Source organism: Narcine bancroftii, chromosome 9 (assembly GCF_036971445.1).
Source record: "Narcine bancroftii isolate sNarBan1 chromosome 9, sNarBan1.hap1, whole genome shotgun sequence".
NCBI classification, from domain to species: domain Eukaryota; kingdom Metazoa; phylum Chordata; class Chondrichthyes; order Torpediniformes; family Narcinidae; genus Narcine; species Narcine bancroftii.
Genome location: NC_091477.1, coordinates 3,462,932 through 3,579,908, shown reverse-complemented (window position 1 = coordinate 3,579,908; position 116,977 = coordinate 3,462,932). Strand labels below are relative to the sequence as shown.

The following is a 116,977-nucleotide window of genomic DNA, read 5'->3' as shown; positions in this document are numbered from 1 at the left end:
CCCTCCCTCAATGGAAAAAGCTGACCTACATTTATTCTGTCTGTCCACCTCATAATTTTAAATTTCTCTATAAATCTCCCTTCTTTTTGCTACACTCCAGGGAATAAAGTCCTAAACTGTTTAACCTTTCCCTGTAACTCAGTTCCTGAAGACCAGGCAACATCCGAGTAAATCTTCTCTGCCCTCTCTCTATTTTATTGATCTCTTTTCTATAGTTCAGTAACCAAAACTGCACACAATTCCCAATTTTGGCCTCACCAATGTGTTACATGACTTTACCATAACATCCCAACTCCTGTACTCAGTACTTTGATTTATGAAGGCCAATATGCCAAAATCTCTCTTTACAACCCTGTCCACCTGTGATGTTCATTTTGGGGTACGATGTATATGTTTTCCCAGATCCCTCTGTTCTACCACACTCCTCAGTGCCCAACCATTCACTGTGTACGACCCTTCTTGGTTTGACCTTCCAAAATGCAACACGTCACACTTGTGTACAATTAAATTCCATCGGCCATTTTTCAGCCCATTTTTCCAATTGGCCCAGATCCCTCTGCAAGCTTTGAAAACCTTCCTTGCTGTCCACAACGCCTCCAATCTTAGTATCATCTGCAAACTTGCTGATCGTTGTCGATCAACCCACCGACCCCATTCGTCTTTGGGATGTGAGAGGACACCAGAGCATCCAGTGGGTGAGGGAAACCCAGCCGGTCACTGAGAGAAGGTGCAAACTCCACATAGATAGCACCAGAGGTCAGGACCTGACCCGGGTCTGTGACATAGTGCATCTTCTGATCTGCCCACTCCACCTCAGTCACAAGTGGCAATTTGTAGGGAATTGCTAAGGAACAGTGTTTGCCTTACGGTGGGCAGAAGGTAATGTCGTGTGATGTTACATTGACAATGAAGAAATCTTCAATCTTAACACAGGAATAGCGACCACATTAAAACATTTCACATTCATAAGTATTTTTTATATATACTGATGCATTTCATTTTCATATAATTAAAAAGTTTGCATTCTTTTATAATTCAAGAACTGTGGGACAGCAAGATGGGTAGAGGGAGTGTTGCAGTGTGTTGATGGACTGTATAATTGGTCAGCTGGTGGTAGCAGGATCGCGAGAATACATGATGATGCAATGTATTGAAACAGGCAGGGCTTGGCTCGAGCTTTGCGTGTGAAGAGGAGCAACTGGTTCTTTGCTCCCACCTGTTCACGTTACACGTGCTCCAATACACGATTTCATTCAGCAAATGGCAATCCCAAACATTAATCTAGAGTCAATCAAGTCGCAGGTCATTTCCAAGAAATCAGCCAATCACAAAATTGGACAAAGATTCACGTTATACAGAAGTCCATTGGGGACCACGTGACTCAACTGTTCTCATTTCCCCCTCATGTGCCATTTAATTCCCCGTGGGTTCCTTCCCTTCACTGCTTGCTGACCGGCACCCCTCCCCCACTACAGTGTGGCCAGCTGAAGAGGTGGATGCGGGCCTGATTTGGATATTTAAGAAAAATTTGGATGGGCCATGCATGGGAAGGATATGAATGGGTGTAGGTCAGTGAGGCCAGGCAAAATAATAATTTGGCAGACTAGATGGGCAGAAAGGCCTGTCCCTGAGCTGTAGTGTGCACAGTGGACCCAGAGGAGAGGACATATACCATGGTGAGGACTCTTTTGAGTTGGAAGATAAGGTGAATATGGCAATCCTCTTCCTGGGCAGAGAGATCTACACAGAAAGAGGTGGAAGAATATCACTCTCTTTAGCAATCCTGTGCCCAATGAACCAATATCTGCATGGGCAAGCCCTTTCTCCAATCAAGGATGGGGACTCAGGACCAGGCACCTGCAGAGACCAGCAATTGACCCCCCTATGCTAGAGCCAACACCAAAAGCTGGCTCACCCTATAGATGAGGTCGACCTAAGCTTAAACCCTCGAACATCTCAAACCGGTCTTACAGTTCATATCAGAGAGTCAGAGTTGAGTTTGGAACCATCCAAACTAACTGTTTCTCCACTGTGGAAATAATCTTGATCCCTGCCAATCCACGGTTGGTCAGTGGAAGGAAGCACACTCAAAGGTCCTGCTCACATCATCTGCAGGTTCAATGAGCTGGAGCAGAATATTGATCTGGTATGAAGTTGGAAGATAGCTCCACATTTGTCAAGAGATACTGCCCTTGGTTCAAAATAAGCCCATTGTGCGTGGAGAGCTTTTCTGAATATACACCCTGGGTAGCTTTGCTGTTCGTGACAGGAGACAGACCGTGGGTTCCTCCTACCCAAGATACACAAATCCATTTATACAGTTAGACTCATTGTTTCCATGTGTTCCTGCCTCTCTGAACTTTTCAGCTTTTCTCCACTGGTCCAGTTCCTCCTGATCGACATCTGTGACATGCCCTTCATCTCTTCAATGAGTTCCTGATCTTAAGTGCTTCATTTTCAATAGGACTCTCTAAAAAGTAATTTCATGAGCTAGCATAGTTGATGCTAAAGTATTAATGAAGGGATATCACTTCTGACCACCAAGATTTGGCAAGCCCCAAGACTGACACCAACAAAATCCATATCGCTACGGATCTTCTGGAGATTTAGGGAACCTCTTGCTGTCCAGCCTGGAACTGGTCCATTGTCTGAATGATTCCAATGGACATTAATGTTGGATTTCCACTTGCCAAATACAGGTTAGCCTCAACTGCCTCTCCCCCACCCCCAAGGAGGATCATCTTCTTCAAGCAGATGCTGGTCTTTGCCAATGGTTGCAGAAGAGAGGAGAAAGGGAGAGAGGGAAAAGCAGTAAGTTGTGGACAACTCTTCCCACCATGAACAGACAAGAAACTCCAGGAACTGGGAGACAATTTTCTGGAAGCCATTCATAGGAATGAAGCAAAATTGTGAGAATCTTCCCCTCCCATTGCCCAACACCTCACAAAGTAATCAAAGAATATTACAGAAAGGATGAAGATGGGTCCATTGGCAACCAAGTTTCATCCAATCAGGCAACCATGGGACGATTTGCTTTCTGATTGGCTGCTGGGATGTGATGCACACAGAGCAGGAGCCAATGGCAGGCAAGGGTGGTGATGAACAATTGGGTGGTGGAAGCCTTGGGAATTGATGTCTGGGAGTTGGCAGAGGCCTGCTCATTTCTCCTCGATGATAGTCATAGAGTTCTACAGCAGGGCAACAGGACCTTTGGCCCAACTTGTTCATGCTGACCAAACACTACTGAAACCCTGCTGCAGTATGGATGAGCTGGTTGACTCTACAGCTCGATCACTTGGAGCTTTCATTCAGAAGGACTCCAAGGTTTTCACCTCTGGAGCTGAGGACCTTCAGTCACTAATGGGCTTATATCAGTCATCACCAGTGAGAGGTGGGGAGGCCATGACCACATCCTTGACCCCTTTGGAGTCTTTCTTGGTGAAGGTTCCCCCAAAGGAGCTGTTGGGGAGGCTCTGGGATCGAGACCACAGACACAGTGGTATTACGGCAATATTCCTCCAACCTGGGATGGCGCGTGACCTGCAGAAGGGGGAACCTAGTATTCCTATGGCACATGCTACCCTTGTCTTTGGTGGCAAAGACATGGGACTGTTGGGACACCCAGGCCAGTACCCTGGGTCCACTTCATGGACCCTGCAGGCAAAGCAGGGGGGGGGGGTGTTCAGGCTGATGGACTACGGGCCAGTTGATGGTGTGGAGATGCCATCTATCACCCCTTGGAACAGTGGTGAGATGGTGGTGCCTTGCTAAAGCTGGATCCTAGTGAAATGCTGCCCTTGGTTCCCTCTCGGCAGATGCTGCCTGACCTGGTGACCACCTGATTGTCTGCTTCTCCAGGGTACACCTTCTCCTCTTCCTTCATCTTCCACTGACACTCAAATGGACAGCGAAGCTCTGGTTGAGAAGCCTTCACCAACCCCGCTCTTTGTCTCTGGATGATTGCAAACACCTCTTCTGTTCTCTCCATAAATCCCCTCCCTTCTCAGCAAATTAAAATGTGTATGATTTCATGTTGCAGCTCTACAGATCTCTGGTGAGACCACACTTGGCATATCGTGTTTTGGTCTGGTCGCCTCATTACAGGATATGGAAGCTGTGGAGAGGGTGCAGAGGAGATTCACCAGGATGTTGCCTGGGTTGGAAAACAAATTTTATAAGGCAAGGTTAATAGAGCTTGGACTTTTCTATTTGGAGTGTAGAAGGATGAGAGGAGACAATAGAGATTTACAAGATTATGAGAGGCATAGATAGGGTGGACGGCCAGCACCTGTTTCCCAGGGCAGGGTCAGCAAACATCAGAGGACGTGTCGAAAGTGAACTTTCTGCATCAGGGGTAAGTATTTTTTTTTTTACACAGAGAATTGTGGGGCCCTGGAATGCCTTGCCAGGGGTGATGGTGGAGGCTGGATCATTAGTGGCATTTAAGAGACAGGTATATAGATGCAGGAAAAATAGGTTACAGGGTTTAGTACATTTTTAAAGGAGTATATGATTCGGCATAACATCGAGGACCAAAAGATCTGTACTGCGCTGTAGTGTTCTATTTCTAGGATTTCTCACTGTTTTTCCTCCACGGATGCTGCTTGACCTGCTCTCCTGCACCTCCCATTCCAGGGGGGGTGGGGGGTTGTTGGTGGGCTAGAATCACTGTTCGCTCTGCTTCACTCTGCTCCCTGTCCATCCCCTGGGACAGAAGTTGTGGTAACTGGGAGACCTGGCTCCAGAATCGTCCGACCCCAGCGAGAACTCGGAATCGGTGAGCGACCGGCGGTACACCCTAATGGGGGAGCGGGCCAGGGTGGCTGGAGTGGGGGTGCTGGGTGACAGAGGGGAGAGGCAGTCGCTGCGGGGGCTGAGGGGAAACTGGAGGTCCCCTGGGCTGGAGGGCGACAGGGAGGGACTGGACAGCTTCTTCCGGCGGGCGGCGCTAACCACATTCTTGGCCAGGAGGTCCTTCAGCCGCCGACTGTCCGTGATCTCCGACCCCAGCTTTGTAGCTGGGCTGGACCTTGGCGGGGTCCAACTGGAGGGAGACAGCACCCCAGCTGTTGGACTGAGGGTGCATAGGGGGCTTTGGGGGCTGCCTAAGGCAGTGCTGCTTGCTGAATCTGACTGCACGGTGTCCAAGTACATTCTGGTGCTGTTCCTGCGTCCTTCTCCAGCGGTCTTCCAAGGCGGGGTGACTGAAGATTTACCTCCCTGTTGGGGATAAGAAAAGAACCCAATTAGACTTCTTATTTTCCCTGGACTCCCTCTCCTCTGGATGCCCCATGAAGTTCAGTCCCGGTGGGGAAGTCAACCATCGAAAACAGGAACTTCAGATACCTGCCAAGTGAGCAACGAGAACCTGGAGGGACTCAGTCGGTCAGGCAGCATCCGTGGAGAGAGACAAATGTTTCATGTTGGGACTCCTTAGTATGATAGAGTCTCAATCAAGGCATCTGAACCTAAAGTTGTGCTCATATCTTGACAAAGGGCTCAAGTTGGTTAGGTCCTTGTGTAAAAAAGTCAGGTTTTGGGGACCAATTTGTGGGGGAGAAGGGGTAATCTTTTACACCTGTTATACTTTTGACCACACTAAGTACCTGCATTGTTCAAGGCATTGTGAGCTTGGATTGGCGGGCAGCCAGGGCAAGATGGGCTCAGATGGGCGGGACCGCATGTAAGTTCGTGGTCGGGACATTGGGACCTCCAGTGGGCGGGCGGTCAGGGTGACAATCCATGTTCAGGGCATCGAGAACACGGACAGGCGAGTGGCTAAGGCGAGGATCTGCGGTCTGGGCGTCAGGAGCTCAGATGGTCAGGATTGGTGGTAAGTCCGTTTGGGGCAACGGGAGCTCAGATGGGCGGGCAGCCGACATGAGGATCCACATTCAGGGCATCAGGAGCTCAGATAGGCAGGCAGCCAGTACCAAAAATAGGTGTGTGGTGGGGGGGGGGGGGGGGGGGGGGTCGACTTTTACACGAGATAGACTATTACGCGAGTATATACAGTATCTCAACCTTTGCCATATAAAGGACACTGTTTGACCTGCTGAGTTTCTCCAGTGTTGATTTACTTCAGCCATGGTGTCTGCAGACTTTACTCAAGGTGTCTGAATATGATCATTGAGTGGCCTTTTCTATCCATTGATGTTGCATGATTTACTAAGCCCTCCCAATATCCTTATGATGGCGTGTTTAAGGGGGAAATTACTGGGCAAAATACTGGGGGCAGCATCTCTATTCTTTATAATCTCTGCCGAGTGTTTGATTGAATGGCCCACCCTAAAATCAACAATGTATCACTCCCACAGTGAAACCTTGTTTTTATGTCTCAGGATCAGAAGCGAGTGATCCAGAGGAGAGGTCTCTAGTGGGTCAGCGAGCTATCGAACTGCTGGGGGAAATCACAGACTGCGAGGAGAGAGCAGGAAGTGAGCTGGTGCCTGTCCCTCAGTTGGATAGTTCCAAGGTTAGTGTAACGCCTTTACAGCATTCAAATCCTACGCTATCTGTGAAGAGTTTGTACCTTCTCTCCATATCAGCTTGGGTTTTCCCCTGAGGGCCCCGGTTTCTTCCCACCGTTCTAAATGTACTGGGGGTTGTCGATTAATTGGGTGTAACTCGTGGGCCAATAAAGCCTGTTACCATCCTGTATGTCTTAATTTTAAAAAAAAGTTAAAATTCTTGTCCATGGAGGGTGTGAGAGGGTCCATTGTTGCAAGCTGCCACATTACATGTTGTGCTTGGTGTTAAGGGTAGATGAAGGCCTTCTGGCCCACCCATCTGTGCTATCAAATACTATCCCCTGCACCATCCATATCTTTCTATTGCCTTGATGATTCTAGATGGTTGAATACTAAGATGGGCTCTGTCTCCCCCCCATCACCTCTGACAGGGCATTCCAGATTCCAAGCACTCCCCCACTACACTTCCAACCCATATTCTCCAAACCCAGTCCCTCTAGTTCTAGATATCTCTGCCATGGTGAAGCATTTCCTTCCTTCTCCTGTCTCTCATAAGGTGGATCACTGCTGTCTCCGGAGACCCCTGTTCGATCCCAACCACCGACACTGTTGGTGTGGAGTTTGCATGTTCTCCCCGTGACCACATAGGATCCCTCCCCCTTCCCCTATTGCTCTGGTGTCCTCCCAATGTTTGGACAATTGGCTGGTGTAACTTGTCCTAAGTGTGTGGATGAGGGATGGAATCCTATACAGTGGGGCAGGGGAAGTTGATGGGAAGGTGGAGGGAATGGAATGGGTCCAGTGGCGGGGCCGGATGATGGTCTGAACAGAGTCAATGGGCTGAAGAGCCTTTTCCATGCTGGATGAAGATGACACTGTGGCTGACTACATAGTGTTCCCCCTTCAGCCTCCTCTGCTCCAATGAATAAAGACCCTGTCTACTCAGTCTTTCTCTGTATTCAAGATACTGCAATCTAGGCAACATTTTTGTAAACCTTCTTTGCACCCTCTCAACCTTATTGATATCCTTCGTATAATTTGGGGACCAGAACTGCACACAATACTCCAAACTTGGCCTCACCAAAGCCTTAAACAGTTTCAACATCACCCCTCAGATCCTATATTCTATGCTATGATTTATAAAGGCCAGCATACCAAAAGCCTTCTTCACCACCCTATCTACATGGGAATCCACCTTCAAGGAATGCTGAACTGTTATTCCAAGATCTCTCTGTTCCTCAACATTCCTCAATGCCCTCCCCTTCACTGCATACATCCTATTTTGGTTATTCTTCCCAAAATGAAGCACCTCACACTTATTTACATTAAACTCCATCTGCCACCTTTCAGCCCACCTTTTCAAACAGTCCAAATCCTTCTGTAGTCCATGAAAACCAGGAGGAACTATTCCCCAGTCGAGCCCGTCTCTCCTGATAACCCTAATAACACAAGTGCCTCAGCAACATTCCCACGAATCCTTTCACAATTAAGACATCGGAGCAGAAATAGGCCATTCAGCCCATTGAGTCTACCCCACCATCAAATCATGAGCTGATCTGTTTCTCCACTCAGCTCCATTGCCCAGACTTCTCCCCATAACCTTTGATGCCCTGGCTCATCAAGAACCTATCAATCTCTGCCTTATGACCCGGCCTCCACAACCGCCTGTGGCAACAAACTATACAGATTCACTGCCCTCTGGCTGAAGAAATTCCTCCATGCCTCTGTTTTAATGGATGCCCTTCAATCCTGAAGTCGTGCCCTCTTGTCCTAAACTCTTCCTCCATGGAAAACAACTTTTCTACATCTACTCTGTCCATCCCTTTCAACATTCAAAATGTTTCAATGAGATCCCCCCCCCCCCTTGTTCTCAATTCCAATGAGTCCAGGCCAAGAGCCGTCAATCGCTCCTTGTATGATAACCCTTTCATTTCCAGAATTGTGTGTCTTTCAAACACTTTCTCTCAAAGGATGGAGAAAGCAGAATATTTTTTAAGGGATGTTGAGACAGATGGTTGTAAATTTATTTTAAATTTTGACAGACAGCACGTTAACAGACCCCTTCAGCCCACGAGTCCGTGCTGCCTGATTACACCCAATTAACCTACACCCCTGGTAGGGGTGAATGGTGGGAGGAAACCGGAGCCCCTGGGAAAAGCCCAAACACAGTGAGAACGTACCAACTCATAACAGACAGCGCAGGATTAGAACTCCGGTCCTGATCTCTGGCACTTTTAACAGTGTTGTGTTAACTGTGGTGCCTTTAGAAAGGATGTTGAAGGGTTCCATGAAGGAACATCTATGGAGGCTATAATCAGACCAGCCTTGATCTTATCACAGGCTGGAAGGGCCCAATGGCCTAATAAAAGCATGTCTGCTGACCAAATCCATTATTCCTGATTCCGACATATTCAGCGTTGCCAATCTTGAACCCACATGGGAGTAATAATGATGACTCTGTACAGCTGTCTGGGAGAGGTTCACCCCCCCCCCCCCCTTGGAGAAGCAAGCTCAACTTACCTCAGAGCCCCATGGCCCAGTCCTTTCCAAGGGACCATCCATATAAGAGCAAGGATGCTGAGTCTCCACAGGGCACCAGTGAGACCTCCCACCAGTGAGAACTGTGGACAGTTTTTGTGCCTTATTTGAGAAAAGACGTGCTGACATTGGAGAGGGTTCAGAGAAGATTTCCTCGAATTATACCAGGAGTGAAAGGGTTAGCATATGAATAAGATTTGTCAGCTTTTGGACTGAACTCATTGGATTACAGAAGGATGAGGGGTGACCTCGTAGAGACATTTTGAATACTGAAAGGCAAGGGTGTTTCCCGTGGTAGGGGATTCTAGGACAAGAGAGCACAACTTCAGGACAAAAGGCCATCAATTTAAAACAGAGACGCAGAGAATTTCCTTAGCCAGAGGATTGAGAGTCTGTGGAAATTGTTGCCACGGGTGGCTGTGGAAGCGAGGCTGTTGGGTGTATTTAAGGCAGAGATTGACAGGTATTTGATTAGTCAGGGCATCAAGGGTTATGGAGAGAAGGTTGGGGAGTGGGGCTGTGGGTGGATGGATCAGCTCATGATTAGAATGGTGGAGAAGACTCGATTGGCCGATTGGCTTACTTCTGCTCCTATATCCTGTGATATCTATCAGAGTCTGAGTTTACCTCAGCATTAACCAAAGCAAGATCCTGGGAACGTACAACAGTCCAGTATCAAACCCCTCGGCCCACGACATCTATGTTGCCCATGGTGTCAAATTAAATCTCTTAGAACGGTATAGCACTGGAACAGGCCTCTTGACCCACAAAGACTGTGCTGCCCATGGTATCAAAATCAAACTAAAATTGTGGATTGCACCTGATAAATCTCTCTGCACCTTGTGTCTATTTAGAAGCCCCCCAGTGCTAATGTAATCCCATCTGCCTTCAAATGATTCGAATCCCTCTATTCACCACATGCCCGTTCATCTGTCTAGGTTAGCCATACTCAACCATTCTTCGGTCTAAGAACCCCTCCAATTCTGCTCAAAGTTTACAGCCCCTCTTCCCTCTGAGATTGAAACACAAAGGTCTGCAGACGCTGCAATTGTAGTAAAAATGCACAAAAATGCTGGAGGAACTCAGCCTGTCTCACAGCATCCATAGCAGGTAAAGATATATCACCAAGGTTTCAGACCTGAGCCCTTCTTCAAGGTCTGAGTAAAAAGCAGGCAGGTGCCTGAATTAAAAGGCTGGGGAGGACAGGGGGAGTATAGACCGACAGAAAAAAGGTGTTAATTGGACATGGGAGAGGCGAACAGAGAGAGGGAAGGTGAGATTTGATGGGGGGAGGGGGTTTTAAAATATGCCTTGTAAATCTCCTTTAAACTTTCCCCCCCTCACCTTAAACTGATGCCCAGCGATATTTCAGACTGCCACCCTGGGAGATAAACGCTAACTCTTTATTCTACCTGTGGCTCATAGCATCCATCAGGTTGCCCTCACCCTCCGACACTGAAGAGGAAACAACCCCAACTATCAGACTTTTCCAGGGAAATACTGGTTAATTAATCCTTGGTCCTGTCACCCTGGCCCATTCTCCGATCAGCGAGTAACTAGAATATTATCCAGACCGCACTCCCATCACCATCCACGTTCCCTGTCCCCATATTTTCTCGTTTCCTGAACCTCAAGGATTTTCTTTCTCATGTTTGGTCAACTGAGTGACAAGGTGTAAACCAGATGCTAGAGAAACCCCTGGGAATACAAGTGACTGGGTGTGAATGAGAGGTCGACAGATGGTGGGAAAAGGAGAAAGAGGAAGAGATGGAGAGAAAAAATTAGAAGCCTAGAACATGGAACATTCCTGGACAGTACAGGCCCTCTGGCACATGGTGTATATCAATCTAGCCCTTCCCTCCCTCACACCCATAACTTCCTTATTTCTTTCATCCATTTGCCCAAGAGTCTTTTGAACATCCCTAATGTTCCAGCCTCCACCACCACTCCCAGCAATACATTCCAGGCATCCATCTCTCCCTGTGTAATAAACCTACCTGACCCCTTTGCTCTCCTTGCCTCATACAGAAGTTCTCTTGTGTTTGCTGCGGTTGCCTGGGGGAAAAAAACTTGCTGCCTGTCCACCCTATCTCTGCCTGTTCTAATCTTGTAGACATCTGTAAAGTTACCTCTTATCCTTCTTCACTCCAAAGAGAAAAGCTCCAGATCTGCTAACCTTGCCTCATGACACATTCCCCAATCCAGGCACCCTCCTGGAAAACCTTCTCTGCACCCTCTCCAATCTTTCCTGTAATGAGGTGACCAAAACTGAAAAAAGGGTGGTCTAACCAGTTTTATAGAGCTGCAACACTGCCTCACGCCTCTTGAACTCGATCCCCATCTAATGAAGGCCAGCCCACCATACGCCTTCTTAACTCTCCTCACCAACCTGAGTAGCCTCCTTGAGAGATCTGTGGATTTGGACCCCAAAGTCTGTTCTTCCACACTTACGAACCCTGCCATTATCCATGTAGTTTGAAGAGCTCAAGGGGAAAGTAGGGGAAAGGAGGAGGAAGAGAGAGGGGGCGAGGGAAGCCGAGAGAAAGAAAGAGGGAGAAAGCCAGAGAAATTGAAAATAGCTTTATTAAAGTGCAGAATACCATCCAATGGTGGTACAGTAGAATATTTCAGATTACAGGAGGATCCAGAAGAAGGAAATCACATTTCATAGCAATATGATGTTACAGATGGAGTAAAAGAGCAAGAACAAGGGTTGTCAGTGTACTCAGATCATCAGTCAGACAAGCAGACATTCCTTTTCCAGGCCACAATAATTGCAGATGTTTGGGGCGGATGTTGCTATAAGATCCAGCAGTGGAGACGAGCCAGAGGTCTTGGGTGCAGTCCCAACAGCTGGAGCCCATACTTTTTACCCAGATCTCTGTTGGTGTGACTGTGAATTATTCACAATCCGCTCTCCTTGCCCATTCCCAACAGCCCTCACTCCCTCCCCACCCATTCCCAAGAGCCCTCACTCCCTCACCCATTCCCAACAGCCCTCACTCCCTCCCCACCCATTCCCAAGAGCCCTCACTCCCTCCCCACCCATTCCCAACAGCCTCACTCCCTCCCCACCCATTCCCAACAGCCCTCACTCCCCCACCCATTCCCAACAGCCTCACTCCCTCCCCACCCATTCCCAACAGCCTCACTCCCTCCCCACCCATTCCCAACAGCCTCACTCCCTCCCCACCCATTCCCAACAGCCTCACTCCCCCACCCATTCCCAACAGCCTCACTCCCCCACCCATTCCCAAGAGCCCTCACTCCCTCCCCACCCATTCCCAACAGCCTCACTCCCTCCCCACCCATTCCCAACAGCCTCACTCCCCCACCCATTCCCAAGAGCCCTCACTCCCTCCCCACCCATTCCCAACAGCCTCACTCCCCCACCCATTCCCAAGAGCCCTCACTCCCTCCCCACCCATTCCCAACAGCCTCACTCCCTCCCCACCCATTCCCAAGAGCCCTCACTCCCCCACCCATTCCCAAGAGCCTCACACAAAGCCCTGACCACTCTCTGATGCTCTGAAACCCTATCTTGTGGTTCATGCAGCTCAGAATGTCACACAACCTTCCCCCTCCCCTCCACCGACTCCTTCTACATCTCCCGCTGCCTGGGAAAGGCAGCCGACACATTGAAGGACCCCCCCACCCCCCCCAGATACATTACCTTCTCCCATCTGGGAGAAAGCACACACTGACAGGCTTATTGCCCTGCAGCCATTAGGCTCCTGAATGAACCGCACAAGAGCGCTCTCTCATTGCCTTTGCTAGACGCTAATTGATCTTGCTTTTCATTGTCGTCCCACACTCTATAAATTGTGCTCTTTACATGGCTGTATGAATGCTAGAGATAACTTGTTAGACTGCTCATAGACGAACCACTTGGTTTTGGAATTTGGTGAGGCCATAATTGAAGTATTGAGTGTAATTTTGGTCACCTAGCTGCAGGAAGAGTGTTATTAAGATGGAAAGAGTACATTAAGATTCACAAGGATGTTGCCAGGAGTTGAGTTACAGGTTAAGACTTTATTCCCTGGAGTGTGAAAGAATGATGGGAGAATTGGTAGAAGTATACAAAATTATGAGGGGTGTAGATAGAATAAATGCCACCAAGCTTTTTCCACTAAGGTTGGGTGAGACAAGAATAAGAAGACATGTTTAAGGGTGAAAGGGGAGAAGTTTATGGAAACATGAGGGGGAATTTCTTCACACAGAGAGCAGTGGGGGTGTGGAACGAGCTGCCAGCTGAAGTGGTGAATGCAGGCTCAATTTTAATATTTAAGAACAATTTGGACAGGTACGTGGATGGGAGAAGTATGGAGGGCTATGGACTGGGTGCAGGTCAGTGGGATGAGGCAGAATAATAGTTCAGCATGGACTAGATGGGATGAAGGGCCTGTTTCTGTGCTGTAATATTCTATGAAGGAGTGAGACAGGAGGGGAAGGAGATATAGAGAACGTCAGATGAGTGAATGCTGAGAAGTTGGATGGCCTCAGCAGGTTAGACAGCATCCATGGAAAGAAATAGTCGGGGCCTGGAAGGAGATTCAAAAATACATCAACTTCAAGGGGTTTTTTTCAGTCAACACAAACTCGGGGCAATTCGATGGGACAAACTCAACCCCACTGAGGCCTACTTGGAGCTGCAGTGGAGGCCTGGTGAAGAGAGGCTGAGTCCTCGTCCTTCAGGCCTGGTGGCTTGCCCCGCTGCCACCGCCAGTTAACCCTTTATTGCTGTTTGAGGGTTAGATGCAGAAGGAAATATTTAACCCATCTTGACTAAAAGGAGCCACCAAACCTCATCGCACCTTGTGTTCCTGATACATGTTTGGGTTTAAAACAGGGAAGTCTGCAGACACCGTGACTGAGTGAAAACACAATGCTGGAGAAATTCAGCAAGGTCAAGCAGTGTCATTTATGTAGCAAATATATAGAATATTGTTTTCCATTCTGGTCATCACATTACAGGAAGGATGTGGAAGCTCTGGAGAGGGGTTAGAGGAGATTTACCAGGATGCTGCCTGGATTGGAAAATAAGTCTTATGAGGCAAGTTTTGCAGAGCTGGGACTTTTCTCTTGGGAGCGTAGAAGGATGAGAGGAGACTTGATAGAGGTCGACAAGATTATGAGAGGCATAGATAGGGTTTCCCAGGGCAGGATCAGCAAATACCAGAGGGCATGTGTACAAAGTGAAGGGAAGAAGGTTTGGGGAGACATCAGGGATAATTTTTTTTGTTACGTGGAGGGTTGTGGGGGCCTGCAATGCCTTGCCATGGATGGTGGTGGAGGCTGAAGCATTTGGGGCATTTAAGAGACTCTTAGACAGACACTTGGATGATAGGAAAATAGAGGGTTATGAGATGGGGAGGGTTTAGTTTTTTTTTGGAAGGAATATGTGGGTCAACACAACATCAAGGGCAGAAGGGCCTGCACTGTGTAGAGTTCTATGTTCTTCAAATATATAACCAACGTTTTGGGCTTGAGTTGGTGCCTTGACGTTGGTTCTGTGCTTTTATCTTTACTAGGTCAAGGACACTGTTTGACCTGTTGAGTTTCTCCAGCCTTGTGTTTTTTACATTTGTGGTTATTCCCTGTGTACCGTCCCCAGCAGAGCATCCTCACCCTCACCACCCCTCCCACACCCCCATTCACATCCCTGCCCCAGGCGTGTGCGAGGAAGCACAAAAACCGGGATGTGTCAGCGGGCACCTGCATCAGGGAGATGGGAACACAGTGGCGGTGACTGGGCACGGGGACGCTCTGGAGGCGCACGCATGCATGAGGAGAGAGGCAACACACTGCAGTGAGTGCGTGTGTGGGGAGGGGGATGCGAGGGGGAGAAGATGAACAGACAGAGTGCACATAGAGGTAAGGTGGGGTTCAGGCTGTGTATGTGCGAGGTCTGAGGCAAGGTGCGCAGGCACAGGAGGGTACTGGAGGTCTTGCATGCATGTCGGGAGGGGGCAAACGATGCCAATGGGTTGTGCAGGAACAGGCTCACACTTAGGAATGGGGTGGAGTGCAGTGCTGGGCAGTGCCCACAGTGCCGCCTCTCAGTCGCATGCAAATGATGTCGCACACCCCGCACCCATTCACAAGAAGAGCCCCCGCGGCCTCCACACCTGGGCCTCGAGTCCGGCTCTTCGCGCCGAGAAGGTGGGCCTGGGGGTCTGCGGCGTCTCGTTGGGCTTGGGGGCCTGCGGCATCTCGGTGGGCCTGGGGATGGCCTGCAGCGTCTCGGTGGGCCTGGGGACGGCCTGCAGCGTCTCGGTGGGCCTCGGGACGGCCTGCAGCGTCTCGGTGGGCCTCGGGACGGCCTGCAGCGTCTCGGTGGGCCTCGGGACGGCCTGCAGCGTCTCGGTGGGCCTCGGGACGGCCTGCAGCGTCTCGGTGGGCCTCGGGACGGCCTGCAGCGTCTCGGTGGGCCTCGGGACGGCCTGCAGCGTCTCGGTGGGCCTCGGGACGGCCTGCAGCGTCTCGGTGGGCCTCGGGACGGCCTGCAGCGTCTCGGTGGGCCTCGGGACGGCCTGCAGCGTCTCGGTGGGCCTCGGGACGGCCTCCAGCGTCTCGGTGGGCCTGGGGACGGCCTGCAGCGTCTCGGTGGGCCTGGGGATGGCCTGCAGTGTCTCGGTGGGCCAGGGGACGGCCTGTGATGGGCCCTGAGTTGTCAGCACGGGCCGTGTGTCCAGACTGTTAAGCCTGGGGCCTGGTGGTTTGGCGGCAGTAGGAGGAGGCAGGGGCGAGGTCCTGGTGGGTTTGGGCCTGGGCGCCCCATGGACCGGCAGAGGGGAGCCCAAGCCAAGCTGGCGCAGGCCTGGCGGAACTGCGGTCTTGCCATGGAAGGCGGAGGAACCCCCCCCAACTAGGCCTGAAGGCCTGGAGATCCCCCCAACTACGCCCAAAGGCCTATAGCTCGGCCCCAGATTGCCACCACACCTCCAGCTTGGTGGCAGCGAGGCTGTAGGGGAGGTAGGCCGCGGCTGGCGCTCGGAGGCTAGCGGTGCCTCGATAGTGAAGCGCTCCATTCGTGTCTGGCGCCGGGCAAATAACTCGGCCCCTTTGCCCCGGACCTCGGCCAGGCACTGCGAGGCTCCAGCCCTACGCGGAGGCCGCAGCTCAGGTGGCTTCAAGCATGAGGCCCACTCAGGCGCTGGTTTCTCCTCGCCTGCGCAAACCATGGCAGCTGGAGCTGGGGCCGGGGCCTGGCATGGGGCTAGCATGCAGGCTTCGGCACCCAGTCCCAGGCTGTCATCGGTGCTGCCTCCCCCCTTACGCTGCACATCAGCACCATGGACCAACGACAACAGCTCGGGGTTGGGAGCAAGCCTTGGCCTCTCATGGAAGGTGAACATTGGCTTCCTGCCTGCTGCCCGCAGCCTCGACTGCTCCAGTAGGCCTGTCTTGCCTGGCCGGGCCATGGGTGGTGGTGGGGCCAAGCCACTAGGCCTGAAGGCCTCTGCCTCTCTACGCCGGGTCTCTGCTGGCAGCTCCATGTAGTCCTCGGTAGAGTCAGGCCAGGTTATGGCCTGCTGGTCTTCGCCTCCTGCCTTAGTCTCCACCACACCTTCCAGATGGGTCTCCTCCTCCTCCATGCCAGCCTGCTGCTCGAAGTAGGGTAGGCCGGGTTCCTCTCTGGGCTCCTGGCCTACACAGCCCCTGGGCTCCCCACCATCTCCATCTGCCAGCCGGGCAGCCCCCAGCCCCCTCTGCGTGAACTCGTTGACCCTCTTCTTGCGCCGGTTGAAGAGCAGGACACCCTTGGAGTTGGGGCTGGGTGGCGTGGTTAACTGGGCTGCGATCTTCTGGCTCTGGGTCCTGGCCCCCTTGGCCTCCTGTTCGCTCACACTCCAACTGTGGCAAGTTCCTGCAGGGGGAAAGAGGAGGACACTTTCAATAGCTGGGTCAAATACATGGAGGGTGGATGGAACATTCTGCCACAATACAGGCCCTTTGGCCCACATACATATGCTCTCAATAAAAACATAATGATGGAGAAACTCAGCTGATCAAAAAGTGCACTTTATATTGCAAAGATTAAGGTACATAACCAATGTTTCAGGCTTGAGCCCTTCATCAAGATGTGAGCAAAATGTAGGCAGGCGCCTGGTTCATCCTTTCAGGTCTGTGCCAAACTATTATTCTGCCTGGATCCACTGACCTGCACCCAGTCCTTAGCCCTCCCTACCTCTCTCATCCATGTACCTGTCCAAATTCTTCTTAAATGTTAAAATTGAGCCCACATTCACCACATCAGCTGGAAGCTCATTCCACTCTCCCACCACTCTCTGTGTGAAGACATTCCCTCCTCATGTTCCCCCTAAACTTTTCCCCTTTCACTCTTAACCCGTGTCCCCTGGTTTGTATCTCACCCACCCTCAGGGGAAAAAGCCGACTTACATTTACTCTCTCTATTCCCCTCATAATTTTAAATACCTCCATCAAATCTCCCCTCATTCTTCTACGCTCCAGGGAATAAAGTCCTAACCTGTTTAACCTTTCCCTGTAACTCAGTTCCTGAAGTCCGGGCAATATCCTAGAAAATCTTCTCTGCACTCTTTCCATCTTATTAATATTTCCTGTAGTTTGGTGACCAAAACTGCACACAATGCTCCAAATTTGGCCTTGCCGATGCCTTTTGCAACTTTACCATAACATCCCAACTCCTGTACTCAGTACTTTGCCAAAATGCCAAAAGCTCTCTTTACAACTCTATCTACCTGTGTCACCACTTTCAGGGAATGATGTATCTATATTCCCAGATCCCTCTGTTCTACTGCACTCAATGACTTACCATTCACTGTGTATGTCCTAGCTTGGTTTGTCCTCTCAAAATGTAATAACTCACACTTGCCTGCATTAAATTCCATCAATTCAATTACAGCCCATTTTCCCACCTGGCCCAGATCCCTCTGCAATCTTTGAAAGCCTTCTTCACTGTCCACAATCTTAGTGTCATCTGCAAACCTGCTGATCTAATTTCCCACATTATCACCCAGACCATTGATATAGATGATAAATATCCTTTCTGTAAGGAGGTGACCACAACTGAACACGATATTCCAAACATTACCTCTTGATCCCCTGACTAATGAAGCACTGCATAGAAATACAGTCTATTCAAGGCTAGTCAGCGGGGCTTTGTGAAGGGAAGGTTGTGTCTCAAGAGCCTAATTGAGTTTTTTGAGGAGGTAACAAAAGAAATTGATGAGGGTAGGGCAGTAGATGTGGTGTCTGTGGATTTTAGTAAGGCATTTGGCAAGGTTCCTCTTGAAAGACTCGCCCAGAAAGTCATAAGACATGGGATCCATGGAACCTTGGTTGTGGGAAGAAAGCAGAGAGTAGTAGTGGAAGGAAAATATTCTATCTGGAGGTAGGTGTCTAATGGAGGGGCTGCAGGGATCTGTTCTGGGACCCCAGCTCTTTGTGAATTTTATAAATGAGGAAGGATGGGTCAGTAGGTTTGTGGACGACACGAAGGTTGGAGGAGTTGTAGATGGAGCTGAAGGTTGTCGAAGGTTACAAGAGGATAGAGACAGGATGCAGAGTTGGGCAGAAAAGTGGGAAATGGAATTCAATCCAGATAAGTGTAAGGTGATGCATTCTGGAAGGACAAACTGGAAGGTGGAGTACAGGGTACAGGGCAGTGAGAATACTGAACAGGCAAGTGAACTGCTCACACTAACCCTCTGAGGTGCTCATATTTATGAAACATTATTTATTTATGTCTATATACAAATAGGTGTCCTGTGTATGCATTGATTTTTCTGTATGTGCGCTATGTCTGGGTGCATTGTCTACGTGTTTCGTACTGAGGACCGGGTTGAACTTGTACAATCAGATGACAAAAACTTTACTTTTTGTTTGCACTAACTGAATATTTCTTATCTACTATTTTTTCAAGATTCCTTTTTGTCATGTAATAGTACAGAACATGTAATATTACATGAAATTGGCTTCTGCCTGCTGTAAAGCAGAGTTGCTATTAGTGTCGTCCGGAAACCTTTACAGGTAGAGAGAAAGAGAAGCAAAAGAGAGTCCCTTCAGAGACACTGAGTTTTTGTCCGTAGATTCACCTCCCGCAGCCTCTGCAGCCGCACAGACTCCTGTTCGATCCATCGACTGGTCTACTTCTGTGGTCACCGTCCTTTAGGGTGGTCTCCTCTTATATGGTGGTCTTCTTTAATTATACCTTTCCGTATCTCATCTATACCATAGTAGTTTTTACAAAAGTACGTTTGGCTGCAGCAAGCAGGAATTTTGGTGCATGTGTGTATGATAAACTCTATCGTTCATTGAAGAGGACATCTATCCTTGTTCACACAGGCCTCTATGTGTCTCTAGGGCAGCAAGTACTGCCAACGAATCCTCACTACTACGAGCCCTTGCTATACTGTCACTGTGGCTAATAACACTGTGCTTCCTGAACACTTTTGGGTGTATTTTATGGATTTTGGGCTGCTGATCTGGAAAAATTGCCTAATAATGTTCCTATCACGTACCGTTTTTTAGATATAACCTACTTTTGTGATTTCCTGTCATATTTCACGTCTACTTCAAGCTACAAAACCATGAAGTGCAGCGTGTCGTTGAAAATTCATTTTCTGCATTTGCACGTGGACGTCTTCCCTGCCGATCTCAGTCCCATCAGTGACGAACACAGGGAGAGGTTTCACCAGGACATTGGGACCATGGTAGAGTGGTGTCAGGGCAACTGGAATCCATCAATGCTGGGCCGACTACCGTTGGACACTGACGTCAGGTGCTCAGTACAAACGAAAATTGGTGGCAAAATATTTTTAGGTCAGTTAAACTGATGCAATGCTAAATTCAATAAAAGTGAATTTAATGTTTCCTCAACTTCCTACATGATGCAGCAAATCTGAAATTACCTTTGTGCTCATCTTGAGGTTTAATTTTTTTTTAATGTAGCATGGTAACAGGCCATTTTGGCCCACAAGTCCATGTCACCCAACTTATACCCAATTAACCTACACTCCCAGTACATTTTGAATGGTGGGAGGAAACCAGAGGCCCCAGGGAGATCATACAAACTCCTTATAGACAGCACGGGATTGGTACCCCCATCTGATCATTAGCGCTGTAAAGGTGTTGTGTAACTGCTACCCTAACCGTGCTGTGTCTATCATAATCCCCATTTTTTTTTAGGAAGGAAACATTTTGGAAAAAAATTGTTTTCCAGTATTACCAATCTCTTGCATCTCGACTGGAGCAAAAAACAAACTGACGGATAAATTTGAGGGAAACTCCCTCAAAGTCTGGAGTGGGGTGGCTCCATGTAGACACACCCTTCAGCGGTTTGGTTGTTACTGGAGCTGGATTGTGCTGGTTTTGTTCAGTCAGCTCCAGCCCCCAGACCAGTGTGGCCCTGTGGTAAAAGCTGGGATACATTGAGTGACAGGTATCCACGTACTCAGTGGATTCTCCAAAGAATCCTGTTGAAGAACCCTGTGCAACGTGGGGCAGTTAAACAGGAAAGTCTGCAGACTCTGTGACTGCAGGGCAATGCACAAACACTCAGCAGGTCATGTAGTGTTCACAGGAAACAAAGGGCCTGGGCCCTTCATCAAAGTATGAGCTACAAAGCTGGCAGGTGCCTGAAAAAAGGTGTGGGGAGGAGGGAGGAAGGGGCTGGGGTGGGAGGGTGCACAGGTCTAAAGGCAAGAGGTAGCTATAATTTAATTTTTGAAAATTTAGACATACAGCACGGTAACAGGCCCTTTTGGCCCATGAGACCATGCCACCCAATTACACCACAATCCCCTGGTGCATTTTGAAGAGTGGGAGGAATCCAAAGCCCCTGGGGAAAACCCATGCAGGCATGAGGAGAACGTACAAATTCCTTACAGACAGCATGGGATTCGAAGCCCGGTCCCGATCACTGGTGTTGTTAAGGCATTACGCTGACTGCTATGCCGACATTTAAGAAAAAAATTGGATAGGTCCATGGATGGGAGGGGCGAGGTGGGATATGGTCTGGGTGCAGGTTGATGGGACTATACAGAATAGGTTGGCACAGACTAGATTAGGAGAAGGGCCTGGTTATGTTCTGTGGAACTGACTAATCTCCGAAATGCAACCACATCCTTCCTGTGGTGCATTACGAGCCCAAAGGACCCCAAAACCTGCAGCAATGGACATTCACCAAGACAAGTAGTTACTTAAACAAAATTTGTTTTTAATTATCTTTAAACATGAAAACAGAATCAAACTTTTACTTAAAATTTATCTTTAATAATTATCTTTAATGTGTGGTTAGGGTTAGGGGAGGGGGGGAGGGGGGGGGAGAGGGGGGGGAGAGGGGGGAGGGGAGAGGGGAGGGGAGGGGGGGAGAGGGGAGGGGAGGGGGGGGAGAGGGGAGGGGAGGGGGGGGAGAGGGGAGGGGAGGGGGGGGAGAGGGGAGGGGAGGGGGGGAGAGGGGAGGGGAGGGGGGGGAGAGGGGAGGGGAGGGGGGGGAGGGGGGAGGGGGGGGGGGAGAGAAAGAGTGCACACTTGGGAAAGAGAGGTGAATGTTGCTGGAGATCAGTGACACAGACACTCAATAAGGAGACCTTTAACCCAGCATCAAGTGGCTCCACTTTGATCCGTCTCCACGAGTCAGGTCGGTGCCCGAACCCCGCAGCGGATCCGCCCCGCGCAGGTCAATGGCGGAGAGATTTCGGAGAGAGGATCAGCTCGGCGGCAGGCCCTTCAGCCCATCTGGCCCGCGCCGAGCCCCCTCCGCCCGGTGCCAGTGACCGCACGGTGCTGACGGGAGATGGCGCCCCGCGGCCACGGGGAGAGAAGCCGAGGACGGAGTTGTCCCTGGTCCCAGGGCGAAGCGGCGCCGAGCCCCGAACCTGACACCGGGCAGGAGCAGCGCCCACGTCCCGAGGAGACAGGACCCCCCCCCCTTCCCCCATTCCCCCATTCCCCGAGCCAGTCTTCGCCTGCGAGTTGGAACGAAGTAAATGTCCAGGTTTGAGGAGACTTTTAAAAAGTTTGGTGGAAAGTTTAGGAATAAGCGAGGCTTCCTATTGACTGGAGAGAGAGGTTTATTTGCTGCCTCAGGTGCGAATAGCGGGAGGGTGAGTTGGGAATATTCTCTCCACTTACCTTCCTTTCCCCGGGATCAGCCACTCACTCCCGAAACGCCCTTCTATCCTGCTGTCCCTGTCAGACCTGCTGCAGGGTCCAGCGGCCCGGACACGAAGGGAATCCACATCGCAAACTTGTTCGCAGCAGCAAGCAAACCCAGGCGACTTTCTCCCCTCCCGGGTCCAAGCACCCGCCCTCTTCCACGCCTCCTATTAAAGCAACAAGTGGATCCAGGCAACTGGCTCCTTGCCAAGAGATTGGGACCGCCAGATCAAAACAAAACGAACTGTTGGGTTTGGGGTCATTGGGCCACATGGGCTCGTAAGGGTCTGTAACCTTGCTGCATGTCAAAATTAAATGAGACAGAGCGAGGGGAACAGCATCGGTTGGGGGGTTGGGGGGTGGGGGGGAAGGAACTGCAGATGCTTCAATTCAGACCCTGCATCAGGAGTAATGCAGAGGACTGGCACCTATTGCAGATAGAGTTGCCAAGATTGCTGCCAGATCTTGATCGGGAGGACAGGTGGGCAGAGGAATGGTTGATGGAATTTAATGCTAGGTGTTGCATGGTGAGGTCTTACCTGGGTAGGACTTGCACAGGGATCTGGGGAGGGTTGGAGAGCAGAAGGATCAAAGAGAACCTTGAAAGTGGTGTCACAGGTAGACAGAGTGGTCAAAAAGGCTTTCGACACCTTGGCCTTCATCAGTGTATTGAGGATGGAAGTTGGGACTTCATGTTGCAGTTGTATAAGACATGGGTGAGGCCTCATTTGGAGGGTTTTGTTCCGTTTTGGTCACCATGCTGCAGGAAAGATGTCGTCCAGTGGGAGAGGGCACAGAGAAGATACCTCAATCAAATTTCCCCCCTCAACATTCTATGTTCCAATAAATGGAGAGGAAGAAAGGAGAGAGGGAAGGTGAGAATTCATGGGGGAGGCGATGGCTATGTGAATGTAGAGCTGGGGGCCAGGAGACAGAGGGAAAAGGGAAGAGAGAGAGAGAGAAACCGAGTGAAAGGAAAGGAGACACAGGGATAGATGAGGGGGGAACTAACAGAAACTGGAGAGTCAATGTTAATGCCATCTTGTTGGAGGGGGCCCAGATGGAATTTGTGGTGTTGTTCCTCTCATTTGTGGATGGTTTCAGTCTGGCAGTGCACGAGACCATGGACAGACCTGCCAGCATGGGAATGGGATGGGAAATCGAAATGGGGGGCCACTGGGAGGTCCACACTGTTACGGCAGACAGAGCTGAGGTGCTCAACAAACCAATCTCCCAATCTGCGCCCAGACTCTCGATGTAGAGGAGACCACAATGGGAGCACTGGGTGCAACACTTTGGAGTGTCCAGAACAGCCATTTAAATTTTAAATTTAGATTTAAAGTTAAATTTAATTCTTTTTAAAAATTATATTTAGACATAGAGCAGGATAACTGGTCCTTTCTGCCCATGAGCCTTTGCCAGCCAATCACATCAAATTGACCTACACCCCTGGTACATTTTGAAGGATGGGAGGAAACTGGATCCCCTGGGGAAAACCCACCAAACACAGGCAAAATGTACAAACTCCTTACAGACAGCACTGGATTTGAATCTATTCCTGGTCGCTGGTCCTGTTACAGTGTTGTGCTAACTGCTACATTAAACCTTCCTTTGGTTATGTCCCTTCAAAGTTTATGGGCTCCCTTCCCTGTGAAACAGTCAAATTAAGCTGACTCTCTGTACTACATAAAAAACATCAAAAATATTTTACAATTTCACTCCATGAGCCCCTTAAGCGTGCTGTGGCTCTGGGATGGGGGCGGGGGGGAGGTTAGAGAGACATAGGACGTAGGAACCTCTGGAAAATGGAATATGAATTATTATTTAGCAAGTTTTTTTATCTTAATGCAGAGGCAAGAAATGAAATTAGGACTAAGAAAAAGGCATTCGACCTCTCAGTCCTGTCCCATCTGCCCTTGGTAACACTGAATTTCAATGCCTTAATCCCTACTTCTGAAATTAAATAACATCATTGCTATCTGTTTGGGTTTTACATGCCCACAGTTTACTCGCTCCACCCCCAGGCACAATTCTAAAGTTATCTACAAATTTGCCAATGACACCACAGTTGTTGGCAGAATCACAGAAGGCGATGAGGATGTGTCCAGGAAGGAGATCGATCATCTCGTTGAGTAGTGTCACAGCAAAAACTTTTCACTCAATGTTAGCAAAACCAAGGAGATGGATTTGGACTTCAGGAAGAAGCCAGGAGAACACGGACCAGTCATCATCGAGGGGTCGGCAGTGGAGAGGGTTAAGAAATTCACATTTCTGAGGATCTGTCCTGGGGCCTCCATGTCAATGCAATTATACTTTGTGAGGAGTTTGTGGTAATTTGGTATGTCACCAGAGACTCTTGAAATCTTCTACAGAGAGCATTCTGTCTGATGACATCACTGTCTGGTATGAAGGTGTCAATGCTCAGGACAGGAGAAAATGCCAGAGGGTTGATAACTTGGCCTGTGACATCAAGGGCGCGAGACTTCATTGAGGACATCTACAAGAGGTGGTGTTTTCAGAAAGCAGCCTCTATACTCAAGGACTCCCACCACCCAGATCATGCCCTCTTCACTCTGCTACCATTGGGAAAAGGGTACAGGAGCCTGGAGACGAGCATCCAGCAGCACAAGGACGGGTTCTTCCCCTCCTCCATCAGATTCCTGAATGATCAATGAACCACAGACACTGCCTCACTTTGACTTTTTCATTTTCTTGCACTATTTCTTTGGGTGTAATTGGGTGGCACAGTTAGAAAGGGTCTAACTACCATGCTGTTTGTCTAAAAATTAAATATAAATTATTCTGAATTCCAAATTGTCCAGTCCATCTAACATTCTTCATCTGTTAATCCCTTCTTTCTAGGAATCATCCTTGTGAATCTTCTCTGAACCCTCTCCAATGCCAGCATATCTTTCTTAAATAAGGAGTCCAAAACTGTACCCCATACTCCAAGTGAGGCCTCAGCACTGCATTGTACAGTGTATGACAATAAACTCTATTAGTTTTTAGTTCATTGGGTGTAAAGCACTCAGGGCTGGCTGGAGGGTGTGGAAATGCTATGGAAATGCAAATCAATCCTTCAACACCATCACAGTTTAGATGGATCCTGCTGTGTATAAACTACAGTAAAAATATAATCTGTAGCTGCACTCACCCCATGGTCCTCCACAAGCCATCGGCATTTGACCTTATTGCTTTAATTGTGCACTTTCATACACAGCCTTCTGTTGATATTTAAAATGCTGATGCCGTCTAACAAGTTCAGCCTGTGATTCCGAGCTCTGCCTGACATGGTCCAGGGAGAAAAGCATTCCTTTGTGGGGTGATACAATGACTACATTGGCCACACTCCTACCAGCCTACTGCAAGGAGCAACCACTGTTACTGCAGGTAGGCAACATGGGAGGCTGGCCCCACCTGCCCACTGTCAATCACTGGCCCATATAAAGACTCGAGCCAGCCCCTTCGGGGTACAGTCTGGAACATGGAGCTAGGAAGGTACAGAGAAGACCTGGTGTGCACCAGTTTAAGCTGATTAAAGCCTATCATACAGTCTGTGGACTTTGTGTCTGAATTCTTTGCACAGCAGTGCTCACACTTTGTCTCAGGAGACACTCGACACTTACTTGGTTTCGCAAATCCTCCAGCGTTCACCCCTCCAATTAAATCACCAGCTGGCTGCCCTAACTCTCTTGCTGTTTGCCAACAGTAGTTGTCGGAGAGAAACATGAGGGTGCATGGCTTAAATTAGCGGCACTGAGGGCTCGGTTTCAATGGTCCATTCTCCTGTTCCCCGAGCAATACTTTCCTGTTTACTCCCCATTCTGCTTGTCATTCCTGTACCAGAGACTTCAGTGCATGATCGTGGCCAATGACCTTATTGTCATATACATGAGTACAAATGCATGGAAATTCTGACTGGCTGCAACCTTACAGTACAGAGGATACTTCAACAGCATGCATTAAATTACCACAATATGCTAAAACAAAAAATGCAACAAATATAAAAGGATAGATAAATAAATTTAACATTTTAAATTTTATTTACAACACAGTAGAAGCCAATTCCGGCCATTTAAACCCAATTGGTGCCCAATTACATTCACATTAACCTATGACCCCAATACATTTTGGAGGGTGGGAGGAAACCAGAACACCTGGAAGAAACCTATGCAGTCACAGAGAAACAGGGCTGGATTCGAACCTGGGTCACTGGCAATGTAACAGCTTCACGCTAACCGCTACACTTACATTGCAGCCCAATTCATAATTCCAGTTAGTGCAAGATAACGTGATGTTTCAACAGTACAGATACATATTTTGGAGGTTCTGGAGTAATTTATGGTCAGGGTTAGGGTGGTATCAAAAGACTGATAGTTGTTGGATCAAAACTGTTGAACCTGGAGGTGCAGGTCTTCAGGCTGTGAGAAGAGCAGTGAGAAGAGATTGTGACCAGGGTGATGTTGGCTGCTTTCTTGAGGCAGCACTTCACAGGGACGTCTGCAATGGATGGGAGGTTAGAGCCTGTGATGGACCTGGTTGTGCTTACAACTTTGTACAGCCGCCTGCATTCCTGGGCATTCGATTTTTCAAATCTGTGGGAATCCCGCACTGTTGAAGTAGACGGTGAATGAGGAATACCCTATGCTATTAATTTGAGGAAGTGGTCAACATTTATCCACATGTATCTGGACATTGTTCCTGCAGTTTATGGGAGGTTGCAGTGCCCACATGGGGGCTGGTTCCTCCAGCATTAAGGCAGAGACCTGCACAAGGGTAGATGCATGGGTATGCAGGAGGTAGAGGGATTACACCATATGCAAGCATCAGGGTCTTAGTTGAAATTGGGAATCGTGTACAGTACAGTAAAGTGGGTTGAAGAGCCTGTTCCTGTTCTGGGGTGTGTGATCACTCTTCGTAAAGTCCTCAAATGGTGCACACGTTTTGGGTTGTGCTGAGGTTACCGAGGACACCAGTGTACTTTACCTCTGTCGGTATGTTTATGCTCTCACCTCTCTAACCACGTCTATCCATGGAGACATTGAAACAGACCCTTCAGCCAACTCAAGTTGCCGACCAAGTTGTCTACTTGAGCCAGTCCCATTTTCCTCTGTTTGACTCATATCTCTCTAAAATTTTCCTATTTGCCTGTCTGAAGGCCTTTTAAACGCTGCAATTGTCCCCATCTCTACCACTTCCTCTGGCAGCTCATTCCACACACCCATTACCCTCCGTGTGAAGAAGGTCACTTTGAAATCTTTCCCTTTTAACCACTGGTTTTGGACTCCCCTATTCTGGGGCCAGGTCTGTGAGCCTTCACCTTATCTATGCTTCTCTGTAAGGCCAGACCTCAGTTACCTGGGCTCCAGGGGAAGAAGTTCCAACCTATCCAGTTTCTCTGTAACTGGAGTTCTACAATCCTCACCACTCTCCTCTGCACACTCTCCAGTTTATTGACATCCATCCTATAGCTGGGTCACTGGGTGATCAGACCTGCACTGTAATACAATCTCACCAATGTCTTGTGCAGTTGCAACATGAAGTCCCTGTTCCTGGAGAAACTCAGCAGGTCAAACAGTGAACTTTATGTAGCAAAGATAAAGATACAGAACCAATATTTTGGGCTTGAGGCCTTCATCGAGATATAGAAAAATACCTTGATGAAGGGCTCAAGCCTGAAATGTTGGTTATGGATCTTTATCTTTACAATGTAAAGGACACTCTTTGACCTGCTGAATTTCACCAGCTTTGTGTTTTTACTTCAATCCCGGTGTCTGCAGCCCTTTTGTAATTTACTTTTTACGTTCCAGCTTCTGTACTCAGTGCCCTGATCGATGAAGGCAAGCATGTTAAACACCTTCACCCCCACCCTGAGTACCTGGGTCACTAACACTCAATCAAATAGGTACCTGCACCCTGAGGTCTACAACACTCTTAAGGGACCTTCTATTTACTGCGTAAAACCAGGCCTGGTTTAACTTTTAATTTTTATGTTGGCTATCAGTGATTTTGATCAGTGGTTCTCAACCTTTGTCTTTCCACTCACATACCACTCACAAAAGACTCCATTGGTGTTCTGTGGTTAGTAAGGGATTGCTTCAGGTGGTATGTGAGTGGAAAGACAAAGGCTGAGAACCACTGGGTGAGGAGAATGGGTGGAGAAGTGGCAAATGAAATACGAAGTGTATTTGATGGAAGGAATAAACGGGCAGATAATATCATGTATGTTACATTTTTAACGTGACAATAAAAGGAAACTTGAACATTAAACTTCATGTGAAGAAGCTTTTGTAAGATCAGAAAGTGGAAGCACTCAGCAGGTCTGACAGAATCTATGGAATTCGAGACTGTTGATGTTTCAGGCCTGGGATCTTTCGTCAGAACTGCGGACCTGTTCTGACAGAAGATATTTGACCTGTAATATTAACTCCCATTTCTTTCCCTCCACTGATGCTGGCTGACATCCTGAGTGTTTTCAGCATCTTGTTTTAATTCCAGATTTCCATTACCTGCAGTAGATTTTTAAATTTGTTTTTAAACACCACCCTACCGTTAATTTCTAATTCCCTTGTTCTGGCCTTCATTCATATTCAGAGCAAAGAGTTTCCCTTTTACAACCCCAACCCCCCCCACCACTGTCTCTATAATGTCACAGACACTTTCCCAACCAAAAGAAGGAAATAATTACAAACTGAGGTTCTGAAGAAAAAAAACGGTGGAAAATTCAGCAGATATACAAGGATTCTCAGAAAATTCCATTGATTCACTGCTCAGTTATAAATATGTTAGGGAATTTTTAAATTTGGAGGGTTGTGTTCAGTTTTGGTCACCGTGCTGCAGGAAAGATGTCGTGCAGCGGGAGAGGGTGCAGAGAAGATTTACGAGGATGGGCCAGGACTCGGGGACTTGAGCCACAGGGAGAGGTGGAGCTGGTTGGGGCTTTATTCCTTGGAGTGCAGGAGGATGAGGGGTGATCTCACAAAGGTGGACAGAATTACAAGAGGAATAGATCAGGTGAATACAGAGTCTTTTGCCCAGAGTAGGGGAGTGTGTAACCAGAGGACATAGGTTTAAGGGGAAGGGGGAGAAGTTTTTACAGGAACCTGAGGGGTAACCTTTTTTACACAGAGGGTGGTGGGTATGTGGAATGGGCTGACAGAGGAGGTGGTAGAGGCAGGTACTATTGCAATGTTTTATGAAATAAATGGATGGATTGACAGATAGGATGGATTTAGAGGGATATGGGCCAAAGTACTAATGGACTAATGTGGCTGGGACATTTTGGTGGGCATGGGCAGGTTAGGCAGAAGGGCCTGTTTCCACATTCTATGACTCCATAACGTCATGAAATTATTTATTACAATGTCACCTCTCGATGAATATTACATTCTCCAATTCCACCTACCTGTTACTCCTCCATCCCTCTCTACCTCGATCACTCCCAGAACTCAGGTGGACAGGTGAACATGTTTGGCATGCGTACCTTCATCGGCCAGGGCACTGAGTACAGGAGCTGGGATGTGATGTTACAACTGCACAACGTTGGTGAGACCACACTTGACTCTACTTTTTGAGGGTTGTATGTCTGAGTCATCTCTCGCTGAAACTTTTCAGGGAAAAAAATGTTTGGCAACTGTAAAGTTAGCTATATACAAATGTGTTATATAGTCAAGATAATGTGAACTGTGTAAGAATACACCTGTTTTTCTCTTTGCTATGGGTGGGTTTGCATAGATAGGGATTTCATTTGTGTCCTTGTGGCTTCAAAGGCTCTGGCTGTGTCTACAGCTTCAGCCAGCTTCATGCTATCCTTCTCTATAAGAGACTTTTGTACTTCAGGATGGGCACTCCCCCATATTAGTTGATCAATTAATCTTTCCTCTATATTCTTAAATCTGCATTTTGCAGCAACAATTTTTAGTCTAGTGAGGAAGTATCAAGAGTTTGATCAGCCTCTTGCATTAAGCCTTGAAATTCATAACGTTTAATTCTATGATTAGACTTGGGTTCAAGGTGAGAAGCAGACGCGGCAAATATCTGCTCTGGATCATTTTTCTCCATCTCCGTGAGCTCCCAGCTATTTAAAAAGTCAAGGCCTCGCTCCCTTGTCCAGAGAAGTCGATCACTGACCTTCTCCTTTGCTGTTGCATTTTAAAATAACTTTTGAATAAATTGCCCTTCTGTTGAAACTTTTTAAATAATTCAACAATGTCTTCAGCCTCCTAGTCATCACTGGGTGAACTGCTGTTGCTCCAGCCATTCTTTTCAGTAATGTTTTTCTCTTCTTCCCCTTCATATTTCAGTGAGTTACAATCAATTGTATAGCTTTATTCTTGTTCTCTATACCACTGCCACCATGTTATGTCTCTGAGTTACTCGGGAGGCTTCTTAAATAACTTACAGATGCAAGATTCAAATAATAGGATAGACTTTACTTACTGATGCCTTCCACCATCTCACACACACTCATATACATAGGCCCCACAGTGGTGCAGTACAGTTACCACAATGAGAAGGGTATATTCTTACGCAGTTACAAAATAGTTCACGTTATGTTGACTATATAACGAAATTGATAATTCCTGGGGGGAGAGTCTTATTATTTCCTCTGTAACAAAGAGATAGCAGGGGAAGGGGGGGTGCATTTCTCCATCCCCTTTCTACTGTCCCAGGATATCTCAAGACTCCTATTACCACTGAACCTTTCAAAGTTCAGCCAATTGTACCGCAGGATTGGTTATGCAGTGATAAGGAATTAAATTGTGCTAACCTTACAACATTTGGAGTAAGCAAAGGTCAAAAGTAGTTATTCCGATTGCCAAAGAGTAGAAAGTGTTTCAATGATGACATAAACAATTTTTACTTAGGACTTGGAGATACAGTTTAGAGATTTTTCGGGGATATTGAATTGAATCATGCGGTTTACATGGGTATTAAAGAGCTGAGGGAGTGATGGTCCCCAATATCAAGGTGGCACTTCATTGAGAGCACAGGAAGGGAAGCATAGTTAGCATATGGGCAGCACGGTTAGCTATTACAGCGCCAGTGACTCAGGTTCAAATCTGGTGGTAACTGTAAGGAGTTTTCACGCTCTCCCGTGTGTGCATGTGTTTCCTCCAGGTGCTCCAGTTTCCTCCCACCCTTCAAGATGTAAGGGGGTTGAAGATCAATTGTGTGTAATTAGGTGGCACGGGCCTGTGGGGTAGAAGGGCCTGTTACCATGCTGTATGTATAAATTTAAAATTAAAAAAATTAAAACAATGGCGGTGTTTAAGAGACTTCTAGACAGATACATAAATATGAAAGAGATGGAGGGATTTGGGTCATGTGGAAGCAGCAGGGATTTAGCTTAACCTGGACATCATGTATGGTGCAGACACAAGGCTGAATGGTCTGTGGCCATGTTGTACCATTCTATATTCTAAATAAAATAGATGGATGGATAGATAATGGATAAATAGACAGACAGATAGGCAAGTAGGTAGGTAGATAGATAGAATGTAAAGAGTGGGTGCATAGCTGAGAGAAAAAAGAAATTCACCTCATCTCTGTCTTAAGTTGCGATCAGTTTCATGGCCTTTCTGGATTCAAGAGGAAACATCCCCTTCACCTCGACCTCATCAAGGCATCCTCATGACCTTGGACGTTTTCCCCACATCCTCTCTCACTTTTCTGATCTCCACCAGATACAAGCACAGCCTGTTCCAATTCAGTGCTGGTGAATGAGTTACAAACTCTAGGCCTCTGTACTCCACTCTGCAACTGGATCCTTGACTTTCTCATCAGAAAACCACAGTCAGTACAAATTGGAAACAACATCTCCTCCTCATTGACGATCAACACAGGCGCACCCCAAGGATGTGTGCTTAGCCCACTGCTCTACTCATTATACACCCATGACTGTGTGGCCAAGCACAATTCCAATGCTATCTATGTTTGCCGATGACACCACAGTTGTCGGCAGAATCACAAACAGCCATGAGGAAATGTACAGAAGGGAGATAGATCAGCTCAATTAATGGTGTAATGACAACAACCTTGCGTTCAACATCAGGAAAACCAAGGAGATGATTGTGGACTTCAGGAGGAAGTCAGGGGAACACGACCCAGTCCTCATCAAGGGCTCAGTAGTGGAGAGGGTCAAGAACTTCAAATTCCTGGTGTCAACATCTCTGAGTATCTGTCCTGGAGCCTCCATGTTGATGCAATCACAAAGAATGCTCACCATTGCCTATACTTTGAGAGGTGTCTGAGGTGGATTGGTATGCCACCGAATACTCTCGTAAACTTCTACAAGTGCACCGTGGAGAGCATTCTGGTCAGTTGCATCACTAGGCCCTTACAAACTACCATGTAAAATGGGGTTAAACAGACAATTTGCCCAGTTAGTGTCCCAGTTACGCGACAATTGAAAGGGTCCAACTGGGTCAACCCCATCAGAACCCAACTCAGAGGTAGTCAGGGAACCCAGTTAAAATTACCTAAGTCTCGTCCACAGCCGATTTGAAAATTAAAATGGCTGACCCATTTATTCCAATGATGTCAGCGCTTGCATGACCAGACAGCCATCATCTGATCGTCCGGAAGTACTTCCGGTGAGTGTGTGATGTGTCATTGCAGTGGCAGGATTCCCCCTTAAATCACTGGGTTGGTGATTTAACAGGTCGATTCCCCATTCAATTTAAAAGGTGCTTCCAGGAAGGCTACCCAGATGTTGCAATTTGAAAGGGGCTACTTCCTGGTATGAAGGCGCCAACTCTCAGGACAAGAATGAACTCCGGAGGGTTGTTAACTCGGCCTGCGACATCACGGGCAGCAGACTTCACTCCATCGAGGACATTTGCATGTGGCAGTGTCTTAATAAAGCAGCCTCTATCCTCAAGAACCCCCACCACCCAGGCCATGCCCTCTTCACTCTGCTACCATCGGGGAAAAGGTACAGGAGCCTGAAGACAAGCAGCACAAGGACAGGTTCTTCCCCTCTGCCATCAGATTCCAGAATAATCAATGAACCACAGACACGGCTTGACTTTTCGTGCTCTATTTTAATTTTTTTTACAGTAATGTTGTAAGATGGTTATAATAGGAATGTTTACACTATGAAAACACCCAATTTCATGACTTGTTCATGACAATCAATTCTGATTCTGATGCTCCAGGGATCAGTCTCCGAGCTGCCTCCAAAGCATTAATCCTGCTTTACAAAAGGGCACCAGTGCAGCTCACCGTATCCCCAATGTGGGCTCTTTAATGCATCACCTCCCAGCTTCTGTTTTTGGTTCCTCTCACTGTTAGCCTTCCCAATGTCTTTCTACACACAGGTCTTTGGCACGGAGAATCCTATTCCAGGCCATGGTTGTGAGACCTTCCTCTTCACAGGTGGATCTTCCTGCTTGGGCCACGATAAATATCGGGGTGCAAGGATACCATATTAATCAAATGGCTCACTTTCCTTGTAGTGAGTGAGAACATTGTTTCATCCGGTTGTATTTGATCAGATGACAATAGACTTGACTTGGGCTTGGATTGGGAATGATTGGGAAACTCGAAGGCAGTTGGAGAGGAACAGGAGAAGGATCTGAGATCTGCCAGTGGTTGCAAGACAGATCACAATGGAGATGTGTAGATGGGCATGTTGAGGGAGCACTGCCCCCCCCCATCTCCTTCTCACTCACACACTTCCCTCTCACTCACTCTCCTGGCCTCTTCCTCCCACACCCTCCCATTTACACTCCTTCTCTTACACTCCCACCCCCTCTCAGACAGACTTACTCCCTGCCTCCCACACTCCCCCCTCCCTTTCACACTCTCTCCCTCTCACACACGCCTCCCAGAATCAGATTTTATTGTCTTGAAATCCATCGTTTTGTAGCAGCGTAACAGCGTAACCATTCATAGAAAAATGCAAATAAAAATTAATGCACGAAAAGTAAGGCAGAGTCTTTGGTTCATTGATTATTCAGGAATCCGATGGCGGAGGGGAAGAACCTGTCCTTGTGCCGCTGAGTGCTCATCTTTCGGCTCCTGTACCTTTTCCCCGATGGTAGCAGAGTGAAGAGGGCGTGGCCTGGGTGGGGGGGTCTTTGAGGATAGAGGCTGCATTTTTAAGACCCCGCCTCATGTAGATGTCCTCAATGGAATGAAGTCTGGTGCCTGTGATGTTTATTCTCGCCCTCTCCACAGAACACCTGTAGAAGTTTTTGAGAGTCTTCGGTGACATATTGAATCTCTTGCTAACACCGTCTCTCTCTCTCTCTCTTCCCTCCTCCATTTCCACCCCCCAACCCCATCCTTCTCTCTCTCTCCCACAACTTGCTTTCTCTTTCACTGCCTTCAATGTTGCATTGCTTCTGCCACCATCAATGAATCAGCAGCAGATGACAAGCTGGAGAAGGTTGTGACTGGTCTTTGGCCCATGGTTCTGCCAATTTCCTGGGTTCCTCTCACAGGCTGAACATTGCAAGAGGTCCATAACCAACTGTGTTATAAACAACAATGCAGTCGTCCCAGGACCAACATATGGCTCTCTCAGCACTGCCCTCCCACAGTGGGGAGCTCCTTTAGTACCTCCCCTCCCACAGCGTGTCCCCACCCTCAGTACTGTGTTACATGGTCACACACTGGTGTGGGACTTTGCTGTGAATGGCCCAGCATTTATTGAATTTAATTGATGTGATGAACAGCGGTGCAAGCTTTTAAAGGTCATGCTGAAATAGATAAATGCCCTTACGTGTTGGAGTCTGCCGTCCGCTGGGAAGTCCCCCTCCCTCTGGGCTCCAGGGTTTCCCTCTCTCATCGCTGGCTTCCGGTGAGCTGCTGGAGGTTGGCGTGACTTCCTCCCGCGCACTGGACACTTGCCCTGCCTCTGCCTCACTCCCAGTCAGAGCTGGCTCACTGTACACAAAGGCGATGGCAGGGGGACATTGCCCACCTTTGTCTATCACCCCGACCTCCTGTGCACCTGCATCCTCCCAGATTCCGGTGTCGGACAGAGGTGAGTCAGGCCCTTCCTCGGACCATGCGGATTTTGGGCCCCCTGCAATGTAGGTGCATGATCGCACATCTGCCTCTACCTGCATCTGGCTGCACTCTCCCCCTGCTCAGCTGAGAGGAGATGTCAAAATGTCCACCTGTTTGGCAAGGCTGCGTGTCTTTGAGATCTTCAGTGGGACGTCCACTTGCAAAGGTCTTGCTGTTAACTTTTGCCTTGTGTCTCCGATAAGTCTCCTGGTTCAAGTGATGATTTAAAGTGAGGGCATACGATATATTTCCATGGATTAGAAATGAATTGAGCTCCTCACCAATTCAAGTGTCCTCAGAGGCAGCCTATGTGAGAAAAGAAAATGAAATTCTGGATTAATGAGTTGAAATGAAATAGTTGTTCTTGTTTTCAGAATGAGAAGAATCAGGATTTATTGTCATGTCTTGGAATTAGTTTTGCGTCAACATCACAGTGCAAACATTGCTATAACATTACAGCCAGTGTCGTCGAGTTTGCAGACGACACGACAGTCGTCGGCCTCAACAGCAACAACGATGAGTCGCACCACAGAGAAGAGGTAGAAAATCTCGGGAAATGGTGCAAGAGCAACAACCTGAATCTCAATGTGAACAAGATGAAGGAGATGATCGCAGACTTCAAGAGGACCAGGTACAACCACCCTCCACTACACATCAACAACTCTGTGGTAGAGAGAGTGGAAAGCACCAAGTTCCTTGGAGTTCATTTAACTAGGGACCTATTGTGGACAATCAACATTTCCTCACTTGTCAGGAAGGTGCACCAGTGACTGCACTTCCTGAGAAGACTGAAATGGCCAAGTCTCCCAGCCTCCATTATGTCAATCTTCTACAGGAGCTTTATCGAGAGTGTCCTGGCCGGCTGCATCACCGTGTGGGGTACAGTTGCTGCAGAGAAATGGATCGGAGGTCAATCTATAGGACCATAAGAGTGGCAGAGAGGATAAATGGAGTCTCCCTCCCTCCATCGACGGATCTATTAGGATCGTTGTCTGAAGAGGATGGGCAAATTCAATGAGGACCCCTTTCACCTTGCACACAGCATCTTTCAGTTGCTCCCATCAGGGAAGAGATACAGGAGGATCAGAGCCAGCACCACCAGGCTGAGGAACAGCTTCTTCCCACAGGCCGTGAGAACTCTGAACGACCAAAGGAACGGCTCACACTGACCCTCCAAGACTCTCATATTCATGAAGCAAATTCTATTATTTATATGAACACTTGTCCTGTATATGTATTGTTTGTCTGTATGTGTGTTCTGTCTGGTTGTGCGTCTGCGTGTTTTGCATCGAGGACTGGAGAATGCTGTTTTGTTGGGTTGTACTTATACAATCCGATGACAATAAACTTGTCTTGAATTTTTATAACGTCCCTTTCCACTATCTAGGGGCACAACTCTCCTGCCAGATTAAACTTGTATTTTATCCAATTTATTGAAAAGCATTTGAATGAAAACTGGGAGCAGAACCCATACACAAGAAATGCTCAGTAGAGCAGGTAGTATCGTACAGGGAATATCTATCACTGTGGATATTTGTTATCAGTCCTTATCGAGGGTCTAGCAGTGGAAAGGGTCAAGAACAAATTCCTGGGTCTCAACATTGCCAAACATCTGTCCTGGGGCCTCCATGTCAATGCAAACATGAAGAAAGCTCGCCAGATCTATACTTCGTGAGGAGTTTGAGGAGATTGGGTACGTCACCAAAGACTCTTGCAAATTTCTACAGATGGACCGTGGGGAGCATTCTAACTGGTTGCATCACTATCTGGTACAGAGATGCTGATGCACAGGACAGGAAAAGAGTGCAGAGAGTTGTGAACTCAGCCAGCGCCATCACGAGTATCAGTCTTCACTCTATCGAGGACATCTAGGAGAGTCGGCGTCTAAAGAAAGCAGCCTCAAAGACCACCACCATCCAGGCCATGCCCTCTTCTCACTGCTACCATTAGGGAGGGGGTCTAGGATGGTACAAAAACAGCTTCTTCCCCTCCCCTATCAGATTTTTGAATGGACAATGAGCCACAGACACCGCCTCACTTTCTCCTATTTTATTGCACTATTTATTTTATAATGTAATTTATAGAATATTTTCACTGTAATTCTGCCGCAAAACATCAAATTTCTTGACATGTTTGTGACAATAAATTCTGATTCTGAAGACCAGACCTGCACTGCTCCAGCAGATTGTGTTTTGCAAGTGATGGGTAATCTCATTTGGTGTTGGTGCTGGGCAATTTCTCAGAGAAAGGAGGTGGAAGTTGCTCCTTCCGTCCAATAGCCTACAGGTCACCCTTGGGCTAGGTGTAGGACCTATTTAGCCTCCCATTCAGGGTCACGTGAAGCCATGGATTGCAGATGGTAGATGGTTTTTACACACAGATTCTACAGATTGGAATTTACGGTTGTAATACTAAAAACGCTGGTCAGATGAATCTGCTGATCAATGGCCAGGGTGACCTGTCCAGTGTGGACACTGCGACTGAAGAAGGCCACAGGAGACCACTTCAGTATTTTTCCCTTGTATAATCATGAACTCAACATCAACTATGGTCTCAGGTCAAAGATGGAGCCTTCACCGAAGGTGAACAGGGGAGGCAACAACTATAGTTTGGATGGAGAGACATGATGGTCCTTGCTGAATGGCAAGGCACCTGAATGAATGGGTGATATCACAATGAAAGTAGCAGAGCTATCTGCAAAGGTGCTAAATTCTCAGACTTCTCTGCCTTGTTGAAGTTCAAATGCTGAGAATATTTAGAAACATGACCATGACCTCTCTCAGGACGAGAGCAATTGAGGGACATTGGTGTGAGATATTGGGGCTGTGATCGATGATAGCCTCAATGAATGGCACAGAGGCTTGGGGTGCTGAACGGCCTCCTCCTGGTCCTTATCTCGCGCCATTATTGCAGAGCGAAGGCCACACTGAAGGAAGGGCCCTTCAGCCTGTTAAGCCCTTTCAGACAGTTCTGTAGCTCAGCTCCCTTCACCTAACTGCCACCCAATGCTCAGTCACTGAGCACAGGACGGAGGAGTTCGGAGGGACAGTCCATGGGGGGCACACAATTTGCCATGATCTCCTTGAATGTCAGAACAGGGATGATGGGCCAAACGGCCTTCAATCTTCTGGATGCCCCAGTTGAAATGATTATTTGCGGGTTGAACAAGTTCCGTCAGATATCTGAGGGCATCTTCCCTGAAAGGTAAAAGTACGGGGTGGACACAGCTCCCCACATACTCCAGGGAGAGGGGAGCGCAAACGAAAACAGCCTGTGTATCAGCTGAAAGTAAAACTGTCCCGCTGGGTCTAAATCTACGTCTGGAATCTGCTGAATGTCGAGTTAACAGTGGCATGTTGCCCGCTGGATAATTAGATTAATGTGTTACACACAGCATGAGTTGGGCTCTAAACATTCTGGGGGCTCCCTTGGGATTTGCAAGTCAATAAAATCCCTGTCTATTGGAGGCCAGCCAAAGAGAGCCCAATAAATCCTGCTCTCCACTTTGCCAAATGGGTTTAACATGCTAAGTACTGGGAGGGATTCACGGCCAATTAGCACCTGGCACGCTTGCCTCAGGAGGTCGAGGAGGGCAAGGCTACCAACCCCTGTCTTGACATCTTACGGGAGCACCATTGAGAGTGTCCAGTCTGGTTGCATTGTTGTGTGGGATGGTAGCTGCAAAGCATCGGACCGGAAGTCAATACAAAGGATCATCAAAATGGCCGAGATGATCTTGGGTTTCCCTTTTCTCTACCGACGACATTCACTTGGAGCATTGGTTAAATACAGCTCAAAGAATTATCGAGCATTCTTCCCATCCAGCAACAGGATCAAAATCAGGATTGTCAGGCTGGGAACATAGAATATTACATCACAGTACAGGCCCTTCAACGCTCTATGTTGTGCCGAACCATATAAACCTAAAAATCACTAAATCCTTCCTACCCCATATCCCTCTACTTTTCTATCATCCATATGCCTGTGCAAGAGTTTTTAAAAAGCCCCTAATGTTTCAGCCTCCACCACCATCCCTGGCAAGGGATTCTAGGCCCCCACAACTCCGTGTAATAAACTTACCCCGACATCTCCCCTAAACTTTCCTCCCTTCACCTTGTACAGATGACCTCTGGTGTTTGCTAATCCCGCCCTGGGAAAAAGGAACTAGCTTCTTCCCACAAACTGTGAGATTGATGAACACCATCCTAAAATAAAATAAATTATACCAAAATATTTGGTGTTTGCTATTTCCGCCCTGGGATAAAGGTGAAAAGAGTGCAGAAAAGGTTCATAAGAATGTTACCAGCTTCAATGATCGGGAGTGTTTGGACAGGCTGGGCAGGACCTTTCTCCCTGGACTGTAGGAGCCTGAGGGGGGACCTTCTAGAGCAGCCATTCTCATCAAGGGCCCTACAACCCCAACTCTGGGGACCACAGCACATTGAAATAAACACCTCATTTTATTTTCACCTCACAAAACAAATATTTTAAATGTTTATCGGGTATTCAACAGAATTACGGAAGAAACCAAGCATTGACTGCTTCACGGGGAAGGGGCCCCATAAATTTTGAGCGGAGTCCCAGGGGGAGGGGGACATAGAACCATAGAACATTACAGCACAGAAACAGACCCCTTTGGCCCTTTGAGTCTGTGCTGAATCTTTTTTTTGGCATCGTCCCTCTGACCCACACCCAGTCCATAGCCCAATTTAGCCCATATTTACCTCTTCAGCTAGCAGCTCATTCCACACCCCCACCACTCTCTGTGTGGTTCCCCTTCATGTTACCCTAAACCTTTCCCCTTTCAATTTTAGCCCATTGTGGCAAACCATGGTTACTCTGTGATTGGCTGCTATTGACTGGACATGATCCTACCCATAACCCCTTGCAGGCTACACCTTGCCTTTTGCTCTGATCAGTCAAGGAGGTGGATGGTTGTTTGATAGAGTTCCGGCCTTTAACTATTAAAAGCCAAATTGTTTCACTTACTCAGCCTTTTGTGAATTATTGATGGGACATCACCCATTTCCTCTGGTTTGTATCTCATCTACCCTCAGTGGAAAACACCTATCTACATTCACTCTGTCTAGTCCCTCATAATTTTAAATACCTCTATAAAATCTCCTCTCATTCTTCTACGCTCCAAGGAATGTGCTACAGGTGTACCGAGGAGAGCATTCTGGCTGGTGGCATCACGGCTGGTATGGAGGTGACAACTCTTAGGACAAGAATAAACTCCAGAGGCCTGCAACATCACGGGCACCAGACTTCACTCCATTGAATACATTTGCATGTGGCGGTGTCTTAAAAAAGCAGCCTCTATCCTCAAGGACCCCCACCACCCAGGCCTTGCCCTCTTCACTCTGCTACCAGTGGGGAAAAGGTACAGGAACCTGAAGACAAGCACTCAGCGGCACAAGGACAGCTTCTTTCCCGCTGCCATCAGATTCCTGAATAATCAACCCGTCTGTTCCCCATGACCCTTAATTCTCCGAATATGGAAAAATCTGTCCCTGAAACACATTCTGGGTTCCTTTTAGTGTCATAAAAATGTAATATACAGTGAAAAGTTATGCTCTGGAACTATGAAAAATATAATAAATACGAGGTTACACATGATACAATATAATTGGTTACACAGGCTATACACCACGCCCCAAAAGTTAAAATAAATGGGATCCAACAACATCAGATAGATGTTTTCGCTGTAAGAAGGAAACGGGAACAACAGTACATGGAATTTGGGCATGTGAGAAAGTGAAAACGTACTGGGAAGATCTAAACCAAGTATTAAATAAAATCACAAAAAGCAACAGACCAAAAAATCCAGAGATCTGTCTTCTAAGTAATACAAGAAGTAAAGAATTAGGCCTCAAACTGGATGAAGCACAAAAAAGATTTATTATGATAACCTTAGCTGTAGCAAAAAAATGTATAATGTCAACTTGGAAATCAGAAGAGAGCCTGAGAGTTCAGCAATGGTACATAGAAATTAATAAATGATTTCCATTGGAAAAAATAACATATACTTAAAAAAATAAAGTCACATTATTTGAACAAATTTGGGAACCGTACATGGAACACAACAGAGAGGACCTACCGCGGACCTCCACCACCTAAAATGATAGAATGAGAAGACGACGAAATGAACTGACGCAGTGGGTAACAGTAGATGACATAATTTTCTTGTTTATTTTCATTGTGTGATGACATTGTTTAATGGGTTTATTGTATCGTATATGTTGAACGTTTAATGGGTTTGGGAGGGAGGGGGGGAAGAAGGGAGGGAAGGGAGGGGGAAAAAAGGGAAGAAAATGCCACTGTGTATATTCAAGAGGGAAATGTTTGTGTGTATTTTAATTAATACGGTTCATAGTGTGAAAAATAAAAAAATTTAAAAAAAAAATGTAATATACAGTAAAGCCCCTGGTATCCGGGACCCCAGGGGGATTGGTAGATGCCGGATGAGTGAATTTCCCAGTTGCTTGAGACTGCGTATTTTGTGAATGGAGAACTAACCGCTAGGGGGCGCCAATTTTAAACTTCCATATTTTTTACCCATTTATTTTCCACAATTTTTTTGGTGGTTGCTTGAAGCTGCTGGCTGCTTGTATTCCGGATAACAGACATGTTATAGCCCATGATAAATGTCAACTTTTGTTTGCCATGAGGAACAAAATGAATCGTATTTACTTGTGTAAAAGTCCAATTTTGTAGAATATTTTCAATGTTAAATTTATGGGATCAATTATTTCATGAATACAATTTTTGATGGGCTGAAATTCACACTAGAATCCAAAATACCACATCAGTCCGAATGATAAATGTAAAGGTTCCATTATTGTCATGTAATACTACATTTAGAATGTAACATACATGAAATTCTTTGACTTCCGTAAGGAAGACAGAGTCGCCACGTTGTCCAGAGCCCCGATCTCCAAACAAATAAAGAACAAAAACACAATGAATTAAAGTGATAATAGAGAGTCTGTGCGTCAAAACACACGTCCTACCACAGGGGAGGTCGGCACCGCAGTAAATATCTGCGTTGTAGGAGGTGTTGGGGTTCCGATTGGCGGTCGACCGGGCCCGAGGCGAGAGCCCGCGTTCGAGGCATTGGGAGCTCCGATGGGCGGGTGGCCAGGGGTGAGGCATGTATTCACAACTGAGGTGTCGGGAGCTCTGGGTGGGTGGGCTGAGGTGAGGGTCTAGGGTCAACTTTCACATGAGATGTAGGGAAAATTCCAAATATTTTGGCCAAAAATAGGGGTCGATTTTTCCATCGTTTACACAAGTATATACAGCATGTGTTCAATGAGGAAGCCTCGACTGCTTCACTGGGCAGAGAATTCCACAGAGTCACTGCTCTCTGAGAAGAAGCAGTTCCTCCTCAGCACCATCCTAAATCATCCCGAATCTCCACAGAATGTCTCGTTCTAGTCCCACCTGCCAGTAGAAACCCTCTTGCAGTCTGAGTTGAAAATCATTGATGACCTCTGTCATCCTCTAACCACTAGAGGGTGTTTGGAAGCCAGGTCACAACAGCTCTTAAAAATCTGGAAGTCACCTATTGATCATTTCACGATTTAACCCCTGCTCCATTAGCAGCTTGCCTTCAGCCACTTGGGCCTTAAGGCCTGGATGTTTTCCCTAAACATCTCTCTCTCTCTCTTCCTTGTATCAAGTTTATTGTCATCTGATTGTACAAGTACAACCCGATGAAACAGCGCTCTCTGGTCCTCAGTGAAAAACACGCAGACACTCACCCAGACAGAACACGCATACAGACACACAATACACAAGCAGGACAAGTATTACAGCAATAAAAATAAATAAATACATATTGTTTAATGAATAGTTGAATCACAGATGGTCAGTGTGAACAGTTCCTTTGGTCGTTCACCATTCTCGCTGCCCGTGGGAAGAAGCTGTTCCTCAGCCTGGTGGTGCTGGCTCTGATCCTCCTGTATCTCTTCCCCAACTGGAGGAGCTGAAAGACTCTCTGTCCAGGATGGATGAGATCTTCAATGATTTCACGCGTCTTCTTCAGACAACGATCCTGATAGATCACATTGATGGGGAAGAGGGAGACACCAGTGATCCTCTCTGCCGCTCTTAGGTCCTGTGGATTGACCTCTGATCCATTTCTCTGCAGCAACCATCCCACATGGTGGTGTAGTTGGCCAGGACACTCTTGACAAAGCTCCTGTAGAAGGTTGACATAATGATGGCTGGTAACCTTGGCCACTTCAGTCTTCTCTGGAAGTGCAATTGCTGTTGTGCCTCCCTGACAAGTGAGGAGATGTGCCTCCCTTCTTAGCCCTTTGCCCTCTCCCCCATTACTTCCCAGCTTCTTTCCCTTCTACCCTCCCATCTGGACCCATCTCTTATCTGTTAGCCCATGATCCCCCCTGCGCCCCTTCCTCCCTCCCTCCCCTCCAGCATTTCCCAGCATCTGCAGCTTTTGTCTTTCCTTTTTGAACACATCTAACAAACTCGCCTCGACAACGTTCTGATGTTCAGAACTCCCATAAATCCCTGTAGGAGGAGTGCTCCCAGAAACTGCGATTTTTACATAATTTTGGCCTTGACAAAAGTTTAACATGAAAGTCTTCAGACACCATGGTTGAAATAAAAAGACAGTGCTGGAGAAACTCAAGCCTGAAATGTTGGTTATATATCTTTATATTTTCTATGTAATGTATAGCACCTAATAGCCTGAATATGCCTGAGATTGTCTGATCTCAGAAGCTAAATAGGTGCAGGGCTGGTCAGTACTTGGAGGGGAGACCGCCCAGGAACACCAGGTGCTGTAAAGTGGCGACTTTTTGTCTGCCTTATGGTAGATAAAAGTTAAAGAATTTCATGTATGTTACATTCTAAATGTAGCACCTTTACCTTTAAAGTGTTTGATGCTGAGTTTCTCCAGCATTGTGTTTCTTGACAAAAGTTGTTATTTCCTTTGAATTTTGGTTTATTTTGGGTTTTTTTTAACCTAAGAGAGGGGTTTACTTTGCACCTCCACACTTTCATTGACCAGTCTGTGAATTCCACAAGGGCAAATTTCATTTAATTTGACCCCATGGTGGGCACAGACAAGTGGGCTGAAGGGCCTGTTCCTGAGCTGTACTGAACGACCGATGCCCATAGCATTCCATGGATAAATCGCCAAAACAAAATGACCGGGATTGCTACTTCCAGCCACGTGCATTTTGATGCCAATTCCCACGCAGCGGTAATCTTGGTGTATAGTCAAACACCAATCTAAAGATCTCATTGGGAAAGAGCAAATGATCAGGGTGACCAAAATTAGAGTTCAGATTTACAGTCAGAGTACATACATGACCTCACATACAACACTGAGGTTCTTTTACTGTGGGGGCCAGGCAGAATTATCGCTTATCACAGTGGTTCCCAATCTTTTTCTTTCCACTCACATCCCACTTTAAGTATTCCTTATGCCATAGGTGCTCAGTGATTAGTAAGGGATTTCTTAAAGTGGGATGTGAGTGGAAAGAAAAAGTTTGAAACCACTGTTGTAATCGTCCCTAATGGACTCGTTATGTGCTTGGTTTCAGACCTCCAAAGGAAATGGGCCAATGACAATTTTTCTCAAGCAAAATATTTCAGTAACAATTGGGTCCAGAGCAGTGACTCTCAACCTTCCCTTCCCTTCCCACCCACATCCCACCTTCAGCAATCCCTGACTCATCACAGAGCACCGATGGTAGAGGGATTACTGAAAGTGGGATGTGAGTGGAAAGAGAAAGGTTGGGAACCACTGGGTTATTGGTAGTGCAAAAGACTGTACTCAAGAAAAAGATCTGAATACAAAACAGAGAAATGGAAACAAGAAAGAAGTGCAAAAAAATTGACTGTGATGCAGAAAATAAATATTCAATAATACGGCCATAAGACACAGGAGCAGAAATAGGCAATTCAGCCCAACAAGCCTTCCCTGCCATCCCATTATGAGCGGATCCATTTCCCCACTCAGCCCCACTGCCCGGCCTTCTCCCCATAACCTTTGATAATAAATGACGTGCAATGTAAGAGTCCTTAAATGAGTCCCTGAGTTTGTCGATGAGGGGTCTGATGGTGGAGGGGTAGCGAGTCATGTGGCACCGATATCTCTTTCCTGATGTATTGATGGTCAGCAGAGAATGGTGTGGGTGGGGGGGGGGAAGGGAGTGAGGTTTAGGGGTGCTGAAGAACTTGCTGGGTCTCTGCATGGCTCAATGAAACCTCAGTTCACAGAGGCACGGAGACGTGCAGAGACACAGCACGGAAACAGGCCCTTCGGCCCACAGAGTCAATGCTGACATTCATCAACACATCTACAAATGAAACACCATTGACAGAGCACAGGCTTTCCTTTTTGGAACGATGAAAGATTGGAGGTAACAAAAGAGGTGTATGGGACTTAGGTGAGATCAAATTTGGAGTATTGTGGGTAGTTTTGGTCACCTAACTACAGGAAAGACATCAATAAGATAGAGAGAGTGCAGAGGAGATTTACTAGGATGTTGCCTGGACTTTAGGAAGTGAGTTACAGGGAGAGGTTAAACAGGTTTGGACTTTATTACCTGGAGTGTAGAAGAATGAAGGGAGATTTGATAGAGGTATTTAAAATGATGAGGGGGGTAGACAAATGTAGGTCAGTTTTTTCCACTGAGGGGAGGTGAGATACAAACCAGAGGACATGGGTTAAGAATGAAAGGGGAAAAGTTTAAGGGGAAACATGAGTGATGCGGGTGGAAACTGGAGTCCTCGGGTCGGGGGAACGTGTAAACTCCACATAGACAGCACCGGAGGTCGGAACTGAACCAGAGTCACTGCTGGGAAGTCGCAGCTATGCTGACCTTTCCATCGCTTTCCAGTCATTGTGGTGCTGGGTATGCGACCTCTGGACCTGCCTCTTGGACAGTTCCTGGTCTCATCGCTTGTTCTGATAATCTCTGTGCTTGTCCACACTAGCAGCGGCTTTATTCCTGGAGCAAGCCTTGCCCTGCCCAAATAGCTCTCCCAGAGTTCCAGTCCAAAACTCTCCAACAGCCAGTCTTAACCTTATGAAACATGAAAGTCTGCAGATGCTGTGATTGTAGTAAAAACACACCAAAATGCTGGAGGAACTCAGCTGGTCTCCCAGCGTCCATTGGAGGTAAAGGTATATAACTGACATTTTGGGCCTGAGCCCTTTTATTCATCAACCTTTTTTTGGTTATGACCCCCTTAGCTCAGCTCAAAGTTTATGGGGTCTTTCCCTGTGAAGCAGTTAAGTTTAGTTGGTTTCTTCTGTACTTGTCTCCTACCAACTACATTAAAAAAATTAAAAATAATTATGATTTCAGTCTGTGTGCTGTGGTCCCATCGGGGGGCACGGATGGTCCCAGTTGAAAATGGTTCTTGTGAAAAGTAAAAACACAGCGCTGGAAAAACTCATCAGGTTAAACAGTGTCCTTTATGTAGCAAAGATATATGGCCAACATTTCAGGCTTGAGCCCTTCATCAAGGTAGTTGCAGTTCTTCCCTGCCTCACACCCAGAACTCTGAAGAGGAAAGGCTTCATTCCTCTCTCAAGCCTGGATTGGGTGCTGAGCAAAAGGCATCACAGGACCAATGACAATAGATCAAATTTGGGACTTAGTTTCACCTTGAATATTTCATGGCGAGAGGGCATTGTCTGGAGAGGTAGCAATCTCCCACTGTGCAGAATGTGATACCACGCATTCCGTCAACGCAAGCCAGCTGCTTTGCACCGAGCCTTTCCTGTCAGTGACCCACTCCGTCTGAAAGGTCAGGGCTGTGCAGCCAGGGATAAGGAACTTCAGATCTGTGCAGACACCAGACAACAGACAACAGACACCCTGGGAATATTACAGGGGAGATCCAAACCAGATGACTTACAACGTGCTCTCTCCACAGACCGCCAGGATTCAAGCACGAAGGGGTTTAGTTTTGTGGGCAAGCTGTAGACACTGGCCACAGACCCCTGTGTTTAGAAGATTAAACAGAGATCTAATTGGAGATAATTAAAGTTGAAAGGGTCATCGGAGAAGAGAGAGAGAGGTAAAAAAGAGGATAGCAAAAGAAAATCTAGATGAGAGTCAGAAAGAAAGAGAGGGTGGTAGGTGTACGGAACAAGTTGTCACACAAACACCACCCAGGCCATGCCCTCTTTTCACTTCTACCATCAAGAAGGAGATACAGAAGCCTGAAGACAAGTCCCCAACAGTATTAAAAACAGCTTCTCGCCTTCTAAATTTCAAAATTTTAAAAATATTTAAACATTCAGCAGGCTAAAAAGTCATTTTGGCCCATGAGCCCAATTACTCCCTGGAACGTTTGGAACAGTGGGAGGAAACTGGAGCCCCCCCTCACAGACACAGTGTGGGATTTGAACCCCAGTTCTGATCGCAGATGCTGCAAAGGCTTTTCACTAACCGCTACAGCAGAGGTCCTCAACCTTTTTCTTCCCACTCACATCCCACTTGAAGTAATCTCTACGCCATTGGTGCTCTGTGATTAGTAAGGGATTGCCTAAGGGATGTAGGTGGGAAAGGAAGGTTGAGAATCACTGCTTTAGACCCCATTATTAGGGGTCTAAATAATTTTGCTTGAGAAAAATTGTCACTGGCTCATTTCCTTTGGAGTTATGAAACTGTGCACATAACAAGTCCATTGGGTACGATTAAAACAGTGATTTACAAACTTTTTCTCCCCACCCACATCCCACCTTAAGAAATCTTTTACTAATCACAGAGCACCTATGGCATAGGGATTGCTTAAAGTGGTATGTGAGTGGAAGGAAAATGGTTGAGAACCATTGTGCTAGGCCAACCATGCTGTCCTGAATTTCTGAATGGACAGTGAACCTTGGACTAATAGGGCAAAATGGTCAATTTCTCTGCTGTATGACTGCGAATCCACAGCTGTGACTCTTTTTCTCTGAGGTAAACAAGAAAGGGACCTGGATAAGCTGAGACCTTGCTCCCTGGAGGGCAAGGGGTGGAAGGGTGAACTGATAGAGGCCTATAAAATCATGAGGGGTTTAAACAAGATGAATGGTCACCTGCTTTCTCCCAGGGTGAAAGAGACAAAAACTAAAGGCCATAGGTTTAAGGTGAGCGGGGAAAAATTTGATGGGGATCTGATGGTTCACTTTATTTCCAAACGGAGGCTGGTGGGTGTATGAAACACGCAGCCAGAGGAGGTGGTAGTGGCTGGGACAATAACAACGTTTAAACAGGTCCATGGATGGGACAGGATATCTGCCTGATCCCCTTTCTTTCCCCTCACAGCTTAAATCTATGCCCACTAGTTTTAGACTCCCCTACCCTGAGGAAAAGATCATGATTATTGGTTAATTAGGTTAAGACTGTGCTCAAAACCATGGTCCTCGACAGAATCACAGACAGCAACGAGGAAGCGGACAGGATGAAGATAGATCAGATGGTTAAGTGTCAGTACAACCTTACACTCAATGTTAGCAAAACTAAGGGACTGATTGCACCAAGGGGTCAGCAGTGGAGAGGGGTGAGAATTTCAAATTCCTGGATGTCATCATCTCTGAAGATCTGTCCTGGGACCTCCATGCTGATGCGACCTAAAGAAGCCTCGCCAGCGTCTATACTTCCTGAAGAGTTTAAGGAGATATGGTACGTTACCAAAGACTCTTGCAAATTTCTACAGGTGTACCGTGGAGAGCATTCACTGCATCACTGTCTGGTATGGAGGTGGAAAGCACAGGACAGGAAAAGGCTACAGAGAGTTATTAACTCGGCCAGCGCCATCATAGCATCAGCCATCACTCCATCGATGACATCTACAAGAGGCGGTGTCTTAAGAAAGCAGCCTCTATCCTCAAGGTCCCTCATCACCCAGATCATGTCCTCTTCACACTGCTATCATCGGGGAAAAGGTACAGGCACCCGAAGACAAGCACTCAACAGGACAAAAACAAATTATTCCCCTCTGCTATCAGATTTATGGATGGACAATGAACCCAGACATGACCTCACTTTTTCTCTTCATTTGCACCAATTTATTTATTTTTAAATAGTGTTTCTACAGAAATAAAATTTTTAGCAATTTGCGCACCTGTAAAGTGCAATCCTGCTTCTGCAAATAACTAATTTTGTGACATTAAACCTGATTCTGATTCTGGTCCAGTCCCTTCATGATTTTTATAGGCCTCTCTATGTTCCCCCTCAGCCTCCTGTACTCCAGGGGTTAAAATGTTCTAGACTATCCAGTTATACAAGAACATCTTTCTTCTCAAATGGTGAAAGGCTTGACAGAGTAGATGTGACAAGGTGAAAGCATCTAGAACAAGAAGGCATAACTTAAGGATAAAAGGCCATCAATTTAAAAAAGAGATGTGGAAAAATTTATTTAGTCAGTGGGTCTTCGCGAGCCTGTGGAACTTGTTGCCACAGACGGCTGTGGAAGCAAGGTCGTTGGGTGTATTTAACATAGAACATTACAGCACAGTACAGGCCCTTCAGTCCTATATGTTGTGATGACCTATTTATTCCTAAATAAAAAAAAGTTCCAAACTTTTCCTTTAAGGCAGAGATTGATAGGTTTTTGATTAGTTGGGGCATCAAGGGTTTCAGGGGAAGGCCGGGGAGTGGATGGATCAGCTCACGATCAGACTCGATGGGCTGATGGGTCCACTTCTGCTCCAGTATCTTGTAATCCTGTGATCTGCAGATGTTAGGGTCCAGTGCAAGTGCTGGGGGCACTCAGCAAATTACTGCACACAGAGGTTCTGGTCCATCCAGTCTCTCCAAGCTCTCCAGTCTCACATCCTCACCAACCTTTCTGCACCCTCTCCAGCAGAATGACTTCCCTCATACAGCTGAGCCGCCAGTCCCCGCTCGACAGATCTCTCAACAGATTTAGCACCTTGCAGGCAAGCCTTTTGAACATCGGCAAGAGAGAAGCACAGGGAGAGACGGATAGGAACAGGAGGTAATGGGTCATGTCAAGGACTGGCACGATTAATTGCGCAGAACGAGCACGTTTCTGGGTTAGTAGGCCAGCAGATTGGGTAGCTAACCGGAGACTTTTGTTCAAATTCCCTGGACAGAAAAGGATTTAGATTCAGTTAATTTGTTGAATAAACATGGGATAAAAAGCCACATCTAGGAATGTGCAGAGGCAACGCGGAGGCACGGTACAGTGGGTGGAGCTACTAACATATTTATCTTTTCTATTCATTATATCCTTTTAATTTAATTTCATGGATACTAATGTTTTTTTAAGGTATCTATATAAACTTACCCCATGACATGTTTGGATTGATTGGGTTGGGCCTTGAATATAAAGAAGTCACATCGTAGCATTAAGTGAAGACAGAACATTGGGCCCACAAAGTTGTGCTTGACAGTAAACTCATGATCATTGTGTTTTGTACGGTCATGGAGTTGCAGAGCGCAGATACGTGGCCTTCAGTCCATCATGTTGATGCTAACCCTTTCCCCATCTACACCAATCCCATTTGCCTGGGATAGACCAGGCCCTGAAAGGAAAATGGGGTTTTCCTGATGACACTGATGGCCATTCATCCCATCGATTCCATGCTGGCTCACAACCACATTCCTCCACTAGATTCCCTTGGAACTTATTATCGACCTTCCCACCAGCAACCCCGCCTCCCAGAAAGTTTAGGGAGTCATCAGGGATAGTTTGTTTTTTACACACAGAGAGCGTTGGGTGTCTGGAACGCATTGCTGAGGGTGGTGGTGGAGGCTGGTAAATTAGGGACATTTAAAAGACTCTTAGACAGGTCTATGGTTGTGGGTGTGAGGGAGGGAAGAGTTAGATGGTTGTGGAGTAGGTTTACATGGGTCAGCACAGCATTGTGGGCCCAATGCACATGTTGCAATGTTCTGTCTTCACAGGAAGCTACAATGTGACTTCTTTATATTCAATGCCTAACTCAGTCAAGCCAAGCATGTCATGGGGTAGGTTTATATAGGTCAGTACAACATTGTGGGCTGAAGGGCCTTTTCTGTATGACCGATCTATGTTCTGAACTCTGCACTGTATTTCTAACTGATGTACTATGCATGAGTTGACTAGCTGGATTGCACATAAAGCAAACATTCTCCTGGCTCCATGCGACAATGAACACCAGTGTGAAAGGTGAAACAGCCTCACAGGACAGAGGTTGATTCTTGCCCCTGTGTTCCACGTTGCTGCATTTTTCAGCCCAGCTGCAGAACGAGCAAACGCGAAGCTGACTCTCCCGAGTCTGAGAGCTCGACGTGTGCGGCTCCCCCAATGCAGAGTGGGTGGGGGGTGGTCCTGTGGTTTCACAACACACTCCTTGGGGTTGTCTGTGAAATAGAACAACAGTCGGTGCCTTTATGAGAGGGAGGGTGTGAAACGTCACCCAAAAGGAATGGCTCTGGGACCATGTGCAAGCAGTTAGGGAGTTTTAACAAGCTCTGATTGGCATCCAGTGTGAGTGCGAAGTATTTTGGACTTGATATTGGCCATTGGATTTCAGTAAACTCACATCTAAAACTGGGCCTGTGTAATCTGCAGAAAGCAGGGACTGATCATCAGCTAGATTACAAGCCAATTTTCCCAATTCACATTGTTCAACAATCTTTTTTTTTAAAATCACTGATTTTGCACAGCAGTGGGGTGGGGCAGAAATTATTTCACTTCTTCCTCCCTTGTTTGTGCCAATCCGTGGATATCCTGTCAATTTGAATGAAGGAACGTTGCTTGGTTTAACTCACTACTCCCAGGCAAGACGTTCGAGAGGTTCAATGGAGCAGAGTGTTGGGCAGCCGGAGCTTCATTCCAAGATAGTGATTTAAACCATGAATCCAGGTCAACTCTCATAGAATGTTGGACTGTCAGGGAAGCAGGGATGAGAGGATGTCAGACTGTCAGAGGGGCAGAATGGAGGGGCCATGCTGTCAGAGGGGTGGAGTGGAGGGGCCACGCTGTCGGAGAGGCAGAGTGGATGGGTCGTGCTGTTGGAGGGGCAGTGTGGAAGGGCTGCGCCGTCAGAGGAATGGTGTGAAGGGGTGCTACCGGCCTACTGCAGGGGGAAACCACTGTACCTGCAGGTAGGCAACCTGGGAGGCTGGCCCCACCTGCCCACTGTCAATCATCAGCCCATATAAAGACTCGAGCCAATCCCCTTTGGGAGTCAGTTGGGCACGTGGAGCCAGGAAGGTACAGAGACCTTGTATGTGTACAAGTTTAAGCTCATTAAAGCCTGTTGTACAGTCTGCGAACTTTGTGTTTGAATTCTTCACACAGCAGTGCTCACAGGTGTGCAATATTTCCTTTCAATTAAGGTTTGAAACTAAAGCTTCCCAACCACCCGGATCGAATTTCAAAATCCATGTCCCCAATTCCCATCTGCTCACGTTGTCACATCAGCCGTTTTCCACCTGAAAAACCATCAGTAATAATTGTGAGATTCCTTGTTAATCTCTAACCTCTACTAAATTTTTGGGGGAGTGTGTTCCAGATTTCACCCTCCCTTTGTGTGAACCTGACAGTGCCCATGTTTCTCTCCCCTGGATCTGGGCTCCTACACATTTCCAACTCCAGATCAAGGGAAGCAAGATCAGTCTGGGCAAACTGTGCTGCAACAACCCTCGTTCCATGATTCTCTGTGGTCAAGGTAGAGGCAACGGAGACTCAGGCCCTGTTATTCCACTGTACAGACTGACCAGAGCCACAGAACGTGCCCTCAGATCAGGACAGGGATGCTACTATTAGCAAAACTGGCTGCAGTTATTTTCCCCATTGGAATTAACGAAGGAGAGAAATTTAACATCAACTGTCCCAGATGGGAGAATGACTGAGACAAACTGAGATCGAAGAATCCAAGAAGTAGAGTACACAGTTCTATGAAAGTGATGTCCCAGGTAGACAGGGTGGTGAAGGTAAAAACACGATGCTGGAGAAACTCAGCTGGTCAAATAGTGAACTTTATGTAACAAAGATAAAGATACAGAAACAACGTTTCGGGCTTGAGCCCTTCATCAAGGTATGGAAAAGCGTCAGCAGGCTTTCGAACAAAAGAGCAAGGGGAGGTGTGGTTGCAAAGGCAGGAAGTAATAGGGGGAGAAGGGAGGGAGGGCACAGCAGCGATTGAGGGGAGGACGAAATGCTGGGTGAAGAGTGGGGAAGGAGGGAGAATGGAGAGCATAATAGCTGAAACCAGAAAAATCGATGTTAATGCCATCTGGCTGGAGGGTGCCCAGATGGAAAATCAGGTTTTGTTCCTCAATTTATGGGTGGACTTAGTGGGACAGTACACGAGGCCATGGACATGTGAGTATGGGCGTGGAACGCAGAACTCAGATGGTTGGCCACTGGAAGGTCCCTGTCTCTGGTGCAGCAAGGCGAAGGTGCTTAGCGAAGTGATCTCCCAATTTGTGCTCACTCTCTCTGATGTAAAGAAGGCCACAAAGGGATGCAGTAAATCAGTCAAAGGAGGAGGTGTGGGAGCAAGTATAGCACCTCCTACAGCCACAGGGGAAGGTGCCAGCAGGGGTGATTAGTGGGGAGGGATGAGTGCATGAGGGAGTGTGTTTGGCATGCCTGCCTTTGTCACTCAGGGCATTGAGTACAGCTGTAAAGGATGTTCAAAGTTCAGATTTATTGGCAGAGTACATGCCCTGAGATTATCCTGCAGGCCAGGCATAATCTCTATATATTGGTAGTGCAAACTGCACTCAAGAAAAAGATACATACACAAAACAGAGAAATGTAAACAAATTGACTATGCAAACACAGAAAAATATAAATGTACACTATTCTTAGTCACCAAACTATATCAGAGATACGGGGCTAGAAAGGATGTAGAAAAGATTCCCAAGGATGTTACTGGGTTTGAATTACAAGGAGAGGCTGGATATGCTGTGACATTTTTCTCTGGAATGCAGGAGTCTGAGGGGTGACTTTAAAGAGGTGTAAAAAACTTGAACAGCAAAGATAAGTCATTTCTTTCCAGGGTTTGGGAGTCTAAAGCAAGATGGCGCAGATTTAAAGTGAGAGGGGAAAGATTTAAGGGGCTGTATTCTTCACACAGAGAATGGTGGGTGTGTGGAATGAGTTGCCAGAGGAATTGGTAGAGGCGGTGATGATTGTTTCATTCAAATTTGAGATGGGAACAGGAACTGTTTTGCATTTGCTTGTTCTGCAGCCGGGCTGATAAACGCAGCAACGTGGAACACAGGGGCAAGAGTCGGCCTCTGTTCATTGTGGCTACTTCACCATTCATGCTGGTGCTCATTGTCACATGTAGCCAGGAGAAAGTTTGCTTTGTGTACAATCCAGCTAGTCAACTCATGCATAGTACAGCAGTTAAAAACACAGTGCAGAGTTCAGAATATAGATCGGTCCATTCAGTACAGGCCCTTCAGCCCACAATGTTGTGCTGACCTATGTAAACAGCCCATGATATGCTTGGCTTAACTGGGTGGGATGTCGAATATAAACATAAAGAAGTCACATTGTAGCTTTATGTGAACATAGAACATTCCAAGGCTACCTACAAGTTTGCCGATGACACCACAGTTGTCAGCAGAATCACAAATGGCAATGAGGAAGCATCCAGGAGGGAGATAGATTAGCTCCTAGAGTGCCGTCACAACAACAACCTTGCACTCAACATTAGCAAAACCAAGGAGATGATTGTAGGTTTCAGGAGGAAGTCAGGGGAACACAACCCAGTCCTCATTGAGGGCTCAGTAGTGGAGAGGTTCAAGAACATCAAATTCCTGGGAGTCAACATCTCCGAGGATCTCCATGTTGATACATGGAGGCTCCAGGAAGGTTAGACTTTGTGAGGTGTCTGAGTAGATTAGGTTTGTCACTGAAGACTCTCATAAAATTCTCCAGGTGTACTGTGGAGAGCATTCTGGCTGGTTGCATCACTGCCTGGTACGGAGGCGCCAACTCTCAGGACAAGAATAAACTCCAGAGGGTTGTTAACTCGGCCTGTGACATCACAGGCACCAGACTTCTCTCCATCGAGGACATCTACATGAGGCAGTGTCTTAAAAAAGCAGCCTCTATCCTCAAAGATCCCCCTCCCAACCCCCCCCCCCCCCCACCCACCCAGGCCATGCACTTTTCACTCTGCTACCATCGGGGAAAAGGTTCAGGAGCCTGAAGATGAGCACTCAACGGCACAAGGACAGCTTCTTCCCCTCCGCCATCAGATTCCTGAATGATCAGTGAACCACAGATACGGCCTGACTTGTTGTGCACTGTTATTTTTACTTAGTTATAATATTGCAAGATGGTTTGAATGTTTGCCCTGTGACACTGCCGCCAAACATCGAATTTCACGACTTGTTCATGACAATAAATTCTGATTCTGATTCCAGCACAGTACAGGCCCTTCAGTCCACAATGTTTACCTATGTAAACATGCTCCACAACAAACTAACCCTTCCCTCCCTCAGACCCATAACCCTCTATTTTTCTTACATCCATGTGCCTGTCTAAGAGCCCTATTACATCAGAATCTACCACCACCCCTAGTTGTACATTCCAGGTACCTACCACTCGAAATGTAAAAGAAAACTTGCCCCTGTTGTCTCCCCTAAACTTTCCTCCCCTCACCTTCAACAGATGTCCTCTGGTATTGGCCATTTCTGCCCTGGAAAGAGGTTCTGATAGTCTACCCTTTTTAAGCTCCTCATAATCTTCTACACCTCTGTTAAGGAAGGATGAGGGTAGGGAGGAGGCTAGAAATGACAAGGATGGGTGGCTGAGGAGGGGGAGAATGGGAGTGGGGTGAGTGAGCCGAGACAGGGGAAAGTAAAGGTTAGGCAATTTGGTCAGTTGGGCCTAAGAGCCGGGTTCTGTGCAGTTGAATTCTTGGACTCCATGAGGAATTGGCTGTGAACCACTTCCTGGAAGCATTGAGGAGGAGGTGGGAGAGTGGGGGTGGTGGGCAGGGAGAGAGAGAGAGAGAGAGAGAGAGAGAGAGAATGCCCATTATGTGGTCTTCTTGGAGGGTGCTGCTCAGTTCATCTCAACCATCTCTCCCACAGGGCAATTGGCCCTGGATTGAAATGCACAGGAAGCAGGTGTGAATCTTTATTGGTTGTTAAAGGCTCGTTCACCTACTAACCAATAAATTGCTCAGCCAGACAGTGCTATTTCACACATCTGGAGCAAGTGGCAGGGAAGGTCATAGGTGAGGGAGCAAAGGAGTTCAGAGGATAACTTCCCTCTTACTTCTGCTCCCCCATTCCTTTCCACCCCTTCCTACTTCCTTCTGTTCCTCTTCTCTGCCCTTCAGATCCTCTCTGCCCAACCACTCCTCCCATTCTCCCCACTCGACCACCCACCCCTCACCTCCTTCCTTGTCCTTCTTGCCTCCTCCCCACTCTCATCCTTTCCTCTCTTGTTCTCTTTATTGATCTCCCCCACCTCTCTCCTTCCTGCTTGCCCCTTACCCTGTGCTGACCCTGGCCTGGGAGTGTGTGAGGTGACAGTGTGAAGAGATCTCGATTCTGGATCTAACCTGGGTCGTCCATAACAATATGTGATGGGACGATGCAAAAGGTGCTTTACTCTGTGTCTGACCCCAGGAATGTGTTATAAGGTGGAGTGGAGGGAGCTTCACTGTGTCTGAGCCTGGGAATGTGAGATGGGACGGTGTGGAGGGAGCTTCACTCTGTGTCTGAGCCTGGGAATGTGAGATGGGACGGTGTGGAGGGAGCTTCACTCTGTGTCTGAGCCTGGGAATGTGAGATGGGACGGTGTGGAGGGAGCTTCACTCTGTGTCTGACCCATGTCCTGGGAATGAGGGACAGGGCAGTGTCAGAGGGAGTTTCTCCCTCTGCCTAACTCATGCTCTCCCTGCCCTGGGAGAGTTGGCTGAGTGTGTAATAGTTCCTTCACTGAGTTATAACATCACTTGACAGCAGATTAACATAATTAAACTGAAAGCATGATAAATGCATCCATTCACTGCAGTGTTCAGTGTTGTGGCTGGTGTAATGAGCAGGAGACGTGTAACTTGATACAGATGACTGGGTGCTAACTGAACCAGTTTCTGGTGTTCTTCACACAGCCTGTTGAATGAGAGAGGTGGAGCCTACTTCTGGAGCCAGGCCTTTCATCTGCACCGTTCTGTCAGTACAACTTCCCCACCCCTCAATTATGCTCTCCGATCATCACTCCACCCCACACTTCCCTCCAACTCCCTATCCTGGCCATAATCCCATTTCTATCTCCTTTTACCCTGACTCTCTTTGAGGGGAGATTCTGCAGACATCGACCCAACCCACAGTTTCCAGAACAAATCATTCTTTGGCTCTTTTACTTCGTGAATGACTCTTCCAAATCTGCTCTCAGTTCAGATTCATCGCTGGAATCTCCGTCACTAGAGATTTGGTTACTTTAATTTTAATTTAGACATACAGCACGACAACAGGCCATTTCAGCCCACAAACCCGTACCGCTAATTACACCCAATTAATCTACAACCCCGATACATTTCGAACAGTGGGAGGAAATCAGAGCCCCAGAGAAAAACCCACACATTTACGGGGAGAAGGCACAAACTCCTTATAGACAGCACGCGATTCAAACCCCTGTCACTGGTGATGTAACAGCGTTATGTGAACCACTACACTGACCTGGATTTCCCTGGATTTAAACCTTCACTGGATTTAAAACACTTTCTTTGTTGGTTCAAATCGTCCCTGCAGAAACTAGGCTTAAACTCAGTTCTTTGACACATTGAGAGCAAACATTTGACTTGAGATTGGAAGAAGGTGGTGAATGCAGCTCAGAACATCACCCATGGACTCCATCTACACCTCCCATTGTCTAGGAGATGCAGCAGCGAACACACTTGAGAGCCCCACCACGCCCCAGTGTGACACACTCTCTTCTCTCTTTTCCACCATCTCCACACCTACCCAATAATTTTCAACCTCTTACTGCTTTTTGATCATGCTTCAAATAGTCAGCAAGAGGAAAAGGCTATCATGTGGGATGAACTGAATGGCCACTCTGTGCCCTAAATCTGGCAACTCTCGATTTACAAACACCTATTACAAATGTTTATGTTTCGAAGCTAACTATTCCATTTCTGCAGCACCTTTCCCAAACATCCCAAAGGACTTCAGAGCTAAAAACATGACCAGTAATGATGTGATAATGAGCAAATCGTCTGAATTCAGCAACACTCTTCACTGATAGGTACAGCATGGATACAAGCCCTTCAGCCCATTAAGTCTAGGCTGGCACCAACCATCTATTTTAACACTGCTGCTACCCATGTTTCCAGCAGCAATCCTGACCCCGGACCCACAGGTCCTTGGGATGAGGGAGGAAACGGACCTCTTTGCGGGGGTGGGGGGACCCCCATGCAATCGCGGGGAGAACGTGGACAGTTAATGGCAGGGATTGTAAAAACATTGATGTGCAGAGACATCTGGGGGTCCATGTCCACAGCTCCTTTATTTGGGGGGGGGGGGGGCGGTGTATTGAACATAAAGGTAAAGAAATCACATTGAAGACTTTGACATAAAACATTCCCGCACAGTACAGGCCCTTCAGCCCTGTTGTGCGGACCCATATGAACCACCATGAATCTCTCCTATCCCTTCCTCACATCCATAACCCTCAATTTTTGTTGCATCCAAGTGCCTGTCTGAGTCACTTAAATGCTCCTAATGTTTCAGTCTCCAATACCAACCCGGCAAGGTATCCCAGGCCCCCACCACTGTGTGTGTGTAAAAAAAAAACTTCCCCCGACATCTCCCCTAAACTTCTCTCCTTTCACCTTAAACAGATGCCCTCTGGTGTTTGCTGGTTCAAATTTACTGTCGGAGTATATACATGACATTACATACAACCCTGAGATTCTTTTATCTCCGGGCCACTTACTGGCAATGCAAAAGACTTAAAAGTGAAGGTTCAATTATTGTCATGTAATACTACATTTAGAATATAACATACATGAAATTCTTTAACTTTTGTCTACTGTAAGGCACTTTGTCCAGTGCCCCTCCCAGAAACCTACAGCACCTGATGTCTCCCCTCAAAGTACTGACCTGGCCTGAGCCTGCTTAGTTTCCGCATGTAAACAAATAAAGAAATGTAAACCGAGTGACTGTGCAATACAGAAGAGAAAAAAATTCAAAATGTACAAAAGTGCACCAGTCAGAGTCCTTAAATGAGTCCCTAATTGAGTTTGGTGTTGAGGAATCTGATGATGGAGGGGCAGCAGCTGCTCCGGAACCTGGTGGTGCGAGCCTTGTGTCACCAAGACCTCTTATTGCTGCCCAAGGGAAAAAGATGCTGTCTGCCCACCCTATCTTCTTTTTGGCCTCCATCGATCATGATTGACCGTGGGTACTTCGTCTCTGGTGGTCACTGCTTTGTTTTGGAGGCCATTCCTGGAACAGCAGGCTCTGCCACCCTTTATATACCTCTCATAATCTTATATCCCCCCCGGTACTTTGGTTGGGCTGTATGTGGAATTCTGTGTATAGTTCCGGTCACCCCATCACAGGAAGGATGTGGAAGCTTTGGAAAGGGTACAGAGGAGGCTCACCAGGATGTTGCCTAGTTTAGAGGGTGTAAGTTATGGGGAGAGGTCAGACAAACCTGGGTTGTGGGGGGGCGGGGGGGAGGAGGGAGTGGGTGGAGATGAAGTAAAGACAACAGTTATGTGGGAGTCACACGGATTTAAAGGGGATGGAGGGGGATGGATCGTGTTCAGAATTTTAGGTTAATTCAAACATAGTTTTCAGCACAGACACGTGGAATCGAAGGGCTGTTCTATCCAGCACTGACAAAATGGGCTGAATGATCCCCGTTTGTACTGTGCCTGTGATTCTCATTTCTCACAGTAATTTACAGAACACATCATATTTTTTTTAAACACATAACCTCATTCAAAAGGTATTTGGATATAATCTCTCCACCAATCTGCCGTAATAAATCATTCTATGTTCTAATGATCGTCTTTTCAAACTTGTAATTCTCTAAGCTGTTTGCTCGAGATCACTGTTTGCTCCTGCAGTTGTGCTCCAGTTATCTGTCCTGAATTCTCCTGTAATGTTCCCTGCCCTCTTCTAATCTGGAACCTGCTTGTAACACTTCTGTTCCAACTTGCACCCAGTCCCACTTGCAAAACAGCCCTCACCCTTTGGCAGCTACAATGGTATCTAGCGAGGCAGGGCTCTAGTTTCTTTTAAAAAAACAATTCCTAGCCCTTCCCTGTAAATATCTTCTCCTCCAAATCCACAACTGCCTCAGATTTCTTTCCAATTCTGGCATGCTCCCCAAGTTCCTCCTCTCCACTGTTGGTGAGTGGAATCTTTAGTTGCCTGGTCAGAGAGACTTGGGGGTACAAACGAAAAGAGTTAGGGGTGGTTTCATGAAAGTGGTCTTCATCAGTCAGGGCATAAGGAGCATTTGACAGCTCTTGGCCAGTACTTGTTGGAATTGAGAATGAGGGGGGATCACATTGAAACATTTCAAATGTTGTATGATGTGGACAGAGTAGATGAAGAAAGGTTCTTTTCCATGGTGGGAGAGTCTAGGACAAGAGGGCACAACTTCAGGATTGAAGGGCGTCCACTTTGAACAGAGATGTGGAGAAATTTCTTCAGCCAGAGGGTGGTAAATCTGTCGTATTTGTGGCCACGGGCAGTTGTGGAGGCCGGGTCATTGGGTGTATTCAAGGAGAGATTGACAAGTTCTCAATTAGCCAGTGTATCAAAGGTTTTGGGGAGAAGGCTGGGCAGTGGGGCTGAGTGGGAGCCATTGATCAGCTCATGATTAAATGGTGGGGAAAAATCAATGGGCTGAATGGCCTATTTCTGTTCCTCTGTCTTATGGTATTGAAAACAGGAGCAGGGAAGTCCTACAACTTCCCTACATGATGTTGGTGCGACTGCACTTGGAGTATTGCATGCAGGTTTGGTCAACCAGCTGTAGGTAAGTCATCATTAGGTTGGAAAAGGGTTCAAGATGGATCAACAAGGATATTATCAGGAATGGTGGGGTTTGAATCTTGAATTATAAGAGGCTGGATAGGAGTAGAGGAGGCTGCGAGGGTGAGGGGCACCTTTTTGTGGCTTGTAAAATCAAGAGAGGGCATAAATAAGATGTCATCTCTTTCCCAGGGTAGAGGATTCTAAAATCAGGGGGCACGGGTGAGAAAGGAGAGATTTAAAATGGATCTGAGTGGCACTTTTTTTTCCCACATAGAGGGTGGAGGGTGTGTAGAACGACCTGTCAGAGGAAGTGGTGGAGGCAGGATCAATTCAGCTGAAAGGTTAACTGCCGGTAGTGAAGAAATCTGGAATATGGAGCTGAATTGTTTATGGTCAAGGACAGTGAAAAGGTTTGTTTTGCATGCTGTGCTGTTAAGTCAACCTCTACATAGCACTCAAACAAAAAAATCTCCAGATGATGCGGTCAAGCACTGGAGAAACTCCGCAGGTCCAAGCAGCAGCATGGGTTCCATATTACCCATGGATACTGCATGACCTGTTGATTTTCTTCAGCATGTTTGTGTATTGAACTTTACAAGTATTTTGTTGAGTACAAGAGTTAGGATGTTATGATAAAATTGTACAAGACATTGATGAGGCCAAATTTGGAGTATTGTCTGCAGAAAACGACAGGAAAGATATCAAAAAGATTGAAAGTGCAGAGAAGATTTACTAGGATGTTGCCAGGACTTCAGGAACTGAGTTACAGGGAAAAGTTAAACAAGTTAGGACTTTAATTCCCTGGAGGGTAGAAGAATGAGGGGAGACTTGATAGAGGGATACAAAATTATGAGGGGGATAGACAGAATAAATGCAAGCCAGCTTTTTCCAGTGGTTAGGTGAGATACAAACCAGAGTGAAAGAGAATTAAGAAAGATTGGGAACGAGATTTGAACATAACATTTTCAGATGAAGATCGGTACTCTTAATTGCTTTGTTTGGTTTTTCATGTGAGCTAGAGATACCTCTGTCTGCAACTCAAGAGAAAGTTTTGGCCTTTACCACACTGATAGCTAGACGAGTAATTTTATTGAAATGGAAAGATGACTCTTTACCTCCCCATACACAGTGGTTCCATGAAGTAATTTCATATTTAAGCTTGGGGAAAAAATTAGATCCAACAGTGGACATTGTTTAGAGCAGTGGATGTTGTCTAGAGCAGTGGATGTTGTCTATACAGACTTCAGTAAGGCCTTCGATAAGGTTCCGCATGGGAGGTTAGTTAGGAAGGCTAAGTCCTTGGGTATTAATTTGGAGATAGTCAAATGGATTCAACAGTGGCTGGAAGGAAGGGGCCAGAGAGTAGTAGTAGATAATTGTTTGTCAGGATGGAAGCCGGTGACAAGCGGTGCACCTCAAGGTTCGGTATTGGGACCATTGCTGTTTGTCATATATATTAATGATCTGGAGGATGGGGCGGTAAATTGGATTAGTAAATATGCAGATGATACTAAAATAGGGGGAATTGTGGATGATCAAGAGGGTTTTCAAAGATTGCAGAGGGATTTAAACTGCTTAGAGGAGTGGGCAGAAAGATGGCAGATGGAGTTTAATGCTGTTTAATAGTGTGAGGTGCTTCATTTTGGAAAGAATAATCAAAGCAAGACATATGTGGTAAATGGGAGGGCGTTGAAGAATGCAGTGGAGCAGAAAGATCTAGGAATAACAGTGCATAGTTCCCTGAAGGTAGGAGCACATGTGGATAGGGTGGTGAAGAAGGCCTTTAGTATGCTTGCCTATATAAATCAGTACATAGAATATAGGAGTTGGGAAGTAATGATGAAACTGTACAAGGCATTGGTGAGGCCAAATTTAGAGTACTATGTGCAGTTCTGGTCACCGATTTATAGGAAGGATATTAACAAGATAGAGAGAGTGCAGAGAAGATTTACAAAAATGTTGCCTGGGTTTCAGCATCTGGAATACAAGGAGAGATTGAGCAAATTAGGTCTTTCTTCCTTGGAACGTAGAGGCTGAGAGGGGATTTGATAGAGGTGTTTAAGATAATGAGAGGGATAGATAGAGTTGATGTGGAAAGGCTTTTCCCATTGAGAGTAGGAGAAATGGATACAAAAGGTCATGGGTTGAGAGTTGACGGGCAAAGGTTTAGGGTTAACATGAGGGGGAACTTCTTTACTCAGAGAGTGGATACTATATGGAATGGGCGTCAGGAAAGGTGGTGGAGGCAGGGTCAATTTTGTCATTTAAGAAAGGGTTGGATAAGTATATGGATGGAAGGATATGGCCAGAGTGCTGGTAAATGGGATTAGAGGAGGGTTCGTGGATCAGTGCGGACTAGAAGGGCCAAATTGGTCTGTTTCCGTGCTGTAATTGTTATAAATTATTAGAGATAGAAATTTTCCATTTATAAAGATGTGGAGCCCATTTATAGAAAACTATCATGACTGGAAGATTTATGAATTATGAATGTTCCGGAGATTCCCTGTCCGATTTCTGGAGGTCGCTCTCCGATCCACAATTTCCCTTTTCTTTTACAGAAGTTTCCTTGATTAGAGGGAGGGGTCAAGTCGATTTAGTTTTGGGGTTTTTTGTTTTTATCAATTTTTATTTGGATTAATTTGGCAAATATGGGTGTAATATGGTTATTGTAGATTAATTCAATCACTTGTTGCTTGAGTGGATTAAGGAACTGTCTAATGTGGTTCCATCCATTGTTTGTACGTACTTGTATGTTATGAGATGACTCGTTATGGGTTTTCCCTAAAATCTGGTAGGTAAGTTTATATGTTAAACTCAATAAAAATATTTAAAAAGGAAAGAGTGACAGGGGAAAAGTTTAAGGGGAACATCTTCACACAGAGAGTGGTGGGGGCGTGGAACGAGCTGCCAGCTGAGATGGTGAATGTGGGCTCAATGTTAACATTTAAGAAGAATTTGGACAGGTACATGGATGGCAGGGGCTATGAACTAAGGGCAGGTCAGTGGAATTAGACAGAATAATAGTTTAGCATAGATTAGAAGGGCAGAAGGGCCTGTTTTCTGTGGTGTAATGTTCTATGGTTCGAGCTACAGCAAGGTGGTGCAGTTGTAAAAACTTAATGTTACAATAAAACAAAAGTGCAGGGTGTAATGTTAAAGATAAAAAATACAGTTAAAAAGGGCAAGGCGCCATATGATACTAATAAGAGGTTCGTTCAAGAGTCTTAGATATGGCGAGAACTAAATTACTGGTTATGTGAAAACTGATCTGATTCGTTAAAGTTCTTGCCAGCTTAGGCCACACACATTCAATGCTAATGGCTTGGAAATGGCAGCGAGGGATGGGAATAGAAACTCATGCTCCAGTGAATGAAGAACACAAAGGCAAATGTGGTGGGAGATGGGAAACCCCATGAAGAAGGGCTCAGGCCCGAAACGTCGGTAATGTATCTTTACCTCCTGTGGACGCTGCGAGACTGGCTGAGTTCCTCCAGCATTTCTGAGTTTTTAACCGTAGTTTGATGAATACATTGATCCCAAGCTGACTATACAGTTCAGTGCTCCAGAGCTGGGAGACAATAGCTGGGTGGAGTGGGGGGGTTTGGGAGGGGGGAGGGTGGTAAAATGAGAAGGCAGTTCTCCATCTCCTCCTCAAGAGGGATTGAAAGGATGGTTGCGTGAGCTTTGGCAGCAACACCAGATTGCAAATTAAGTAGAGTCTGATAGATCAATGAACCAAAGATATTGCCTCACTTTGACTTTTCAAGCACTATTTTTATTTATTTTTGTAAGGTGGTTTATATAAATGTTTTCACTCTGATGCTGCGGCAAAACAACAAATTTTGTGACATGTTCGTGACGATAAATTGTGATTCTATCTCTGCTTGCCCTCTGTCATATGAAAGGGAGATCGCAAACTGGAATAGTGAGAATGAGTTTGACCTGAAGGATGTTCAGGAGGGATGGGTACTGAAGGTAAGGCCGAACCAGCTACCACCAGAAGTGTCTGGTGCATGATCCACGTCCGCCGTCACAGAAGCCAGTTTGACTCGTCCAGCTGTCACTGCAGGACCTGCTGAGTTCCTACAGTGTTTCTGTGTTTTTACTACAATCACAGCGTCTGCAGACTTCTCTATGACAGGGGGTGGGGTTCAACGAAAGCCAGAGAAGTTGATATTAATGACATCCGGTTGGAAGGTGCCCAGTTGGAAGATGAGGTGTTGTTCCTCCAATTTACGGGTGGTCTTAGTCTGGCAGTGCACGAGACCATGGACAGACATGACAGCAAGGGAATGGAGTGGAGAATTAAAGTGGGCAGCAACTGGGAGATCCAAGTTATTGCGGCAGACAGAGCTGAGGTGCTCAACAAAGCAATCTCCCAATCTGCCTCCAGTCTCTCTGATGTAGAGGAGACTACAATGGGAGCACTGGATGCAGTCGATGACCCCTACAGATTCACAAGTTGCTTCACTTGCAGAGACTGGTTGGGGCCCCGAATGGTGCTGAGGGAGAAGGTGTGGGCGCAAGTGGAGCATCTCCACTTCTCGAATCTAGATATGAATCAATTTTCTAGGTGATGAAAGAAAACATAACAGAGCATGTCTCGATCTACCAGGCATCTAGGTTGTCCTGCTGCTGACCCACTACACATATAATGATAATGCATTGCAGGAAATCTGGCCTCATTTCATGCAGGCAGGTTAGAACCTGGTCCCCAGGTAAATGAAGCGAGACCTCCGCTTTAAGCAGCAGTGATGTCCCAAAACTGACTGCATGGATTCTGGCCGAGTTCACAAGACAGATATCGCCCGATGTGTCTGTGTACCCACCTCCATGAACCTTTGAAATTCATCTTAAGTTTTGACATGTCCCTCAAAGGCATGAACAAAACTGTTTAATAGCACCAAAATGATCGCTCAAAGCTTTATAACAGGAAACAGATGCAATATGAACATCAAAAGAAGCGATTTTTATCTGAACACTGAGCTGAAGTCAAATCCATCCTCAGGTCACCCAGTACCAGAGAGACTTCTGAGTTGAGAAGTTGGGACCTCATGAATCCGCTGTGCCAGGTGTTGGTGAGACCACACTGTGTGCAGATCTGGCCCCCCAGCTACAGGAGGAACGTCAATAAGTTGGAAGGGGTGCAGAGGAGATTCCCCAGGATGTTGCTTTTGGATAGGCTGGGGGTTTATTCCCTGGAGTGAAGGGGACTGAGGAGAAAGTTTACAGAGGCTGATAAATAATGAAAGTGTGGATAAAGTGAACACCCACAATCTTTGTCCCAGAGTAGATTATTCTAGTCCAAGAAGGCAGAGGTTGAAAGTGAGGGGGGAGAGATTTAAGATGGACCTGAAGGGTAATTTTTTCACTCAGAGGATGGTCTGTGACCTGAACCTCACAATCGGCAGGGGAACAAGGGAGAGAGCGAGCAGCCTTTCGGCCCCACCAGGAAGTTCTAGCACTGAACAAACAAGGGCTTGGAGATACCGGCGGGGGATTGCCGGCAGGACAGGCAGCGGCTGTGGGGAACGGGGAGCCGGATCCCTGGGCGGACAGAAACAGTTCAACCCGGCGGCTTCGCAATGTCCAGCGTGGAGCGGGACCCCAACCTCTCCTGCCTTTTAGACGGGGTTCCTTTCTCCCCACCCTGACATGATCAACCTTTTAACCTAGCGCCGGGTTGCAACATCCTTTCGGGCGCATCAACTCTGATGAGCGGCTCGAACGCGAGGGATAGCACGGAGAGGGCGGACCGAACGGCCGACGCCCCATCGCTAAGCGACTGGCCAGCTGCGGACTCTCTCTATCCGGCCATCGCCCCCCTGCCCACGGCCAGGCACCGTGTCGCACCGGCGCTACCTGCCCGTCTTACCTGAGGCTTCGAGAGAGGAGCTCAGCCCGGCTGCAGAGAGGCTTCTGCCGGCAGCCGCAGCCCGTCTCTCCCCTGGTGTCACTGACAGAGGCGGGGAGGTGGATCTGAAACAGTATTTCTATTGTTGACCTATTTAGAACAGGAGGGAAGAAATCAAACCAGTTCCAGCTGCAAACGTTGCTGGAATCTCTCTCTCTCTCTCTTCGTTAGAAAGCAAATGACCTCAGAATCTCTTAAGGTCGGGTTACAAGGTTTCAGAACTCAGTTCATGAAGGGGGGGCAGAGAGAGGGACGAGCGAAAACTTGTCCTGAAGTTAGTCATCACTCTGTACTTCGGCACTTTCCGGGCTTCAGATTTTCCAAGGAGTGAATTAACTGACGCCTGCCTGAAAACGAGACGTTCATCTTCGGCTCGGAAAGGGGCCCTTCGGCCCCGCTCTTCCATGCTGTCCAACTCGCTTTCCTGAGCTGGTTTCATTTGACTGCTCGAAGTGTCTTTTGAAGATAAATTTGTCCCCGCCCCTGCTCCATATGACCTCTAGCCTCTGTGAGAAAAAAAAGTTGGCCAACAGATCCCCCCCACCCCTCACCTTAAACCAATGGTTCTCAACCATTTTTTCCCACTCACATACCACCTTAAGTCATCCCTTACTCACCTTATTACATAAGGTGGTATGTGAGTGGGGAAAAAAGTTTGTGAACCACTCATTTAACCCTATGGCCTTCCGTTTTATTTCCTCTCCCCTGGAAAAAAGACTGTGACCATTCACCTAGTTTCTACCCCTCATGATTTTATAAACCTCTATTGATTCACTGGGATGATACCTGGATTGGAAAACAAGTCTCATGAAGCAAAGTTCACAGAGCTGGGACTGTTCTCTTTGGAGCAAAGAAGGATGAGAGGAGACTTAATAGAGGTCTACAAGATTTTGAGAGGCATAGATAAGGTGGACGGCCAGCACCTTTTTCCTTGGGTGAGAGTTGCAAACACCAGAGGACACATGTACAAAGTGAAGGGAGGGAAGTTTAGGGTAGACATCAGGGGTAAGTTTTTTACACAGAGAGTTGTGGGGGCTTGAAATGCCTTGCCAGGGATGGTGGTGGAGACTGAAACTTTAGGGGCATTTAAGTGACTCAGACAGGGACATGAAAAATAGAGGGTTATGAGGTTGGGAGGCTTTAGTACATTTTTAAAAGAAATATATGGGTCGGCAGAACATCGAAGGCTGAAAGGCCTTTACTGTGCTGTAGTGTTCTATGTTCACAAAGGCAGCCCACCTCCACCTTTTCAGGGGACACCAGCCACCAGCAATAAATGGTGGCCTTGTCAGCAACGCCCATGTCCTGTGAATAAGTAACAAAAAAAAGTTGAAGACTGTGCGTATAATTCTGATGGGTCCTCCAATATAGATAAGCTATCAAAGAATACAACAGGATATAAACCAGTGACAAATACAGGCAGAAAAATGGCAGATGCAGCTTAATCCGGACAAGTGTGGGGGGTTGCACTTTGGGAAGGGAAATGTAAGGCGAATGCATAAATTATTGATGTGTGAAGGAATCTGGAGGTCCAGGTCAACATCTATATGAACGTGGCCACACAAGAAGACAGGGTGATCAAGAAGGTGTATTGTATGATTGGCTTCATAGGATGGGGTATTGAGTGTAAGAGAGAGGAGGTTATATTGCAGTGATATAAAACTACCCCTCACTCACACAAGTGATTTGGCAGCACTTGGAATACTATGAGCAGTTCTGGTTCCCTCATTACAGGAAGGACATGGAGGCTTTTGAAAGGAGACAGAAGAGGTTTACCAGGATGTTGCCTGTTTTATAAGGTGTGAGTTATGGGGAGAGGTTGGATAAAGCCGGGTTGATTTCCTAAAACGTCAGAGGTTGAGGGATGACCTGATGTAAGTTTATAAATTCATGAGAGGAATTGATACGGTAAAATCAGAATTATTCCCTCAGGATAAAAGAGACACATTCTAAGAGACATGCATTTAAGGTGAGAAAGGTGTAGTTTAACTGAGATGGAGACTCTCACATGGTAGGTTGCCTCCCAGGTGCCAGGGTCAAAGATGTCTCGGATCGAATCCATCGAATTCTTGAGAGGGAGGGTGAGCAGCCAGATGTCGTGGTCCACATTAGTACTAGTGTCATACATAGGAAAAGGGGTGAGATCCTGAAGAGGGTATATCAGGAGTTAGACAGGAAGCTGAAGAGATATGTCAAGGGTGGTCATCTCCAGATTGCTGGGGAGATCAGGAATAGGAAGTTGTGGCAGATGAATGTGTGGCTGAGGAATTGGTGAAGCAGACAGGGGTTCAGAGTTGGGATCTCCTGTGGGGAAGGTCTAACCTGTAAAAAAGGACAAGTTGCACCTGAACTGGAAAGGGACTGTTATCCTGGTGAGCAGATTTGATTGAGCTGTTTGGGATGGGGATTGGGAACCAGAGTGTTAGGTCAGATGGTGCAGCAGTTGGTGAAATGGTAGATGCTGTGTGTGGTGAGACGGTGAGGAAGGACAGGCAGGGGATGGGTTGAAATGTGCTACTTTCACACAAGGAGTATTCGGAATAGAGCAGGTGAACTCAGAGGATGGATCAATACGTGGGACGATGACGTTGTGGGCATTACAGAGACTTGGGTGTCTCAGGGGCAGGAAAGGCTGCTGAACTCTCCAGGCTTTAGATGTTCCAATAAGGACAGGGGAAGGAGGTGTAAGGGGTAGGGAAGAGAGGTACAAGAGTTGGGAGGAGGTATAAGAGGTGGGGAAGGAGGTACAAGAGGTGGGGGGGAGGTATGAGGTGGTGGAGGGAGGTATAAAAGATGGGGGGGAGGTAGAAGGGGTGGAGAGGGAGGTACAAGAGGTCGGGGAGGGAGGTACAAGAGGTGGGGAGAGAGGTATGAGTGGGGGAAGGAGGTATAAGGGGTGGGAAGGGAGGTACAAGAGGTGGAGGAGGGAGGTAAAAGGGGTGGGGAGGGAGGTACGTGGGGAGGGAGGTACAAGGGGTAGGGGAGGGAGGTATAAGAGGTGGGGGAGGGAGGTACAAGAGTTGGGGGTGGGAGTTATAAGGGAGGGGAGGAGTTAGAAGAGGTGGGGGAGGAAGGTATGAGGGGTGGGGAGAGAGGTACGAGGTGGGGGAGGGAGGTTCAAGGGGTGGGAGAGGAAGGTATGAGATGGGGAGGGAGGTATGAGGTGGGGAGGGAGGTATAAGGTGGGGGAGGGAGGTAAAAGGTGGGGAGGGAGGTACAAGGTGGGGAGGGAGGTACAAGGTGGGGGAGTGGCAGTGTTGATCAGGGATATTGTCTCAGCTGCAGAAGGGGGAAATGGTGGAGTTGTTGTCTACCGAGCAAGTGTGGGTGGAAGTCAGGAACAGGAATGCGAGGCAGATTCTAGGAGGGTGCAACAATAATAAGGTTTTACAGACCAATTAAATTCTTACTTTAGTTCTGTTTGTACAAGAGAGGATACAAATAACCTCCCAAGGATGTTGGGAAACATAGAGACTAATGCAAGGGAGGAACTGAAAGAAATCAGTATCTCTAAGGACATGGTCTTGGGGAAATTGATGGAATTGAAGGCAGATAAATCCCAAGGGCCTGATAATCTATATCCTAGGGTACTTAAGGAAGTGGCCATTCAGATAGCAGATGCTTTAAGAATTATTTTCCAGAACTCGATAGACTCAGGATCAGTACCCAAGGATTGGAGGGTAGCTAATGTTACCCCACTATTTAAAAAGGGGGGTAGAGAAAAAGCGGGGAATTATAGGCCGGTGAGCCTTACATCAGTAGTGGGCAAAATGATGGAATCCATTATTAAGGATGTAATAGCGGAGCATATGACTAGCAGAGAAGGGGTCGAACAGAGACAACATGGATTTACAAAAGGTAAATCGTGCTTGACAAATCTATTGGAATTCTTTGAGATGGTGACAGGTAAAATAGATGGGGGAGAGGCAGTGGATGTGGTGTACCTGGACTTCCAAAAGGCCTTCGATAAGGTCCCGCATAAACGACTGGCTTCCAAAATCAAGGTTCATGGGATTGGGGGCAAAGTATTGAAGTGGATTGAGAACTGGCTGGCAGATAGAAGACAGAGAGTTGGGATAAATGGCTCGTTTTCTGAGTGGCAGGCGGTGACCAGTGGGGTGCCACAAGGATCTGTACTGGGACCCCAGCTGTTCACAATTTACATTAATGATCTGGATGAGGGGATTGGATGTAATATCTCCAAATTTGCAGATGACACTAAGCTAGGAGAGGTTGTGTGCACGGAAGAGGGGGTCAGGAAGCTCCAGTGTGATTTGGATAAATTGAGGGACTGGGCAGATACATGGCAAATGCACTACAATGTGGATCAATGTGAGGTTATCCACTTTGGTAATACAAACTGGAGGGCAGATTACTATTTGAATGGCAATAGATTAAGAGATGGGGAAGTGCAGAGAGACCTAGGGGTACTTGTACACCAGTCTCTGAAGGCGAGCATGCAGGTACAGCAGGCGGTTAAAAAGGCAAATGGTATGTTGGCCTTCATATCAAGAGGGTTTGAGTATAGGAACAAGGATACCTTACTGCAGCTGTACAGGGCCTTGGTGAGACCCCACCTGGAGTATTGTGTGCAGTTTTGGTCACCTTATCTAAGGAAGGATGTTCTTGCAATGGAGGGAGTGCAGAGGCGATTCACCAGGCTGATACCTGGAATGGCAAGAATGACTTATGAGGAAAGATTGCGCAAATTGGGATTGTACTCGCTGGAGTTTAGAAGATTGAGAGGGGATCTCATAGAGACATATAAAATTCTGGCAGAACTGGACAGAATGGATGCAGATGGGATGTTTCCAAGGATGGGAAAATCCAGAACCCGGGGCCATGGTTTGAGGATAATAGGCAAACCATTTAGGACCAAGATGAGGAGGAATTTCTTTACCCAGAGGGTGGTGAATCTGTGGAATTCATTGCCACAGAGGGCAGTAGAGGCAGGTTCATTAAATATATTTAAGAGGGAATTAGATCTATTTCTTCAGTATAAGGATATTAAAGGTTACGGAGAGAAGGCGAGGACGGGGTACTGAACTTTAAGATCAGCCATGATCTCGTTGAATGGCGGAGCAGGCTCGAAGGGTCGAATGACCTACTCCTGCTCCTATCTTCTATGTTTCTATGAGTGAGTTTAACTTTCCAAATATTGATTGGCACCGTCTTAGAGTGAAGGGTTTGGATGGAGTGGAATTTGTTCAGTGTGTTCAGAAAAGTTTCCTGACTCATTATGTAGAAAGGTCAATAAGAGGGGAAGCTACACTTGACCTGGTCTTGGGAAATGAACCAGGTCGGGTGTCAGATCTCTCAGTGGGCGAACATTTTGGAGAAAGTGATTACAACTCCCTCTCCTTTACCCAGAGACTGGAGAAGGACAGGAATAGATAAAGATGTGGCAAAGTTGTTTCCCATGGTAAGAAAGTCAAGGACAAGAAGGTGTAATGTCAGGATTGAAGGGCGCCCATTTAAAACAGAGAGGTGGGGGAATTTCTTTAGCCAGAGAGCAGGGAACCTCTGGAATTTCCTAGCACAGACAGCTGTGGAGGCCAGGCCGTTGAGTGTATTTAAGGCAGAGAGATTGATGGGGATCTGACTAGTCAGGGTATCAAAGGTGATGGGGAGAAGGCCAGGGAATGGAGTCTGAGTGGGAGAAGGGATCTTCTGCTCCTATGGCTTATTTGAGAACACATTTAATGGGCTTGGGGAAAACATGTTATTAGGGGCAGGAGCTTGGGAGCATAAATTAGAAGCAGATGTACTCAGAGAAAAGTATGGCTGAATTGTGGCAAATGTTCAGGGAATATTTGGATGGTGCTCTGCACAAGTATATTCCACTGAGGCAGGGAAGGAGTGGTAAGGTGAAAATCTAGCTCAGAGGAAAAGAAAGGCTTATGAGAGATTCCAAATGATAGGAAATGATAGAACTTTAGAGAATTACAAGATTGCCAGGAAAGAGCTTAAGATAGGATTTAGGAGAGCTAGAAGGGGCCATGAGAAGGACTTAGTGAACAGGATTAAGGAAAATCCCAAGTGTGTGAAGAGAAGAACAAGAGGATGAATTATATGTAGATAGGACCCATCACGGGTGATAATGGAAACATATGTATGGAGTCAGAGAGTGGAAGTTCTTAATGAACACTTTGCTTCAGTATTCACCAGAGAAAAGAACCTTGGCAATTGTGAGGTTGACGTGGGCAGACTGAGGTGCTTGAGCAGGTTGACATTAAGAAAGAGGATGTCTTGGAGTTTTTGAAAAGTTAAGTAAGTCTCCAGGACCAGACAAGATTTACCCAAAGCTACTGTAGGAAGTGAGAGAAAAGATTACTGAGCCTGCTGGTGATGGTGTTCACATTGTCACTGGAGACAAGAAAGTACCGGAGGATTGGAGGGTTGCAAATGTTCTTCCCCTGTTCAAGAAAGGGAGTCAAGAAAACCCAGTAAATTACAGACCAGGGAGTCTCAGTTCTGTGGCGGAAAAACTGTTGAAGAAGATCAAGAGGGAGACAGGATTTACAAGCATTTAGAGAGGCATAATCTGATTAGGGGTAGTCAACATGCCTTTGTCAGGGGAAGGTCGTGTCTCATGAGCCTGATTCAATTCTTTGTGGATGTAACAAAGCATGTTGATAAAGGTGGTGTGATGGATGTAGGGTATATGGATTTCATTCAGGCATTTGATAAGATTCTCCATGTAAGGTCCATTCAGAAAGTAAGGAGGTATAGAATCCAAGGGGACATTGCTTTGTGGATATAGAATTGGCGTGCCCACAGAAGGCAGAGGGTGGGTGTAAATGGTTCATATTCTGCACGGAGGTCGGTGACCAGTGGTGTTCTGCAGGGGTCTGTTCTGGGATCCCTCCTCTGTGTGATTTTTATGAATAACCTGAATGAAGAAATGGATGGGGGCTGAGTAAGTCTAGGGATGATATGAAGGTTGATGGTGCTGTGGATAGTCTGGAGGGTTGGCAGAGGTTACAGAGGGTCATTGATAGGATGCAGAGCTGGGCTGAGAAATGGCAAATAGAGTTTAATCCAGAAAAGTGTGAAGTGGTTCATTTCAGAAGGTCACATTTGAAGGCAGAATTCAATGTTAATGGGAGGCCTCTGTTAGTGTGGAGAGATCTTGGGGTCCATGTCCACAGGGTGCTCAGAGCTGCTGCACAGATTGTTAAGAAGACTTCTGGTATGTTGGCCTTCATTAACCGTGGGACCGAGTTCAAGAGCCATGAAGTAAAGTTGCAGCTACATAAAACCTTAGACCCCACTTGGAATATTGTGTTCAGTTCTGATCACTCGTCTGAGTGCTACTGGTGCCATGTAACCCAGTACTATCTTTCACATGGTCAGGTGGTTGGCAACTAAACTAGCTCCCACATCAGGCTTCCCTTGTGCAGAGAGTGGCGAGACACCCTGCAGGATGAAAAACAAGACCTGTCGAAGGATGGACAAACCCTCTTGGAGGGTCAATGGCCATCTGGCAAACAAGTGCCATGAAGCATGGAAAGGGCATCCCTTGCATCAAAGTTTGGTCTGGCCATCTTGGATCTCACCGTGCCGCTGGATCCAGGATGGGATGTCGAGAGGGTGGGTCTGGACTTGTGCAACCCTACACACCTAAATCCATTCATGCCTACGCTGTTCCTTTCTGAGGAGTGGGATATCCTCATATCAAATCCTACAAACTGACTGAAAGGAACCATCGTCATCCTAAGCAGAAGAAGCAGGTCACCTGACTATAGGAAGGATGTGGATGCTATAGAGAGGGTGCGGAGGACATTTATCTGGATTGGAGAGCACGCCTTATAAAGTTAGGTTGAGTGAACTTGGTCTTTCTCCTTGGAGTGATGGAGGATGCAGGGTGACTTGATGGAGGTGTAGAAGATGATGAGAGGCATTGATTGTGTGGATGGCCGGAGGATTTTTCCCCAGGGCTGAAATGGCTAACACGAGGGGGCATAGTTTTAATGTAGTTAAAACTGGGGGATGTAAGAGGATGGGTGTATGGAATTCTCTGCCAGCAATGATGGTGGAGGCTGGGACAATAGGGTCTTTTAAGAGACTATTAGAAACATGGAACTGAGAAAACTGGAGGGTTATGTAATGGGGAAATCCTAGGCAGTTGTTTGAGTAGGTTATTGGGTTGGCACAACACTGTGGGCTGAAGGGCCTGTACTGTAAATTTCTATATTCTTTAAAGTAAGGGAAGCATGAGAAGACTGTTGTGGCATTCATTCAGGAACCTGATGGCTGTGGGGATGAATGTCTTTAAGTCTGTTGGTGCTCAATTTCACATTCTTGTGCCTTCTCCCCGATGGAAGGAAGGAGAAGGGGTGCGACACAAGGATGGGTTGTTGATGGCCAGTATTGACATGATGGGCTGAAGTGCCTGTTTCTGTCCTGTGTTCCCTCTGAATCTTGGAGGGAATTCATAGCTTCATTTCTATTGTAACTTTTGCATTACTTCTTGTATCCCAACTTGTGTTATAAACTGCTAAATTCTTTTGACATGTCACTTGCTCAAATTCTGCAACACAAAAGCCAATTTGTAGAAAAAAGTCTCCCATCAAGTGCATAAGTGAAACATGAGAGTCTTCAGACACTGTGGTTGAAGTAAAAACACAACGCTGGAGAAACTCAGCTGGTCAAACACTGTCCTTTAAAGAGCAAAGATAGAGATACAGAACTAGCGTTTCGGGCTTGAGCCCTTCGTTGAGGTATACTTTACCATATGTTGGTTATATAACTTTATCTTTGCTCTATAAAGGACACTATTTGACCTGCTGAGTTTCTCCAGGATTGTGTTTGTACTCCCATCAAGTGAAAGGGATAATGAATTTAATAATCTATATTCATGGCATTGGTTGAGGGATAAATATTGGCTGCAAAATACTTCAAATAGGGGTCATGGATACTTTTATGGCTCTTGCAGGTGGATAGAAGCTCAGTTTTAGTGCAGCACTCTGTCGATACCATTCAGGAGAGCCTAGGACTTCGATCCCACACCTTCAAGGGTGCAGAGAGATGAACCAGAGCTACCATCTACGTGCTTCTAATTAAGTTGAGATGGAAAATGAGCTGGAAAGAATCTTGGTAACATGTCTGATTGATTGAAGCTTCGTGACGCATTCTGTAGCAGATTGTTTTTGCTCATGTGGTTCCCAGAGGCGCAAATCTTAATGAGGTGCCTGCTCCATATCCTCATGCAGTTGGCCAGGATGTTATAACAAAGCAGGGTTCTATTTTTGTTCTCTTAGCTAATTACCTGGCTCAACAGAACAGAGGCTCGCTTCTTACCATTAGATTCTCCATTTTAAACTAACACTGGACATGGAGACACTATGTGGAAACATGCCCTTTGGCCCAACTTGCCACGGTATCCAATATGTGCCACTCACACTAGTTCCACCTGAGGATCCCTCTAAATTCATCCTGTTCAACCATTTTTGCGATAGTACCTGCCTCAGCTACCTCCTGTGGAATCAGGTGTCATTCTCCACTGCCCTGCGACAGGGCCATCTTTGGTTAAATCAGTTTTACTGGTAAGGTATCGTCCTTCACACCAGGTCAAAGGGTTGGAAACCCACTCTCTGCTCTTGAGCACAAAGACACAGGGATCCCTCCCACTTCAGTTCTGAGAGAGCGCTGCAATGATTGAGGTGCTATCTTTCAGGTTGATTCTCAAATCAAAGCTTTAGCCTGGAAATTGGATTAAATCATTTGCTTTCTTTTTCAGAGTTGCCTTAATCCAGATCAGATGCTTGTTTGTTACAAGATAACTAACAGAGTGAGAAGAGTTATTCTGTGAGCAGGTTATCTCTAACATTCATACAGCCATGTAAAGAACACAATTTACAGAGGGTGGGATTTCATTGAAAAGGATTAGCACCAAACAACATGAGAACACTGTGCTGGGTTTCATTCAGGAACCCGATGGCTGCAGAATTAGTCTGGAGAAAGAGCCCTGACCTAAAACATTGATTGTCCATCTCTTTCTCCATGGATGCTGCCTGGCCTGCAGTGTCCCTCCAGCCTCTCTCTGAGGAGATGTTGCAGCTCTATAAAACTCTGGTGAGACCACACTTGGAGCTTTGAGTTCACTTTTGGCCACCTCGTTACAGGAAGGATGTGGAAGCTTTGGAGAGGGTGCAGAGGAGATTTTCAAGCTTGTTGTCTGGATTCTGAGAGACGGAGATAGGGTGGACAGCCAGCAGTTTATTCCCAGGGTGACAGTAGCAAATACCAAAGGACATCTGTAGAAGGTAAGGGGAGGAAAGTTTAGGGGTGATGTCAGGGTAAGTTTTTTTTACACAGAGAGGGGTGGGTGCCTGGAATGCTTTGCCAGGTGAGGTGGCGGAGGCTGGTATAATAGGAACATTTTTAAAACTCTTAGACAGGGACATGGTGCAATAAAAATTAGAGGATTATGGGTGAGAGGTAGGGAAGGGTTAGTTTGTTGAGTAGATTTGTATAGGCCCTTCGGTTCAACCTCATGGGCCAAAGGGCCTATACTGTTCTGGACTGTTCTATGTTCTATGTTTCCTCAACATTCTGGTAAATCTCCTCTGCACCATCTCCAAAGCCACCACATCCTCCCTGCAATATTGCGATCAGAGCTGGTCACAATGGTGCTCCACTCTTTCTGTTCAGAGCCCCACCTCCTGGTACTATTTGACTACAATTTTCAACACTTCCACCTTTTGTTTGGGATGCTTGCATAAAATATTTACTTATCCATGAAGAAATGCTTCATCGCTGTATTTTGATCCTGAATCAATCTTGTAAGATGCCCTCTTCATTCAGCACAGGCACCAGGATCTTTGGCCCATGTTGTCCAATGCTGACCAAAATGGCATTCTGGGCTAGTTCCATTTAGGCTCCGGAATTAACCTCAAAATTGCAAATTTTGCTCTGTACCAACTGATCTCCCTCTGTAGCCTGGCATTTCTGAATTGTGTCTTTGTCCTATTGTAGAGGAGGTACACAAGGATGATTCCAGTAATAAAAGTTTATTTATCATATGAGGAGTGTTTGACAGCTCTTGGCATGTATTAATTGGAATTTAGAAGAATGAGGGGGGAATCTCTTTGAAACATTTTGAAGGTTGAAAGCCATAGGCAGTGTCAATGTAGATAAGTTGTTTCCCATGGAGGGAAAGTCTAGGACAAGAGGGCACAACTTCAGAATTGAAGGGCATCCACTTAGAACAGAGATGTGGAGGAATTTCCTCATCCAGAGGGTGGTGAATCTGTGGAATTTGTTGCCACAGGCAGTCATGGAGGCCAGGTCATTGGGTGTATTTAAGGCAGAGACTGACAGGTTCTTGATTAGCCAGGGTATCAAAGGTTATAGGGAGAAGATCGGGCAGTGGGGCTGAGTGGAGAAATGGATCAGTTCATGATTAAATAGTGAAGCAGACTCGATGGGCTATTTCTGCTCCTCTATCTTATGGTCATGGTCTAGGTATGAGATGTCTAACTGGTCTGCCCACAAAGCAACCTCTCACACTGCATTATAGCAATAACTTTTAACCTGATGCTTGAACTTGGTGCTTGCATTTTGGTTCATATCTTTCTAAACCTTTCCAATCCATATCTATCCAAACATTTTTTGAACATTGTAATTGTACCCACTTCTACAGTTAGCTCCAGCAGCTCATTCCAGATGTGGACCAGTCTTTGAGTGGAAAAGCTGCACCTCAAATCCCTCTTAAATCTCTCCTCTCTCACCTTAAATGTCCACCCCGGGGAAAAAGACCATGTCAACAGATTTTTCAGAGTTTTATTCAATATGTGCTGAGGGATCAATTGGCCATTTAATGGAGCAAAGATATTTCTCTTAATATTAATAAAACTATTTCTCTTTATGCCTATCTTGGATTGGTTAGGGAGCAAGGTTGAGACACAGGGGGTAATTGGAAAGACGTGGTCAAAGGAATAGAGGTTTCAAGGAGCTTTGGGACTAAAGGAGTGATGAAATTATAGCCTCACTGGGGACGCATCAGAGTTACTGTGGGTTGGCGGGGGTAGGGTTAACCTTGAGTCAGTGAGGGTCTGAGTTCAGAAGACTGAGGTGGGTTTCCATCTAGCCGAATCAGACAGAGTTCCGCCAGTGAGTGTTCACGGAACTCAAATGGAAACACAGTGTGAACAAAGTGCTTCACGAGTCCCTTCTGAAAAGCTTGCCTTTAATCTCCATAATCTATACCTAGCCCCTAACTCCCCAGTCAATTGTTTCTCTCCATTCATCTCATCTCTCATTAAAAGCTTGAAAACCAATTAAAGTACCACTTAAATGTCTAAATTTCAGTGAATACAACCCAGGTGGTGAAGCCTCTTTGTAATTCTATCTTTGTTAGCAAGGATCCTGCAGATGCCTGGTGCAGTTCAAAACGTAAAGAGGGTTGTAGGTTAATTGGCTGTAATTAGGTGGCACGGGCTCATCAGCCGAAAGGGCCTGTTACCGTGCAGAATGTCTAAAAAATTTTTTAAATAAATTTTTTTAAAAATTGTTATGTCCCAGTTGCATTTGAAAGGCATCTATTCCAGAGTGGGTGGTTGTCAGTTTACAGATATGGAGACTGTAACAGGTGGATCTAGGACTGGATGCAGATGTTGGATGTTGGATGTCGGTGGTGAGTGACTCGTAATTTGGTGACTCAAAGCCTTCCACCATCTACGAGGCACAAGGTCAGGAGGCAGGTGAGCACTCCCCACAACTCCAATGGTGGAGAAGTTTGACACCAACCCACCTGATCAGATCAGCATCCACTCCCCTCAATGTTCACTCCCTCCAGCACCAAGGCACTTACCAAACCCACAACATCTCCCACCCAATGTCCCTTCAAGTCACACACTTTGATCAGTTGAATGGCCTAATCTTGCTCCTACTTCTTATCGACTATCAGATGAGATCAGATTACATTCTATTTATTGTCATGTAATAAAACAGAAATGTAATATTACCAAACCCACTTACCAAACCCACAACATCTCCCACCCAATGTCCCTTCAAGTCACACACTTTGATCAGTTGAATGGCCTAATCTTGCTCCTACTTCTTATCGACTATCAGATGAGATCAGATTACATTCTATTTATTGTCATGTAATAAAACAGAAATGTAATATTACATAAAATTGCCTTCTGCCTGCCTTAAGCCAGACAAAGAGTCGCCATTAGTGTTGCCCGGCGCCCCCTACAGTGTGAGAGAAAGAGAAGCAAAAGAGAGAGTCCCTTCAGAGACACAGAGTGTCCGTGGATTCACCTCCAGCCCCCACAGACTCTGCAGCTGCTCAACACTCCAGTTCAGTTCAAACCATTGGCAACCTGAGCCCAGATCCAAACATCTGACACAACTAGGAAGCCTCCAGCATTCAGGGTTCTTCCGGAGCCATCCTTGCCCTTTGAATCCTACTTCCTATACCTTGTTTTCATGAGCCAGCCTGATATCCTTTGACCTTGTCACCACCAGCCCCCAGTCTGTGTGGATTTCTTGCTCACAAGTCACCAACAGCTCGCCACCTGAGTGTGTACTCCACTGTGGACACCTTCCTGTAGGCTTGTCTGCTCTGCTTCTCCTCCCCAATGGGGGGTGTCTCCCCGTTACTGATGTCCTGCGCTGCTCCACTGCTCCCCCAGAGGCTGAAGCCCCTTGAGGCCGTTGTCAAACACAGGCACCGCCATCTTGGAGATATATCACCTGTCGCTGGGTCTAACCTGTGGATCTCCCTCAACAACATCATGGGAGTTTCTTCCCCAAAAGGACTGTGGCAGTTCAGGATGGTGGCTCAACCCCCCCCCACCTCAACCCCCACTTTCTCAGGGGCAATTAGGAACTGGCAATAAGTTCTGGACCTGTCTGTAATGTCCAGATGCTGAACATGAATTGGAAAAGAAATAGACGTGGGTAATGATTGCAAACAGATTTTTGGCTTCATTCATGGAATGGAGAAAGTTTGAATCTGGAGACATAGTCAGAACTTCCTGCACAGTTAGCGCAGTGGTTAGTGCAACGCTGTTGCAGCGCCAGCGACCCGGGTTCGAATCCTGCACTGTCTGCAAGGAGTTTGTATGTTTTCCCCGTGTCTGCATAGGTTTCCTCCGGGTGCTCCGGTTTCCTCCCACCCTCTAAAATGTACAAGGTTTGTGGGTTAATTGGGTGTAATTGGGCGGCGCGGGCTCACAGGTTGGAAGGGCCTTTTATCATGTGTACGTCTACATTTAAATTTAATTTCCTAATACCACACCAGGTAACGAAGAGGCAGAAAGAAAGCTGAGACATTAGAACGTGACATAAATCGTCCTTGTTTTCCTGGGCTCCATTTATACAAGGCACAAATAGTTCCTTCTTGTGAACAATTCCAGACATCTGGCTCCCAATTAAAACCAAATGTGAATTTCTACCAGCGCTATTGTATTTCAAAGTAAGTGGGGTTTACCCTTGAAAGGAACTGTCTGTATGAAATGAATGACTTGCTCTGTGTATCCTGTATTTTTGAAAATTCTCCAGTGGATCTGAGGCACTGCAGCCGACAGTTAAAAGGAGCAGGTTAATTGTACAAAGATCAGCTCCAGGAGTGTGGAGGCAGTTCTTGCACAGAGCATTCCACAAGTGTGTGTGTGTGTGTGTGTGTGTGTGTGTGTGTGAGCGCGCGCGCATGCACACGCTCTAGTCTCTGCAACCCTGCCCCTAATTCATTGCTTCAAGAACCCCTCCTCCCTCTCTCCTCTCTTCCCCTTCCCCCCCCCCCCCTCTGGGTAATGATATTATTCTACATGGATCCTTGCTGAATAGCATGGATATAATGGGGGAATGGCCTGTTTCCATGCTGTACAGCTACAACAGTGCAGAGCTAACATCACAGATATTTTATTGGCTGTAGTAGATTCAAGTGATTAAAAAGCACCATTGACTCATAGAACCACAGGAGGTCATTCTTCCCTTCATGTTTCTGCTAGCTCCGTAATTAGGGCCTCCCGTGAACTCCAATGCACTCAAGTGAAACATGAAAGTCTGCAGACACCATGGCTGAAGTCAAAACACGAATGCTGGACAATGCTTGGCCTGCTGAGTTTCTCCAACATTGTGTTTTTCAAACATTTCAGGCTTGAATTCTTTATCAAGGTATGGAAAAATGTCTGCAGGTGCCCGAACAAAAGGGTAAGGGGGGGAGGTGTGGTTGCAAAGGCAGGAGGTAATGGGTGGAGAAGGGAGGGAGAGCATAGTAGCAAGCAAGGGTAGGAGGGATGACAGGGTGAATAGAGAGGAAAGGGGGTGGAGAGCTGACAGGGGGAAGAGAAGGGAAGGGGAATGGAGAGCAGGTTAGCAGAAACTAGAGTATTCCATGTTAATGCCAATCCTCTAAATTCTACTCTGCACTCTTATCCTCTACAATTGGGCCCCTGTGGGAAACTCAACTTCCTGAGGGTAGCAATCTCCTTCGACAGCTTGTTCACAGTCTTGAGAAAGGGAATTCGGTTCCAGACTGTCACTTGGAAAGATTATCATTGTGACTCTGTATCCCAGTCTGGGAAGCAAAACAAAACACCTCCTGTTTGTTTAAGAAACCACAAATAGAATTCTCCCTGATATGAAACAAATGTCTGCACAGGTTCCGCTCGTTCTCTTAACCAGACCCATCCAATCCATTCCTCTAAACCTACCTACAGCAGTAACAAACAACAGCCCCTCCCACTGACCCTCCCTGATCCCCATAATCATTCTACCCTCCATCGAACCAGTATCTTGGCACAGAGAGGGAGCACATTGCAATGAGGTGAATAAATACAAATGGTTCAGGATATGTACCGCAGATAGGATGTTGAACAGAGAGACCTTGGTGTCAAAGTCCACAATTCCTTCATAGCTGTTCCAATAGGGTGGTGAAGAAGGCTTATGGCATGACTGTCGGGGCAGAGGAGAGATGGGACATTACGTTGCTACCTTACAAAACATTTGGAGCACTGCACACAGTTCTTGTCACCATAGTGTAGGGAGGATGCAGTTACATTGGAGAGAATTAAACTTTTTAGGTAACGAGCCTTTTCGCCCCATGAGCCCATGCCGCCTAATTACACCCAATTGACCTACACCCCCGGTACGTTTTTGAAAGGTGGGAGGAAACCGGAGACCCCAGAGGAAACCCACATAGACATGGAGAGAACATACAAACTCATAACAGTGTGGGTTTTGAACCCTGGTCCCATCGCTGGCATTGTAGTAATGTTGAGCTAATTGCTACACTAACCATGCCACTCCCAATGTAGAGGAGATTCACCAGGATTATGGGGGAAAAAAGGCTGGAGGGTTTCCGCAGTCCAGGCTGCGTCTGCAGAGAGACATGGACAGTCAACATTTTGGGTTGGGGCTCTTTCTCCAGACTAACACTGCAGCCATCAGGTTCCTGACTGAATCCCACACAGAGCTCTCATGCTGCCCTTCTTGGGGCTGATTGATCTTTTCTTTCCATTGTAAATTCTTCTTTTAGGGTTAGAATTTGGTAATGATCCACCACCTCCAGCAGATCCCGGATATTCACTGGAGAAAAAAAAGCCATTGTGAGATTTTAGACCAGTGGTTCTCAATCTTTTCCATTTCACTCGGCCTGTGACATCACAGACACCAGACTTTACTCCATCGAGGACATCTTCATGAGGCAGTCCCTCAAGAAAATAGCCTCTATTGTCAAGGATCCCCACCACCTAGGCCATGTCCTCTTCTCACTGCTTCTTTGGCTTGGCTTCGCAGACGAAGATTTATGGAGGGGTATGTCCACGTCAGCAGCAGGCTCGTTTGTGGCTGACAAGTCCGATGCGGGACAAGCAGACACGGTTGCAGCGGTTGCAGGGGAAAATTGGTTGGTTGGGGTTGGGTGTTGGGTTTTTCCTCCTTTCCCTTTTGTCAGTGAGGTGGGCTCTGCAGTCTTCTTCAAAGGAGGTTGCTGCTACCATTGTGAGAAAGGTACAGGAGCCTGAAAATGAACACCCAGTGGCACAAGGACGGCTTCTTCCCCACTGCCATCAGATTCCTGAAAGATCAATGAATCAAAGACATGGCCTCACTATGATTTTCATACACTATTTTTATTTATTGTTGTAAGGTGGTTTATATGAAAGTTTGCCCTGTGATGCTGTCACAAAACAACAAATTTTGTGGCTTGTTCATGACAATAAATTCTGATTCTGATTCGGACCACCTTAAGTAATCCCTTGCTAACCACAAAGCACCTATTGGATCCTATGGCATAGGTGTTCAGTGGTTAGTAAGGGATTACTTAAGTTGGTACATGAGTGGATAAAAAATTAAGGGTGGCTTTGATCGTGTTTAACCAATCTTATAGAGTTTTTTGAAGAGGTTACCAGGAAAGTTGATGAAGGCAAGGCTGTGGATATTGTCAACATGGACTTTTAGTAAGGTCTTTGACAAGGTCCCATATAGGAGGTTAGTCAGGAAGGGTCGGATGCTAGGTATTCATGGTGAAGTAGTGAACTGGATTCAACGGGAGAAGCCAGAGAGTAATGGTAGATGATGCTTCTCAGACTGGAGGCCTGTGACTAGTGGTGTGTCTCAGGGATCAGTGTTGGGACCATTGTTGTTTGTCATCTATATCAATGATCTGGATGATCATGTGGTAAATCTTAGATGACTCTAAGATTGGAAGCATTGTGGACAGCAAAGAAGATTTTCAAAGATTGCAGAAGGATCTAGACCAGGTGGGAAAAATGGGTTGAAAAATGGCAGATGGAATTTAATGCAGACAAGTGTGAGGTGTTGCCTTTTGGAAGGACAAACCAAGAAAGGACATACATTATGAATGGTCGGGCACTGAGGAGTGCGGCAGAGCAGAAGAATTTGGGATTACAGATACATAATTCTCTGAAAGTGGCATCACAGGTGGACAGGGTTGTAAAGAGAGTTTTTCACACATTAGCCTACATAAATCAAAGTATTGAGTATAGGAGCTAGGATGTTATGCTAAAGATGTATAACTCATTGGTGAGGCCAAATTTGAACCATTGTGTACAGTTTTGGTCACGTAACTACAGGAAAAATATCAACAAGATAGAGAGAGGGCAGAGAATATTTACTAGAATGTTGGCAGGACTTCAGGAACTGAGTTACAGGGAAAGGTTAAACAGGTTAGGACTTTATTCCCTGGAGTGTAGAAGAATGAGGGGAGATTTGATTGAGGCATTTAAAATTATGAGGGGGTTAGACAGAGTAAATGTAGACAGGCTTTTCCCACTGAGGGTACATGAAATACAAACTAGAGGACATGGGTTAAGAGTGAAAGGGGAAAAGGTTAGGGGAAATGTGAGAGGGAACTTCTTCACACAGAGTGGTGGGAGTGTGGAACATGCTTCCAGCTGAAGTGGTGAATGGAGGCTCATATTTAACATTTAACAAGTATTTGGACAGGTACATGGATAGGAGAGGTATGGAGGGCTATGGACTGGGTGCAGGTCAATGGGACTAGGCAAAAAAAATGGTTCAGCACTGACTAGAAAGGCCGAAGGGGCCTGTTTCTACACTGTTGTGTTCTATGGTTCTAAACATTGGTTTAGACAGAAGGGGCTAAGAGGAATAAGGACCAAATGCAGGCAAATGGGATTAGCCCTAAATGACAACTTGGTCTGCATGCACTAGTCAGGCTGAATGGCCTGATCTATGCCATACAATTCCATGACTTTCAGTTCCTTTGCAAATCACCTTTATTCTCTACTCTGTGGTATCTGAGATTACAAGATGCTCCCTCTACACTGTCCTGCATGCACTCCCAGGGTAGAGAGAGCAAGGGTTAGTTGCAGCTGAACCTTCCCGGACATCATCCTAAAACACAAAACACACCACCGTACAGGCCCTTTGACCATCGATGTTGTGCTGTGTGATAGTACAGACCTATCACCAATGTATATAGTGTATATAGTTACTGTATCTAGACTGTGCTTACAGCGATTGGCTGAGAGCTTTGCACGCCTACCGTCTGGGCCTTAAAGGGTTGTGTCCCTAGCCAGGTTGGATCATTCCGGACTGGTCGGCCACCTGTGAAGAGCTCCTGTCTTTTGATAATAAAAGCCTTGGTTTGGACCAACAAGTCTTTGGTTCTTTAGACGAGCTCTACATGCTGACCCATATATTCCTTTAAAAATATAGTAAGCCCTCCCTACCCCATAACTCTCTAATTTTCTTCCATCCATGTGACTGTCTGGAAGTCTCTTAAATGACCCCAATGTTCCAGCTTCCACCACCATCCCTGGCAAGGCATTCCAGGCCCCCACCATTCTCTGTGTAAAAACACTTGCCCCTGATGTCTCCCCTAAACTTCCCTCTCTTCATTTTGTACTCGGGTATTTGCTGATCCTGCCTTGGGAAACAGGTGCTGACTGTCCACCCTGTCTATGCCTCTCATAATCTTGTAGACCTCGATCAAGTCTCATCTCATCCTTCTAAACTCCAGAGTGAAAAGACCCAGCTCTGCTAACCCTGCCTTCAAGACTTGTTTTCCAACCCAGGCAACATCCTGGTAAATCTCCTCTGCCCCCTCTCCATAGCTTCCACATCCTTCCTATAATGAGGAGACCAGAACTGAACACAATACTCTAAGTGTGAACTTACCAAAGATTTGTAAAGTTGTATCATGACCTCTCTACTCCTGAATTCAAACCCCCTATTAATGAATCCAAGCATCCCATAGGCCTTCTTAACTATTCTATCAATCTGTGCAGCGACCTTGAGGGATGTATAATTTGAACCCCAAGGTCCCTCTGTTCATCCACACTCTGGTTTGTCCTTCCCAAATCCATCACCTCGCCCTTATCCGGATTGAACTCCATCTGCCACTTTTCTGCCCAACTCTGCATCCTGTCTCTATCCTCTTGTAATCTTCAACAACCTCAGCTCCATGCACAACTCCTCCATGTCATCCACAAACTTACTGACCCATCCTTCCACCTCTTCATCCAGGTAATTTATTAAAATTACAAAGAGCAGGGTCCCAGAACAGAACCCTGTAGAATGTTAGAGTTGACCAGTTAGACAGCTAGCAGAAGAACCTTTCTCATTTTAGCCGGTACCATGTGACAACAAACTTGAATTTAAACTAACTTAAACTTGATGCACATGAGACCCATTTACCAGTACGTTTGTAGACAACTATAATTTGGCAATTCAAGTACTTGTCCAGATGCTTTTCTGAGAGTCTCTGCCTTTCCCAGCCTCTCAGCAGTGCGTTCCAGATTCTAAGGAAAAATATATTTCCTGGATCCTCTCACAGCCTCTTACCTCACTTTAGAAGGGTGGTTCAGGTGAGAGAGCTAAATCTATTTTAGATTAAAGGAGCCAGATATTCCATATATCATAGCACATTCTAGCACTGTACAGGCCCTTCAGCCCAGAATGTTTTGCTGACCTATGTAAACCTACTCCACAACAATCTAACCCTTCCCCTCCTCATTCCCATAACCCTCCTTATTTCTTTCATCCTGTCTGAGTCTTTTAAATGACTCTATTCTATGAGCCTCCACCGCCACCCAAGCAATGCATTCCAGGCACCCACCACTCTCTGTGTATAAACATTACCCCTTACATTTCCCCTCATCTTTCCTCCCCTCACCTGAAACAGATCCTCTGGTATTGGCCATTTCTGCCCCAGGAAAAAATCTAAGCCCCTCATAATCCTTTACACTTCAATAAAGTCACCTCTCATCCTTTGTCGTTCCAAAGAGAAAAGCCCTTAGCTCTGTTAACATTTCCTCATAACATACATTTGCCAACTCTGCATCCTGTCCATATCCTCTTGTAACCTTCAATATCCTTCAGCTCCATCCACAACTCCTCCAACCTTCATGAACCATCCTTCTGCCTTTTCACCCAGGTCATTTATAAATATCACAAAGAGCAGGGGTCCCAGAACAGATCCCTGTGGCACCTCTGCTAGTCCCCGACCTCCAGGCAGAATACTTTCCTTCCACTAGTACTCTCTGCTTTCTTTTTACAAGTCAGTTTGTTAAGGTTAGGGTTGATCCCGTGGCTCATGACTTTCTGGATGAGTCTCTCGTGGGGAACTTGCCAAAGCCTTGTTAAAATCCATGTAGACCACACCTACCAACTGACCCTCATCAATTTCTTTTGTTACCTTCTCTAAAAACTCAATTAGACTCCCTTCACAAAGCCACGCTGACTATCCTTGAGTAGACTGGACTTCTCCAAATGCTCATAGATCCTGTCCTTAAGAATCCTCTCCAATAGTTTGCACTCCACTGACATAAGACTCACCAGTCTACAATTCCCAGGATTCTCCCTATCTTTTTTAAACAAGGGGACTACATTTTCCATTCTCTGGCACCTCCCCTGTGGTCAAAGAGGAATCAAAGATTATAACACAACAAATTATGTGATATGTCCATGACAATAAATTCTGATTCTTCATTATGCTCCTTCTGAAAGACATTCCAGGACCGAATGTGATTCTTGTTAAAGTCTGTTTATTTCTAAAGCATTTGGAGAATGTGAGTTCCTGCCAGTGTTCCAGAGGTCAGGGGAGAAGTTCTACTGCAGAGAGATGTCAAGCTCGAACCCTGTCTCTTAGGATTGCTGGGATTCTCCAGCCTGGCTTGTGGACTGCTTGATTCAGACTAAAATATTCTCTCCAGATCCTTGGGTGGAATTCAAGTAACGTTCAGGAAGTTTGTCATCTTAATCCAAGTCAGCCTACCAGCACTCCTCGTCACTGTGGAAGCTTGTAGCATGCCACGAGGAGACATATGATACAACTCCAAGAGTCGTGAACTGGTGGGACTTCCTGCCACAAAGAGTTTATGAGGCCTGTTCAAAAGGGAATTGGATGTATGCCTTCTGGCTAAAGGAATCTAGGGGTAAGGAGGAAAAACTGGAATGGAGGACATGATCGTATTGAATGGTAATGGAGTCTTGAAGGGCTGAATGAGTTTCTCCTGCTCTTATTTTCCATGAAGGAGCGCAGAGAAGATTTACTAGGATTTTGCCAGGACTTCAGGAACTGAGTTACAGTGAAAGGTTAAACAGGTTAGGACTTTATTCCCTGGAGCATAGAAGAATGAAGGGAGATTTCATAGAGGTATTTAAAATTATGAAGGGTATAGACAGAGTAAATGTAGATAGGCTTTTCACACTGAGGGTAGATGAGATACAAACTAGAGGACATGGGTTAAGGGTGAAAGGGGAAAAGTTTAGGGGGAACCTGAGGTGGAGTGTGGAACAAGTTGCCAGCTGAAGTGGTGAATGTGTGCTCAGTTTAAATTTTTAAGATGAATTTGGACAGGTACATGGATGTGAGAGGTATGGTGGACTATGGTCAAGGTGCGGGTCAGTGGGGGTAAGTAGGATAATAGATCGGCACAGATTAAAAGGGCTGAAGGGCCTGTTTCTATAGTGTATTGTTCTATGGCTCTAAGTGTAGGATAATCAACCCTCTCAAGATTGCTTTGCCACAATGCAATCATGGCCGATCTGAAGTGTGACCTCAACTCATTCCCACTGACACCTTCTTATGGAGAATCGACCCATCTCTTCCTTATTCAAAGAATCTTCATTAGGACATAAAGGCAAGGGGACCAGGCACCTGTCCACATTGATGGGCTGGCAGTGGAGAAGGTTAGTACCTTCAACTTCCTGAGAGTTCGTGTATCAGAGGCCCACGTGTCTGTGCTGAACATGATGCCCAATTTCAACTAAGACCCTGTTGCTTGCATGTGGTGTAATTCCTCTACCTCCTGCATGCCCATGCATCTACCCATGTGCAGGTCTCTGCCTTAATGCTGGAGGAATCAGCTGCCATGTGCACACACAAAGTCCCATAAACTGCAGGAACAATGTTCAGATACATGTGGATAAATGTTGGTCACTTCCTCGAATGAATACCATGGGGTATTCCTCATTCTCCGACCAATCTGAAAGAGTGGGACTCCCACAGGTTTGGAAACTCAAATGCCCAGGAGCTCAAGAAGACAACCAACATCATAAAGGACTCCCATCACCCTGGTCACAAACTCTTTTCACTGCTCCCTTCAGGCAGAAGGTACGAGTGCCTGAAGACCAGCACCTTCAGGTTCAAGAACAGTTTCTCTCCAACAGCTATCAGGCTCTTGAACATCCCCATACTATCCTGATCCTGATCCTGGACCACCAAAAGATTTGCCTCCATGTTCTCCCTGTGTCTATGTGGGTTTTCTCCAGGGGCTCCGGACATGGGTGTAGACAGGTTCTAAAGTTAGGGGGAGCGAGCTCATAAAAAAGGTGCCATGACACATGCCAGATGGTGAATCAGTGGTTGAATGGCGGGTCACACTTATTTTTTAGCACCGTTGCAGTGGGGGGGGGGGTGACAGTGGCATCAGAGCGGAGAGGGAGTGGTAGCAGTGGCGTCAGAGCAGGGGGGTGGTGGTGTCCGAGTGGGGGGTGGCATCAGCAGCATCAAAGCAGGGCGGGGGACGACCGCAACAGAGCAGAGGGTGGCTGCAGTGGAGCAGGGGGGGAGGTAGCGCCTGACTGTGGAGGGGGAGGTGAAGATGCCACTTTTGAAAAATGTGCTCGCCCTGCAAGCCCTAGCTCTGGTATTGGCATCTTTATAGCTCCAGTTTCCTCCCACTGTCCAAAATGAACCAGAGGCTTGTAGATCGATTGGGTGTAATTGAGCAACACGGGCTCATGGGATGAAAGCACCTGTTACCGTGCTGTATGTCTACATTTATTTATCTTTTGATATTTATTCTATCTTTTCCGATAGCATTTGAGGCTATTTAAAATTAAATTACTGTGGTGATGTGGCTTCCACAGGAAAGAATCTCAGTGAAACTGTACATTGTACCGATGTATCATCAATAAACTCACATCGAACATTAAAAATTAACTCCTTCCACCAATAGTTTCAATAACACCTCTAAACCAGTGATGGATATTCAGTTACTGGGGAGCAGTTGTCAATAAAGCAAAAAAAAGGCGTGTTTTCTAAATGGTGAGAGATTGCCATTTTTTTTCAGAGATTCAAGATTCCTTTATTGTATTACACATTGCCTTCTGCCAGCCGTAAAGCAGACGAAGAGTTGCCATTAGTGTCGTCCAGTGCCCCTTACACTAAGAGAGAAGAAGCAGAAAATAGACCCTTCTGAGTGTCTGTGGATTCACCTCCCGCAGCCTCTGCAGCCACACAGATTCCTGTTTGATTCATTGGACACCCGAGCTCCAGATCCAAACGTTCAACACGATCAGGAAGCCTTTGGCGCCCACCCCTTTGGGTGCTCTTCTTGCGCTCAGCTCCCTCTTGAATCCCGGCTCTCATACCTGGTTCCCATGAACCAGTCTCCAGCAGCCCATGCAAATCTTCCGATTGCAGGTCGCCTGCAGCCTGTGGGGGTCCCTCAGCCGCTGAGCCCCTTGCTGGTCTGCCGCCATGATCACCATCCACAAAGTTTAGTCTCTGTATTATATGGTATGGAAACTGGCCTCTTGGGGGGAATGGTAACAACAGGATTTTAATTTGAAAATGTAAATAGGGTCTAGTTTATTGCATCTATATAATAACTGCATGTAACAGAGGGGTGGTATTTATTTACTGCTTCTCGTGAATTTCCAACAATTTAAATAGTGCATTTAGATGTAGCTCTGTTTATAGTTTGTGTAGTTCTGTGCCCCAACCAACCAACCAATTTTCCCCTGCAACCGCTGCAACCGTGTCTGCCTGTCCCGCATCGGACTTGTCAGCCACAAACGAGCCTGCAGCTGATGTGGACATTACCCCTCCATAAATCTTCGTCCGCGAAGCCAAGCCAAAGAGTTCTGTTGTGTTGTAGTTTAAATAAACCTTTGTAAAAAAAAGGCATGAAAACAAACCCTTTGCCCAACTCATTCTCAAGTTATCTCAAGCTAGAGAAAGCCAATGCAATGTTATTGTGAGGGAATTGAATACAGAAGTGTATGAATCAGTTTCATGGAGCATTGGTGAGAGGATACTGGGAGTCTCGACAACATATTTGGTCACCTTATTTGAGGAGAGATGTCAATTTATTGGAATCACTTGAGAGAATGTTTACCAGACTAATCCAATAGAGAAGAGTTGAGAAGCACAGAGAGAGAGAGAAGGAGGGGATTGCAACATGTCAGGTGCAGAGAGATCTGGATATGGTCAATGGAGAGATGATTTCTCCTGTGGAAGAATCTAAAATGGGTTCAGAGTTTCAAAATAATGGTTAGTTTATCAACGATAGAGATGAGACAACATCTTTTTGTGGCCAAAGGGTGGTGGAAGCAGGGTGGGAATCTTGAGAAGTCGGGGGCTGGGGGGGGGGGGGAAATGTGGCTGGGAGGAGGCAGGAATCCATCAACGTGATCTACCAGGATCATTGTCTGATGAGGGCGTGCAAAATCATTGAGGATCCCTTCCACCCCGCCCACAACATCTTTTAGCTGTTCCCATCGGAAAATAGATACAGGAGTTTCAGAGCCAGCGCCGCCAGACTGAGGAACTGAACGACCAAAGGAACTGCTCGCACTGACCATCCGAGACTCTCATATTTATTTAACAATATTTATTTATTTTTATATATGTACTGCATATAAATCGCTTGTAAATATGTGGGCTGTTTCTATATATGTGTTGGCATGTTTTTACACTGAGAACTGAAGAACAGTCTCATCCAATTCTACTTTACAATTGAACGGCAATAATGAGCTTAATGAGAGGAGCTGGGGTTGGAGTCAAACTAATACTGAATGTTGGAGCCGACGGAAGGGGCTGTGATGAAATATCCTCAGCATTTGAAAACTTGTCATATAACATATAACCATATAACAGTTGATGGCATGGAAACAGGCCATTTCGGCCCTTCAAGTCCACGCCGGTTCACTCAAAACAACTCCACTAGATCCCCCCACCTATTCTCTGCCCATAACCCTCCAACCCCATCCTATCCATGAATATATCCAGCCTCCTCTTAAATGAAAGAATTGACTCTGCCTCAACTCTTTCCTCCTGAAGAATCCCCAGCAGCCTCAATCAATCACACCATACACAGGACTGAATCACCCACCTGTCAAAGGATGTGGTCTCCCTTCAACTCACACACCACAGATTGACTTGTGCCGTGAGAGGGGCTCCTCTAAACAGGTTATCTATTATGTCCGTTGTTTTTAATTTATATGAACAGCACGATAACAGGCCATTCTGGTCCACCAGCACGGCAACAGGCCATTCTGGCCCACCAGCACGGCAACAGGCCATTCTGGCCCACCAGCACGGCAAGAGGCCATTCTGGCCCACCAACATGACAACAGGCCATTCTGGCCCACCAACACGACAACAGGCCATTCTGGCCCACCAGCTGGTGCTGCTCAAATACTTCAATTAACCTACAACCACTGGGAGGAAACCAGAGCACCTTGAGGAAACCCACGCAGACACAGGGAGGACAGACAGTTCCGAATTCGAACCCGGGCCACTGGCGCTGTTATAGTGCTGCACTAACTGTGCCACCCTACGGAGTCGTACAGCTGTATAAAGAAGACAAGAGCATAATTTACAGAGTGTCAAGTTAACAAAGATCAGTTAGTGCCAAAAAAGGGCAGCGTGAGAGGACTGTTGTGAGGTTCATTCAGGAGACTGATGGCTGCGGGAAAGAAACTGTCTTTTGGCCTGCGGATGCAAAATTTCACACTCGGGCTTTCTCCCCGAGAGGAGGGAGAAGATTGTGTGTCCGGGGTTGTGATGGGTCCTTCAGTGTGCCGGCTGCCTTTCCTAGGCAGCAGGTGATGCAGATGGAGTCCGTGGAGGGGAGGGAAGTTTGTGTAATGTTCTGAATTGCATTCACCACCTTCTTCAGCTTCTCCTGACCTTGAGAGGAGCAGCTCCCGGCAAATCTGCTCTCAATGGGGTCCCTGTAGAAGTTGTTGAGGGACATTCCTTAGTCCTCTGAGAGAGTAGAGGCTTTATTGACCATCCCATCAATGTGCTTGCATCAGGTTGGAGATGCTTTATTCCTCAGAACTCGAAGCTCTCAGCCTGGTGAAATCACACTTTCAGCCCTCTCAGTCAATGGTTCTCAACCATTGTTGATCCACAATCCCCGTTCCTTCCTGCGGACCACCTATAACACACTCACAGAGCACCAAGATGGTTCCGGCAAATCAAACCCATTCCCCAGCCAGCAATGGGACTTTTGGTTTGTTTTGGTGGGAGGTTTTTTTGAGGAATTTTGTTGCTGTCAGGATTTACAACCGATTTCTGCATTTTATTTGTTTATTACATCCGCGATATTTGTCTGCACTGTCGATCCTTGTGGGGGTTGAGTAATACTGCTCGGGGGAGTGCATAAACCCAGTGACATCCAGTGAATGGGAGGCTTCAAACCCTAGGCAAGGCCAATAGATGTGGGTCAGTGTTGGGCATAGACAGACTTTGGCAATGAGTGGTGAACACCACTGGAGATGCCGTTCGACACGTCTGTAAGAGCTGGCAGTGTAAACCAGCCAGCGAAGCAATGAGATGGGAGCACTGTGAGGGAGTTGTGTCTTGTTGAAACACGTTGGGCTAAAGATTTGACTCAATCAGTCGATGGGTGCGTCTCATCCCAGTAACTGATGAAAGGACCCTTTGTTTCACTCCTCCCCCCTCCTCTTGTTCGGAAGGAGTGACTCATGTGGCACAGGTTCTCCTCACTCCAGTTTTCAGTGTTTAGGCAGGCAGCAGTGGGGGCTAGCAGTGCATTAGGGTAGATTTACTGAGCCCATCCCTGCCCTCATCTAGTGGTGTCATCTGGTGTGGCCTGGCATCTGCTGTGGCTTGGCATAGTCCAGTGTGGTCTGCAGTGGTTTGGTATGGTCTGGAGCAGTCTGATGTGGTCTGCTGTAGTCTGGTGTGGCCTGGCGTGGTCTGGTGAGGTCAGAAGTGGTCTGGCACAACCTGGTGAGGTCCAGTGTGGTCTGGTTTGGCCTGTAGTGGGCTGGTGTGGTCCGATGTGATCTGTGTGGTTTGAAGTGGTCTGTAGAGGCCTAGAATGGACTGCAGTGGCCTGGAGTGGTCTGGTATGGCTTTGTGTGATCTGGCATAGTCTGATGTGGCCTGGTGTAGTTTGGTATAATCTGGTGTGGTCTGGTGCGACTTGGTGTACTCTGGTGTGATCTGGTTTCGATGGGGAAAAGGCGCAAGAGTGGGAAAATGTGCATCAACAGGGTTAAAAACAGTTTCTTGTCCATAGCAATCAGGCTCCTGAATGAACCCAACAACAGGGCCCTCACACTGCCCTTGTGTACTGATAGATCTTTGTACACTGTAATTATGCCCTCACTCTTCCACTTTGAACAGTTGTATGCATGTTAGAGTTGACTTGCTGTACTGATAGCAGAAGAACCTTGCCCAATGAACCAGATATAACGGAACAATAAACATGAACATGAAGTTGAACGACTGATGTGGGAAACACGGACTCTTCCTCAGATGAGGCAGGTGGTCGACATTGTTTGAAGTGGCTGGTGAGGTGGTACATTCCCTTCTCCATCTCTCTGTGCTCTGATGCATGGATTCAAGATGCTCCTTCACTCTGAGGGATCACAGGCCAGCAATTTCTCTCTGTGTATTGAGTAATCTCTTCCCACTCAGAGCTCAGAACAGAGGACCTGCTTCTGGAGTTTGGTGTCAGAAAATAAAAAATAATGGCGGTGGTGCCAGAGCTGCTGTAATGGCAGTACCACTGCTTGTGCAGACCTGGGAGAATGGGGAGCGGAGACACAGTGCTGCACTGAAGGGTTCATCTGCTCGGTCCTAATGTCAGAGACTTCATACAGGCTTTAAACAGCCTGTTAAAGGAGCCGACGGTGTTTGTAAGTAAAATCTGGCAACTGCAAAGGTCTGTGCCCTAGATGGCGGTGCCTGTGCTTGGTAGCGCTCATGAGGGGTTGCAGATCCCAGGGGAGCAGCGAACCAGTGCAGGGTACCAGGAAAGGGGAGAACACCCATTGTTGAGAAGGAGAAGCAGAGGAGATGACCCTATAGAACAGTGACCACTGCAGTGCACCAGCAAGGGCTTCAGAGGCTAAGGGACCCATACAGGCTGTGGGTGACTTGCGGTCGGGGGTCCCACATGAGCTGTGGGCTGCTGGAGACCGGCTCATTGGAACCAGGTAACGGAGTCAGGATTCAAGAGGGAACTGAGGGCAAGAAGGGCTCCTGAAGGGGCCTTGGGCACTGGAGGCTTCCTGATCGTGTTGGAGGTTTGGATCTGGAGCTCGGGTGGCCAATGGATTGAACAGGAGTCCATGCGACTGCAGAGGCTGTGGGAGGTGAATCCACAGACACTTAGTGACTCTGCAGGGACTCTCTTTTGCTTCTCTTTCTCTTGTACTGTAAGGGGGACAAGCCCCTTTATGGTGACTGAAGGCAATGTTGTGTAATATTACAAGTTCTGTACTATTAAATGACAATAAAGGAATCTTGAATCTTGAGATACGTTTGGCCAATGGACTGAGTGTGTGTGAGGTGAGCTCAATATTGGTCTAAGAGAGGCAGATCATGGTACCCCTCCAGAATGTCCAATTTATGAAGCAGAGATCATGGAAAGACCATAGTGTTGGGGAGATGGGAAGTGAAGGTAAATGGAGGGGTTAATATGAAGACCCCATACACCATGACCATGCTGCAATTGCAATGAAATAACCTATCGTTGTGTGAAATCGGAACTCTGGGCAAGAGCAAAAGCCTGGGCTTCCTGTCAGTGTTCCATTTATTGTGTAAGTTTGTCCAAACATCAGTCTGTGAGCATACACAGGAGACTTCTCGCAGGAGTACAATTCCCAGGAGATGCCTGTTATTACTATCTGGAGTTTACTTATTCTTTGCCTATGTAAACAGTGGGATATCTTATCCTGGTCGTCTGCCCTTCAACAAACCTGCTTCATTACTCCTAAATGATGACTCCCTGCCATGTGCCCGATGGAGCTCACAATGCCAGGGGACCTCAACATGATTGTGAAGATTTTGGTCCGGCACGGTTAGTGTAGGAGTCAGTACCAGCAATCCTGATCGGGGTTCAAATCCTGCGCTGCCTGTAAGGAGTTTGTACCTTCTCTCCTCGTGTTTGTGTGACTTTTCCCCTGGGGTATCTGGTTTCTTCCACCCTTCAAAATGTAACAGGGGTGTAGGTTAATTAGGTGGAATTGGGTGGCGTGGGCTCGTGGGTCAAACTGTTTTATGTCTAAATTTAAATTTTTAAAAATTTCCTTTTCTTTGTAGTCCTCTGGGAATTATATTTTACACCAAGGTCCACCAACCCTGAGCTTCCAAGCAGTAAAGGATGGTGTTGTTGGCCTGGCTTCCACCATTGACCCCTTCTCCATCAGCAACCTTTACCCTTCCAACCTTCCAATCTACCAGCCCACCTCCCCGCTCTTTCTCATAAAGAGGGTGGTGGGTGTGTGGAACAGGCTGCTGGAGGACATCGTTGAGGCAAGTACTATTGCAATGTTCAAGAAGAAAATTGAAAGGATATATGGATAGGATGGAGGGATATGGTCCAAATGCAGGCAGGTGGAACTAGTGCAGGTGGGACATTTTGGTCAGCACTGGCAAATTGGGCCAAAGGGCCTGTTTCCACACTGTGTGACTATGACACTCCTCATCTCTCCTGCCTTCTCTTTCCCCTTCCCCTCTCCTCTCTTAATTCCTGGAATTCTGGTCACCCAGCTGTAGGAAGCATGTTATTAAGCTGGAAAGGGTGCTGAAAGATTCACAAGAATGTCACGGGAATTGTTTGCTTTGAATTATAAAGAGAGGCTGGATAGGATGGGACTTTAACTCCCAAAAATGTAGGAGGGTGAGGGGAGATCTATTCAACCTAGCAGTTCTGGACCTCAGACTACGTACCTTTTAACTGAAGGTTGCAGCGAGAGCAAGTTGTTAAAAGGATGGTCAGCGATTGTAACAGCTAAAAGATATTTTGATAGGTGCATGGTAAGGAAAGGTTTAGAGCACACATGTCAAACTCTGGTTTATGGGCCAAATTTGGCCCGCGATATAATTATATTTGGCCCGCAAGATCATTTCAAAAATATATTAGAGGTGGCCCGCCCTGCAGCGAGAGCCAATGCTGTTTTTTGGTAATGTCACCCCCACCATCCTCCCCCTTCATTGCACATCCTTCCCCATTGTAACACGAGAAATTGTAACACGAGAAGTCTGTCGACGTCATCATCCGGCAAGCCAGTTGGAAGGCTCCCCGCACAACCACTCACTTCTCCCACCTGTCGAGCAGTGTGGCGGATTGGCGAGTGCCTGTGATTTCCTGTCGGCGCGACGGGCATGGCAGGCTGCGCACGGCCCCCGGGCAGCGCGAGCCCCGCGTGACTGGCACCGGATGGCCCTTCCACAGCGCGAGCGCACTTCTCCCGGTCGCCATGGCCTTCCGCGCTTGCACCCGCGCAGACCCCAGGGACGGCTGGTTCGGCCCTGCACGTGATAGTGGCTGTCCGCAAAGGCTGATCGGCAGCACGCTGGGCCTGAGTGGGTGGGTAAGCAGGGGTGGGCAGAGGGTGTAGGTGAGGAGTAATGGGCAGGGGAAGTTATGGTGGTGCGTGGGGCAGTTAGAGGGAGGGATGAGTAGAAGGAGGGGTGGATAGGGAAGAGGTAAAAGGGGAGGGGCAGGGCGAGTAGGGGAGAGGTGATTAGAGGGTGAGAGATGGGTAGAGGGAGGAACAGGTTGAGGGGAGAGGCAGTAGAGGGGTGTGTATAGGATGGGGTGGGTAGAGGCAGAGCGAGTGGAGTGAGGGGTGAGTAGAGGTTGGGTAAAGGCCTGGTCAGGTAGAGTGATGGTGGGTCGAGGGTGAATAGAGGCCTAGAGCCTGAGGAGTGAGCAGGAAATGCTGAGTCCTGATGCAGGCCAAAATGGACACAGCCTGTGAATGCTGACTACATCTCCACAGGGACCAAATAGGTTTCCCTCAGGTCAAGCAAAGGGTGAACTTGAGCTACCTGCCCCTGACCTGTAACATTATCCTCCTAAAGTTATATCCTAAAGTTTAACATTACATATGTTGAAAGAAGAGAAAACATGCAGATGTTGTTGAAAATTTTCAATGAATTTTTAGTTTGGCCCTCGACTTAGTCCAAGTTTTTAATTTTGGCCCTCCATGAATTTGAGTTTGACACCCCTGGTTTAGAGGGATAGAGACAGGCAAATGGGACCAGATTTGTCCATTTTATTCTGTCTACCCCATGAATGCCTCTATGTAAACACAGATCTATGAAAGGAACAGACAGTTTGTGCACCAGTACAGAAAAGATGGGCTGAATAGTTTGTGCTGGTTCTGTGAAAACGAACAGGGAGGCCTGCAGAACTGTGCCTCTGTGCAGTCACCGTGACAGTTTGCTCAGTTCACCCATTCATGAATAAATCCATCCTGACAGAACCAGCGACAGGATGGATAACGCCAGGAAGTTCAGTAGCCAGAGATAAGCAACCCAGCACGGAACAGACTGCCTTGGAACTTCCAGCAATGGCAAGCAGTGAGACAAAGCTAATCGCAGTGACAGGTTAATCTAGCCATACTTTTTTACTATGGCCCCATGCCTCTCCCTCTCTCTCTCTCTCTCTCCCTCCCCTCATTGACTCTCCTCTCTCTCTCTGTCTGTCTTTCATTTCCCTTTCTCCTCTCTTTCTTTCTTACTTGTTTAGTCTCTTTCTCTCCTTTTCTCATACTTTCTCAAGCTTGCTTTCTCTCTGCCTTACTTGCTGTCTCCATTATTTTCCTTTCAAACTAAAACAGCAGCTCGTACCATTTCTGTCTCATCCAACATACCACATATACTGTTGTATAGGACACTTCTGTATAGGAGCTTTTTCTTCCCACTCACATCCCACTTTAAGTATTCCCTGTGCCATCGTTGCTCTGTGATTAGTAAGGGATTGCTTAAGGTGGGATGTGGGTGGAAAGAAAAAGTTTGAAAACCACTGTTTTAATCGTCCCCAATTGACTCGTTATGTGCATGGTTTCAGAACTCCAAAGGAAATGGGCCAATGACAATTTTTCTCAAGCAAAATATTTCAGTAACAATTGGGTCTAGAGCAGTGATTCTCAACCTTCCCTTCCCACTCACATCCCACCTTAAGCCATCCCTTACTAATCACAGAGCACGGATGGCATAGGGATTACTTAAAGTGAGATGTGAGTGGAAAGAAAAAGGTTGAGAACCACTGGTTAGGATGACCCCAGAATTTCCACCTAAAATGGTAGTTTTGAGCGATACCCTGTGTATAAGATACCCCCACACGCAAATCTTACACTTACCACTGACCAGTGGATCCAGCTAATAGCAAATCATAATATTTTAAAAACAAATTATCATTGAAAGGTTGAAATTTTAAGGGTAAAGGCTCCATTATTGAAATGTAACACTACATTTAGAATGTAACACACATGAAATTCTTTAACTTTGTCTACTATAAGGAAGACAGAGTCACCATTTTGTCAGGCCCCAGTGAGGAACAAACTTATGATCCCTGGTTTACAAGACCAGTGCTCTAACCACTGAGCTATCAGAACCTCATTAGTGGTGAAAAAGGTGAATGCAATGTTGGCGTTTATATCTAGAGGAATAGAATACAAGAGCAGGGATGTGATGTTTGGGCTCCTTATTTAAGAAAGGATGTTCTGACATTGGAGAGAGTTCAGAGATTTTAAAAAATGATTCCTGGAATAAAGGGATTAACATATGACAGCTCTTGGAAAATTCTCCTTGGAGTTCAGAAGAATGAAAGGGAATCTCATAGAAACATTTTGAATGTTGAAAGACCTGCATAGAGTAGGCATGGAAAAGTTGTTTCTCGTGGTTGGTGAACCTCTGAAATTTGTTGCCACGGGTGGCTGTGAAGGCCAGGTCAATGGGTGTATTTAAGGCTAGGTATCAAAGATTATGGGGGGAAGGCAGGGGAGTGGGTCTGAGTGGGAGAAATGATCAGTTTATGATGGAATGTTGACACGGACATGATGGACTGAATGGCCTACTTCTGCTCCTATATCTTATGGTCTAATATACCCCTCTCCTCATCTCCCTCATCACTGTTCCTCTCCCACCTGTAACTACGGTTCCTTGGAACATTGATACGCCATTGATGGTCCTCCTTGAACCATGTCAAATGAGGCACAGATTAGCTGCAATTAAATTGAGTGGAATATACTGAGTAAATAAAGTGAATAGCTGTGTTACAGCTACAACATCCTTACTGTTCTGTTTCCTTCTCTTGTTGTCCTGTGGGGTTAAACAAGGAGACTACACAGATAATGCTCAGATTCAAATTTGGAAGAGCAGGGTGATTTAATTAAGGAATGGATATTTTAATGAGTTAATGGGATGGAGAAACTGCTTCCTTTGATCCAAACTCAATAGTCATTGTCATACAACATAGAATCAGGCCTTCAGTCCTCTACATCTATACTGATCTTTTTGCTCATCCACAAAAAATCCCATTTGCCTGCATTAGAACCACATCCTTTTATGCTTTGCCTGTTTAAGTCTCTTGGTTTGATCATTTCCATGATTCTAAGGGGACAATCAACAGAAGTATTTAAACATCAAAAAAGAATGGCCCATGTTTCAAGTTGAAACTCTACCTCAGGACTGACATCCATCTGCTACCTGACAGTGACCAGGACTGGGTCAAGCCCTCTGGTGTCCACCCTCCTCATTTAATCATGATTTATGGTGGTAGGGGCTCAGAGTGATATAGGAAACACTTCATGCAAAGTGAAGGGGATATCTGGAGCTATTTCCCACAAACATACTGTTGAGGCTGAAATATGAAGATAGAGAGAGCTGTGTTGCCAGGGAAACAAAGGCATCAAATGAGGCACAGATTAGCTGCAATTAAATTGAGTGGAATATACTCAATAAATAAAGTGAATATCTGCTTTAAGGGGACAAAATTGTTGGGGACCCCTTCCACCCTGCACACAGCATCTTTCAGCTGCTCCCGACAGGGAAGAGATACAAGGGTATGAGTGCCAGCACCACCAGCTTCTTCCCAGAGGTTGTGAGGGTGCTGAACAACCAAAGGAAATGCTCACACTAACTACCTGAGATTCCCACATCCATGAAACATTATTTATTTATTTGTATTGATGAAATTTATTTGAATAGATGAGAGGCATAGATAGGGTGACCAGCCAGCGTCTTTTTCCGAGGAAATATTGTTTGACTGTGTGTTCTGTTTGGTTGTGGACCGAGGACCGGAGAACACTGTTTTGTTGGGTTGTACTTGTACAATCAGATGACAATAAACTTGTCTTGAAATGTTCTTCTTCCATGACTCTAGGGGTTAAAATAGTTTCTTCTTGATTTTTTAAATTAAAACTTTTAAATCTAATGATACAATGCGGCATAAGCTGATTCTGCCCATTCAGAGCCCATACAACTTATGAAGCAGGCTTGATGGGTTGAATAGCCTTCCCTTGTTCCCATGTAACAGGCTAGAAGAACTTAAGTTTTAATTTTTAATTTTAATGACACAGCATGATAACAGGCCCTTTCAGCCCATGAAAGATCAATGGGATGTTGGATTCATTCATAGGGGGATTAGGTTCAGGAGTAGAGAGGTCATATTGCAATTCTACAAATGTCAGCTGAGACCACACTTGGAGGATTGTGTCCAGTTCTGGTCACCTCATTTTAGGAAGGATGTGGAAGCTCTGGAGAGGGTTCAGAGGAGATTTACCAGGATGTTATGAGGCAAGGTTAGCAGAGCTGGGAATTTTCTCTTTGGAGTGAAGGATGAGAGGAGACTTGATAGAGGTCTACAAGATTATGAGAGGCATAGTTAGGGTGGACGGCCAGCAGCTGTTTACCAGGGCAGGAACAGCAAACACCAGAGGATAGTGAAGGGAGGGAGGTTTAGGGGAGACATCAGGGGTGTTTTTTTTACAGAGAGAGTGGTGGGTGCCTGGAATGCCTTGTCAGGGTTGGTTGTGGAGGCTGAATCATTAGGGGGATTTAAGAGGCTCAGACGGGCACAAGGAAGAATGGTTATGGGGTAGGGAGGGTTTAAGAATTTTTTAAGGTATATATGGTTCAACACAACATTGAGGGATGAAGGGCCTGTACTGTGTTGTAGTGCTCTATGTTCTATGTTCTAAAGCTGTGTCAACTAATTACACTCAATTAACCTACCAAACCCCTTATGTTTTGAACAGGGAGAGGAAACTGGAGCCCCCAGAAAAAACCCACGCAGACACAGGGAGAATGTACAAATTCCTTTCGTGGGATTAGAACCTGCATCACTAGCGTTGTCCTAGCTGCTACGCTAACCGTATTGCTTCGTCCCTGTGCTGTAATGGGGACCACCCAAAATAATCCTACCTCATTTACTGTGAGGATCTTTGAGACTCGGAAAGGAATGTTAAAAGGCGTTATGGAAATGAAAGTGTTTAGAGTTTGAAGTGACAAGCTTGGTGAAGGGTTACTACGGCATTTTTCTCTCAGTAAAATCAAAAGCTGTGGCCTTAATAAAACCATAAATGGGGAGAAGGCTGGGCAGTGGGGCTGACTGGGAATATGGATTAGCTCATGATTAAATGGCGGGGCAGACTTGAGCTGAATGGCCTATTTCTGTTCCTGTGCCTTATGGTCTAATGGAAAAAAATGAAAGTTCCTTGAAAAGTCTCACCTGCTTGTGGAGAATGGGGAGGAGGGGTGGTGGTGGGGAGATTTAATTCAAACATTTCAAGTGTTGAAAAGCATGGACAGAGTAGATGTGGAAAGGTTGCTTCTGTGGTGGGAGAGTCTAGGACAAGAGGGGCACAGCTTCAGGATTAGAACAGAGATGCGGAGGAATTTCTTCAGCTAATGTGTGGTGAATCTGTGGAATTCGTTGCCACAGGTGGTTGGGAGGCCAGATCATTGGGTGTATTTAAGGCAGGGATTGATGGGTTCTTGATTAGGCAGAGCATCAAAGGTTATGGAGAGAAGGCTGGGCAGTGGGGCTGTGTGGGAAAATGGATCAGCTCATGATTAAATGGTGGGACAGAGTCAATGGCCTATTTCTGCTTCTATGCCTTATAGTCTTAAGACACTATATCCATGTCTTATGTTCTCAAATGAAATATTTCCTCTGTGCTTTGTTAAAAGCTGATTTGCAAATGAGGATCATTGTAAATGATGAATAACTGCATTTAAACACAAATCGCATGTTTTATATAAATCCACAGCAGGAAGGTTCTTCTCACTCTTTATCGTTCATTTAGAAGTCTGCTCGTTTGATCATTAAACCACCCAAAACTAAAGTTCTCTGAGGCAGGCAATTATTTTTCCCTTGACAAATGATTTCCATATTCTGTTTACTCCCGGGTCTCTGCAATTGTCCTTCTTGCTCGAGAATGAGGTCCTTCAAAAATTCCTGACTATAAATCACATTTAAATCGGAAGGAGAGTTCATCATAGGGCTTGATCTAAATATGGGCTGTCAGCTCCAGTGGTAAACAGGGAGCAGAGCGATGTTTCGCCACCACATAGTCCTCCTTGATTTGGTCGGAGAGTGATTAAACACAGAAAGAGCCGACGTGTTCCAGCTCATTCAATCCCTTTCTTTCTCCATAATTCATTTCAAGAGGAGAAGGGTATACAGTAAAACCAGGGATGTGATCCTGAGGCTTTATAGGGCACTGGTGAGACCTCACTTGGAGGATTGTGAGCAGTTTCTGGCTCCTCATTTAAGAAAGGATGTGCTGACATTGGAGAGAGTTCAGAGGAGGTTCACTAGGATGATTCCGGGAATGAAAGGGTTATCATATGAGGAGTATTTGGCTTGTATTTGTTGGAATTTAGGTGAATGAGAGAGGATCTCTAAAATATATTGAAAGGCATGGACAGAGTAGATGTAGAAAAGTTGATTCCCCTGGTAGGAAAGTCTAGGACAAGAGAGCACAACGCCAGGATTGAAGGGTGTCCTCTTGGAATAGAGATGTGGAGGAATTTCTTCTGCCAGAGAGTGGTGAATCTGTGGAATTTGTTGCCACAGGCAGTAGTGGAGGCTGGGTTGTTGGGTGTTTTTAAGGCAGAGATTGGTAGGTTCTTGATTAGCCCAGGCATCAAAGGTTATGGGGAGAAGGCGGGCAGTGGGGCTGAGTGGGAAAATGGCTCAGCTCATTATTGAATGGCAGGGCAGACTCGATGGGCTAAATAGCCTATTTCTGCTTCTCTGTCTTATGGTCTATCCCAGCAAATTTCCCGTGTTGGTGTTAATCCAATATTATAAGCAATTTTGGATCTGTATCCATTGTTCTGTGAGGTAACACACCCAACTGCTTCACCGCAAGCTGAAAAATGCTCAACAAGTATTTTTACAGCTAATCAATTTATTTTGTCATGTTGTCACTGTTAGAATCAGAGAACTGAACTGATTTACAGCACAGAAACAGGCCCTTTGGCCTGTTGTCCACACTGACCACGTGGTCTCCCCACAATAGTACTCTATCCTGTTGCTTAGCCCAGATTCAATTGATTGATTTGAATTGAATTGAACTGAATTAAATTAAATATCCCACAGAATATTGACAGTGATGGGGTGAGAGCTGACTTCTTTAGCGAGAGCTCACTAGGAAACTAGGAAAGCAATTCTGGATTTGATGCTGTGCAATGTACAGGATTTGATTCGGGAGTTTCATGGAAAGAACCATTGGGAGGCAGTGATCACAACATGATAGAATTCACTCTGCACTTTGAGAGGGAGTATCTAAAATCAGATATGTCAATATTATTTTTTAGACATACAGCACTTCTGCCCACATGTCTGTGCCACCTAATTTACATCCAATTAACCTACAAATGGTGGGAGGAAACTGGAGCCCCCGGGGAAAACTCACACAGATACAGGAAGAACATGCAAACTCCTTACAGAATGTGCGGGATTCAAACCCCAATGCGCTGTAAAGGCATTGCACTAACCACTACACCAACCATGCCACCCGACTATGGTTGAGTAAAGGTAACTGTGGAGGCACAAGAGAGGAAGTGGCCAGATTGGAAGGGGACCCCTGCAGGGAAGGGCAGTGGAGCAGCAATGGCAAGAGTTCCTGGGAATAATTCGGAAGAGGCAGGATCGTCTCATCCCAAAGAAGAGAAAGGGTTGTAAAGGGAGGGTGAGGCAGGCAGTGTGGCTGACAGAGCAAGTCAAAAGCAGCATGAAAACAAAAGAAAAGCACATGGCATTGCAAAAAATAGTGGGAGGAGGAGGATTGGGGCGGACTTGGAAAAACCAGACAGCAACCAAGAAAGCAATAAGGGGAGAAAAGATTATATATGAAGGTAAGCTAACCAGTAATGTAAAAGGAGATATCAAATGGATAGATAAAGAATAAAAGAGAGGAGAGAGAGGATATCGGACCGCTAGAAAATGACGCTGGAGAAGTGGAAATGGGGAACAATGACAGGTGAAATTAAAAGTATTTTGTGCCAGTCTTCACTGTGGAACACAGCAGTGACTTGGCAGAAACTCGAGAGATAGGGGACAGACGTGAGTATTGAGGTATTACTGACGTGGGTATTACTGAGGAGATAGTACTTGGGAATCTGAAGGGGCTGAAGGGGCTAAGTCACCTGGACCAGATGGAGTGCACCACAAAGTTCTGAAAGAGATTATGCACACATTAGTGGTGATCTTCCAGGAATTGCTAGAATCAGGAATAATTCCAGAGGACTGGACTGCTGCAAATGTCACTCTACTCCTTAAAAAGGAGGAGAGGCAGACTGGAAATTATAGGCTGGTTAGCATAACTTTAGTGGTTGGCAAGCTGTTTTGCACCTATACTTAAGATGGTGTTGGAGAGAGTCCAGAGAAGGATCCTGACAATGATTCTGGGAATGAGTGGGTTAATGTGAGGGGAGGAGTGTCTGTGGACTGTGGGAGGAGTGTCTGTAGGGAGAGCGTCCATGGGGAGAGTGATGATAGAGGAGAGTGTCTGCGGGGGAGAGTATCAGTGGGGAGAGTGTCCATTGGGGGTAGTGGGTGATGTGGGAGAGTGTCCATGGGGAGAGTACCCGAGGGAAGAATGGGTGATGGAGGGGGGTATCTGTGGGGAGAGTGTCCGTGGGGGAGAATGGGTGATGGGGGAAGGTATTCATGGGGAGAGTGTCTTTGGGGGAGAGTGGGTGATGGGGGAGGATGTCCGTGGGAAGAGTGTCTGTGGGCTTGTATTAAAATCTGTAGCAAAAATACTTTTGATTTAAATTTTTATTAAATTAAACTAAAATTTAGACATACAACACGGTAGCAGGCCAATTCAGCCCTATGAGACCATGCTGCCCAATTTATACCCAATTAATCTACACCCCCAATACATTTTGAATGGTGGGATGAAACTGGAGCCCCCTGGGAAAATGTACAAACCCCTTACAGACAGCATAGGATTTGAACCCCAGTCCCGATTGCTGGCGCTGTAACAGAGTTACGCTAACTGCTAGGCCAAATGTGCTACCTAGTTAAACTAGAGTCCATACTTGGATAATAACCATAGGCTTTTATATTTAAAAATGAACCGACCCTCATCACCCATAAATGCCAGGAGGATTCAAGGGTATGTTGAAAGATCGGACTAATTCCCAGGATGGCAGGTCTGACATCTAGGAAGAGGTCCAGTTGCCTCAATTTATGTTCACTGGAGTTGAGAATGGATGAGAGGGAATTAATTAGAACTGATAGGATGAGATAGATTGAATGGGGGAATAATGTTCCATTGTCTGCAGCGCCTGGTATCATGGATCATAGCCACGGGCCACTGGAAAAAAGATTTGGGAGTGAAATGGGAGGAAAAGTCTTCACTCAGAGGTTGTAGAAAGTGTGGAATTCACGACCCAGGACAGATGTGTGTGTCGAAGTTAATGAAAAGGTTTCAGGATACATATGGGGCAGTTAGTACAATGTTGTTATGGAACCAGCGATCTGGGTTTGAATCCAGCACTGTCTGTCAGGAGTTTGTACATTCTCCCTGTATCTTCACGGGTTTCCTCCGGGGGCTCCAGTTTCCTCCAAAAACATATGGGAGTTGTAGGCCATTTGGGTGTAATTCGGCAGCATGGGCTCGTGGGCTGAAATTGTCTGTAATCGTGCTATGTGTCTAAATTAAAAACTAAAATAAGATACATTCCAGATTCGAATGTAATAATGGGAAATTTTGGCACTGAGATAAAGAGTTGCATTGGAGACACGAGGCACTGCAGATGATGGAATTTGGATTAAAGATAAAAACTGTGGGGGAACTCAACGGGTCGAGCAGCATCTGCGAGGGAGAAATGGGTTGTCAATGAGTTTGGTCAAAAGCCTTCAAGCTTGATTGTGGAGTGGGGTGCGATCCTGTGTAAGAAGTAGAGGGTGAGATGGGTGAGCAGGGGTCAGTAGGGGATTGGAGGACCAGAGAGGGGTGAAGGATGGGTAGGGAGAGGGGTAGAGTTGTTGGTTGAAGCAGGTAGGGGACAGAGAGTAAGAGAGGAGAGGGGGGAGAGAGGGAGAGAGAGCAGCTGAACTTATGAACTGTATGGACTGCAAGACCCATGCCAATGGACATTGCCCCGCATCATCCTTCAAAAAAGGAGGAGCAAATGTAGTGGAACATGGTACTGCAGGCATGTCCAGGCAGGTCCTCACTGGGCTGGGCAGGCTGGCCCGCCTTCTGTATCTGTAGCCCCCATAAGATCCCCTAATAAAGGATGAGAGCCCTAGTCTTCTCCCTCATACCTGCCTTGGGATGTGAACCAGCAGCATGTAAGGGCATGTCTGGGTTTTCTGATTAATAAAGCCTTTGACTACTTGGTTCATGTCTGCGGGTGGTCATTGATTGTGCTACACTTTGAACGTGCTGGCACCACTGTGGAAACACAAACCAGATGGCGACAATTGGAACCACAGAATGACAAGGATTTGTTGCATTTAATTATGTTTCCTTCTCCAAAAGCCCCGTGGTCTGGCCATTCACAAGACTGAAAAACCACAGAGAAGTAGAAACCTTCAATTCACCAAACAAGATGACATTTACTTGTCACATTGTACCTGGTACACTTCTTTTGTGAGCAGGCTAACAGGTCAACTCTAACATTCATGCAGCCATGTAAAGAGCACAATTTATACAGTGTGGGATTACAATTAAAATGAAGATCAATTTTCACCAAGCAAGGACAGCATGAGAGCACTGTTTTTTAACACTTAAAAATTAAAAAAAAAATTTGACATACAACACGGTAACAGCCCTCAAGCCCGAACCGCCCAATTACCCCCAATTGACTTACAACCTCCAGTATGTTTTGAACGGTGGAGGAAACCGGAGCCCCTGAGGAAAACCCATGTAGACATGGAGAGAATGCACAAATTCCTTACAGACAGCGCAGGATTTGAACCCTGGTCCCGGTCACTGGCGCTGTAACAGTGTCGTGATAACCACTACACTAACTGCAGCGTGTTGTGGGGTTTATTCGGGATCCTGATGACTGCGGATAAGAGATGATCTTTAAACCTTATGAGGTGCAATTTCACGAAGAAAAGCCACAAGGGTACAGCAGATCAGACAGAGTCTATGGAGCGAAATGGGCAATGATGATTGCTTTGGGAACATTTTTTAGAGATACAGGTGGAAAGGAGAGATATCAAGCATAAAAGGGGGTATCGAGTTGATGAAGTGATAGGATACTGGGCTGAAGGAGAGGTGGAAACAGGGAGAGGACCAAGCACCAGGTGCTTGGCTTGAGATAAATGCAGAGTACTGGAATGGGCTAGAAAATGGAAACAGGTAAAGAACAGACCATAGGGCAGAGGAACAGCGTACACTGTGCTGGCCTTAATTTGTCGGGGATTGAGTTCAAGAGCTGTGAGGTAATGTGGCAGCTCTATAAAACTCTGGTTAGACCACACTTGGAATATTTTCGGTTCTGGTTGCCTCATTACAGGAAGCTATGGAGAAGGTGCAGAGGAGATTTACCAGGATGTTGCCTGGATTGGAAAACAAGTCTATAAGATTATGAAATATTTTTCCCGGTACAGCAATGGCCAATTCCAGAGGACATTGTTTAAGATGAGTTGAGGAAACTTTAGGGAGATATCTGAGGAAAGTTTTTACACATTGGTGGGTGTTGGTTTTAGAGAGAATGTCTGTCGGCTATGGGAAGGGATTTAGTGGGTAGTAAGAGTGTGAGATGGGGGAGAGTCTCTGTGGAGAGAATGGGTGACGGGGGAGATTGTCCATGGTGAGAGTGTCTTTGGGGGTGGTAGTGTCCTTGGGGGAGAGTATCCATGGGGAGAGTGTCTGCAGGGTGAATGGGTAATGAGGGAGAGTGGGTGACAGGGAGAATGGGTGATGGGGAGAATGTCCATGGAGAGAGTGTCTGCGGAAGAGAGTGTCCATGGGGAAATTGTCCATGGGATGATGGGGAGAGTGGGTGACTGGGGAGAGTGTCCATGGGCAGTGGCCATGATGTATTCCATGTAGAGGAAAGTCTCAGTGGATTGTGCCCAAAGGCATTTGATCATCTGAAGATTTTATACATGTTCTAATCTTCTGCAATCTTTTTGTCATTCACATCTGCTCTCTGCTGGGTTGACCTATTACTAAAACTCATTGAATGTTATTCTGGCTTGCCACTGTTCTTGGGGATAAAGATTGAACGAATTGAGCAGCACTTTGAGGGTTGGGGTCCAGTTTGTGGTTCCAACGCAAACACTTAATGTATGGTCTTTATGATGTAATTATACAGCTGGCTTCATGCCATGTATCAGTTAACTAACATGTGGGCACAGTCTATGGAAAGTACATAAGGAAGCCCATAAAATGTAAAACTGAAACCAAACGGCTAGCTCTTGAAATTATGTATTTTCGGAACTCATTTCCGTTCCTTGATAAACTTCATGCGCTTAATTTGCACTGATTACTAGCCTGCAGATGTTGTCGAGATTTACTCTCTTAATGTTACCACAGTTCTTGCTCTTAAGCGCTCACCTGATAAAAGTACATTAGGTAATAAGAAACAGAGACTAGGCTAGATGGCCAGTCTCAGGAGTATGTTTCAGGAGTATGAGAGGGGAAATTCATAAAATTATGAAAGGCATAGACAAGATAGAGGTAGGTAAGTTGTTTCGATTGGTGAGGGAAACCAGAACTAGATGACATAGCCTCAAGATTCAGGGTAATAGATTTAGGACGGAGATGAGGAGGAACTGCTTTTCCCAGAGGGTAGTGAATCTGTGGAATTCGCTGCCCATTGAAGCAGTGGAGGCAACCTCAGTAAATATATTTAGGAAGGAGAGATTTTTACATTAGTAGGGGAATTAAGGGATATGGCGAAAAGGCAGGTAGGTGGAGATGAGCCCATCATTAGATCAGCCAGGATCACATTGAATGGTGAACTAAGGTCGATGGGCCGGATGGCCAACTCCTGCCAGGAAGCTATCCTCGATCTAAAGATCTCCCCAGGAGAAGAATAATGTATTTTTGTCAAAAGGTAGTAAAACAAGAAAGTCTGCAGGCACCATGGTTGAAGTAAAAACACAAAGCTGGAGAAACTCAGCTTTATATAAACAAAGATAAAGATACATCATCAATGTTTCTGGCTTGAGTCCTTCATCAAGATATGAGCAAAGTTTAGGTAGGCCTATCCAGGAAGAAGTGTCCAAGAGAGGGAAGAAGTTTAAAGTGGGAGGATGGATCTTTGGTTGGGGGGGTAGAATGTCGTGGAAGAAGGCCTGGAGATGGAGGTGACAAAAGAGGAGTTTGGCATCATGGCGTGCACGGAACTCATTAAGGTGTAGGCAGAGGGGGATGAATGTAAGACCTCTACTGGGGACCGAGCACTCTGTCTTAGAGAAGGGAATGTCAGAGGGGATGATAAAGACCAAGCAGGGATCAGAGTGGGAATTGGTGTGGTGAAGGGTATTGGGGAGATGTGCAGGGTTAGGGAGGTTAGAGGAGAGAGGTGGAGGATTGGGGAGGTCAGAGGAGGGTTGTGGAGGTCAGAAAAGGGAGGTGGAGAGGAATGAGGTGGAGAGGAGGGCGGATGGCCAGGACAAGGTGTCCAAGAGGAGGAAGAAGGCTTAAAGTGGGAAAAGGTAACTTGGGTGGGGGGATTTATGTCAACCTTTTCAAGACCTTTCCTGAGAACAAAGAACACTGCAGCAGATATAGAAGACTGGAATCTGGAGCATCAAACAATCTGCTGGAGCAGCTCAGCAGGTCATCTGTGTAGAGAAAAAGAATGGTTGACGTTTTGAACTCGATTTCTTTGGGAATTGGCCCTTTGGCCCATGCGTCTGCCCCAAACATGACACCCAAATTAAGCTAAGAGTCTGCTGCCTACACCTGATCCATATCCATCCCCTGCATCATCTCAAAGGCCTTCATCTCTCACCCTTGACTCTCCACCTTCTGCCTCCAAGTTCTTGCTTTCCACGAACACACTTTTCTGGTGCAGGTCTTTGCAAATCCTCTCTGTACACTCTCTAAGGTGTGTCAAGAGGGGTTAACATGGAGATGAGGTCATGTCTTACAGGCAAAATAAGGGGCAAATGTATAAGCTCCGATTTTCTAGTTGGAGCCATATCCGTCTGCTTGCTCTGGATGACTCAATGAGCACATTTGTCTCAATGAACCGAGGGCACCATTTCCATTTGTTTGTTCAAGGAAGAAGAACGAAATTCATTCTGGGTGAGGGAACAGAGAGAGTTTTGTTTGACTTCAGATGTTCTCCAAGCTCCAATTAAGGCCACAAGCGAAGGTAAACAGCAACTGTGTTGTTCACCGAGGAACCTTTCACTCGGGGCTGAAAAATGTCCAAATGAATCGTACTCAAGGGGACCAAACCTTGGCCATTCCATCTGGCACACACTGAATGGTAGATATTTAACTCTTTCATTGCTGGCCTGACATTAGGGCTGACCAGATCACTTGGTCTGATGAAGTTAGTAATGAAAATTGAGCGGCATTGGCTTTGTGGCTGTGATCTGTGCAACAGAATCCTGGTCAGCACAGCCATCCTCATCTTGACAATTAGTCTTTATTTTGAAATGTAATTCACAGCAATATTTTAAAATTCTGAATTTGATCTCCCTGGCAACAGTAGTGAGGGTCCTCTCCCAGGGTCATGCTGAGGAAGCCAGATGGAAACATTGGCTTGTGGATGTTGAGTGTAAGGCCAAAGATAAACATTATTTTCCTCATGGACAGCCTAAAATCCAAGCATAGATTTTTAACGAATTTTAGGTAACCCCTATTCCTATCTTGATCCATTCTTTCATCGGAAAATGATGGGGCTGCCAGAGCCACTGTAACGGCAGCTCTGCTACTGGTGTGGACCCGCGGGGAGTGAGTAGTGGAGATATAGCGCTCCTGCGGGGTCCAACCACCCAGTAATCACACAGGATTTGAACGGCCCGTTAAAGGGCACATAGTGGTTTTATTTAAAATCCCACGACCGCAGGGTCTGCGTCCAAGATGGAGGTGTCTATGACTGGCAGCAGCCACGAGGGGTTGCAGACTCCAGGGGAGAGGAGGACTGGCACAGGATACCAGAAAACAGGGCGACCATTCCCCGTCTGAGAAGGATAAGCAGAGGAGACGACCCATGGGACGGTGACCATGGTGGCGGATCAGTGAGGGGGTTCTGTGACTGAAAGTCCCACACATGCGGCGGGTTGCTGGCGACTCGAGGTGAGGAACACACAAAGCCTGAGGGCTGCTGGAGACTGCTGTTGGGAGACTCGCATTGGGCTGCAGACTGCTGGAGACGGGCTCGAAACTGGTTGAAGGGGGTACCAGGTATCAGAACTGGGTTGCGATGGGATGCCAAAGGCGCAGAAGGGTTCCTGACCGTGTTCAAGGTTTGGATCTGGAACTTGGGTTGCCAGTGGTTTGGACTGGACTCTATGTGGCTGCAGGGTCTGAGGAAGCACTGGAGGTGAATCCACAGATACTCGGTAACTTTTGGGGGACTCTTTTTTGCTTCTCTTTCTCTGACTGTAAGAGGCACTTCAGGCAATTTCTGCTGATGGCGAATCTGTCTGCCTCACAACAGGCAAAAGCAGGTTCAGGTAAAATGACACTATTTTATTACAATGACAATAAATTGAATCTTAAATCTCTTTTTTTTAAATCTAAATTTACATTTGTTTGCAGCTCGCTTCCGTCCCCATGGGCTCTCCCTTTACCTGTCTCCCCATTTTTCTACATCTGTCCAATGTTTTTTTTGTTCTTTGGACATCGAGCATAGTAACAAACCCGTGCCTCTCAATTATACCCAATTAACCTACAACCCCGTATATTTTTTAATGTTTGGAGGAAACCAGAGCCCCCAGGAAAAACCCACTGGGAGAATGTACAAATTCTTTACGGACAGCACCAGATTCAAACCTCAGTTGCTGGCGCCAGATCGGAGATCAATCCACAGGACCATAAGAATGGCAGAGAGGATCACGGGAGACTCCCTCAACACCACCCCCTCCCCCCACCATTGACATGATTTTCCAGGATCATTGTCTGAAGAGGGCGCACAAAATCATTGAGGACCCCTTCCACCACACATCTTCCAGCTGCTCTCATCGGGGAAGAGATCCAGGAGGATCAGCGCCAGCACCACCAGGCTGAGGAGCAGCTTCTTCTCACGGGCAGTGAAAATACTGAACGACCAAAAGAACTGCTCTCACTAACCATCCGAGACTCTCATATGTACAAAACAATATTTATTTATTTCTATGTATAGATTAAATACTTGTCCTGCATCTGTATTGTTTGTCTGTACGTGTGTTATGTCTGGGTGTGTGTCTGCACGTTTTGCACCGAGGACCAGAGAACGCTGTTTCGTCAGGTGATACTTGTACATTCAGATGACAATAAAGTTGACTTCATTTGAAGAACATTGAGCTAACCACCTTATCACATCATAGTCCCTCCCATGGACGGTGCCTGACTCAGAGTCCCTCCAGCTTCCCATTTTTTTGCTCAAGATTCCAGCATCGGCAGTTTTTGTGTTCTTCACCCTCTTGTAGTTTTCTGCAGGAGGATTACCCTGCTCATTCATTCCATAAAGATAAACTTGTCTGCTCGTTTGTCCCTCCAGAAGAAGGTGTACCCACCTCCATGTTCCATCTCCTGTCTGATGAGCTGTGATGTCGATGACAGAGCATCCGAGCTCCTGCTGTAAAACAAGGCTCATTGTCAAGTCTAGACTTTTGTCTGGACAGCCTCCAGGACTGCCAGTTCCTGTGCTGGAGTGGAGGCTGTTTATGTGGTTTTCTGGGGTCACCATTGATTTTTACCACCCCGCGGGGTTCAAAGCAAGGTCTTGGTCTATGGCAGGAAGATAGGCTCTGTCCTAAGCAATTGCTGCAGACATGCCATGAGCACCTAACGTTTGTTCACTCACTTCCTCATAGGTTCACGTGTATTTGCACGCACACAAGTATGAAAAAGTACTCACACATGCATGCACACATGGACAGATGCTCACTCACTCACTCACTTGGACATGTGGTCGTGTTAGTGTGTGTGTGTGTGTGTGTGTGTGTGTGTGTGTGTGTGTGTGTGTGTGTGTGTGTGTGTGTGTGTGTGTGTGTGTGTGTGTGTGTGTGTGTGTGTGAGTGTGTAAAGGGACCTCTCTTTTGGTTCTCTTTCTCCTATTGTTGGGGGTGCCAGACAATGATCATGGCAACACTTGTTTGCCTGACAACAGTCAAAAGTTGAAGTATATCATGTTTATTACATTTTGAATGTATTATTATGTGACAATAAATGAAACCTTTGGAATCTTTAAATTGCCACATTGGGCGCGGTCACAAAAACGGGGCAATAAATATAAAAGGGAAGGAAAATAAATATTCACTGTTGTACTTCGTGCAAGAAAACAAAAAGTGTGTTTCAGTAGTGCAGACAGGTCTTTTGGAGATCCCAGGGTAGCTTATGGTTAGGGTCAGGGTAGTACGGGGAGGTTTAAGAGCCTGATAGATGTTGGAAAGAATCTGTTCTTGAACCTAGAGCTGTTGGACTTCAGGCTCCTGAGGGGAGCCGTGAGAAGAGGTTGTGACCAGGGTGATGAGGGTTCTTTATGATGGTGGCTGCCTTCTTGAGGCAGCGCCTCATACAGAGTCTGCAATGGATGGGAATGGGGAGCCTGTGAAGGACCTGGCTGTGTATGACATTTTCTGTAGCCTCTGTGTTTCTGGGCACTCGAGTTTCCAATGCAGGCTGTGATGTAATCAGTCAGCATATTTCCCACAGTGATCCTGTGCAAAACACTAGAGGTCTTGGTGTGCCTTCTTCAGCTGATCCCTAACAGTGAAGTCTCAACTGTGGCCCTTTCCCCTGTAACCATGGACCTTTAGACATTAGAGCAGAAATAGGCCATTCAGCCATTAAGTCTGCTCAATCATGAGCTAATACATTTCTCACTCAGCCTCCCTAAGTGGATGCCCTTCAATCCTGAAATTGTGCCCTCTTGTCCAAGGCTTTCCCACCATAGGAAACAACCTTTCAACATCTACTCTGTCCATGCCATTCAACATTTGAAATGTTTCAATTGAGATTCCCCCTCATTTTCCTAAATTCCAACAAATTCAGGCCAAAAGCAGTCAAACACTCCTAATATAACTCTTTCATTCCCAGAATTATCCTTGTGAACTCCCTGTGAACCCTCTCTGATGTCAGCACATCTTTTCCTAAATGAAGATCACAAAACTGCCCACAATACTCCATGAGGTCTCACCAGTGCCGTATAAAGCCTCAACATCACATCCCTGCTCTTATATTCTATTCCTCACCAGCATTGCATTTGCCTTCTTCACCACCGACTCAACCTGCAACTGTACCATCAAGCTATCCTGCACAAGGTATCTTTGCATCTGGGAATTTTCAATTTTCATCCCATTTAGAAAATAGCCTGCCCATTTATT

The 116,977-nt window shown here is 46.5% G+C and overlaps 1 protein-coding gene across 1 annotated transcript; it reads right to left on the bottom strand.

The window, feature by feature from the left end:
- Positions 1–955: 955 nt before the first annotated feature.
- Positions 956–67,242, bottom strand: LOC138743127 (synaptopodin-2). Its single transcript, XM_069898006.1, has 4 exons — positions 67,011–67,242; positions 34,882–35,477; positions 15,137–16,878; positions 956–5,220 (listed from the first exon to the last, which is right to left on the bottom strand). Exons 2-4 carry the CDS (start codon positions 35,228–35,230, stop codon positions 4,666–4,668), a joined length of 2,646 nt encoding a protein of 881 aa, XP_069754107.1. The 5' UTR covers positions 35,231–35,477; positions 67,011–67,242; the 3' UTR covers positions 956–4,665.
- Between the last annotated feature and the right edge of the window lie 49,735 nt (positions 67,243–116,977).

Excerpts from the sequence above, each read along its gene's own strand:
- LOC138743127 (XM_069898006.1), bottom strand. The coding sequence starts at position 35,230 with ATGCAGGTAGAGGCAGATGTGCGATCATGCACCTACATTGCAGGGGGC. Across the intron at positions 16,879-34,881 it reads CGGACGGCAGACTCCAACAC|GAACTTGCCACAGTTGGAGT; the intron begins GTAAGGGCATTT and ends TTCCCCCTGCAG. Across the intron at positions 5,221-15,136 it reads GAGCCGGACTCGAGGCCCAG|GGAGGTAAATCTTCAGTCAC; the intron begins GTGTGGAGGCCG and ends TATCCCCAACAG.